Source organism: Brachionichthys hirsutus, chromosome 11, assembly GCF_040956055.1.
Source record: "Brachionichthys hirsutus isolate HB-005 chromosome 11, CSIRO-AGI_Bhir_v1, whole genome shotgun sequence".
NCBI lineage: Eukaryota > Metazoa > Chordata > Actinopteri > Lophiiformes > Brachionichthyidae > Brachionichthys > Brachionichthys hirsutus.
Genome location: NC_090907.1, coordinates 14,035,946 through 14,168,501, shown reverse-complemented (window position 1 = coordinate 14,168,501; position 132,556 = coordinate 14,035,946). Strand labels below are relative to the sequence as shown.

The window sequence follows — 132,556 nt, the reverse complement described above, 5'->3', positions numbered from 1 at the left end:
CCGCTACAGGGTCAGCATTCGGGGGACTGTCCCTGATTAGGGGGCCTCGCCCTGACTCTGAGCCGCTACAGGGTCAGCATTTGGGGGACTCTCCCTGACTCTGAGCCGCTACAGGGTCAACATTAGGGGGCTCGCCCTGACTCTGAGCCGCTACAGGGTCAACATTAGGGGGCTCGCCCTGACTCTGAGCCGCTACAGGGTCAGCATTACGGAGACTCGCCCTGATTAGGGGAACTCGCCCTGACTCTGAGCCGCTACAGGGTCTGCATTAGGGAGACTCGCCCTGACTCTGAGCCGCTACAGGGTCTGCATTACGGAGACTCGCCCTGATTAGGGGGCCTCGCCCTGACTCTGAGCCGCTACAGGGTCAGCATTTCGGGGACTCTCCCTGACTCTGAGCCGCTACAGGGTCTGCATTAGGGAGACTCGCCCTGATTAGGGGGACTCTCCCTGACTCTGAGCCGCTACAGGGTCAGCATTAGGGAGACTCGCCTTGATTAGGGGGTCTCACCCTGACTCTGAGCCGCTACAGGGTCAGCATTAGGGGCCCCCGCCCTGACTCTGAGCCGCTACAGGGTCTGCATTAGGGGGACTCGCCCTGACTCTGAGCCGCTACAAGGTCAGCATTTGGGGGACTCTCCCTGACTCTGAGCCGCTACAGGGTCTGCATTAGGGAGACTCGCCCTAATTAGGGGACCTCGCCCTGACTCTGAGCCGCTACAGGGTCAGCATTAGGGGGACTCTCCCTGAATCTGAGCCGCTACAGGGTCTGCATTAGGGAGACTCGCCCTGATGAGGGGGCCTCGCCCTGACTCTGAGCCGCTACAGGGTCAGCATTAGGGGGACTCGCCCTGACTCTGAGCCGCTAAAGGGTCTGCATTAGGGAGACCCGCCCTGATTAGGGGACCTCGCCCTGACTCTGAGCCGCTACAGGGTCAACATTAGGGAGACTCGCCCTGATTAGGGGGCCTCGCCCTGACTCTAAGCCGCTACAAGGTGAGCATTTGGTGGACTCTTCCTGACTCTGAGCCGCTACAGGGTCTGCATTAGGGAGACTCGCCCTGATTAGGGGGCCGCGCCCTGACTATGAGCCGCTACAGGGTCAGCATTAGGGAGACCCGCCCTGATTAGGGGACCTCGCCCTGACTCTGAGCCGCTACAGGGTCAGCATTTGGGGGACTCTCCCTGACTCTGAGCCGCTACAGGGTCTGCATTAGGGAGACTCGGCCTGATCAGGGTGGCTCGCCCTGACTCTGAGCTGCTGCAGGGTCAGCATTAGGGGGATTCACCCTGATTAGGGGAACTCGCCCTGACTCTGAGCCGCTACAGGGTCAGCATTCGGGGGACTGTCCCTGATTAGGGGGCCTCGCCCTGACTCTGAGCCGCTACAGGGTCAGCATTTGGGGGACTCTCCCTGACTCTGAGCCGCTACAGGGTCTGCATTAGGGAGACTCGCCCTGACTCTGAGCCGCTACAGGGTCTGCATTACGGAGACTCGCCCTGATTAGGGGGCCTCGCCCTGACTCTGAGCCGCTACAGGGTCAGCATTTGGGGGACTCTCCCTGACTCTGAGCCGCTACAGGGTCTGCATTAGGGAGACTCGCCCTGATTAGGGGGACTCTCCCTGACTCTGAGCCGCTACAGGGTCAGCATTAGGGAGACTCGCCTTGATTAGGGGGTCTCACCCTGACTCTGAGCCGCTACAGGGTCAGCATTAGGGGGCCCCGCCCTGACTCTGAGCCGCTACAGGGTCTGCATTAGGGGGACTCGCCCTGACTCTGAGCCGCTACAGGGTCAGCATTTGGGGGACTCTCCCTGACTCTGAGCCGCTACAGGGTCTGCATTAGGGAGACTCGCCCTGATTAGGGGACCTCGCCCTGACTCTGAGCCGCTACAGGGTCAGCATTAGGGGGACTCTCCCTGAATCTGAGCCGCTACAGGGTCTGCATTAGGGAGACTCGCCCTGATGAGGGGGCCTCGCCCTGACTCTGAGCCGCTACAGGGTCAGCATTAGGGGGACTCGCCCTGACTCTGAGCCGCTACAGGGTCTGCATTAGGGAGACCCGCCCTGATTAGGGGACCTTGCCCTGACTCTGAGCCGCTACAGGGTCAACATTAGGGAGACTCGCCCTGATTAGGGGGCCTCGCCCTGACTCTAAGCCGCTACAAGGTGAGCATTTGGTGGACTCTTCCTGACTCTGAGCCGCTACAGGGTCTGCATTAGGGAGACTCGCCCTGATTAGGGGGCCTCGCCCTGACTATGAGCCGCTACAGGGTCAGCATTAGGGAGACCCGCCCTGATTAGGGGACCTCGCCCTGACTCTGAGCCGCTACAGGGTCAGCATTTGGGGGACTCTCCCTGACTCTGAGCCGCTACAGGGTCTGCATTAGGCAGACTCGGCCTGATCAGGGGGGCTCGTCCTGACTCTGAGCTGCTGCAGGGTCAGCATTAGGGGGATTCACCCTGATTAGGGGAACTCGCCCTGACTCTGAGCCGCTACAGGGTCAGCATTCGGGGGACTGTCCCTGATTAGGGGGCCTCGCCCTGACTCTGAGCCGCTACAGGGTCAGCATTTGGGGGACTCTCCCTGACTCTGAGCCGCTACAGGGTCAACATTAGGGGGCTCGCCCTGACTCTGAGCCGCTACAGGGTCAACATTAGGGGGCTCGCCCTGACTCTGAGCCGCTACAGGGTCTGCATTAGGGAGACTCGCCCTGACTCTGAGCCGCTACAGGGTCTGCATTACGGAGACTCGCCCTGATTAGGGGGCCTCGCCCTGACTCTGAGCCGCTACAGGGTCAGCATTTGGGGGACTCTCCCTGACTCTGAGCCGCTACAGGGTCTGCATTAGGGAGACTCGCCCTGATTAGGGGGACTCTCCCTGAATCTGAGCCGCTACAGGGTCTGTATAGGGAGACTCGCCCTGATTAGGGGGCCTCGCCCTGACTCTGAGCCGCTACAGGGTCAGCATTAGGGAGACTCGCCTTGATTAGGGGGTCTCACCCTGACTCTGAGCCGCTACAGGGTCAGCATTAGGGGGCCCCGCCCTGACTCTGAACCGCTACAGGGTCTGCATTAGGGGGACTCGCCCTGACTCTGAGCCGCTACAGGGTCAGCATTTGGGGGACTCTCCCTGACTCTGAGCCGCTACAGGGTCTGCATTAGGGAGACTCGCCCTGATTAGGGGACCTCGCCCTGACTCTGAGCCGCTACATGGTCAGCATTAGGGGGACTCTCCCTGAATCTGAGCCGCTACAGGGTCTGCATTAGGGAGACTCGCCCTGATGAGGGGGCCTCGCCCTGACTCTGAACCGCTACAGGGTCAGCATTAGGGGGACTCGCCCTGACTCTGAGCCGCTACAGGGTCTGCATTAGGGAGACCCGCCCTGATTAGGGGACCTCGCCCTGACTCTGAGCCGCTACAGGGTCAGCATTTGGGGGACTCTCCCTGACTCTGAGCCGCTACAGGGTCTGCATTAGGGAGACTCGCCCTGATTAGGGGGCCTCGCCCTGACTCTGAGCCACTACAGGGTCAGCATTAGGGGGACTCTCCCTGAATCTGAGCCGCTACAGGGTCTGCATTAGGGAGACTCGCCCTGATTAGGGGACCTCGCCCTGACTCTGAGCCGCTACAGGGTCAACATTAGGGAGACTCGCCCTGATTAGGGGGCCTCGCCCTGACTCTAAGCCGCTACAAGGTGAGCATTTGGTGGACTCTTCCTGACTCTGAGCCGCTACAGGGTCTGCATTAGGGAGACTCGCCCTGATTAGGGGGCCTCGCCCTGACTCTGAGCCGCTACAGGGTCAGCATTAGGGAGACCCGCCCTGATTAGGGGACCTCGCCCTGACTCTGAGCCGCTACAGGGTCAGCATTTGGGGGACTCTCCCTGACTCTGAGCCGCTACAGGGTCAACATTAGGGGCTCGCCCTGACTCTGAGCCGCTACAGGGTCAACATTAGGGGGCTCGCCCTGACTCTGAGCCGCTATAGGGTCAGCATTACGGAGACTCGCCCTGATTAGGGGAACTTGCCCTGACTCTGATCCGCTACAGGGTCTGCATTAGGGAGACTCGCCCTGACTCTGAGCCGCTACAGGGTCTGCATTACGGAGACTCGCCCTGATTAGGGGGCCTCGCCCTGACTCTGAGCCGCTACAGGGTCAGCATTTGGGGGACTCTCCCTGACTCTGAGCCGCTACAGGGTCTGCATTAGGGAGACTCGCCCTGATTAGGGGGCCTCGCCCTGACTCTGAGCCGCTACAGGGTCAGCATTAGGGAGACCCGCCCTGATTAGGGGACCTCGCCCTGACTCTGAGCCGCTACAGGGTCAGCATTTGGGGGACTCTCCCTGACTCTGAGCCGCTACAGGGTCAACATTAGGGGGCTCGCCCTGACTCTGAGCCGCTACAGGGTCAACATTAGGGGGCTCGCCCTGACTCTGAGCCGCTATAGGGTCAGCATTACGGAGACTCGCCCTGATTAGGGGAACTCGCCCTGACTCTGAGCCGCTACAGGGTCTGCATTAGGGAGACTCGCCCTGACTCTGAGCCGCTACAGGGTCTGCATTACGGAGACTCGCCCTGATTAGGGGGCCTCGCCCTGACTCTGAGCCGCTACAGGGTCAGCATTTGGGGGACTCTCCCTGACTCTGAGCCGCTACAGGGTCTGCATTAGGGAGACTCGCCTTGATTAGGGGGACTCTCCCTGAATCTGAGCCGCTACAGGGTCTGCATTAGGGAGAGTCGCCCTGATTAGGGGGCCTCGCCCTGACTCTGAGCCGCTACAGGGTCAGCATTAGGGAGACTCGCCTTGATTAGGGGGTCTCACCCTGACTCTGAGCCGCTGCAGGGTCAGCATTAGGGGGCCCCGCCCTGACTCTGAGCTGCTACAGGGTCTGCATTAGGGGGACTCGCCCTGACTCTGAGCCGCTACAGGGTCAGCATTTGGGGGACTCTCCCTGACTCTGAGCCGCTACAGGGTCTGCATTAGGGAGACTCGCCCTGATTAGGGGGACTCTCCCTGAATCTGAGCCGCTACAGGGTCTGCATTAGGGAGACTCGCCCTGATTAGGGGGCTTCGCCCTGACTCTGAGCCGCTACAGGGTCAGCATTAGGGAGACTCGCCTTGATTAGGGGGTCTCACCCTGACTCTGAGCCGCTACAGGGTCAGCATTAGGGGGCCCCGCCCTGACTCTGAGCCGCTACAGGGTCAACATTAGGGGGCTCGCCCTGACTCTGAGCCGCTACAGGGTCTGCATTAGGGAGACTCGCCCTGACTCTGAGCCGCTACAGGGTCTGCATTACGGAGACTCGCCCTGATTAGGGGGCCTCGCCCTGACTCTGAGCCGCTACAGGGTCAGCATTTGGGGGACTCTCCCGACTCTGAGCCGCTACAGGGTCTGCATTAGGAAGACTCGCCCTGATTAGGGGGACTCTCCCTGAATCTGAGCCGCTACAGGGTCTGCATTAGGGAGACTCGCCCTGATTAGGGGGCCTCGCCCTGACTCTGAGCCGCTACAGGGTCAGCATTAGGGAGACTCGCCTTGATTAGGGGGTCTCACCCTGACTCTGAGCCGCTACAGGGTCAGCATTAGGGGGCCCCGCCCTGACTCTGAGCCGCTACAGGGTCTGCATTAGGGGGACTCGCCCTGACTCTGAGCCGCTACAGGGTCAGCATTTGGGGGACTCTCCCTGACTCTGAGCCGCTACAGGGTCTGCATTAGGGAGACTCGCCCTGATTAGGGGACCTCGCCCTGACTGAGCCGCTACAGGGTCAGCATTAGGGGGACTCTCCCTGAATCTGAGCCGCTACAAGGTCTGCATTAGAGAGACTCGCCCTGATGAGGGGGCCTCGCCCTGACTCTGAGCCGCTACAGGGTCAGCATTAGGGGGACTCGCCCTGACTCTGAGCCGCTACAGGGTCTGCATTAGGGAGACCCGCCCTGATTAGGGGACCTCGCCCTGACTCTGAGCCGCTACAGGGTCAGCATTTGGGGGACTCTCCCTGACTCTGAGCCGCTACAGGGTCTGCATTAGGGAGACTCGCCCTGATTAGGGGGCCTCGCCCTGACTCTGAGCCACTACAGGGTCAGCATTAGGGGGACTCTCCCTGAATCTGAGCCGCTACAGGGTCTGCATTAGGGAGACTCGCCCTGATTAGGGGACCTCGCCCTGACTCTGAGCCGCTACAGGGTCAACATTAGGGAGACTCGCCCTGATTAGGGGGCCTCGCCCTGACTCTAAGCCGCTACAAGGTGAGCATTTGGTGGACTCTTCCTGACTCTGAGCCGCTACAGGGTCTGCATTAGGGAGACTCGCCCTGATTAGGGGGCCTCGCCCTGACTCTGAGCCGCTACAGGGTCAGCATTAGGGAGACCCGCCCTGATTAGGGGACCTCGCCCTGACTCTGAGCCGCTACAGGGTCAGCATTTGGGGGACTCTCCCTGACTCTGAGCCGCTACAGGGTCAACATTAGGGGGCTCGCCCTGACTCTGAGCCGCTACAGGGTCAACATTAGGGGGCTCGCCCTGACTCTGAGCCGCTATAGGGTCAGCATTACGGAGACTCGCCCTGATTAGGGGAACTCGCCCTGACTCTGAGCCGCTACAGGGTCTGCATTAGGGAGACTCGCCCTGACTCTGAGCCGCTACAGGGTCTGCATTACGGAGACTCGCCCTGATTAGGGGGCCTCGCCCTGACTCTGAGCCGCTACAGGGTCAGCATTTGGGGGGACTCTCCCTGACTCTGAGCCGCTACAGGGTCTGCATTAGGGAGACTCGCCCTGATTAGGGGGCCTCGCCCTGACTCTGAGCCGCTACAGGGTCAGCATTAGGGAGACCCGCCCTGATTAGGGGACCTCGCCCTGACTCTGAGCCGCTACAGGGTCAGCATTTGGGGGACTCTCCCTGACTCTGAGCCGCTACAGGGTCAACATTAGGGGGCTCGCCCTGACTCTGAGCCGCTACAGGGTCAACATTAGGGGGCTCGCCCTGACTCTGAGCCGCTATAGGGTCAGCATTACGGAGACTCGCCCTGATTAGGGGAACTCGCCCTGACTCTGAGCCGCTACAGGGTCTGCATTAGGGAGACTCGCCCTGACTCTGAGCCGCTACAGGGTCTGCATTACGGAGACTCGCCCTGATTAGGGGGCCTCGCCCTGACTCTGAGCCGCTACAGGGTCAGCATTTGGGGGACTCTCCCTGACTCTGAGCCGCTACAGGGTCTGCATTAGGGAGACTCGCCTTGATTAGGGGGACTCTCCCTGAATCTGAGCCGCTACAGGGTCTGCATTAGGGAGACTCGCCCTGATTAGGGGGCCTCGTCCTGACTCTGAGCCGCTACAGGGTCAGCATTAGGGAGACTCGCCTTGATTAGGGGGTCTCACCCTGACTCTGAGCCGCTGCAGGGTCAGCATTAGGGGCCCCCGCCCTGACTCTGAGCTGCTACAGGGTCTGCATTAGGGGGACTCGCCCTGACTCTGAGCCGCTACAGGGTCAGCATTTGGGGGACTCTCCCTGACTCTGAGCCGCTACAGGGTCTGCATTAGGGAGACTCGCCCTGATTAGGGGGACTCTCCCTGAATCTGAGCCGCTACAGGGTCTGCATTAGGGAGACTCGCCTTGATTAGGGGGTCTCACCCTGACTCTGAGCCGCTGCAGGGTCAGCATTAGGGGGACTCTCCCTGAATCTGAGCCGCTACAGGGTCTGCATTAGGGAGACTCGCCCTGATGAGGGGGCCTCGCCCTGACTCTGAACCGCTACAGGGTCAGCATTAGGGGGACTCGCCCTGACTCTGAGCCGCTACAGGGTCTGCATTAGGGAGACCCGCCCTGATTAGGGGACCTCGCCCTGACTCTGAGCCGCTACAGGGTCAGCATTTGGGGGACTCTCCCTGACTCTGAGCCGCTACAGGGTCTGCATTAGGGAGACTCGCCCTGATTAGGGGGCCTCGCCCTGACTCTGAGCCACTACAGGGTCAGCATTAGGGGACTCTCCCTGAATCTGAGCCGCTACAGGGTCTGCATTAGGGAGACTCGCCCTGATTAGGGGACCTCGCCCTGACTCTGAGCCGCTACAGGGTCAACATTAGGGAGACTCGCCCTGATTAGGGGGCCTCGCCCTGACTCTAAGCCGCTACAAGGTGAGCATTTGGTGGACTCTTCCTGACTCTGAGCCGCTACAGGGTCTGCATTAGGGAGACTCGCCCTGATTAGGGGGCCTCGCCCTGACTCTGAGCCGCTACAGGGTCAGCATTAGGGAGACCCGCCCTGATTAGGGGACCTCGCCCTGACTCTGAGCCGCTACAGGGTCAGCATTTGGGGGACTCTCCCTGACTCTGAGCCGCTACAGGGTCAACATTAGGGGGCTCGCCCTGACTCTGAGCCGCTACAGGGTCAACATTAGGGGGCTCGCCCTGACTCTGAGCCGCTATAGGGTCAGCATTACGGAGACTCGCCCTGATTAGGGGAACTTGCCCTGACTCTGATCCGCTACAGGGTCTGCATTAGGGAGACTCGCCCTGACTCTGAGCCGCTACAGGGTCTGCATTACGGAGACTCGCCCTGATTAGGGGGCCTCGCCCTGACTCTGAGCCGCTACAGGGTCAGCATTTGGGGGACTCTCCCTGACTCTGAGCCGCTACAGGGTCTGCATTAGGGAGACTCGCCCTGATTAGGGGGCCTCGCCCTGACTCTGAGCCGCTACAGGGTCAGCATTAGGGAGACCCGCCCTGATTAGGGGACCTCGCCCTGACTCTGAGCCGCTACAGGGTCAGCATTTGGGGGACTCTCCCTGACTCTGAGCTGCTACAGGGTCAACATTAGGGGGCTCGCCCTGACTCTGAGCCGCTACAGGGTCAACATTAGGGGGCTCGCCCTGACTCTGAGCCGCTATAGGGTCAGCATTACGGAGACTCGCCCTGATTAGGGGAACTCGCCCTGACTCTGAGCCGCTACAGGGTCTGCATTAGGGAGACTCGCCCTGACTCTGAGCCGCTACAGGGTCTGCATTACGGAGACTCGCCCTGATTAGGGGGCCTCGCCCTGACTCTGAGCCGCTACAGGGTCAGCATTTGGGGGACTCTCCCTGACTCTGAGCCGCTACAGGGTCTGCATTAGGGAGACTCGCCTTGATTAGGGGGACTCTCCCTGAATCTGAGCCGCTACAGGGTCTGCATTAGGGAGAGTCGCCCTGATTAGGGGGCCTCGCCCTGACTCTGAGCCGCTACAGGGTCAGCATTAGGGAGACTCGCCTTGATTAGGGGGTCTCACCCTGACTCTGAGCCGCTGCAGGGTCAGCATTAGGGGGCCCCGCCCTGACTCTGAGCTGCTACAGGGTCTGCATTAGGGGGACTCGCCCTGACTCTGAGCCGCTACAGGGTCAGCATTTGGGGGACTCTCCCTGACTCTGAGCCGCTACAGGGTCTGCATTAGGGAGACTCGCCCTGATTAGGGGGACTCTCCCTGAATCTGAGCCGCTACAGGGTCTGCATTAGGGAGACTCGCCCTGATTAGGGGGCTTCGCCCTGACTCTGAGCCGCTACAGGGTCAGCATTAGGGAGACTCGCCTTGATTAGGGGGTCTCACCCTGACTCTGAGCCGCTACAGGGTCAGCATTAGGGGGCCCCGCCCTGACTCTGAGCCGCTACAGGGTCAACATTAGGGGGCTCGCCCTGACTCTGAGCCGCTACAGGGTCTGCATTAGGGAGACTCGCCCTGACTCTGAGCCGCTACAGGGTCTGCATTACGGAGACTCGCCCTGATTAGGGGGCCTCGCCCTGACTCTGAGCCGCTACAGGGTCAGCATTTGGGGGACTCTCCCTGACTCTGAGCCGCTACAGGGTCTGCATTAGGAAGACTCGCCCTGATTAGGGGGACTCTCCCTGAATCTGAGCCGCTACAGGGTCTGCATTAGGGAGACTCGCCCTGATTAGGGGGCCTCGCCCTGACTCTGAGCCGCTACAGGGTCAGCATTAGGGAGACTCGCCTTGATTAGGGGGTCTCACCCTGACTCTGAGCCGCTACAGGGTCAGCATTAGGGGGCCCCGCCCTGACTCTGAGCCGCTACAGGGTCTGCATTAGGGGGACTCGCCCTGACTCTGAGCCGCTACAGGGTCAGCATTTGGGGGACTCTCCCTGACTCTGAGCCGCTACAGGGTCTGCATTAGGGAGACTCGCCCTGATTAGGGGACCTCGCCCTGACTGAGCCGCTACAGGGTCAGCATTAGGGGGACTCTCCCTGAATCTGAGCCGCTACAAGGTCTGCATTAGAGAGACTCGCCCTGATGAGGGGGCCTCGCCCTGACTCTGAGCCGCTACAGGGTCAGCATTAGGGGGACTCGCCCTGACTCTGAGCCGCTACAGGGTCTGCATTAGGGAGACCCGCCCTGATTAGGGGACCTCGCCCTGACTCTGAGCCGCTACAGGGTCAGCATTTGGGGGACTCTCCCTGACTCTGAGCCGCTACAGGGTCTGCATTAGGGAGACTCGCCCTGATTAGGGGGCCTCGCCCTGACTCTGAGCCACTACAGGGTCAGCATTAGGGGGACTCTCCCTGAATCTGAGCCGCTACAGGGTCTGCATTAGGGAGACTCGCCCTGATTAGGGGACCTCGCCCTGACTCTGAGCCGCTACAGGGTCAACATTAGGGAGACTCGCCCTGATTAGGGGGCCTCGCCCTGACTCTAAGCCGCTACAAGGTGAGCATTTGGTGGACTCTTCCTGACTCTGAGCCGCTACAGGGTCTGCATTAGGGAGACTCGCCCTGATTAGGGGGCCTCGCCCTGACTCTGAGCCGCTACAGGGTCAGCATTAGGGAGACCCGCCCTGATTAGGGGACCTCGCCCTGACTCTGAGCCGCTACAGGGTCAGCATTTGGGGGACTCTCCCTGACTCTGAGCCGCTACAGGGTCAACATTAGGGGGCTCGCCCTGACTCTGAGCCGCTACAGGGTCAACATTAGGGGGCTCGCCCTGACTCTGAGCCGCTATAGGGTCAGCATTACGGAGACTCGCCCTGATTAGGGGAACTCGCCCTGACTCTGAGCCGCTACAGGGTCTGCATTAGGGAGACTCGCCCTGACTCTGAGCCGCTACAGGGTCTGCATTACGGAGACTCGCCCTGATTAGGGGGCCTCGCCCTGACTCTGAGCCGCTACAGGGTCAGCATTTGGGGGACTCTCCCTGACTCTGAGCCGCTACAGGGTCTGCATTAGGGAGACTCGCCCTGATTAGGGGGCCTCGCCCTGACTCTGAGCCGCTACAGGGTCAGCATTAGGGAGACCCGCCCTGATTAGGGGACCTCGCCCTGACTCTGAGCCGCTACAGGGTCAGCATTTGGGGGACTCTCCCTGACTCTGAGCCGCTACAGGGTCAACATTAGGGGGCTCGCCCTGACTCTGAGCCGCTACAGGGTCAACATTAGGGGGCTCGCCCTGACTCTGAGCCGCTATAGGGTCAGCATTACGGAGACTCGCCCTGATTAGGGGAACTCGCCCTGACTCTGAGCCGCTACAGGGTCTGCATTAGGGAGACTCGCCCTGACTCTGAGCCGCTACAGGGTCTGCATTACGGAGACTCGCCCTGATTAGGGGGCCTCGCCCTGACTCTGAGCCGCTACAGGGTCAGCATTTGGGGGACTCTCCCTGACTCTGAGCCGCTACAGGGTCTGCATTAGGGAGACTCGCCTTGATTAGGGGGACTCTCCCTGAATCTGAGCCGCTACAGGGTCTGCATTAGGGAGACTCGCCCTGATTAGGGGGCCTCGTCCTGACTCTGAGCCGCTACAGGGTCAGCATTAGGGAGACTCGCCTTGATTAGGGGGTCTCACCCTGACTCTGAGCCGCTGCAGGGTCAGCATTAGGGGCCCCCGCCCTGACTCTGAGCTGCTACAGGGTCTGCATTAGGGGGACTCGCCCTGACTCTGAGCCGCTACAGGGTCAGCATTTGGGGGACTCTCCCTGACTCTGAGCCGCTACAGGGTCTGCATTAGGGAGACTCGCCCTGATTAGGGGGACTCGCCCTGACTCTGAGCCGCTACAGGGTCAGCATTCGGGGGCTTGCCCTGACTCTGAGCCGCTACAGGGTCAGCATTAGGGGGCTCGCCCTGACTCTGAGCCGCTACAGGGTCAGCATTAGGGAGACTCGCCCTGATTAGGGGGTCTCGCCCTGATTAGGGGAACTCGCCCTGACTCTGAGCCGCTACAGGGTCAGCATTGGGGAGACCCGCCCTGATTAGGGGACCTCGCCCTGACTCTGAGCCGCTACAGGGTCAGCATTTGGGGGACTCTCCCTGACTCTGAGCCGCTACAGGGTCTGCATTAGGGAGACTCGGCCTGATCAGGGGGTCTCGCCCTGACTCTGAGCCGCTACAGGCTCAACATTAGGGGGCTCGCCCTGACTCTGAGCTGCTGTAGGGTCAGCATTAGGGGGACTCACCCTGATTAGGGGAACTCGCCCTGACTCTGAGCCGCTACAGGGTCAGCATTCGGGGGACTGTCCCTGATTAGGGGGCCTCGCCCTGACTCTGAGTCGCTACAGGGTCAGCATTTGGGGGACTCTCCCTGACTCTGAGCCGCTACAGGGTCAACATTAGGGGGACTCTCCCTGACTCTGAGCCGCTACAGGGTCAACATTAGGGGGCTCGCCCTGACTCTGAGCCGCTATAGGGTCAGCATTACGGAGACTCGCCCTGATTAGGGGAACTCGCCCTGACTCTGAGCCGCTACAGGGTCTGCATTAGGGAGACTCGCCCTGACTCTGAGCCGCTACAGGGTCTGCATTACGGAGACTCGCCCTGATTAGGGGGCCTCGCCCTGACTCTGAGCCGCTACAGGGTCAGCATTTGGGGGACTCTCCCTGACTCTGAGCCGCTACAGGGTCAGCATTAGGGAGACTTGCCTTGATTAGGGGGTCTCGCCCTGACTCTGAGCCGCTACAGGGTCAGCATTAGGGAGACTCGCCTTGATTAGGGGGTCTCGCCCTGACTCTGAGCCGCTACAGGGTCAGCATTAGGGGGACTCGCCCTGACTCTGAGCCGCTACAGGGTCAGCATTCGGGGGCTTGCCCTGACTCTGAGCCGCTACAGGGTCAGCATTAGGGGGCTCGCCCTGACTCTGAGCCGCTACAGGGTCAGCATTAGGGAGACTCGCCCTGATTAGGGGGTCTCGCCCTGATTAGGGGAACTCGCCCTGACTCTGAGCCGCTACAGGGTCAGCATTTGGGGGACTCTCCCTGACTCTGAGCCGCTACAGGGTCAGCATTTGGGGGACTCTCCCTGACTCTGAGCCGCTACAGGGTCTGCATTAGGGAGACTCGCCCTGATTAGGGGGCCTCGCCCTGACTCTGAGCCGCTACAGGGTCAGCATTAGGGGGCCCCGCCCTGACTCTGAGCCGCTACAGGGTCTGCATTAGGGGGACTCGCCCTGACTCTGAGCCGCTACAGGGTCAGCATTAGGGGGGCTCGCCCTGACTCTGAGCCGCTACAGGGTCAACATTAAGGGGCTTGCCCTGACTCTGAGCCGCTACAGGGTCAGCATTAGGGGGTCTCGCCCTGATTAGGGGGACTCGCCCTGATTAGGGGAACTCGCCCTGACTCTGAGCCGCTACAGGGTCTGCATTAGGGAGACTCCCCCTGACTCTGAGCCGCTACAGGGTCAGCATTTGGGGGACTCTCCCTGACTCTGAGCCGCTACAGGGTCTGCATTACGGAGACTCGCCCTGATTAGGGGGCCTCGCCCTGACTCTGAGCCGCTACAGTGTCAGCATTTGGGGGACTCTCCCTGACTCTGAGCCGCTACAGGGTCTGCATTAGGGAGACTCGCCCTGATTAGGGGGACTCTCCCTGAATCTGAGCCGCTACAGGGTCTGCATTAGGGAGACTCGCCCTGATTAGGGGACCTCGCCCTGACTCTGAGCCGCTACAGGGTCAGCATTAGGGAGACTCGCCTTGATTAGGGGGTCTCACCCTGACTCTGAGCCGCTGCAGGGTCAGCATTAGGGGGCCCCGCCCTGACTCTGAGCTGCTACAGGGTCTGCATTAGGGGGACTCGCCCTGACTCTGAGCCGCTACAGGGTCAGCATTTGGGGGACTCTCCCTGACTCTGAGCCGCTACAGGGTCTGCATTAGGGAGACTCGCCCTGATTAGGGGGACTCTCCCTGAATCTGAGCCGCTACAGGGTCTGCATTAGGGAGACTCGCCCTGATTAGGGGGCTTCGCCCTGACTCTGAGCCGCTACAGGGTCAGCATTAGGGAGACTCGCCTTGATTAGGGGGTCTCACCCTGACTCTGAGCCGCTACAGGGTCAGCATTAGGGGGCCCCGCCCTGACTCTGAGCCGCTACAGGGTCAACATTAGGGGGCTCGCCCTGACTCTGAGCCGCTACAGGGTCTGCATTAGGGAGACTCGCCCTGACTCTGAGCCGCTACAGGGTCTGCATTACGGAGACTCGCCCTGATTAGGGGGCCTCGCCCTGACTCTGAGCCGCTACAGGGTCAGCATTTGGGGGACTCTCCCTGACTCTGAGCCGCTACAGGGTCTGCATTAGGAAGACTCGCCCTGATTAGGGGGACTCTCCCTGAATCTGAGCCGCTACAGGGTCTGCATTAGGGAGACTCGCCCTGATTAGGGGGCCTCGCCCTGACTCTGAGCCGCTACAGGGTCAGCATTAGGGAGACTCGCCTTGATTAGGGGGTCTCACCCTGACTCTGAGCCGCTACAGGGTCAGCATTAGGGGGCCCCGCCCTGACTCTGAGCCGCTACAGGGTCTGCATTAGGGGGACTCGCCCTGACTCTGAGCCGCTACAGGGTCAGCATTTGGGGGACTCTCCCTGACTCTGAGCCGCTACAGGGTCTGCATTAGGGAGACTCGCCCTGATTAGGGGACCTCGCCCTGACTGAGCCGCTACAGGGTCAGCATTAGGGGGACTCTCCCTGAATCTGAGCCGCTACAAGGTCTGCATTAGAGAGACTCGCCCTGATGAGGGGGCCTCGCCCTGACTCTGAGCCGCTACAGGGTCAGCATTAGGGGGACTCGCCCTGACTCTGAGCCGCTACAGGGTCTGCATTAGGGAGACCCGCCCTGATTAGGGGACCTCGCCCTGACTCTGAGCCGCTACAGGGTCAGCATTTGGGGGACTCTCCCTGACTCTGAGCCGCTACAGGGTCTGCATTAGGGAGACTCGCCCTGATTAGGGGGCCTCGCCCTGACTCTGAGCCACTACAGGGTCAGCATTAGGGGGACTCTCCCTGAATCTGAGCCGCTACAGGGTCTGCATTAGGGAGACTCGCCCTGATTAGGGGACCTCGCCCTGACTCTGAGCCGCTACAGGGTCAACATTAGGGAGACTCGCCCTGATTAGGGGGCCTCGCCCTGACTCTAAGCCGCTACAAGGTGAGCATTTGGTGGACTCTTCCTGACTCTGAGCCGCTACAGGGTCTGCATTAGGGAGACTCGCCCTGATTAGGGGGCCTCGCCCTGACTCTGAGCCGCTACAGGGTCAGCATTAGGGAGACCCGCCCTGATTAGGGGACCTCGCCCTGACTCTGAGCCGCTACAGGGTCAGCATTTGGGGGACTCTCCCTGACTCTGAGCCGCTACAGGGTCAACATTAGGGGGCTCGCCCTGACTCTGAGCCGCTACAGGGTCAACATTAGGGGGCTCGCCCTGACTCTGAGCCGCTATAGGGTCAGCATTACGGAGACTCGCCCTGATTAGGGGAACTCGCCCTGACTCTGAGCCGCTACAGGGTCTGCATTAGGGAGACTCGCCCTGACTCTGAGCCGCTACAGGGTCTGCATTACGGAGACTCGCCCTGATTAGGGGGCCTCGCCCTGACTCTGAGCCGCTACAGGGTCAGCATTTGGGGGACTCTCCCTGACTCTGAGCCGCTACAGGGTCTGCATTAGGGAGACTCGCCCTGATTAGGGGGCCTCGCCCTGACTCTGAGCCGCTACAGGGTCAGCATTAGGGAGACCCGCCCTGATTAGGGGACCTCGCCCTGACTCTGAGCCGCTACAGGGTCAGCATTTGGGGGACTCTCCCTGACTCTGAGCCGCTACAGGGTCAACATTAGGGGGCTCGCCCTGACTCTGAGCCGCTACAGGGTCAACATTAGGGAGACTCGCCCTGACTCTGAGCCGCTACAGGGTCTGCATTACGGAGACTCGCCCTGATTAGGGGGCCTCGCCCTGACTCTGAGCCGCTACAGGGTCAGCATTTGGGGGACTCTCCCTGACTCTGAGCCGCTACAGGGTCTGCATTAGGGAGACTCGCCTTGATTAGGGGGACTCTCCCTGAATCTGAGCCGCTACAGGGTCTGCATTAGGGAGACTCGCCCTGATTAGGGGGCCTCGTCCTGACTCTGAGCCGCTACAGGGTCAGCATTAGGGAGACTCGCCTTGATTAGGGGGTCTCACCCTGACTCTGAGCCGCTGCAGGGTCAGCATTAGGGGCCCCCGCCCTGACTCTGAGCTGCTACAGGGTCTGCATTAGGGGGACTCGCCCTGACTCTGAGCCGCTACAGGGTCAGCATTTGGGGGACTCTCCCTGACTCTGAGCCGCTACAGGGTCTGCATTAGGGAGACTCGCCCTGATTAGGGGGACTCGCCCTGACTCTGAGCCGCTACAGGGTCAGCATTCGGGGGCTTGCCCTGACTCTGAGCCGCTACAGGGTCAGCATTAGGGGGCTCGCCCTGACTCTGAGCCGCTACAGGGTCAGCATTAGGGAGACTCGCCCTGATTAGGGGGTCTCGCCCTGATTAGGGGAACTCGCCCTGACTCTGAGCCGCTACAGGGTCAGCATTGGGGAGACCCGCCCTGATTAGGGGACCTCGCCCTGACTCTGAGCCGCTACAGGGTCAGCATTTGGGGGACTCTCCCTGACTCTGAGCCGCTACAGGGTCTGCATTAGGGAGACTCGGCCTGATCAGGGGGTCTCGCCCTGACTCTGAGCCGCTACAGGCTCAACATTAGGGGGCTCGCCCTGACTCTGAGCTGCTGTAGGGTCAGCATTAGGGGGACTCACCCTGATTAGGGGAACTCGCCCTGACTCTGAGCCGCTACAGGGTCAGCATTCGGGGGACTGTCCCTGATTAGGGGGCCTCGCCCTGACTCTGAGTCGCTACAGGGTCAGCATTTGGGGGACTCTCCCTGACTCTGAGCCGCTACAGGGTCAACATTAGGGGGACTCTCCCTGACTCTGAGCCGCTACAGGGTCAACATTAGGGGGCTCGCCCTGACTCTGAGCCGCTATAGGGTCAGCATTACGGAGACTCGCCCTGATTAGGGGAACTCGCCCTGACTCTGAGCCGCTACAGGGTCTGCATTAGGGAGACTCGCCCTGACTCTGAGCCGCTACAGGGTCTGCATTACGGAGACTCGCCCTGATTAGGGGGCCTCGCCCTGACTCTGAGCCGCTACAGGGTCAGCATTTGGGGGACTCTCCCTGACTCTGAGCCGCTACAGGGTCAGCATTAGGGAGACTTGCCTTGATTAGGGGGTCTCGCCCTGACTCTGAGCCGCTACAGGGTCAGCATTAGGGAGACTCGCCTTGATTAGGGGGTCTCGCCCTGACTCTGAGCCGCTACAGGGTCAGCATTAGGGGGACTCGCCCTGACTCTGAGCCGCTACAGGGTCAGCATTCGGGGGCTTGCCCTGACTCTGAGCCGCTACAGGGTCAGCATTAGGGGGCTCGCCCTGACTCTGAGCCGCTACAGGGTCAGCATTAGGGAGACTCGCCCTGATTAGGGGGTCTCGCCCTGATTAGGGGAACTCGCCCTGACTCTGAGCCGCTACAGGGTCAGCATTTGGGGGACTCTCCCTGACTCTGAGCCGCTACAGGGTCAGCATTTGGGGGACTCTCCCTGACTCTGAGCCGCTACAGGGTCTGCATTAGGGAGACTCGCCCTGATTAGGGGGCCTCGCCCTGACTCTGAGCCGCTACAGGGTCAGCATTAGGGGGCCCCGCCCTGACTCTGAGCCGCTACAGGGTCTGCATTAGGGGGACTCGCCCTGACTCTGAGCCGCTACAGGGTCAGCATTAGGGGGGCTCGCCCTGACTCTGAGCCGCTACAGGGTCAACATTAAGGGGCTTGCCCTGACTCTGAGCCGCTACAGGGTCAGCATTAGGGGGTCTCGCCCTGATTAGGGGGACTCGCCCTGATTAGGGGAACTCGCCCTGACTCTGAGCCGCTACAGGGTCTGCATTAGGGAGACTCCCCCTGACTCTGAGCCGCTACAGTGTCAGCATTTGGGGGACTCTCCCTGACTCTGAGCCGCTACAGGGTCTGCATTAGGGAGACTCGCCCTGATTAGGGGGACTCTCCCTGAATCTGAGCCGCTACAGGGTCTGCATTAGGGAGACTCGCCCTGATTAGGGGACCTCGCCCTGACTCTGAGCCGCTACAGGGTCAGCATTAGGGAGACTCGCCCTGACTCTGAGCCGCTACAGGGTCTGCATTAGGGAGACCCGCCCTGATTAGGGGACCTTGCCCTGACTCTGAGCCGCTACAGGGTCAGCATTTGGGGGACTCTCCCTGACTCTGAGCCGCTACAGGGTCTGCATTAGGGAGACTCGCCCTGATTAGGGGGCCTCGCCCTGACTCTGAGCCACTACAGGGTCAGCATTAGGGGGACTCTCCCTGAATCTGAGCCGCTACAGGGTCTGCATTAGGGAGACTCGCCCTGATTAGGGGGCCTCGCCCTGACTCTGAGCCGCTACAGGGTCAGTATTAGGGAGACTCGCCTTGATTAGGGGGATTCTCCCTGAATCTGAGCTGCTACAGGGTCTGCATTAGGGAGACTCGCCTTGATTAGGGGGTCTCGCCCTGACTCTGAGCCGCTACAGGGTCAGTATTAGGGAGACTCGCCTTGATTAGGGGGTCTCGCCCTGACTCTGAGCCGCTACAGGGTCAGTATTAGGGAGACTCGCCCTGACTCTGAGCCGCTACAGGGTCAGTATTAGGGAGACTCGCCCTGACTCTGAGCCGCTACAGGCTCTGCATTAGGGAGACTCGCCCTGATTAGGGGGCCTCGCCCTGACTCTGAGCCACTACAGGGTCAGCATTAGGAAAGCAAGTGTGTAAGGTGTGACCCTGCAGGAATGTGGTCTGAGTGTACGGCGAAAACTATTCATTAGCAAGTTCTATTAACCCTTCGAGGAGTCAGACGTCCGATATGCCAAGAAATAAAAGCATTTATAAAAGTTTCACGAGAACGTCTGCTGGCAGCCTCGTCTTTCTGTACGAGTCGAGGGCAGGGAAACGCGCAAGCGTTGCCTTATTAGACGGAATCACGAAGCTCGTAAAGGTTTCCAGCCGGCCGGTCGTTCCTCACCGTGCACACTGCCCTAACAAAAGGTTTGTGATGCACGAGGGCCCCCTGTTGGAAATACTCACGTTGTGCTGATGTGACCAGAACAAAGCCGTCCACTGTCAACGTGCATAAGAACGATCCATTATAAAACGTATCACCGGCCCATAATGGACCCTGACTTCATGGTCGTTATCCATTATTACATCCCAACCTGTGACACTTCAGACTAGTGCAAATACACAATGGAACGTTTCATGCTACTTAGTAGCAGCTCAAGCTACACACTGACAACGCAGACATGAGATCAAGAGCACAAGCACAACGAAAGGGATCACAAAAGTATTTCTTCACGTCGCTAGTTTCAGCATTGATAAAGAATTTACAGGTCATATCTTGTCTTATGTTAAACTACGTTTTTTTAAATTATGGATAAATAGCTTTGGGGATGGAGGTAACTGCACCTGAAAGCTGTAAACAAATAAAACAAAACCGGTATTCAGGAGCAACAGTTAAAGGAAAGCTTCTGATCACTCCCATCACTGTCCCGACCACGACGGGCAGCGTTACTGGATTATTTGGGATTTGCAGGGCAGCAAGGAAAGGTCAGATGTCAGGGATTTAAAGGGATAAAGACGAGGACCAGTTCCTTTAAAAAGGTTCTTGAGCAGAACGGCTGGGATGGGATCTGCTCTACGGATCACACAGAGCCACAGGAACAATCCTTACCAGAGGGGGCGCTCCTGAGAACCCAAATGTCCTGAGCGGGGCTAGCAGGACTAGCTGGGATTGGCAGAGCTGCTAACAAACACACACACACTTAGGACACACACACTGTACAAGCCTCTGTGGGGCCCGGTGCGATCAGGGATCAGGGTGCCCCCCCGAAATAAGAGCGGGACCCCGCAGAACCCCACAAGCACTGCAGCTTGGCTTTGTGTGTCTGTTGTGGGTAAAGGTGCTCGTTTTCTGGTGTCACACAGAAAACACACCTGTGTGATCAGAGCCATGCGTGTGTGCGTCGTTGCTGCGAGGCCCGGCGCCGTGGCCGGACGCAAAGGGCTGCCGGTGGTGAGGCGCCGAAGCTTGGCGAAGGAGTGCGCCCCCTGGGGATGGGACAGGGACACAGCGTTGGCTTGCATGTCACATGACAGACGGTCAGACGTCTGCTGAGGACACACTGCTGCTCGTCTTCATCGGCGAGGACAGTAGATCCAGAGCAGGAGCGATGGACACACGCACAAAGACACACAGACAGAGACAGAGACAGACACACACGCACACAGACACACAGACACACAGACACGCACACACACACAGACACAAAGACACACAGACAGAGACAGACACACACGCACACAGACACACAGACACGCACAGACACACAAACACACTAATAGGATTACTCTAGCCAGATTGCAGTGTCAGCTGATTTCTTAAACCCTTACAGCCCACACATGATGTGTGTTCCTGCCGTTTGAACGTTAATGTGAAATAAACAGAGGCCATGTTGGTTCCAGCGTCATGACAGACCTTAGTTGGGATTAAACACATCATCTCAGCCCTGAATCAAACGGTGCCCTCCTGCCTTAGATTATATTATCATCACCATAGCTGCAGGGCATCTGCACTACTTCAAACAGTACACAGGAGAGTTTTCTGTCCTGCAAACAGCAGTCACATGACAGAAACAGCAGTAGGGGTACGCATGTTTACTGGAAAGCACGCCGTTGCCATGTAAACAACAGCACAACAAAGGTTTAGCGCTCCGAGTAGAAAGCTACATTCAGACGCTCTTTGTGAGTTTCCCGTTTGGCTACCTGCTCGTCTGCCGAGGACCTCCACCGCCGACGGGGGGAAGAACCCCACCCGGTCCGTCCCGTGCTGGGCGTCATGGATGTGACCTTTCCAGGGGCCGTCCGTGTGCCGCTCCAGGACCTGACAGCAACCCGTCATGAGCATCAAGGAAACCGTTTGAATGACTGGACATCGTTTCAGGTCTCGACTCCCTCCGTGAAGCCGAGGCGTTCCCTCTGGGTGTGTGTTAGGACACTCACTGATTGAAGGACACTCCTCCCAGCCCACATGAGCATAACTTCAGCTGGTTCTCACTACACTGAAGTACGGTGTGTATATTTGTCACCGATTGCATTTCGTGACCCAAAAGCTCTTATTCTGAAGCAACGATTGACCGTGGGAATCAGCCAATACCATGATAAGATCTCCGGCCCGAAGGTTGAGCGCCGTCGGGTCGTGGAGGTTCCGGTAGTCCCTCAGCGCTCGGACGTGGAGCGAGCTGGAAGCGTCTGCGTGTACAACAGAGATGGAGACGCCATCAGGAGGAAGCATCTCCTCCGGCCTCCATCAGGACGTCCCGGTCCAGCGTCCACTAACCTCTGAGCTGCCGTTTGATTTCTCTGCTGGCTGTGGAGGCGGTGAACTGGTTGACGATGTCCAAAGCCGTCTGGTTGTACGTGTTACGCACGTTCACATCAACGCCCGCCTACAGGCACCCACACACACACACACACACAGACACACACACTTTAAAACAAGCCTTCATCATCTCATCTAAACTTTGATTCATATCGTCTCTTTTACATCAATCAGCAGCTTCACCACTTCAGTTTTTCCATAGAGGGACGCCTCATGCAGGGAAGTCCCCGCCTTGGTGGCCCTGTTGATGTCGATGCCAGCGGCGAGCAGCAGCCTGAGGGACGAAGAAGGAGCCTTCATCAGCAGAGCATTCATCAGCAGAGCCTTCATCAGCAGAGCCTTCATCAGCAGAGCCTTCATCAGCAGAGCCTTCATCAGCAGAGCATTCATCAGCAGAGCCTTCATCAGCAGAGCCTTCATCAGCAGAGCATTCATCAGCAGAGCATTCATCAGCAGAGCCTTCATCAGCAGAGCCTTCATCAGCAGAGCCTTCATCAGCAGAGCATTCATCAGCAGAGCCTTCATCAGCAGAGCATTCATCAGCAGAGCATTCATCAGCAGAGCATTCATCAGCAGAGCCTTCATCAGCAGAGCCTTCATCAGCAGAGCGTTCATCAGCAGAGCATTCATCAGCAGAGCCTTCATCAGCAGAGCGTTCATCAGCAGAGCATTCATCAGCAGAGCGTTCATCAGCAGAGCCTTCATCAGCAGAGCATTCATCAGCAGAGCCTTCATCAGCAGAGCATTCATCAGCAGAGCCTTCATCAGCAGAGCCTTCATCAGCAGAGCATTCATCAGCAGAGCATTCATCAGCAGAGCATTCATCAGCAGAGCCTTCATCAGCAGAGCCTTCATCAGCAGAGCCTTCATCAGCAGAGCCTTCATCAGCAGAGCATTCATCAGCAGAGCCTTCATCAGCAGAGCCTTCATCAGCAGAGCATTCATCAGCAGAGCATTCATCAGCAGAGCCTTCATCAGCAGAGCCTTCATCAGCAGAGCGTTCATCAGCAGAGCATTCATCAGCAGAGCCTTCATCAGCAGAGCGTTCATCAGCAGAGCATTCATCAGCAGAGCGTTCATCAGCAGAGCCTTCATCAGCAGAGCGTTCATCAGCAGAGCCTTCATCAGCAGAGCGTTCATCAGCAGAGCGTTCATCAGCAGAGCATTCATCAGCAGAGCCTTCATCAGCAGAGCCTTCATCAGCAGAGCGTTCATCAGCAGAGCGTTCATCAGCAGAGCATTAATCAGCAGAGCCTTCATCAGCAGAGCGTTCATCAGCAGAGCGTTCATCAGCAGAGCATTCATCAGCAGAGCCTTCATCAGCAGAGCGTTCATCAGCAGAGCGTTCATCAGCAGAGCATTCATCAGCAGAGCATTCATCAGCAGAGCGTTCATCAGCAGAGCATTCATCAGCAGAGCATTCATCAGAAGAGCCTTCATCAGCAGAGCATTCATCAGCAGAGCATTCATCAGCAGAGCCTTCATCAGCAGAGCCTTCATCAGCAGAGCATTCATCAGCAGAGCATTCATCAGCAGAGCCTTCATCAGCAGAGCCTTCATCAGCAGAGCGTTCATCAGCAGAGCATTCATCAGCAGAGCCTTCATCAGCAGAGCGTTCATCAGCAGAGCCTTCATCAGCAGAGCCTTCATCAGCAGAGCGTTCATCAGAAGAGCGTTCCTCAGAAGAGCGTTCATCAGCAGAGCGTTCATCAGCAGAGCGTTCATCAGCAGAGCATTCATCAGCAGAGCGTTCATTAGCAGAGCGTTCATCAGAAGAGCGTTCATCAGAAGAGCGTTCATCAGCAGAGCATTCATCAGCAGAGCGTTCATCAGCAGAGCCTTCATCAGCAGAGCATTCATCAGCAGAGCCTTCATCAGCAGAGCCTTCATCAGCAGAGCATTCATCAGCAGAGCATTTATCAGCAGAGCATTCATCAGCAGAGCCTTCATCAGCAGAGCCTTCATCAGCAGAGCGTTCATCAGCAGAGCATTCATCAGCAGAGCCTTCATCAGCAGAGCGTTCATCAGCAGAGCATTCATCAGCAGAGCGTTCATCAGCAGAGCCTTCATCAGCAGAGCCTTCATCAGCAGAGCCTTCATCAGCAGAGCGTTCATCAGCAGAGCGTTCATCAGCAGAGCATTCATCAGCAGAGCCTTCATCAGCAGAGCGTTCATCAGCAGAGCGTTCATCAGCAGAGCATTCATCAGCAGAGCCTTCATCAGCAGAGCGTTCATCAGCAGAGCATTCATCAGCAGAGCCTTCATCAGCAGAGCGTTCATCAGCAGAGCGTTCATCAGCAGAGCGTTCATCAGCAGAGCCTTCATCAGCAGAGTGTTCATCAGCAGAGCGTTCATCAGCAGAGCGTTCATCAGCAGAGCCTTCATCAGCAGAGCATTCATCAGCAGAGCCTTCATCAGCAGAGCCTTCATCAGCAGAGCCTTCATCAGCAGAGCGTTCATCAGCAGAGCGTTCATCAGAAGAGTGTTCATCAGCAGAGCCTTCATCAGCAGAGCGTTCATCAGCAGAGCGTTCATCAGAAGAGCGTTCATCAGAAGAGCGTTCCTCAGAAGAGCGTTCATCAGCAGAGCCTTCATCAGCAGAGCCTTCATCAGCAGAGCCTTCATCAGCAGAGCATTCATCAGCAGAGCCTTCATCAGCAGAGTGTTCATCAGCAGAGCCTTCATCAGCAGAGCCTTCATCAGCAGAGCGTTCATCAGCAGAGCGTTCATCAGCAGAGCATTCATCAGCAGAGCCTTCATCAGCAGAGCGTTCATCAGCAGAGCGTTCATCAGCAGAGCATTCATCAGCAGAGCCTTCATCAGCAGAGCGTTCATCAGCAGAGCATTCATCAGCAGAGCCTTCATCAGCAGAGCGTTCATCAGCAGAGCGTTCATCAGCAGAGCGTTCATCAGCAGAGCCTTCATCAGCAGAGTGTTCATCAGCAGAGCGTTCATCAGCAGAGCGTTCATCAGCAGAGCCTTCATCAGCAGAGCATTCATCAGCAGAGCCTTCATCAGCAGAGCCTTCATCAGCAGAGCCTTCATCAGCAGAGCGTTCATCAGCAGAGCGTTCATCAGAAGAGTGTTCATCAGCAGAGCCTTCATCAGCAGAGCGTTCATCAGCAGAGCGTTCATCAGAAGAGCGTTCATCAGAAGAGCGTTCCTCAGAAGAGCGTTCATCAGCAGAGCCTTCATCAGCAGAGCCTTCATCAGCAGAGCATTCATCAGCAGTCACAAACAGCCGTTCATTCATCCGTTTCAGGCCTCATCTCTTTAAGCCATGCTGCCTGTGGGGGGGGGCACTGAACGAGTAAACACTGCGTACATGAACACATGAGGCTGTTCAATCAACACGGCCACGTAGCGGTTAGCGGCGCGACCGCACAGCAAGAAGGTTCCGGGCTTGAATTCCATCGAGTGGGTTTTCTTCGGGTTCTCAAGAACACTCACGAATGAAGAAATCTCCCCAGAGTGCTATTAATATATGCAAAACAGAATCAGTAACATGAAATGTTTACATCCCCCGAATTTAATCTGATGGTTAATGTTCTCGCAATGGATGCAGGTTCGTTTCCTGCCTGGGACACGCGAGTCCGAGACGTCTGCTGCAAGAAAGACGCTCTTTGAAGAGGCAAATCCCTCATTGTGCCGAGTCAGCTCTGAGCCAACTGCTGCGTTAAAGTTGTCTTTATTTGTATATACATTTGTGTTTGAAAGGCCTCCTGGGTATTATAGGTTATATAAAGGTTGCAGCTCCATCAGACGGTTCTCATTGTGCCCTGAGGATTAAAGCTGCTCATTAGCTGCTGCAGTGATGAAGATCAGAGACGCTGGAGGAGTAAAAGGCAACAATGCTGAAACGTCTTGGTTCAGTCTAGAAAAGCAAGTTAGAACTCGACCCATCTTCAGATGTTCATTATCAAGAGCCACACAGCAATTCTTCCTCATCCTGCTAACAAACCAGACAAACGGCGTCAAAAGCGTAACCTCCTTGGCGGAGGTCCTCAAGACAAGAAAGGAGCGTCCACACAGCCCCACTTCAGCGAGGGTGCAGCATGACATGCTAACAGGGGCGAAACACAACGTGCAGAAACTGGACAAATAAAAGACGTGCACTAGAACTTCACTAGAACGTCACTAGAACCTCACTAGAACGTCACTAGAACATCACTAGAACTTCACTAGAACATCACTAGAACCTCACTAGAACGTCACTGGAACATCACTAGAGCTTCACTAGAACGTCACTAGAACTTCACTAGAACGTCACTAGAACCTCACTAGAACGTCACTAGAACATCACTAGAGCTTCACTAGATCGTCACTAGAGCTTCACTAGAACGTCACTAGAACGTCACTAGAACTTCACTAGAGCTAAACTAGAACGTCACTAGAACGTCATTAGAGCGTCACTAGAACGTCACTAGAATGTCACTAGGACTTCACTAGAACGTCACTAGAACGTCACTAGAACTTCACTAGAGCTTCACTAGAACGTCACTAGAACGTCACTAGAACGTCACTAGAGCGTCACTAGAACATCACTAGAACGTCATTAGAACGTCACTAGAGCGTCACTAGAACTTCACTAGAGCTTCACTAGAACGTCACTAGAACGTCACTAGAACTTCACTAGAGCTAAACTAGAACGTCACTAGAACGTCATTAGAGCGTCACTAGAACGTCACTAGAATGTCACTAGGACTTCACTAGAACGTCACTAGAACGTCACTAGAACTTCACTAGAGCTTCACTAGAACGTCACTAGAACGTCACTAGAACGTCACTAGAGCGTCACTAGAACATCACTAGAACGTCATTAGAACGTCACTAGAGCGTCACTAGAACTTCACTAGAGCTTCACTAGAACGTCACTAGAACGTCACTAGAACGTCACTAGAACGTCACTAGAACTTCACTAGAGCTTCACTAGAGCTTCACTAGAACGTCACTAGAACGTCACGAGAGCTTCACTAGAACGTCACTAGAACGTCACTAGACCGTCACGAGAGCTTCACTAGAACGTCACTAGAACGTCACTAGAGCTTCACTAGAACATCACTAGAAATTCACTAGAGCTTCACTAGAACGTCACTAGAACGTCATTAGAACGTCACTAGAACTTCACTAGCGCTTCACTAGAACGTCACTAGAACGTCATTAGAACGTCACTAGAACTTCACTAGCGCTTCACTAGAACGTCACTAGAACGTCACTAGAACGTCACTAGAGCTTCACTAGAGCTTCACTAGAATGTCACTAGAATGTCAGGAGAGCTTCACTAGAACGTCACTAGAACGTCACTAGAACGTCACTAGAGCGTCACTAGAGTTTCACTAGAGCTTCACTAGAACCTCACTAGAGCTTCACTAGAGCTTCACTAGAGCTTCACTAGAATGTCACTAGAATGTCAGGAGAGCTTCACTAGAACGTCACTAGAACGTCACTAGAACGTCACTAGAGCTTCACTAGAACGTCACTAGAACGACACTAGAACTTCACTAGAACTTCACTAGAACGTCACTAGAGCGTCACTAGAGTTTCACTAGAGCTTCACTAGAACCTCACTAGAGCTTCACTAGAACGTCACTAGAACGTCACTAGAACGTCACTAGAGCTTCACTAGAACGTCACTAGAACAACACTAGAACTTCACTAGAACTTCACTAGAACGTCACTAGAACGTCACTAGAGCGTCACTAGAGCGTCCCTAGAGCGTCACTAGAGCATCACTAGAGCGTCACTAGAACGTCACTAGAACTTCACTAGAGCTTCACTAGAGCTTCACTAGAGCTTCACTAGAACGTCACTAGAGCGTCACTAGAGTTTCACTAGAGCTTCACTAGAACCTCACTAGAGCTTCACTAGAGCTTCACTAGAACCTCACTAGAACCTCACTAGAGCTTCACTAGAGCCTCACTAGAGCCTCACTAGAGCTTCACTAGAACATCACTAGAGCTTCACTAGAACATCACTAGAGCTTCACTAGAACATCACTAGAGCTTCACTAGAGCTTCACTAGAGCTTCACTAGAACATCACTAGAACCTCACTAGAACCTCACTAGAGCTTCACGTCCACGCTGGCTCTTACTTGATGATGTCTTTGTGCCCATTCCTAGCTGCCGAGTGGAGCGGTGTGGTGGTGGGACAGTCGAGGCTGGCGTGCCCTCCGTCCCCCTCCAACAGAGCAGCCACCATGTTACTGTTCAGCAACAACTGAGCCACCTAGAGGGCTCAGACACCAAACTCATGACGGAGGCTGGAACACTGCAGCAAGAGTTACAGCAACAGTGTGTAGGTGGGAAGTACACAAGTCACGGCCATACCTTCAGTCTGCCAAACTCACACGCCAGGTCTAGAGGGGTCTTCCTGGCCTTGTTGGTCAGGCAGGGGTTGGACTGGTGCTGCAGCAACATCTCAGACTGAGAGAAGGGTCATATAAGTAGCGCCACCTCATGGATGGGGAGTCATCCCAACACGTTGAACATGTGCTACTCTAGCGAGGTCTCGGTTTGGCTTTGTGTTTGTGATGTTGTTGACAGGTACAGGTGTGTGTCTGCTGATTGGTCCTCAACTAGACGTTTGTGATGTTGACAGGTACAGGTGTGTGTCTGCTGATTGGTCCTCAATGGGACGTTTGTGATGTTGACAGGTACAGGTGTGTGTCTGCTGATTGGTCCTCAACGAGACGTTTGTGATGTTGACAGGTACAAGTGTGTGTCTGCTGATTGGTCCTCAACGAGACATTTGTGATGTTGACAGGTACAGGTGTGTGTCTGCTGATTGGTCCTCAACGAGACATTTGTGATGTTGACAGGTACAGGTGTGTGTCTGCTGATTGGTCCTCAATGGGACGTTTGTGATGTTGTTGACAGGTACAGGTGTGTGTCTGCTGATTGGTCCTCAACAAGACGTTTGTGATGTTGACAGGTACAGGTGTGTGTCTGCTGATTGGTCCTCAATGGGACGTTTGTGATGTTGACAGGTACAGGTGTGTGTCTGCTGATTGGTCCTCAACGAGACGTTTGTGATGTTGACAGGTACAAGTGTGTGTCTGCTGATTGGTCCTCAACGAGACATTTGTGATGTTGACAGGTACAGGTGTGTGTCTGCTGATTGGTCCTCAACGAGACATTTGTGATGTTGACAGGTACAGGTGTGTGTCTGCTGATTGGTCCTCAATGGGACGTTTGTGATGTTGTTGACAGGTACAGGTGTGTGTCTGCTGATTGGTCCTCAACAAGACGTTTGTGATGTTGACAGGTACAGGTGTGTGTCTGCTGATTGGTCCTCAATGGGACGTTTGTGATGTTGACAGGTACAGGTGTGTGTCTGCTGATTGGTCCTCAACGAGACGTTTGTGATGTTGACAGGTACAAGTGTGTGTCTGCTGATTGGTCCTCAACGAGACATTTGTGATGTTGACAGGTACAGGTGTGTGTCTGCTGATTGGTCCTCAACGAGACATTTGTGATGTTGACAGGTACAGGTGTGTGTCTGCTGATTGGTCCTCAATGGGACGTTTGTGATGTTGTTGACAGGTACAGGTGTGTGTCTGCTGATTGGTCCTCAATGGGACGTTTGTGATGTTGACAGGTACAGGTGTGTGTCTGCTGATTGGTCCTCAACTAGACGTTTGTGATGTTGACAGGTACAGGTGTGTGTCTGCTGATTGGTCCTCAATGGGACGTTTGTGATGTTGACAGGTACAGGTGTGTGTCTGCTGATTGGTCCTCAATGGGACGTTTGTGATGTTGAAAGGTACAGGTGTGTGTCTGCTGATTGGTCCTCAATGGGACGTTTGTGATGTTGACAGGTACAGGTGTGTGTCTGCTGATTGGTCCTCAACAAGATGTTTGTGATGTTGTTGACAGGTACAGGTGTGTGTCTGCTGATTGGTCCTCAATGGGACATTTGTGAGGTTGACAGGTACAGGTGTGTGTCTGCTGATTGGTCAGTACCCACTGACCTTAAATATCAAAGTCAAGCTATCAGCATGTCTTCTGTGGCTCTGCCAGAGCTTTGTCATGTCCGAGGACGTCTCCACAGTCTCTAGCGTCTTAACAGAAGGGCCTTTTCTGGACCAGACTCCAGAACTGTTCTGTACATGCAGGAAAGTGAACCTGCACTTGTAAGAAGGTTACTATGAACGTTGTGGCTCCAAATTATGATGGTTGATAAAAATGACTAATTCTTTGTTAGGAAGGCCGGTTGGGTTTATTTTCAGCAGTAGAGCTATCAGCAGGTTGCCCACTTGTCATTTTGTGCTTGTGTTTAGTTATGGCTTCACACAGGGTCACAACGGCACCTTTCTACGGCTCTGGGCAGGAGTTGGGTGGGGAGCGGACCGGTGCTGCTCGCCTGTGGCAGGGCATGCAGCACTAGCATCTATCCAGATGCTAATCATGAGCTCTCTGTCCACCGGTGGGAAACACTGACCTCTCACAAGGACATCGACATGAACTGGGAAATCAGGATGTCAGAAAAGTAAATCATAAAATGAAGAAGTCATGCCCTAATTGACTCGGTCGCCTGATTGTTCAGTGCATTCAGAGTAAGACATGAAGCATTTCTGGACCATGTTAGCGCCGTTATTCTTCAGATCAGTGACAGAAATGAAAAACAATGGTCATATACGACCCCACAGGAATACAGCAGCAATTAAACTTCTACTGAAGCCAGACAAAGACCCCACCCTCCCTTCAAGCTACCGACCTCTATCATTAATCAACGCCGACATCAAAATTATAGCAAAGGCACTCGCATCCAGGCTGGAGACAGTGATCCCGTCTGTAATTCACAGCGACCAAACAGGATTCATTAAAGGTCGACATTCCACCAACAATATCAGAAGACTGCTGAATCTGATCAGTATGTCGCAGCGACTTGGCAAAAAGGCAGTGGTTGTATCGCTGGACGCAGAAAAAGCCTTTGATAAAGTTAGCTGGTCCTTCCTCTTTGCCGTCCTACACAAGCTTGGGTTTGGAGAGTCATTTATTCACTGGGTGTCAGTATTATATAACTCTCCCAAAGCGACCGTAACCACCAACGGGATTACCTCACAGAGCTTCACCTTGCAGAGAGGTACCAGGCAGGGCTGCCCACTCTCTCCTTTATTATTTGCAATATTTATTGAACCTCTAGCAGCAGCAGTGCGGAAAAACACCAGGATTAAGGGAATCAACACTGCGGTGTCAGAACACAAAATTAATTTATATGCTGATGACGTCTTGCTTTATTTGCAAGAACCCTCGGATTCGCTGCAGGAAGTATTCAAGTTGATAGCTAAATTTTCACAACTTTCAGACTATTCCATCAATTGGACAAAATCAACATTGCTTCCCATTCCGGAAAAGTCATGGAACCCTGCAGACCAGGACCCAAACTACTCCTTTCCTACGGGCAATTTAAAGTACCTGGGCATAAATATTTCACCTAAACTGTCTGAGTTAACCCGAATAAACTTCACCCCACTTCTGGATAAAATCAGCAGTGATCTGAAGCGTTGGAATAACCTCCCGATATCCCTTTTGGGAAGAATAGCCACCATCAAAATGAAAATTTTACCACTGTGTTGGCAGTTTTCTGTTACTTTGAATAATTGTATAATAAAGACACATGATTACGTAAGATTGGTCTTTAATTATTTTACCAAGGCCTTGGGGCTTCAGTCATACAAGCAGAGCACCGGTTGTCCGACTGAAGCCAAGGGCAGTGAGCACATCTCGCTTATATAGGCACACATTCTTTGGTTCTCGGAACAGCAGGCAGGTGTTTATACAAGGGAAATTCTAAGTAACAATGTGGGAGGAAGTCATAATTTCTGAGTGTCAAACACGGAGATGCAGTCCAGAACTGTTTGTCACGAAAACTCCGCCGCACACGAAGGTCTTTCGGTGAAGCGTGAATGGGAACCTCTGCAGACAGTTATTGTCCGACTAACCGTCCCTGTAGATCAGTTACTTAACATTGTTTAATCTCCACTTAATGATTACTTGATTGCTCTTGCAATTATCAATTATATAATTGTCATTATGCTTAGTAATTATTCTCTTGCCAATACACCACAAATCAATTATTTATTTTCAATGATTCCGTTTAAACCAACTTCCAACTGCTTCCAGTCGTTGGATTCAGCCATCACTAAATTCTACTGGAAAAATAAAAAAGCAAGAATTAGTTTATCTACCCTTCAGATGAGTAAATCTAAAGGAGGCCTGGAAGCCCCAAATTTTATGAATTATTACTTGGCTAACCAGCTACAATATCTTGTACTATGGATGCACCCGAATAGAGACTCTAATTACTGGTTAGAATTGGAACAGAAGGACTGCGAGGATATTAGACTCGCAGATCTCCCCTTTATCACAACAACCATCAAACGGCATAACTGTTTTAAAAACCCGATGATTTCTTCCACCTTGTCCGCCTGGTGGAAAGCGTTAGAAGTTACAAATTCTAAACTGGAACCCTGCATGTTCTCTCCAATCTGGAATAACCCTGACTTTCAGGCTAGCAATCAACCTTTCCATGTAGGTATGTGGGAACAGAAGGGAATCTCTCAACTCCATCATCTCTTTCATGACAATAGTGTAATGATCCCGAGGGGGCTATGGTTGGTGTTATTGTTGCGCTGTTCCTTTAAGGGATTTTGTTATGTGCGCACGGAAAAGAGAGAGAGTTAGTTAGAGCGGAGAACGGTCCATGAGTGAGAGTTGGCGTGGGTTTCGGCCGAAACAGTGACCCTGTTAATTGTTCTGTTCAGCGCTGGAATAAAGCCTGGTAAAGAATCCTCCTCTCCTGATTCATGGTTCGCACCGACGTTACAATACGTTTATGTCATCTACAAAATTGTTCCAAAAATATGAACTCGGAAGCGGAAATTTCCTTTACTATCTTCAGGTAAAGAATACAATTAAGAAAAGAATTCCAACGCTCCGGGGCCCGCCTCAGCCACCTGTATTTGTTATGGAAGTCACAAAGATTTCCCCGACAGTTAAAAAGACCCTTTCTAAGATTTATAAACTCCTCTCAAGCACAGATACGATATTTCTTCCCATCTCAAAATGGGAGACGGATCTGTCACTAACCTTAGATCATGACTTTTGGACACAAATCTGTGAAAATGCATTTAAAATGACAAAACACAGAAATCTTCAACTCATCCAGTATAAGATCCTTCATAGAACACACATTACTCAGGATATGATGAAGAAAATGGGCTTCTCTGAATCTGACATCTGTTCTCAATGCTCCCAAAATACTGCTGACACTTATTTCCATGCCCTATGGTTGTGCTCACCCGTCCAGGATTTCTGGGTCGCAGTATCACATAGACTGTCGTCCATCTTGGATTGTACGTTCCCTTTATCTCCGATCACGTGTCTACTCGGTGACTTGGCAGAAATCGTTATTTCACAGAAACATACGGCAAGAAAACGATCCTCGTTAACTGGAAGAATAAACGGTCTTTAAACATCAATCATTGGTTGAATCTCCTCATAGAACACATATCAATGGAGAAAATCTCTGCTTCCAAAAAAATAAATAAAAAATATTTGAAATATTTTACAGAAAGTTGGTCTCCTTTTATTAAATCATTAAATATAAATATTACAACCTGATTCTGCCTGCTAGCGAAAGCCACCACAACGATGTAAATGGTAATGCTGCTTGTTTCTGTTTTCTGTATCCAGGACCGAGTGGACCTCAGAAATACATCGCCGCCCAGCCATTCTAACTTTCTATGTTTCAGCTCCAGTCTCCAGCTCAATGTTCTTCACACAAGGATGGTTGATCTCCGGGGCTGTTGCATGCTGGGCTAACTCTTCAGGGGCTGTCCCCGTGGCTTGATATGTGCAACCCGGCTCCTCGGGTCTCTGCTGGGTGGCGCATGCTTCTCGGGCGGCTGCCGGTGTCCCGCTAGGCTGCCATGCGGGGGTGCTGGCCTATGCGTTCGGGATGGCACTGAGCTGGCGCAGTCTGTCACTCCTCTGCTGGTAGTAGCGGCCGGGGTCCGGCTGGTGACCTAGGCGTGGCCATGGCCCCCTCACCTCCCCTCCCTCCTCCCTGACCTCTCTCCTCCACCCTCCCCGTCCCCCGCTCGCCCTCTTCTCCTTGGTCTCGTCTCCTGTCCTGCCCCCCCTCGCCCCTCTCCCTTCTCCTTCGCCACCCCTTCTCTCCCCTCGTGGTCTCCCCCTTTCCCCTCTCTCCCCGCATCTCCTCTTCCGGCATCCTGCCTCCCGCTGGGCCCTCGCGGCTCCCTCCTTCCTGGGGGCTGGATTATGGGGGCTGGGTGGGATGCGTCGGGGGCGGTGGTCGATCCGGGCCCTGTGCATGGTTGGGCCCTCTGACACATGTGGGTGGGGATGGGGGGCGTTGGTGGGGGGTGGGGGGGGGGCGTGGTGTCGGGCGCTGGTGGGACGCCAGGCCGGCCCGCTGTGCCCCGTGCCGCTGCGCTGGCCTAGGTTTCGTCGGCTGTGTTGGTGTAGGTCGCCCCCGGGCCCTGGACTGGTTCTTCTGCGTGTGGCTCTGGGGGGGCCATGGTGGTCGTTCTTGGGTTGCTGTAGCTGCTTGGGGTGATCTGGGGGCTCATGTTGCCATTGTTGGGTCCGGGATGGCTGCCCCGTTCTTAGGTGGAGGTTTCACGCATGCCAGATCCACCACTCCAGCACCTATCAAAACTCGATCTGAGAGTTAACTCCGCCCACAGGTCTCTGAGTCAGTGGAGGTTGCTGGTTCAGTGTTTGTGGCTCTCACTATGCTCTCTCTCTTCTTCCTCAGATCTCCTGAGAACTTGGTGATCCAGACTTTCCTCTAGAGGCTGATGTGAACCTGGTGTATTGGGACAACTCTTGGTGATGATTGGATGGAAGGGGTAGAATTAAGGGGCACAAATAAATCCATTGCACTTTCTTCTCAGAACACTGTGTATTTGTCACTTTGTGTTTGTCCATGTTGTGTGTTCACTGCGGTGTGCACAGCCCTCTACGGCGGTAAGCAGGTAATAAAACCAATAAAATATGAATAGGCTAGTATGCCAAGAGGGCAGGTGACGGTCACAATCACTATCAGAATAAAAAGCATAGAATCTAACAGAGACTGACGTTGTGTACGTCACTGTGGAGCACAAATGCAGACAAGGTAAAAAAAGAAAAAAAAAGGGGTGTGGCGTGTGGAGTGCCAGGTGTGTGTCCGGTGGCGATAGTGAACTTTGTTTGGCTCCAACTTAATTCAGAATTATTTGCTATTTTTAATGTCATGGGACCTTTTGGAATAAACTTTGGAAAAAGACTGAACCCTGTGTTTACTTTGAGAGGGCAACACCTGCTTAAAGCAACCTGAGACAGTTAGTCTGTGATGATGATGAGTCCTGCCCCAATGAAAATGTCAAACATTTGTCTGAAGAGCGATACAGACCAAAATACCTTCCGCATTACGTCACAACAAACCTCATGTGATCTCCGTATGGTCCAGGGGCGTCACTAGGTATTAAGGACAGGGGGGGCTTAGCCCCCAGGAGATGCACAGGATGTGAGCAAATGTAGCGTACGAGCACAAAACCTCACAAACGGCTAACAAGGACTGATAAAGTAACAAGATGTTTATGGCATTGAGAAAATAAATGGCTACAATTACAAGTTACTCGCTGGATGGAAGCATCAAAGAACGACGTCTGTTTCTAAGAGTCCATCACTCTGTTGTGATTCTGAAGCTCGTCTTCTTCAATGACTGCAAGACTGAAGTCTTTTCTGAGCCGTTGTTTGACGCAGCCAGGAATGCAACCGACGCAGTGCAACCGACGCAGGGCAACCGACGCAGTGCAACCGAAGCAGTGCAACCGACGCAGTGCAACCGACGCAGTGCAACCGACGCAGTGCAACCGACGCAGGCCAACCGACGCAGTGCAACCGACGCAGGGCAACCGACGCAGTGCAACCGACGCAGGCCAACCGATGCAGTGCAACCGACGCAGTGCAACCGACGCAGTGCAACCGACGCAGTGCAACCGACGCAGTGCAACCGACGCAGGCCAACCGACGCAGTGCAACCGACGCAGTGCAACCGACGCAGTGCAACCGACGCAGTGCAACCGACGCAGGCCAACCGACGCGGTGCAACCGACGCAGGCCAACCGACGCAGTGCAACCGACGCAGGCCAACCGACGCAGTGCAACCGACGCAGTGCAACCGACGCAGTGCAACCGACGCAGTGCACCAAAGGACACGAGCAGCTGCTTACGGGCACCGTTAGGGCAACTTGGGTAGAACCTTCAGAGAGGGAAACATGTCTGAATCAAGGAGGTTGTGAACAGACAATATATCTTTGGGAGAACATCCAGACTCTGTTTTCTGCCCACCAGAACCTCCTCTGTTTACGGGTCACCAGAACCTCCTCTGTTTCAGGTCACCAGAACCTCCTCTGTTTCAGGCCACCAGAACCTCCTCTGTTTCAGGTCACCAGAACCTCCTCTGTTTCAGGCCACCAGAACCTCCTTTGTTTCAGGTCACCAGAACCTCCTCTGTTTTCAGGTCACCAGAACCTCCTCTGTTTCAGGCCACCAGAACCTCCTCTGTTTCAGGCCACCAGAACCTCCTCTGTTTCAGGTCACCAGAACCTCCTCTGTTTCAGGCCACCAGAACCTCCTCTGTTTCAGGTCACCAGAACCTCCTCTGTTTCAGGCCACCAGAACCTCCTCTGTTTTCAGGTCACCAGAACCTCCTCTGTTTCAGGCCACCAGAACCTCCTCTGTTTCGGGTCACCAGAACCTCCTCTGTTTTCAGGTCACCAGAACCTCCTCTGTTTCAGGCCACCAGAACCTCCTCTGTTTTCAGGTCACCAGAACCTCCTCTGTTTCAGGCCACCAGAACCTCCTCTGTTTCAGGTCACCAGAACCTCCTCTGTTTTCAGGTCACCAGAACCTCCTCTGTTTCAGGCCACCAGAACCTCCTCTGTTTCAGGTCACCAGAACCTCCTCTGTTTCAGGTCACCAGAACCTCCTCTGTTTCAGGTCACCAGAACCTCCTCTGTTTTCAGGTCACCAGAACCTCCTCTGTTTCAGGCCACCAGAACCTCCTCTGTTTCAGGTCACCAGAACCTCCTCTGTTTCAGGTCACCAGAACCTCCTCTGTTTCAGGTCACCAGAACCTCCTCTGTTTTCAGGTCACCAGAACCTCCTCTGTTTCAGCCCACCAGAACCTCCTCTGTTTTCAGGTCACCAGAACCTCCTCTGTTTTCAGGCTGGAGTGTTTTGAGAGTTCATTCAATTGTGCCTAACGACGCCACTGGTCTGGTCCCCCGCTGTCCGCACTATACGACAGACTCACGTCATCTCAAGATGTCCCTCCTCAACAGCCGCTCACCCAATAACAAGGGCCTCATCCTAAACGAATACATCGCTGACAATCAACTGGATTTCCTCTGTTTGACAGAAACCTGGCATAAACCCCTGGACTATTTCTCTCTAAATCAAACAACGCCTCCTGGATTCACATATACTGAAACCCCCCGTCCTGGAGGTGGGATGGGGGCACAGCAGTCATTTTCAGAAAGGACATTAAAGTCACCACTATTTTCCTCTCCAATATTCAGTCATTCGAATATACGACTTTCAAACTGTCAGGTGTCTCCCCCTTGTCACTGCTGTAATCTACCGCCCCCCCAACCCAGCACTGAAACAGCATTAATCAAAGTCACCAACGATCTCCTCCTCTCCTCCGACTCCGGCCGTCTCAGCGTCCTCATCCTTCTGGACCTCGCCGCAGCATTTGACACCATCAGCCATTCCATCCTCCTGTCTCGCCTCAAGACGACCCTCAACATCACCGGCTCCGCTCCGTCCTGGCTTCAGTCCTACCTCACAAACTAACAACAGTTCATTCACATCAACCACTGCTCCTCCTCTACAGCCCCCCTATTACAAGGTGTTCCCCAAGGTCCACTCCACACTCACCAGCTGCTTAACCGACCTCATAACTTGGATGAAACAAAACTTCCTCAAACTGAACAGCAACAAAACAGACATAATCCTCATTGGTTCAAAAAAAAAATCACACAATCCACCTCCTGCTGCGTCTTTTGCAGGAGTTTCTGTAGGCCGACCTCCTCCTCGCTTCTCTCAAACAGCTCCTCCGCCTTCTGAGCAAGCACCGACGCAAAATGCTGCTCCTTCTGGGAAGCCTCCTCCTGCTGCTGCTTAGCTACTCCTTTGAGGAGCAAAGGAGATGGAGTCCAATTAATCACCAACCCACCGGCTGCTTGAGAGAAGATAATCTACACGTCTTTATGTAAGACAAGCGAGGGTAATTTAAGACAAAGGTGTGTGTTTAATGTGTTCTCCAAATGTTGGTGATGAAGACGAGCTGAACACAGACTGAAAAGAGCGGTAACATCCACGGATGTCTGCGTCGCTACGGCTATGCTACACTGGTGCGCTTGTGATGTCACACATCACTGATCAGAAGCTCACCTGTACTCTGCGGCCCCTCCAGTTGGGGCGCGCTGGTCGTTTTCAAATTTTAATATGCTTTTGCAAATACAGTAGTCCCTCGATATAATGCGGTTCATTTTCCGCGACTTCGCTGCTTCGCGGAGGTTTTTAGTGCAATTTCAGATTTTACTTTTGCACTTGAACGCGCCTTGAAACGGCGCAAGACGAAGGGGCGCGGTCGGAGGAACTGTGAAATACGCGCGAGTCGCTATTAATAACTTCTTATGTGTTCAACCTCGTAGGTTGATCATTAAAATTAAATTCGTTATTCCTAAAAGCTATCATGTTTATTTGTTAAGCGTTTGTTTAATAGCGCTCTTATTCTCTGTGTAAAAAGAGGCTTTTATTTTGTAGGAGCATAAACGTCACGTCCCTTTTGGGTTTCATTTCCTGTTGCTACATGTAGCCGCTGCCGTTCCGCTGTGCTAAGCTATCCAATAAAGCAGCATGAGAGGCTAAAGACAGCACGAGTAGAATATTTGTTCTTCTGCACTCCAAGCGGCTCTTTCCTCGACCTGCACGCCTTAACATTATTAACAGGAAAACGTTTACTGTACGTACTATATATTTATATTCCTCAAACAAATGTTTAGTTCTGAAAAGGTTCTGATCTTTGGTTTCATTCTATAATACTGAAACAATCTATTTAGATTAATGCCTGCCTGTTAAACGTGTATAAAGTGTGTGGTGAGGGGTTTTACAGCCTTAAAACATTTATGTACATGTATAATAATTGAAAAAAAAATGAAGATCACTACATTGCGGATTTCACTTATTGCGGGTTGTTTTTGGAACGTAACCCCCGCGTAAAATGAGGGACTACTGTACTTCCATATGTAGCACACGGCTATAATATTACAACACATTTCTGCCTGTTTTCGCATCTTTACAGGCCCTTTTCCTGCCTCTCATAGCTGCAGATGTTTTGCTCTGCATCTTTGAAAACAGAAACACAGCTTCCACATATACACGTAGCGGTTGTCCGCTTTCATGGAGTCATGATTTATGACACAAAAGCTGTCTCATATGTCCTGGCTTGAGAGACATCTGTGGCTCCCAGATGCTGAATCCTGCCAACTCAATCAGGCCAAAGTTGAACTTCCCTGAAATATCGACTCCTGGGTTAATTTGTCTGTTTTTATTCCAAAATTCACTTCCTGCAACAACAGACACATTGTTCCCAGTAGAAAGGGAAAATAGGATGCAAATATGAATGAGAGAAAAGTTCCTCATAATGCGCCTTGTTATTTTTACATCTCAGTATGTTGGAATGGACTTTTTGTTTTAGATGAATCTGTGTTTTCATGTTTTAACATTGTATGCTGTCCTTGGAGTCACTGAGTTCTGTAGATTATTTTGTATTACGCACCGGACGGAGCGGCGCTCCTAATCTCATTGTGTAGCCACTATCCAAGGACAATAAAGGCTTTCTATTCTATTCTATTCTAATGAAGAAAATGCAGTTCAACACATTATATTTCAGAAGAAAATTCATAATCTGCCTCACATAGGCTATAATTATGAACACGGAAACTGTGGCCTCTTCCTTTTACACAAACGGCGTAACAAACGTAAAAAGCACGTGCCTCGCAGGAGGACAGACATGTTTTCAGCACACCCTCCGTTGGCGTCCACTCTCCCACATTCCTCTCTTTTGTGAGCCACAGCTGGAGTTTCCCCCTCCCCTCTTTCTGTTTGACATTCCTTCCTTTTATCCCATGTCTTTGTTAATTAGCCAGAGTGTTTTTTATTACCTGACTCATTAGCATGGCTTCACAGTGAGGTGACACATGGTGCTTTTTCACAGTGCCACGCAGCCTCGGGATCAGGAGTGTATAGTTTGTGTCTGTGCTGATGGTTTGATGGATGAGTAACTGGTCCATTAGTCCTGCAGAGCCACTGGAAGGAACCTGAATTGGTCAGGTAGAGATGGCAGATTATCACCAGTGAAACATTAAACTGCACTTACTGTCTGTGAATGTCTCTTTGCACATTTGGCATGTCCTCCTTTCCTTTTGAGTTGAATCTCTATATATTTTATTGTAGCAGTTCTTCAAACATTGATTTTATGTGTGCCTCTCGTGTAAATTCTCACTTCATGTATATTTCTGTTATAAGTCTTGTGTTCAAAGTTAAGTATAGCCACAAACTGTAAACATTCAGTTTAACCTCTGTGCGCCGGAACATGACCGCTACAGCATGTTAAAGCTTTTGAGAGGAAATGTTTGGTTAATATTTTGGGGGGGTGTTAAGGATTATGTGCATAACAAACAAACAGCTCAAACAACAACCTGATTACCCCCTCCTATAGGACCAACATGGGTAAATCATCTTTTTATAATACTGCCCCCTAAGGGTGGAACTGTTTGACTCCTGCCCTCAAAACATGCACCTCTTTGGCCTCCTTCAAAACGGCCCTAAAAATACACCTTTTAGGGGACAGAAACGGAGATAGTCATCACGACTCTCTCCGGATTTATTTTTTCTAATGTTATTTTGCATAAATTGAGTAATTTTTTGGTTTTATTTTTATTTGTATTGTTAAATGTCGATGATTTATGTACGAAGGACTTTCAACGGAAACAAGACCAAAAGGGCTTTTTTGAAATGCTCCTCTTAGACAGGATGTTTGACTGTATTTGTACTGTAATACATACTACTGTTTAGTGTACTTGTACTGTAATACGTGCTACTGTTTGACTGTATTTGTACTGTAATACATGCTACTGTTTACTGTACTTGTACTGTAATACGTGCTACTGTTTGACTGTATTTGTACTGTAATACATGCTACTGTTTACTGTACTTGTACTGTAATACGTGCTACTGTTTGACTGTATTTGTACTGTAATACATGCTACTGTTTACTGTACTTGTACTGTAATACGTGCTACTGTTTGACTGTATTTGTACTGTAATACATGCTACTGTTTACTGTACTTGTACTGTAATACGTGCTACTGTTTGACTGTATTTGTACTGTAATACATACTACTGTTTACTGTACTTGTACTGTAATACGTGCTACTGTTTGACTGTATTTGTACTGTAATACATGCTACTGTTTACTGTACTTGTACTGTAATACATGCTACTGTTTACTGTACTTGTACTGTAATACATGCTACTGTGTGACTGTAGATAATCTGGCAGATAACAAAGCTGATGGTCCAGATAGAATCACTGCAGAGCCCCTAAAGTATGCTAGCCCGAGGGTCTCTGTCCTGCTTGCCTTATGTTTTACAGGCTTATTGTCGCGTGGGCTGCTGCCTGACTCCATGTTGCATGTTACGCTGGTGCCAGTGATTAAGGATAAGACAGGCAAGGTGGGGAGCCTGGATAACTACCGGCCGATTGCTCTTGCTAGTGTAATTTCTAAGGTCTTAGAAAAAATCTTATTGATTCGCTTAAGACCTTTTCTTAACACCACAGACAATCAACTTGGGTTTAAAACCAAGCATGGTACTGACATGTGTATTTATGGTCTGAAAGAAGTGATTGACGTGTAAGGCTAAAGACTCCTCTGTACTGGTGGGCTTCATCGATGCCTCTAAGGCATTTGAGCGTGTGAACCATCGGAAGCTGTTCCTGAAGCTGAGGGAGAGAGCTGTGCCAAACGGTCTCCTTAGAATCCTGCCATATCGGTATGCGGATCAGAGCATGCAGGTTAGGGGGGGTAATGTGGTCTCTCCTCCTTCTACTGTGGGGAACGGTGTCCGCCAGGGTGGGCTTCTTTCGCCGGTGCTTTTAACTTCTACATGCATGATCTCTCTGTGCAGCTCAACAGCTGGAACACTGGATGTGTGCTTGGTGACACCTTGATCAATCACTTCATGTATGCTGATGACCTGCCATATTGTCACCGAGCAGCTCCTGGACAGATGCACTGGCTATGGCATCAGGTTTGATGTAAAGTATAATGCCAAGAAGAGTGCCGTCGGTCTGCAGAACCAGAGAGGATCAGGGTTTGGACTTCCCAAACCTTTATCTGTCAGGGCGAGTGCTGTCTGTCTGCAGCAGAACGAAATATCTGGGACACATCATCAATGACCAGCTGGGAGATGATGATCACATGATCAATGACCAGCTGGGAGATGATGATCACATGATCAATGACCAGCTGGGAGATGATGATCACATGATCAATGACCAGCTGGGAGATGATGATCACATGATCAATGACCAGCTGGGAGATGATGATCACATGATCAATGACCAGCTGGGAGATGATGATCTCATGATCAATGAACAGCTGGGAGATGATGATCACATGATCAATGACCAGCTGGGAGATGATGATCTCATGATCAATGAACAGCTGGGAGATGATGATCACATGATCAATGAACAGCTGGGAGATGATGATCACATGATCAATGAACAGCTGGGAGATGATGATCACATGATCAATGACCAGCTGGGAGATGATGATCACATGATCAATGACCAGCTGGGAGATGATGATCACATGATCAACGACCAGCTGGGAGATGATGATCACATGATCAATGACCAGCTGGGAGATGATGATCACATGATCAATGACCAGCTGGGAGATGATGATCACATGATCAATGACCAGCTGGGAGATGATGATCACATCATCAATGACCAGCTGGAAGATGATGATCACATGATCAATGAACAGCTGGAAGATGATGATCACATGATCAATGACCAGCTGGAAGATGATGATCACATGATCAATGACCAGCTGGAAGATGATGATCACGTGATCAATGACCAGCTGGGAGATGATGATCACATGATCAACGACCAGCTGGGAGATGATGATCACATCATCAACGACCAGCTGGGAGATGATGATCACGTGATCAATGACCAGCTGGGAGATGATGATCACATGATCAATGACCAGCTGGGAGATGATGATCACATGATCAATGACCAGCTGGAAGATGATGATCACGTGATCAATGACCAGCTGGGAGATGATGATCACATCATCAACGACCAGCTGGGAGATGATGATCACATGATCAATGACCAGCTGGGAGATGATGATCACATGATCAATGACCAGCTGGGAGATGATGATCACATGATCAATGACCAGCTGGGAGATGATGATCACATGATCAATGACCAGCTGGGAGATGATGATCACATGATCAATGACCAGTGGGAGATGATGATCACATGATCAATGACCAGCTGGGAGATGATGATCACATGATCAATGACCAGCTGGGAGATGATGATCACTTGATCAATGACCAGCTGGGAGATGATGATCACGTGATCAATGACCAGCTGGGAGATGATGATCACGTGATCAATGACCAGCTGGAAGATGATGATCACGTGATCAATGACCAGCTGGGAGATGATGATCACATGATCAACGACCAGCTGGGAGATGATGATCACATGATCAATGACCAGCTGGGAGATGATGATCACATGATCAATGACCAGCTGGGAGATGATGATCACATGATCAACGACCAGCTGGGAGATGATGATCACATGATCAATGACCAGCTGGGAGATGATGATCACATGATCAATGACCAGCTGGGAGATGATGATCACATGATCAATGACCAGCTGGGAGATGATGATCACATCATCAATGACCAGCTGGAAGATGATGATCACATGATCAATGAACAGCTGGAAGATGATGATCACATGATCAATGACCAGCTGGAAGATGATGATCACATGATCAATGACCAGCTGGAAGATGATGATCACGTGATCAATGACCAGCTGGGAGATGATGATCACATGATCAACGACCAGCTGGGAGATGATGATCACATCATCAACGACCAGCTGGGAGATGATGATCACGTGATCAATGACCAGCTGGGAGATGATGATCACGTCATCAACGACCAGCTGGGAGATGATGATCACGTGATCAATGACCAGCTGGGAGATGATGATCACGTGATCAATGACCAGCTGGGAGATGATGATCACATCATCAACGACCAGCTGGGAGATGATGATCACATGATCAATGACCAGCTGGGAGATGATGATCACATGATCAATGACCAGCTGGAAGATGATGATCACGTGATCAATGACCAGCTGGGAGATGATGATCACATCATCAACGACCAGCTGGGAGATGATGATCACATGATCAATGACCAGCTGGGAGATGATGATCACATGATCAATGACCAGCTGGGAGATGATGATCACATGATCAATGACCAGCTGGGAGATGATGATCACATGATCAATGACCAGCTGGGAGATGATGATCACATGATCAATGACCAGCTGGGAGATGATGATCACATGATCAATGACCAGCTGGGAGATGATGATCACTTGATCAATGACCAGCTGGGAGATGATGATCACGTGATCAATGACCAGCTGGGAGATGATGATCACGTGATCAATGACCAGCTGGGAGATGATGATCACATGATCAACGACCAGCTGGGAGATGATGATCACATGATCAATGACCAGCTGGGAGATGATGATCACATGATCAATGACCAGCTGGGAGATGATGATCACATGATCAATGACCAGCGGCGGATGCTGTATGCCATGCTGTACGCCACCCTCAACTTCTGCATGCTGGCCTGTTTGTACTTAATCCACAAGGGGGCAGTCTAGAGTGGCGTACAAAAGGCCCTGAAGAGGGTGACTTTGACCGCTCCAGAGCAAAAACTAAATTTCTTCTTTAGCATGTTAGCCTGCGCATACAGCATCCGCCGCTGGTCATTGATCATGTGATCATCATCTCCCAGCTGGTCATTGATCACGTGATCATCATCTTCCAGCTGGTCATTGATCACGTGATCATCATCTTCCAGCTGGTCATTGATCATGTGATCATCATCTCCCAGCTGTTCATTGATCATGTGATCATCATCTCCCAGCTGGTCATTGATCATGTGATCATCATCTCCCAGCTGGTCATTGATCATGTGATCATCATCTCCCAGCTGGTCATTGATCATGTGATCATCATCTCCCAGCTGGTCATTGATCATGTGATCATCATCTCCCAGCTGGTCGTTGATGATGTGGCCCAGATATTTCGTTCTGCTGCAGACAGACAGCACTCGCCCTGACAGATAAAGGTTTGGGAAGTCCAAACCCTGATCCTCTCTGGTTCTGCAGACCGACGGCACTCTTCTTGGCATTATACTTTACATCAAACCTGATGCCATAGCCAGTGCATCTGTCCAGGAGCTGCTCGGTGACAATATGGCAGGTCATCAGCATACATGAAGTGATTGATCAAGGTGTCACCAAGCACACATCCAGTGTTCCAGCTGTTGAGCTGCACAGAGAGATCATGCATGTAGAAGTTAAAAGCACCGGCGAAAGAAGCCCACCCTGGCGGACACCGTTCCCCACAGTAGAAGGAGGAGAGACCACATTACCCCCCCTAACCTGCATGCTCTGATCCGCATACCGATATGGCAGGATTCTAAGGAGACAGTTTGGCACAGCTCTCTTCCTCAGCTTCAGGAACAGCTTCCGATGGTTCACACGCTCAAATGCCTTAGAGGCATCGATGAAGCCCACCAGTACAGAGGAGTCTTTAGCCTTATACATGTCAATCACTTCTTTCAGACCATAAATACACATGTCAGTACCATGCTTGTGTGACGGTCATCTCTCTGCCTCTGCGTTGTGTTGTGTAACAGATTTGCAGGCCCACACACGGCTGGTTTTGTCGTCATTTACTGGATTCATACAAAAAAAAGTACATCAGCACATCTCGGCATCATGGCTGCTCCGTCCAGCGTGTTCGAATGAAGTGCTGAATATTGTACAGAACAATATAATTAAACATTTTCAACAAGAACAAAATAGCCACACGTTAGCATTTTAAGCTATGCGGAGCCTTAGCTTCCTGAATAGCGATTAGCTTCATGCTAGCAGACTGAGTTAGCACAAAGCTCCAAACATGAAAACCAAAGAAAATAAATGAAAACCATGCTAGCGGAGCTGACTAGCATTAAACTCGTAACATCAGCATCACAAATAAATAAATAATTACACACCTGGATTCATACAAAAAAAGTACATCAGCACATCTTGGCATCATGGCTGCTCCGTCCAGCGTGTTCGAATGAAGTGCTGGGGGAGGGGAAGCAGGAAATGGGCCAAAACCATAGGACGGCAAGCCAGGAGGGACAAAATACTCCAAATCATAAACACCCCGAGATGTACATTAAAATAAATGAACTAAAAGAACGTGTGTAATTATAAAAGGAAAACAAAACAAATACATTAATAGAAAATAAATCACATTATGCAGGATTTAACTACTTCTATATTTACTCCGTTACATACACCCCCCTTAAATCCTGCTAAATCAGGGATGTACACCCAAAACTGCCCAAAGAAGAGCAAGAAGTTCCAGACAAGAATGAGGAGGGAAGCAGGAGACGGAGAGAGGGGTCACTAGAATGCTAAAAGAAGAAAGACCTGCAGTGTACTATTGTCATTAAGAGCGTCAAAAGCTGTCGATTAAAAATCCTCCATCTAGGGAGTACTTGAAGAACGGGAAGGCGCCCTATCCCTTACTAAAAAGTAGACTACAGAGATGCCTGTTACACGTCAACTCTGCTAAACTGGACAACTGATAATGAAAACTACACTGCGAGGTCTACTCCCAAAAACACCTGTAACTTGAAAAAACAAAAAACAAACCGCTACTGCATGTGCACTACTGGCAGGTGCTATCATCAGCTCAAAACAAGCTGATAACTAGAGATATAAAAGAGCCAACTGTGGACGTGCGTGAAGTGTCAACGACCTGTTCATTCATTTCACAAATGAGTCTTTTGGGTGGTTTGATGGCTCTGCCCCGTCTTGTCCGCAGAATAGCAACATCTAAACTCTGCGGCTGAGCGGAAACAACAGGCTCATCCGACACTGTGTCATCATGGGTGGGAAACACGGGGTGGGGTTCAGCACTTTGCATGTCATCAGGCACAGGGAGAATAACACTGAGCTGGTCACTCCCTCCAACTGCAACGCCACTTGCTGAGTCACCTGGCTCCGACGCGCGATCAGACAAGTCAGGCACGTCAACGGGGCCATCGTGATGCCCCTCCCTCTCCAAGTCGTCAGGACTGTTGAGCACCCAGTCTGCAGTTTGATCTCTTACGCCATCCTCCACCGGAGGGTTGCCTTCCGGGACTGCCGAACTAGACGGAGGGCCCTGGAGGTCTGTGGACAGCGGTGGACAGGGGTCTGCGGACTGAAGATCCTGCTCATCGTCCAACGGAAGGAAGCTCACAGGGAGTAACAGATTTCTGTGGACTACTTTCACCCTGTCAGTGTGGACGTCTTTGATTTTGTACACATTAATGTTAGGGTTCACAGCCACAACTTCATATGGAGAGGACTCCCACTTGTCAGCTACCTTCCGTTTTCCTCTTTCACCTCTGTTTGCAACGAGTACTCTGTCGCCAATGGCGAGTGGTGAGCCTTTGACTTTCCTGTTGTAGAGCTTTGCGTGTCGAGTCTGTTCTTTTTGACTGTGTCTCTGCGCAGCCTCACGCATGTCTTTCCTCAGGCGAGACACAAACTCACTGTGATCGACCACCACTTCGTCAGAGAGGGCGCTTTGAAACAGCATGTCAACTGGGAGACGAGGAACTCGGCCGAACATGAGATAGAAAGGCGCAAAGCCAGTTGTTTCGTGCTCTGTGCAGTTGTAGCAGAAGGTGAGAAGCTGCAACATCTGAGGCCACTTGGCTTTAGACTTCGGAGGCAAAGTTCTTATCATAGACCCAAGGGTCCTGTTGAACCTCTCGACGATGCCGTTGCCCATGGGATGATAGGGCGTAGTATGAGACTTGTCGACACCTGCCAGAGACAACAGTTCCTTGATCAACTTGCTTTCAAAGTTTGCTCCTTGGTCAGAATGAATTCTCTTTGGAAAGCCATAGATGAGAAAGAATTCTTCCCAGAGTTTTCGAGCAACTTGCTTGGCAGACTGATTCTTGCATGGAAACGCGTGAGCCATCTTGGAGAAGCAGTCTGTAACGACCAGGACATCCATGCTCTTGCCATCGCTCACCTCAGCCGACCAGAAGTCGATGCAGACCAATTCCATCGGCTCTGATGTGCGAATGCTCTCCAGCGGTGCACAGGCATTGGGTTCAGGAGTCTTCCCGACAACACAGCGGCGGCAGTTTGTCACATGACTGTCGACATCTCGCTTCATCCCGACCCAGAAGAACCTCTGCATTGCAAGTGACAGAGTTCGACTCTTTCCCTGGTGCCCAGCTTCATCATGGATCCCATTCAGTACCTGCGCTTTGAGCGTGTCGGGCACCACAAAGAGGAACAGGCCTCTGTTCATATTCCCATCCCTCTGTTGTTTGCACAGCACGCCATCGTGGATGGTCAGCTTGTCCCAGTACTTCAGGAGCTGGCGTACACTCGAGGCTTCCTCTGCTCTCTCCCTTTTTGAAGGCTTTCGATGTCTCTCGATGTAGTAGAGCACTTGACTGATGGTTCCATCTCGGCCTTGCTGGTTCACCAGACTGCTACGAGGGATGGGGCTACCAGCCTGCTGCAATTGAGGGACAGTGAAGTCCACACTCGCTACCTCACTTAACCCACCAGTGGAGTGTGCACCGAGAACAGCTGAAATCTCATCCGCTTCGACTGAACCACTGCAGCTGCTGGACGTGTTGCATGGCTGCTTGCCTGACCTCAGGACCGTCTGGTGGTTGTTGCTGAACTTGAACGCGTCCTGGACAGTGTCATCACCAACCCCACTGACATTCTTCAGGAGGGCGAGATAAGGCTCTGTGATGACGCGATGACTTATACATGACTGAACAAACGGCTCTCTGCTCAAGGCGTCAGCAACAACGTTTTTGGAGCCTGGGACATACTTGAGATCAAAGCTGTATGACGCAACGCAAGCTTAGCCACCCAGCGCTGTTCACATGCATCAAGTCTGGGTTTAGTTAGGATGTATGTCAGGGGGTTGTTGTCAGTCCAAGCTGTGAAGTGACGTCCCTTAAGCCAGTGGCTGAACTTCTCGCAGACAGCCCACTTTAATGCAAAGAACTCCAGTCTGTGAGCCGGGTAGTTCATTTGAGAGCGAGAAAGTGTTCTGCTGGCGAAGGCTACAGGTCTCGCTACCTCTTCACCAGGAGGGACTTGAGAGAGGACAGCTCCAACCCCCTCAAAGGATGCGTCAATGGCCAAAATGAAAGGCTGGTCAAAGAATGGATGAGCCAAGACTACACTCTGCAGCAGCTCAGACTTCAGGATCTCAAATGCATTCTAACATGCAGGTGTCCAGTCAGCGGGAGTGAGCTTGGCGTAACACATCTGTAGAAGCCAAATGCAACTGATGGAGTGCGGTTCCTATTTTGTGCACTGTGTGGCACTGTGGCCATGTGGGGTATATAAGGCAGGGCCAATCAGGGGGTGAACAGGTGTTGACCCGGAAGGGCACATAGGTTTTGACCGCTCTGGTGGAATCGCTGCACCCAGATGTTTGGGTTTATTGAATATTATAAGTTGTTGTATTTTGTAATAAATTAGTGACATTTTATTCTCTTAAACCCGCTTCTGGACTCTCCTTTTCTTTGGATACGGCGAAACCAAGACGTAGCCACAGAGCGCGTCGAACCGAGAACGACCGGCAACACTCCAATAGCCCAGCATTGGGCTGGCTATTATAACATCCTCTTCCGAGGTTTCCTCCCCTTTTTCACAGGTGTCTGTTTGCTGGACCCCGACGTTAACTGGAAGAGTGGCTTGGCCTTGGCAGAGCATCCCCCAATGAAGTGTTGGTAGTACAGCACCATTCCAAGAAACAACCTTATCTTCTTTGGACACGGTGTTTGTCCGTCAGCTTCCATCAGATCAACCTGCTGCACCTTGCAGATGGCATCAACTATGGCCGGGTCTGTCTTAATGCCTTCCTCACAGACGACGTGGCCCAGGAACTTGACAGAGCGTCTGAGGAAGAAGCATTTCTTAGGGGCCAGCTTTAAGTTGTGCCTGGAGAGACGAGAGAAGACCATTTCAAGGCGCTGGAGAGCCACAGCCTCTGAGGGGGCAAACACCATCAAGTCATCCAAGTAACAGAGCACACCACTGAAGTTTTCATCCCCGAAGATGGACATCATCATTCTCATGAATGTGGCCGGGCTATTGCACAACCCCTGAGGTAGCCTGTTGTACTCATGCAGGCCAAATGGTGAGGAAAAGGCAGTGTACTTCTTGTCATCCTCATGCATGGGCACGTTGTAGTAGCCTGATGTGAGATCCATGGTGGAGAAGAATGTATTGCCACCTAAATCTGCAAGGACATCGGCCTGATGCGGCAGTGGGTGAGCGTCTTTGACAGTGCGTGCATTAAGCCACCTAAAGTCAGTGCATATTCTCAAATCGCCGTTCTTCCAGGCTAAGACGAGGGGCGAGGCATAGTCACTTTGCGACTTGCGAATGATCCCTTTCTCCTCCATCTCATTCAGTGCTGTCTTTAGTTTAGTGTACTGACTGGGTGGAATGCGCCTGTATGGCACACGAAAGGGCTTGTTGTCAGTGAGATGAATGCGGTGGACGAAACCTCTAGCCTCACCACAGTCCATTCTGTCTCTGGAGAAGATCGACTCACGACTCTCGATGAGCTGCAGCAGCTTGTCTTTCCATTGTGGTGACACTTCACAGGACTCTAAGTCGATGTCAGAGAGATTCAAGTCGCACACGGCACGTTTCAGCTCCTCAGGTGATCTGTGTGTTGAAGGAGAACCACTCTCTGCACACTGCACATGCGACTTGAACGCCGCAGGGTGCGGCAGGTCTTCCAAAGCAACACAAGGTGACACGTCTGCTATCTTGGTGTTCCGTCTAAGCAGGGTTATAATAGTTTTGGATTTTTAATTATAGTTTAGTTTTAGTTAGTTTTGAATTTGTTTTCTCTAATTCAGTTAGTTTTAGTTAGTTTTTAGAGTGGATTTTTTAGTTTTTATTAGTTTTAGTTTTGCTTTTATTAGTTTAATTTAGTTTTTATTAGTTTTAGTTTTTCATACTTTCAGTTATTTGTCAGATGCAGGATTAAAATATAATAAAATAATACAACTCAACAAAAGATAACATATAAAACATTTATTCAGTAATTTTAAACAACCAACCGTAACAGTCCGCAGCATAGCTGCTAACGTGCTACAATCTCGGACTTAATACTTCATTTTCCGCTGATGATTTGCTCTCAGCGTGGACGAGCTTTCTGGCTCTTGATATCAGCGAGTCAGTATTTGGGTGCTTCAGGCAGCGTTCAGGGTGAGCTGAAGGGTGAGAGCCAGACATGGATCCTCTGGAACTTGTTGGTTTCTCCATCTGGCAGGTCAAGCTCTGAGCAAAAACAACAAACAAATGTGAAACACACAAAGAATAGTACAGTTTAATAATTATGTATGAATTAGGACTGTCTGTAATAACCCTTGTTTTTACAGCAGGGATAATAACGTTACTCGTTTCATGATGTTTAATTTCTTACACTGTTAGCACCCTAAATTAGTTTCCCCAGGATAACCCATTTAATATTGTATATTTATAATGAAGCCCAATATTAGATCTGAAATCATGACATGACAATAACGATGATGTCGGTGTGACAATTATACATTTCAGGTTTTAGCAGATGGAGGCTCCAACATTTGTGATTGGAATTTTAGGTTTTGGATCAGAATGAGTAAAATAAATAATTTATTTCCTCTCCTTTTGGGACTTTATGGGGTTTTAATATCAATTAAAGTTTACAACACTGATTATTGTTACATTTTATATCAGCATAGAAGGTCAACAAGACTAATGTATTTGGGACTAGAACCACTCACCAACGTGTTCAGTGTCCTCGTCGTCCGTCTCTAATCCAATCCACGGTTCATCCAGACCATCTCCAGGGCCTCCTGGCTGAGGGGGGCTCCATCGGGGGGGCTCCATCAGGGGGCTCCATCGGGGGGCTCCTCACTTTGGGCTTGGCTCCAAGCAGCTCATCTTCTTCTCATGTCTCATTAATGCAGCGAGCCATGCCCCCCCAGTGTGTGTGGGGGGGGCTCCAGTCGGTGTATGTTAAAAGCAGTCCCTCATTGTTGTCTCCTTTGCGGTGCTAACTGCTAGCCGGGGGGCTGCTTCTCTTACGGGGGGGCTAATCGCAGTTAGCTTTCTTGTTTCTTTCCGTTGTAATAAACACATCCCACACGGGGCTGGAGCGCTCGGCGCTTCCTGTCTGCTTCCGTCGCTAGTGACGTCACCAACCCGATTCTCAACGAGCAGTGCCGGGAACAGCCGGACGGAGCCGCCAGCACACGTAACTCCGAGCAAAACAAATCAATTTAAAAATCAATAAAAACGAAAACGAAGAGATTAGTGTCTTTAATTTTTATTAGTTTTAGTTAGTTTTGTGAACGAACAATACCGTTTTAGTTAGTTTTCGTGTTCTCTTTTAATTATCGTTTTTATTTAGTTCTAGTTAACGAAAATGCTTTTTCAATTCTAGTTTTCGTTTTTTCGTTAGTTTTCGTTAACTATAATAACCCTGCGTCTAAGTACAACTCTGTGACTGGTTGGATTGATGACTTTCAGTGGGATGGAACCATCTCCCCAAAGTGGCGTGATCACTCTGCCAACCATTATCTGCTTCGGCCTTGACCTCGACTTTGTCGGCTCAACGATGACTGTGCTGCCCACAGACAGGACTGAAGACACAGGCAACTTCCCCCGCACCAGGTGCTCCGTTTGCGGCTCCACCATCACCCTTCTCTGGAGCTTTACAGTACCCACTCTCTCAGGCACAGACTCGCCTCTCCACCTCTCAGTGTTGGAGAACAGGGACAGGAACTCGCGGCACTCGTCACTCTCGTTATGGCTGGGCGTGGACACGACTCTCCAGTAGCCACTCGTCCCTCTTAGTTGCATCAACAGCTCTTTGATTGCGTTAGTGCCCAGGATGAACTCTTCTGTCTGACCTGGCACTACTAGGGCAGGCACAGACATGGGGCAGCCGTACACAGTAACATTGAGCTTGTAGATTGCTGTAGGTGTGACCCGATGGCCTCCACAACCAACAATGACGATATCTTGAGCCGGTTGCCTTGCAATGCTGGGGATGCTTTTCACTAAACTTGCCTCAGCTGACACACTAAGGGTACACGCCATGGATCCACTATCAGTGGGTCCATCCTCAATTGAAACTGATGTGTAAAATAAAATGTCAGACCTGGGGACTGCCTGAAAGCTCTGAAAGATAACTGTTTTGTCTGATGAAATGTCACTACTGCATAGCTGACTTAAAGTGTCAATGTCCAAAAAAGCCTCAAAGCTAGAGGCGGGAGACTCACTCTGAAGATCTACGCGGTCCTCCCCTACACGCAGATCATTCAGTTTAACGGCTGGTTTGCTGCTGTTGCACTCCTCCCTTTCTGCGGACATCCGCTGCTGGCATGGTCAGGTGAAAAACACTGGAAGCACAACTTGTTTTGCATGCAGTGCGACAAAGCAGAGTGACTGGCATCTCCACAGACTAAGCATGGCACATTGCTAAGACCCTGAACCCTAGGTAAGCCACTAGGCCTTCTTCTCACAGGTCTGGACTGAGTATTGCTCATGAGGACTTTCTCCAGCATAGTAAGCATCCTCTCCATGGCAGAGCTGTCTGCAGAGGTTGACTGCGCTGGAGGCTGAGCATTACAGAGGGGCTGTGATGTGGGCTGTGCAGCACACGGGGGCTGCAGTGCAGGCTGGACATCGCACAGAGCCTCTGAGCTGGAGTTAGCTTCCATCCTATTCACAGTCACTTCCTTCTTATCCCTCATGCCTGCTGCCCTGATGATCTTCTCCGAGTGGTATTCATTCAGGATCTCCTGCACCTCAGCAGCGGACCACTTGTCGATCGTCTTAGAGCGGAAGGTGAGGGCGAGGTCGGCGCTCGGGCAGCTTCTGATGAACATGCGTGTGACCTCAGTGGACAGGCTGTTCTGCTGCTTACCCTGGTCTTTGAGACACTCTGCAGCGACATCAGCAACATGGTTGAGGCGCAGCCAGAAGTCGTAAGGGTCTTCCTGTGACCGAGGGACAGTTGTATAGAAGTCTTGTAGAGGGAGAGGTGAAAACTGTGCGCAACTAAAGTGCTTCCTCAAAAGGCTGTAAGTTGAGTCTGGGTTACTACGCACATCAATCCCACTAGACTTAACTCCCACTCTGACAACGTCTTTGGCTTTGCCCCGTAAGTAGATGAGAATCTCTTCACCCTGCTCGGCAGTAGTTAGCCCCCCTTTCCTCACGAAGTTCTGCGTGAGTTCAATCCATTCCTCAAGTGTAACACTGTCTGTCGAGTCACCTCTGAATGTGGGAGGGTCTTTCACTTTTCTTTGACTCACCACATGGAGCTGAGATGAACCTGACAGGTCCTGAGCAGGAGTGTGACTGTCAGAGTGCCCACTAAAGACATGTGCTGGGCTGGACCTACTTAAATGTGCAAGGAAGCTGTCAGCTAGCTGTTGACCAATGTGTTGCACAATGCCACCTGTAGGGAATCTGACCTAACATGTCACGTGTAGCGTCGGGAGTAGAAGTGCAGGGGGTCTGAGGAGTAGGGAAGCTATCCTGCTGAGTGTGTGAATTATGAACTGCTGGACCAGGAACTGCCCTCCCCACACCCCTACCTAGCGAGGCATTAACGTTAGGAAAAGGAATAGGCGTCCCCAACAATCCTCTATCCTCAATCCTGTGACCCCCACCACCTCGCTGTCAGGGACGCTCCCTACCTGAAAGGGGACACTGTCAACACAGTTAAAGATAGCAGAGTAATGCTGCCTCCACAGCTCAACTATATTCGTGAGGGCAACACGGAAGGACGCGTGCGCCTCCTTCTGGCATGGATGTACAACTACACCTCTAAATGATGTACTGTATATGGTTTTAGCAACCTGATCAAAGTTTTTTTTCTGCTTTTTTTTGCTTCAAAACCTTCAGACGGTTGATATAGTCTCCACTTTTGATTTAAAGGACTTTAATCGTGAAATTTAATAAAATATTGGTTTATGGTGCATGTGCATGTTTTGAGGGCAGGAGTCAAACAGTTCCACCCTTAGGGGGCAGTATTGTAAAAAGATGATTACCCTCGCCGAAGAGGAGGCGAGGGTATTGCAATTGGGTGCGTTTGTTTGTTTGTCTGTCCGAGCGCATAACTCAAAAACTGGTAACCCAATCGACTTGAAATTTTTACACAAGCAAGGTTCTGTCCGTGGCTCGGTCCTCCCCGAGAATGGCGTTGATCCGGATCTTGATTCTAGAATTAGTTTTACATCTGGAATTGTGCCTGTGCCGCCCAGTTGGCCGATCGGAAAGGGCGCCACGTCCAGGAGGCAGCAGTGGGAGCCGCAGCATCTAAACACAGAGACCTGCGCAGTGATGCATTCAGGGGCACAACGTCTATACAAGTCAATTTCAATTTAAATTTAGTTAATCAAATGAGTGCGACACAGAACAATCACCAATCTTATGAAAATGACATATTAGCATGGAAACGCCCCAAATTTGCCACATACATTCTCACACACATGCCGGTTGGCGATGGCAACCCCGCCTGTGGGGAGGGGTCCGACGCCAACTTTGTAGGACAGCCACGAAATTCGGTACAGACATGCGTCATGTCAGACACACAGGAAGGCGGCCATATTGGATTGAAACTTAAAAACTCCTGATGGCAGATGGCCATATAATCCAAATAACTGTAGGGAATTTCCATATTAGATGGGATTCCATAATGTGATTACATGCCGACACCACTAGGAACGCACTACATTTAGTTTGTTATTGTAATGACTGATTTCAATTGAACGCATCACAACAGTGACGTCACACAACACAGATAAACATGGGCTTAGATTGGCTGGGGCGGGACCCCCACCTTGAGGGGGACGGACTCATGGACATTGAAAGACACGGACGCAGAGGGCGGCCCTTTGTTCGGACCTGAGACAGACACACGAAACAGGATCGGACCTCTGCGCTGATATCTGAACCAACTTGTATTGATCTGCATATTATATAAATATCTTAATCATGACCCAAATCCTCTTTATTGACCACACACCCACACGGGTTAAGGAAAACCCTAACATAACGATTTGACTAAACTGTGAGCTACTAATGCAGCTAAAATCTAAACACTCAGGTCAAAAGCGGCGTGCGTCGGCGGGTCAGCTCAACGGCCTGTCGGCCGGCGAGGGCCTACAACGCCGCTTGCGGCTTTAATTACTGTAATTTACTGTTGTTTTTAGACACCAGACAGAGCAGCGCTCCTAATCTCATTGTGTAGCCACTATGCCATGACAATAAATGTATTCTGCTACTCCCTCAGACCAATCCACCAGATTCCACTTCTTGTTGCTGACAATGTTGTCAAGGTGGCGGGATTCTTGACGGTTTACTTAAGGAACCTGACATGCCTGTTGCCTCCTGCCAAGCGAGGTGTGGCGGGCGTCTCCACTGCTCAGCAAGAGACTTCCTGCACTTCTTTCTCTCTCTCGCTCCTTCAGATGGTCTCCACCCGACCGGCCACTGAAACAAAGTTCTGTAAAGTTAAACTTATGGGAATATTTTGCAAATTAAACTCTTCAAACATACTTTTTTTTTTTTTTTTTACAATTAAACAAAGCAAGGCTGTTTGTCTCCAGAAAAAAATTGTTGCTGCAGGAAGTTGAAATCAACACATGTCTGATGTAGTTAGTCCCAAATGGACTCAAGAGGAGAGTTGAAATGGCGAGTCTGCCTTCAGATAACCCTGCTGGCAGGTTGCTGGTTTCCTCATCCATAATCTTACAACAACAAAAAACACTGAACATAGAATTAGCTTCATGCTGACTTCTTGGAGCTGTTTTGGTGAAAATCTAAGCTCGCAGGACTAAAAACGGAAGATTTTACAGTCTTTGATTATTATTTAGGTAAAATTGTGTAAACTAGTTGTGAGTCTGCCAATGTTTATTATACAGGGGATTTGGCTGCCTGGCAACACCTCCAGTGTTTGCATCCATCCATCCATCCATCCATCCATCCATCCGGGTCGCGGAGGCAACAGTCTCAGCAGGGATTTCCAGACTTCCCAGCCACCTCCTCCAGCTCTTCCAGAGGGATCCCGAGTTGTTCAATGGGAATATTAAGCACCATCAATGGGCAATGCTAGAGAAACTTTGGGCACCACCAGTCCTTGCATGCTTTTAATTCTCTCATAGGGGATTTTGAACCGCTCTCAGTCTGGCCCCCCACCCATGCAGGACCGGTTTGCCATAGGAGACCCTACCAGGGGCATAGACTCCTGACAGCATAATCCCTGGGGTCATGTGCGCACTCACACTCCCCCACCCCACCACGATAAGGTGGGGGAGGTCTGCAGCCTTTCTGAACGCTGCAGACCTTAACAGAGCAACCGTCCGAACTCCCAGGGAAAAAACTCTTTCATCCTCGAGTGATTCGGGGTTTTACACCCAGGAAGGAGCCCACGTGCTATTTCTGCTAATAATGGAACCAGACGGAGTGGAAGAAATCTGAGCTGCTACTCAGTCATGTTTTGGCTTTTCTCTCCCACTCCCACTCCGGCCACAAAATGACGGGTGATGCAGTCAGCAGTTTGTTTTCTGTCTGGAGCATTGCTCACACGGAGAAGCTTCACCAAGCTCGAGACGTACGTCGACTGTGGGGAGTGTTTGTGCATAGTTTGGCTTCTTCACTAATCTTTCCATGGAGGGATGCATTAAAGGTGACCCTGAAGGAGGGTCATACACGACTCACCAAAGGTGTGGCGGGTATGTTGCACAATATTTTTGCAATGAAAGAGGGGATATCTGATGAGCCTTGTGTATTTTAATTTTAGAAATATGACGTAGGGTCTCTTGAAAAAAGAAAGATATTTTTTCCCAGTCAATAATGATGATGATTAAATATTTCTTCCTCTTTTTCTTTTTTTGATGCAGGTAGTGCTTTTAATCTTTTATTTTATTTCTGCTGCATTGCCCAACAGACCTTACCTGTGAACGGATTGGATGTCTGGTCATAGGAAGAGGAGCCGGGTTTGGACTAAGAGCAACTGATTTAAATGGACAAATTGGGACTCAGGCGAGTCTTTCCCACATCTGTTAGAAAACAGAATCCATCACAACATCCCACATCAAACCGGGTCACTCAGCAGTTCCTGGTTGTCAAAATGCAATTGAAGGGGAAGGACAATGCCTCCCTGAAAATGCTGACCATATGTTAATCACCATCTTGTGCCTGTCGCATGTTTTAAAAATTCCTTGTGCAACCACATGCACAAGTAAAACTAATTCCCGATCCTTAATGTTGAATATAGAAAAGCCATTTAGTAGTTTGAAACACTTTAAATATATACCTGTGTTGCATACGTTTCGACTGCTGCTACGTCCTTGTCTTCATGTAATACTCATGAAGACATAAATTCAACGTCACTCATCCAAACCACGGTAGCCGTTGAGTCTGTCACCTTCATTACGGCCCAAAAACAGGTCCGTAATGCTGAATGCTGCTACAGCACATCTTAAGAGTCCTGCAGCCGGAGAGCAAAAGCAAACCCAGTAGAGTAGAGGGGGGGGGAGACAGAAAAAGAACAACTGGGGCAGGCAGGCGAGGCAAAGGGTTTTTCTTTTAGCAAAGCTCCCTGAACTTCTTCACATTCATATGAATGTGAATTCCCTCCAGATTACAGAGGAACAGCTGTTCACTTCCATGGCTGGTGGGTTTACGCGGACAAACAGCCTCCAAGCCTTTTTGCTTCTTTCCATTTGGCTAAATATCGCTGGTCTGCACGGAGATGAATAAAGCCAAGCAGATACAATGATAACAATGACAAGAACAATTTATTCAACCTTTTCGTCCGTCGTTAGTCACAGCTGCTGCGTATGTCCTTGTTTGTATAAAATCCTTGTGAGGGGTTGAGATGGAAACAGACATTAAAACAGTGCCAGAGTACAGAAGAGGACGGCGCTCATATCGGCTCAAGCTTCAGTCGCTGCAATGTTGCGATCAATGTGGCAAATCCTGGTTTAAGTATCGGGAAAACCCAGTTGTAGCTCAGTAACAAAAACCTCCCTCAGTGCTAAATCATGTGACAAATACACTCGTCGGTTTCTAAGAGACGGGATGGAGAAACGAGGGACGCGGTGTTGTTAGCTTCAGGCACAAGAGCTGCTCCGCCTCGACATCATTGAGCTTCTCCTCCAGCAACAGCTGATCCTGAATCCTGCCACATCGGCACCCCCGCGCTCTCGACCGCCTGGCCTGTGAAAGGCCGGAGAGCTCGGCAGGAAAAGCGCTTCTCTTGCTGTCCATCCATCCATCCATCCATCGTTTCTTCCAACCCGACAACACTGAGCGCCTGCTCGGCGCCATATAGTGACAGACACATTTACAGAGATGTGCAATGCTGAGAATGTCGTGTTTTCGTTCTATACAAGAGACATTGAAATAAAGAATGTTTTTTCTTGCTCAGAATATTAATGATCAGCTAATTCAGAGAACGCTTCTAACTCTGTTCTGCTGCTACAGGATAATTGTCGGATGCACAGGATCCACCCGACGGACGGCTTCTCCTCATCACGCTGGAGGTGAGGCGACAGTGGCTGGACTGAAACGTTTGGAGGTGTGAGGAAAGGAAAGTCCTAATCTGTGCCCGAACGTAAAAAATAACTTCCTGGCACTAATAAACGTGTTCATTGTTTATGATCTTGCACCTTTAGGCCTGGATTAAACTCCCAACATGCACACGTGACATTTTCTTCTGTGAAACACACAAGAACAACGGAATGACACGATACGGCAGCTTGAAATCAATCCTAATCGTAATCGTTTTGATGTCATTGCATGTAAACCGTTTTCATAAATTACTGTTTAAAGCAGCACCACATCGATGTTGCTCATCGGCAGCAGCACACAATGAAGTGAAGGATGTTAAACTCTGGGCGGTTGAACGGCACAGACCAGCCCAGTATGACATCGTAGCCCCCCCCCCCCCCCCCCCGCCACGACCACCTGCTCTGTCACTCCGCTCGCTGCCACATCGTTAGCTGCTCCTCCGGAGGGGGTACAACCCCCCCACCCCCCCTGCTTATGGACACATCCCTGAACTTTACAGGACATTTACAGAACACCTGTGTTATGACAGTGATTTACAAAATCAATAGTGTAACAGTAAAACTACATTGTGACAAGATTCAATACACAAACACTCTGATTTCTATGCCCTGATAGCACTTCAGACCCCCCCCCCCCCCCTGTAAAACCCCATCTGTAATCAATTCAAGCAGATACATCAAGTCTTACTCTGTGTTGCATCATCAGCATCAAACGTGTGTAACGTGAACAAACTGAAAAGGTGTCGTTCCTTTTTATCGCCGCCTAAATAAGAGGAGAAAACGCACAAAGGCTTCACAATAAATAGGAAAGTATCAAATGAGCTTCTGCTCGCCGCTCATGGGTCGAACTGGAACCCGTGTTGCTTGCTACAATTGAATTGTTGGATTTATTAAAAACGCTTTAAGTGATCATCCAAACAGTAAAACAAAAGTCCTCCTTCAAACGTTCCCTTTTTTGATTCGACACGGCTCCTGCCCCATTCAGCGCCGGTGCCGGATCACCAGCAGCGAAGGCTTCAGGGTTGAAGTCCCTTCTTCTCATTGGAGAGATTATCAGTGGGGTTTGTTCTTTGTTTAAAAAAAAGTGCTCCTTGAGTGGAGGGGTTTCAGGACAGGGCAGCCTGTGACCCCAACAGGACAGTCCTTTCCTGTGGGACACCAGACTGGGCGCTATAAAGACAAGATGGCGGCTAGGAGAATGAGGGCGGAGCTGAGCAGGAGGACTGAAGCCTGGCGCCGACCCACAGAGTTCACATTCCTCCGAGCCGGCTCTGGAGACTCGTGGCCGATGTCGTCTGAAGAGGAGGAGATCATTATAGATCAGAGATCAGTATGCGAACACATAACTGGACCGGGTCTGGTCTGCTGTCGGTTGATTCTGAGGTTAGAAACAAACTCTCTCTCTAGATATAAATGTTTTCCACTGGTAGCACAGTAAATACTACCAACCTGGTTATACGACTTTAGGCAGATCAGTAAGAGCTCTAAATAGTGCATATTCAGGATGCAAGAAATAAAAGCACATTGGAAAGAAAATGAAATTACAGGAATATTAACAGCAGATGTAGAAGTTATTGGAAACAGAAGTTCTGCCTGACACACACACACACACACACACACACATCATTTATTCCCACCAACCTCTGGGCTCGAGGGAGTTGTGATTGTTGTCGTCAAAATTGACCCCTTCCTGCACGCCGCCAGAGTTTTTCACACAATTGTCTTGACAATGAAAGAAAGCACAAGAAAGAGGAGAAAAGATACGTGAAGGTTAGCGCCCTTGAACGTCACTCAGCCGATCAGCGGCTGAATGGAAAACTGTGCAGAGCAGACTTACTCTGAGGCCTGACGAAGACTCTGAGTCGAAGGCAGCTTCTTCTTCCCTTGTCGTCGGTGATGGAGGCTGTGGAGCCGAGAACACGACAATGTCATCAAAATAGACTCTGGGAGCCAATCTCGATCATCAATCAAATGACCTGTTGGGATTTCTCTATAATACAAAGTATGTTGCAAAAATGCAGGAAGGGACTTCGGTGGGCTGCAGAACTGAAAGCAAAGGAAACTTGGAAAGCCGTTTCTAAAACCCTTCACTCAACACTCAATAGCAGCCAGTCGCTAAACATCGGCAAGCTTAGGAGCAAACGCCCAACTCGGCACTCAGGAAGTAACAAAAGCCCGATTAGAGCCCAGTTTCACAGTTAATGTTCTTGTAAAGCGGCTTGACTTAAGTTTGGCTTATTTCTTTAAATAAAAAGAGTTTTTCACTGTAATCTATCAAAAAATGATTGAACTTTACAGCTTCCATGGTAACATGCAGCCATGCCAAGATGGATCAGAAAATCTCCGATCATTGTCTAATCATTAATAATGAGTTACCATTACTTTAGCTCGGCTCAGATCCTGATGGGCCCCCGGCAGACATCGTAGTGGAAGACGACCATCATTCCTTTTTCGAGATCTGAATGAGTTTGTTTACCTCGTTTTTTTAAGGCGGTGTCGGGTGTTCAGGTGTTTTGTGGAACTTTAACAGACAGATAAAGAGTGACATTCTTGAGATGAGATCCGTAGCGATCAACGCTTCCTGGAAGAATCTGTGTCCTGAATCGGTGATGATGATGAATATATTTATTAGATAGAATGTTAGAACAGTACAAGTACAGTCACACAGTAGTATGTGTGCTGTCCTCGCCCTGAAGTGGTTTCACCGGCTAGGCAGCTAGATGACGGCGCTCCAAATAACCAGACTTGATTTCCTTTTGCTGTTTATTGGAAGAATGGCCTCAAACCATTGCCCTCTATGACCGTCGTAAAACTGAAAAATACAAGAACATTCATGAGCTAGCTAACATCAATAACTAGGCTACATGCTAACTGGAATTACTGGAACTGGACTCACATAGCTCAACTGATGCAAATTGATTCCTCTTATAAACGCAACACAATTCTTATACTGTTATTATAACAATACTCACGGACAGATCCTGTCCAGAGCAACAACATATCCGAAGGTTGTTTTCTCGTTCACACAGCAGGTGCAACCATCTTGGATAATTAAGCTCCGTTCTCCGGAACACTACCACAAGGTAACCACAAGGGGGCGCGCTAAGCTTACACAGCTGCTTAACTTGCAAAGGGCAGAAGTACAAGTACAGTCAAACACCCTGTCTAAGAGGAGCATTTCAAAAAACCCTTGCACACATACACACACATATTATGTACAACGTAGGTGGACAAAAAAGGGGGTGGGGGGGGCTGATCCGGAGAGAGTCGTGATGACTATCTCCGTTTCTGCCCCCCTGAAAGGTGTATTTTGAAGGAGGCCAAAAGAGGTGCATGTTTTGAGGGGAGGAGTCAAACCGTTCCACCCTTGGGGGGCAGTACAGTAGTCCCTCCTTTTCCGCGGGGGTTACGTTCCAAAAACAACCCGCAATAAGTGAAATCCACAATGTAGTAATCTTTATTTTTTTTCAATTATTATACATGTACATAAATGTTTTAAGGCTGTTAAACCCCTCACCACACACTTTATACACGTTTAACAGGCAGGCATTAATCTAAATAGATTGTTTCAGTATTATAGAATAAAACCAAAGATCAAAACCTTTTCAGAACTAAACATTTGTTGGAGAAATATAAATATATAGTACGTACAGTAAACGTTTTCCTGTTAATAATGTTAAGGCGTGCAGGTCGAGGAAAGAGCCGCTTGGAGTGCAGAAGAACAAATATTCTACTCGTGCTGTCTTTAGCCTCTCATGCTGCTTTATTGGATAGCTTAGCACAGCGGAACGGCAGCGGCTACATGTATCAACAGGAAGAAACAAAACCCAAAAGGGACGTGACGTTTATGCTCCTACAAAATAAAAGCCTCTTTTTAAACAGAGAATCAGAGCGCTATTAAACAAACGCTTAACAAATAAACATGATAGCTTTTAGGAATAACGAATTTAATTTTAATGATCAACCTACAAGGTTGAACACATGAGAAGTTTTTAATAGCGACTCGTGTATTTCACAGTTCCTCCTCTCCGTCCCTGCGCCGCTCCGCTGTGCCGCTTTAAAGGTTTAAAGGTGCGGATGATGTTGGTCCAGCGTAACGTTCTTTTTCCTGCAGTCACTGATCCACAAAGCTAAACAGACTCCGTCCTTACGGTGTTCTTGTTGCAGGAAGTTACAACCCTTTCTGCTTCCTTGTTAAAACGTATTGCTGCTGTCGTCCTGATGTTATCTTCCTCCTTTTTTATGTAACGAACCGAAGACTCGTTTATTCCGTAATGGCGCCCTACAGCCGCGTAACGTTTACCTTCCTTTAGCATGTCCAGAAGTACAACTTTTTGCGCGATGGTTAGCGTCTTCCTCTGCCTTTTGGATGCGACCACAGGTGCTTTTGTCGGCGCAGAAGGTTTCGTCGTCATTGTGGGTCTTGCAAATACTGTACACTGGAAAACCCTCCAAGCGGCCAGAAGAGTAACCCCTGAATATTTAGACGGGAATTAGAGCCTTATCCCTGAAATGGTCTGTTTGTGTGCTGAGACGTTTGTGCTGTGGGTGAATCTGTTTCCTGCAGATAACACTGAGGAATAATCTCAGACAATGAATTGCAAATCAATTTTTTTAGACAGAATAAAAATGTTAGTCTCTCACTTTATACATTTCTGTCATAAGAAATAACTTCAGAACTGTACAAGCATTTTGTGCTTTTTTTAAAAAAAAAACAAAGCACAAAGTTTCCAAATATACATTCACATTTTATACACTTCAGGGGATCCCCGGTTGGTGAGCGGAGAGGAGAGAGGAGACGATGGAGGCGGCGGCGGGAGCGGACGGACGGAGGAGCAGAGGAGAGGAGAGGAGAGGAGGAGAGGAGGAGAGGAGAGGAGGAGAGGAGGCAAAGCGGAGAGAGGGAGACGGCGGTGCGGGTGAGAGCGCGGAGCGCGATGGCGCGCTGGAGACAGAGAAGCGGAGCAGCGGCGCGAGGGTTGGAGGAGAGGAGAAAAGGACACCGATGAGTACGAGGTCTACCCCACGGGACAAGGAGAAGGACGGCCGCGCTGAGTGTTCAGACATAACGGACAGCGGGGAAGACGACATGGAGGACGTCAGGACGAGCAGGAAGAGACCGCTGGGCAGCAGGGGGAAAAATAAGGCCCGGTGCAAGCTCAAACCGGCACCGTGAGGTTTAGTTTCTTATTTCATTTTCACGTGATGTTAACAATATCTTCTTTCAACGGGAATGGGCTGAGAGGGAGGGAGAGGCGGTACCGAGCCATAAGCATGTGCGCAAGTGACGTCATCTGTTTACAAGAAACTCACTGGGATGGGGAGTGCGCGAGGGAGGCTGAAAGGGAATGGATGGGAGAAATGTTTGTGAACAACGGGGGGGTGAGGGGGGGGGGGTTATTGAGAGGGTGAACAAACGCGTGGATGACGGTGACGGGAGAGCGATCGGGATCACCTTTGAGTACATGGGCAGGGAGTACAAGCTGGTGAATGTGTACGCGCCCAATGAGGAGAAGGTGAGGAGAGGCTTTTTTGAGAGGCTGGGAGGGATGTGTGGAGAGAATTGTATGATTGTGGGTGATTTTAATGTGTGGAGGGGGAGACTGGATGCGTGTGCGAGTGTGGACTTCAGGAGTGATTCCACCAGAGGCGTGCTGAATGAAGTGATGAGAGCGAATGATCTGCTTGATGTGTGGAGGGAGAGGAACCCGAAGGGGAGGGGATTTTCGAGGGCACAGGTGGTGCAAGGGGGGTTGAGGCAGAGCAGGATAGACTTTGTACTGTGCACGAGGAGCATAGAAGGGGAAATAGGGAATATTGAGTACAAAATGAATGCACTGAGCGATCACATGGTGTTGGGTTTTAGCTTGGGGCGGGGCCGTGAGAGTAGAGGGGGAGGAGTCTGGTGTATGAATGGAATGATGTTGAAGGATGAAAAGTATAAGGAGCGTGTGAGAGATTGTATACGATTGAGAAAGGGTGAGGTCATGTATGAGGAGGACATAGGGAGGTGGTGGGAGAGACTGAAGGGGGAGATTAAGAAGCTCAGTATAGGATATAGCAGGAATAAGAATAGGCTAGAGAGAGAGAGGGAAAGAAGATTAAAGGACGAATTGATTAGGGAGATGGGGAGAGCAGACAGCGAGGAGGGGCGAGACGTAGGGGAGTATGTGAGAATTAAGAATGAACTTAAGGAAATGGAACAGAGAAAGTGTTTGGGAGCAATAGTTAGGAGCAGGGCGAAACATATAATTGAGGGGGAGAGAGCGACAGGGTACCTTTTAGGGATGGAAAGGATGAAACAGAAGAGAAATTACATAGAACAGGTGGAGGGAAAGGAGGGAGGGAAGATAACAGACTTTGTAGGGATAGCTGAAAGGGTTGAGGAATTTTATAGGGAACTATTCAGGAAAGAAGAGACAGATGAGGCAAGCACGGAACAGGTTCTAGAGCAGGTGAAAGGTAGGCTGAGCGAGGAACATAGGGTAATGTGTGAGGGGGAGAATGGGACAGGAGAGATAGAGGCAGCGATAGCAGGACTAGGGAGGAATAAGAGTCCAGGGATAGATGGAATAATAGGGGAATTTTATATAGAATTTAGGGAGGAATTAGTGCCAGTGCTAGAGAGGTTGTTTAGGAGGATAGAAGAGCAGGGAGAGATGCCAATTAGCATGACGACAGGGTTAGTAACGATCATTCACAAGAAGGGAAGTAGGGATAAGCTGGAAAACTACAGGCCACTTAGTATGCTAAATGGAGATTATAAGATATTAGCGAGGGTATTGGCGAGCAGGATAAAGAGTGTGATAGGGACAGCAGTGGGGAGCACACAGGCTTATAGCATACCGGGCAGGGATATAGCAGACACGATTAGCAGCATCAGGGACACCATAGACTACATGAAGAGGGACAAAAGGGGGATAGTACTGAGTTTAGATCTGAACAAAGCATTTGATAGAGTAGATCACACATATTTGTACAGGGTGCTAGAACGAGTGGGCTTCGGGCATAGGATGATAGGATGGATAAGGAGGATGTATGATAGGGCAGTGAGCTGTGTAAAGATTAACGGTATAGTGACCAGCACGTTCAGGTTAGAGAGGTCAGTCAGGCAGGGGTGCCCGCTATCGGCTCTGCTGTACTCGCTGTCGGCAGAGCCGATAGCGGCACTGATGCAGCACAACGATAAGATTAGGGGTGTAGAGCTACCGGGTGGTCAGATTAGTTTATTATATCAGTATGCGGATGACACAACAGTTACAGTGAGGGATACGGAGAGCGTAGTAGAGGTGCTGGAAAGTGTAGAAATGTATGGCAGGGCGTCAGGAGCTAGGGTCAACATAGAAAAGTCAGAAATAATGTATGTAGGGGCAGACAGGATAGGGAGGGTGGACATAGGGCTGAAAGAGAGGAAGGATTACTTTAGGGTGTTAGGAGTCAACTTAGGGATAGCGGCTAGAGAAGGGAGAGACATGCAGTACGAGGGGATAGTCAACAGCATCAGGAAGTCGTTGGGGTTCTGGAAGAGGAGAGGGTTGAAACTGAGGGGGAAAGTGGTTGTGGTGAATGCGTTGGTGATGAGTAAGCTTGTGTATGCGACGGCTGTGTTGGATGTGCCGGAGAGGGTGATGCGAGATGTGGATGAGCTAGTTAAGGATTTTCTGTGGGGAGGGAAGGGAGTCAGGATAGCTAGGGAGGTACTGGAAAACGAGTATGAGGACGGGGGATTGAAGCTGATTAATTTACGGGATAAGGTGAAGGCACTCAGAGTTAAAACGGTGATTAGGTATTTGGATAAGAGTAGGGACCATGGGTGGAAGGTTTTTTTGAGGGAGGCGATGAATAAATGTGGGGGGTGCGGGGAGAGCGGAGTGTACATGGCACTGAAGAAGGCAAGAATGGACGGAGTGAGCGAGTTTTATAAGGAAGTACTGGCGGCATGGGGAGAGTTTGTGAAGCATGTGAAGTATGAGTGTGCGAATGTGAAGCAAGTATGGGAGCAACCACTGTTCTTTAACCCACAAATAACACACGAGGGGAACACAATGTACAACAGGGTCATGTGGAAGGCGGGGTTTAGGAAGATCAGGGATATAGTCTATGAACATGTACCGGGGTTCATGAGGGCACAGGTGATAGTGGATGAGGTGAGGGAAAGGGAGGAAGAGATTTGGCGGGGCACGGCGGAAGGAGTGATGGAGAGAATGAAGAGTGGAATGCCGTGCGAATGGGTGAGAATGATTGAGGAGGAGGCCGGAGTGTGTGAAGAAGAAGAGATCGAGATGTATGTGGGTGAGGGTGAACGGAGGGTGAGGCTGGAGAATGTCAAGACGAGAATGGTGTATAAATGCTTGAGGGCCAATGAGGTGAGGAGACCGGCTGCAGAGAGAGTGTGGGTGAGAGTAGTGAACGAAGTGAGGGTGGAAACAATATGGAAGAACCTGAGGGTGAAATGGAACTGCCATGAATGTGAGGATTCTGATTTTCTTTTACGTCACAATAGGGTGTTCAATAATTTAATAATTAGTAGATTTGATGCGACTGTGAAGAAAGAATGTGATGTGTGTAGTGTGAGTGTAGAAACGTGTATGCATGAGTTTGTTGAATGTAGAGAGCTTCAGGGGTATTTTGAGAGGATGAGGGAGATGATTGACAGATGCTGGAGAGGACGGTATGTGGTGGAGATGGAGTGGAAGGCGTTGTGGCTGTTTGGAGTGACTGGGAAGAAGAAGGGGGAGAACATCAATCTGTTAAACCTGGTCCTGAGCCATGCGAGGTACGCGGTAAAATTCAGGAGGAATCTGGCCCACTATGACAATAAAGTAACGAACGTCTGGAGGTTATTCAGGAACACGGTGAGGAGGACAATAACGACACTACACAAAAACATTGATCACGAAGACTTTCTGCAGGGGTTTATTGAGGGGAGCACTTTGGTTCAAATGCACGGTGATGCACTGAAATTTAATTTTGACTGACTTACTGATGTTCAGTTTTATTTATTTGTTTTGATTTGGTGAGAGGCCTCGTGCCTACTCACCCTTATGTTTTGCTGTGTTTATGGTTTTATGATTTCGGTGCTGGTTTGGAGTACGCATGAGTACGCACGTATGGACTGCTGACACAAGCTTTTATCACTGTACAATTGTAAATAATATGAAATGTTTGATAATAAAAGATAAAAAAAAAAGAGAGGGTAGTCCTATGATCGAGAGGTTGGCGGTTCGGATCTCAGGCACATGTGTACACTGTCGTTGTGTCCTTAGGCGAGACACTTCACCCACATTGCCCGGGCGCATGCGCACGCTGCGACCAGCAGCAGAGTGTAACTGCTGTAAACCAAATCTACCTTACCTTTACCAGCCTTCCGATCACCAGATCACCCAAATGTCTCCCGTGCCTGTTTCCCTTCCCCTCCGATCTGCTCCTGTTTCCCTTTCCAGTCCCTGCTCGTTGGTGAAGCCGTTCCGTTTTCTCCCGCAGTTGAACCCAGCTGAGTACCGTATTTTCCGCACTATAAGGTGCACCTAAATGCCTCTAGTTTTCTCAAAACTTGACCCTGCGCCTTATAGTAAGGTGCGCCTTTTATATGGTTAATACGGTAATGGCAGCCACCATAGTTTTGTGTGTGTGTGTTGGGATCGGGAGCTCAGTGTGTCTGCGCCCCTCCCCAGAGTGTGAGTGAGTGAGAGAGCGAAGCACGCAGGCGACAGAGAGAGGGAGGAGAGATAAGAGTTACAGGAAAGTGAAACTTAAGTCTGGAAGGACCGGAGCTAACAGCTGAGCAACCAGCCGGCTGGCTCGGTACCAGTGAGCAAGGCAGAGAAATCGACAAGATGTTGACCTGGGCCGACCGTGGAAAGGAGGATCCTTCTAAGGACAAGTTTGCAAGCGAACTACGTGGGAACTGAATTATCTGACTGTTTTGTTGACATTCCCTTTAGCGCAGCTCCACCTAGTGCATGCATAACGCAACTCCAGCCACTAAAGTAGTTTCTATTCCATGCGCCTTATAGTGCAGTGCGCCTTATATGTGGACAAAGTCCTAAAATAGGTCACTAATTGAAGGTGCGCCTTATAATGCAGTGCGCATTATAGTGCGGAAAATGCTGTATTTGGATTTTGTTTGTTCGAGGAAATTACCGGCCCAGCTGTTGTTTCTGCACTTTTGTTTGGCTGCGATTTTGCGTTGTTTTCTTACTGGACGTTCCAGCCCGTCCACCCCTCAGTACCGTTTTAGGCTGAGTGTTTTTTGTTTGAGAGCGATTAAAGACTCTGTTTTGTTTCCCGGCTCTGTCTCCGCATTTTTGGGTCCTCTCTGCTCGTTAGCCCTATGGTACGCAACGTTTAGACTTTTAACGCCAATAACACAAGAACAATAACTTTGTAAATGTAGTGCATACTCACAAATATAATAATATTCTCTACCAGGGCGAAACTCAAAGCCCAACGAGAAAGGCGTGAAGAGCTGAAATTTCTCGGAGAACTTCAGCGGCCCGTTGGGCGACAGAGGCCCGTTGCATTCCCAGCGTTTGAAGCCCTTGGCCGTGTGGTCACAGGAGCTGTAGCCGTCGTAGTTCACCATGTAGAGCACGTAGCGCTCAGCGCGCTCGTCAGAGACCGGGCTCGAGTAGTGTGGACAGTAGACGTCCAGGTAGTCATTGATGCAGACGTCAATATGGTAATCGCCCCTGTAAAACCTGGAAGACAACAGATATATAATATATATACAGTAGTACCTTGACATGCGAATATAAATTGTTCCTGGACCGAGCTCGTAACTCAAATCACTCATGTGTCTGGAGACGCTGACGGACCGGATGTGATCGTTGAGAGACCTACCGTGTGATTTTTGGAAATTGTACATGGCGGCTTCCTGCTACTAAGATTACACGCCAACCTCTGCATAATTCTCTCTTCTCCCTCTTTCACAAATTGATGGTTTGGATTATCGCTCAGCGTGGAGAACCTAAATGTATTTATTGATCCATATTATAATCTCTACGCCATGGATTAATCAAAAAAAAGGAAGGCCGATTCTTCCACGGACACGGAAGACCTTGGCAACACGGATATTCTGACTAATCATTAATCAACGCCGACATCAAAATTATAGCTAAGGCACTCGAGTCTAGACTGGAGACAGTAATCTCGTCAGTAATTCACAGTGACCAAAGTGCTGGATCATCAAAGGTCGACAGTCACTTTGTGTTTGTCCATGTTATATGTTTCGTGTTTCACTCCGGCAGTGTTTCCCAACCTTTTTTGAGGCGCGGCACATTTTTTACAATTACTAAATTCTGCTGCACACAACCAACCAAAATGACACTCTAACACAGTACATATTAGATTCGATGACCTTTATTATAATACATAGAGTTAATAATATAGTTTTTAATGTATTTACACTTATACTTTATAGTGGGAAACCTGGGGCTGTTTTTATGAACACAAAATGGAAATCCTGGCAGTAATGGTAGCTCAGCTCACCCAGATATGTGGTTGAAAATGGGAGCAATGTCAAAATAGCTTTGTTGGCCAGAATGGGAAACTCCTTGGCAACAGATAACTAGAAAAAGACAATCAGAGACTGCAGACCCCGCCTCCAATAGACTATTGGATCTTGTGAGACAGTAAACAGGGCTTCCGGATCAGAGGGGCCAAACCTGCTCTAGCTTGCTGCTCCAGAACGGGAAAAGACACAACTACAACTGTAACACACATGAAACTAGAATGAACTATGAGTGTGCACACCAGATTTGAAGTCTCTAGCTCGAGAATTTAGGTCAGGATGGACTCCTGAAAAATGCCGATTTTAGAATGAAAAAATTAAAAGAAAAACAACAACAAAAACAACAAATCACTCGTGTCAAATCAATTTTTGCCATATAAAATAACTGAATATAAATATTGAATCCGTTCCTGTGTGGGGGTGGGGCTGTGCTGTGCTTTCTCAGTAGGTGTGAGTGCTCTGTCCCCCATCCCATCTTTGACCAGGTGACAGACTCCGCCTCCCGATGCTCAGCTGGCCCCTCCTCCCCAGCAGCTGCAATGGATCAGCTGGTGAGCCGCTGATGGGCAGCCAGCCTTAAGACCTGCACTCGCCGATCGTTTTTGCCTTGAGCCTCTGAACGTGCTGAGAGAAACCTGGTCTGTGAGTGTGATTGGTGGAGTTAGAGAGTTAGTTTATGTCTGTGGTCTGTGTATGTTGAGGTGCATGGTAGGAGCAGTAGGGGCGTGGCCGCCACTTCGTTTGAACCGTTTTCTCCTGCTTTTGTTTGTTGTTTTGGCCTGGGTCCGCCCTGAAGACACGCTTCCCATTCCGTTTTGTGTTGTGTTGTTTTCCACCTCCCTTTTGGAGTGTGAGTTTTTGTGTTCTTGATATCTTGAGCGGTTTCTATTGTGCTCCAAAATAAAATCACTTGAACATCACCCAGCCTACTCTCCTTTGTGTTAGGCCTCGGTTCCCCTACGCCGGGTCGTAACAGGCTTCTAAAAACACTCAAGTGTTTGCTTGAACAGAACATGGAAGTACATGTTTGTCAGGACGACACATTAGCGTAACGCAGTGCAACAGGTCCACCTTGGTAGACCCCTCTCACGCTTGTCAGTCCTCGGCTGCATATCAATGTGCAAGCTCAGCGGGGTTGTTACGGCCCTCGCCGTTCCTGTGGGGGGGGGGGCTGTACTGTGTGGGGGAGGTGCTGTGTTTTCCCACTAGGTGTGGGCTCTGTAGAACATCCCAGCTTTGACCAGGTGATCGACTCTGCCTCCCGATGCACAGCTGGTCCCTCCTCCACGGCAGCTGCAGTGGATCGGCTGATGCCAGTCTCAAAACCTGCACTCTCCAGTCGGTCTCTGCCTTGTGCCTCTGGAAGTGCTGAGAGTATCGTTGTGCGGAGAAAATCCTGATCTGTGTCTGTGAGCGTGAGCGACGTTGTTGGTGTGGTGAGTGGGACTGTGTGTACGTTTAGTGAACGTGTGACGCCTGAGGTTTGCCTGTCTAACTGTGTTCGTTTTGGTGCCTTGGTAGAAGCAGTAGGGGTGTGGCCTCCATTTCAGTTGAACCGTTTTCTCCTGTTTTTGTTAGTGTTAGGTAGGCTTAAGCGTTGTATTTTTGTTTCCTTTTGTTTCCTCCCAGGGCTTAGCGGGACTAGTAGAGTGAGTGGCTTTGTGTTTGTTGTTTTGGCCTGGGCCCGCCCTGAAGCCTCGCTTCCCCGTTGTTCTGTGTTTTCCACCTCCCTTTTGGAGTGTGTGTTTTGTGTTCTTGTTTTCTATGGCGGTTTCTGTTGTGCCGGAATAAAACCGCTTGTACACCAACCAACCCTACCTACTCTCCTTTAAGTACGCCTCGGTTTCCCTAGGCTGGGTCGTAACATAAATGGGGATGACTTATCTGGTGCTGAAATTAAAGTAACTTTACCCAGCTGATTCAGCAATTTACAAGGGTTAGCCCCACTTCTAGAACCATCATAGACCTAATCCTGACATCAGACAAATCTAGAATCAAAAACAGTGGTGTCATCGAGTGCAATCTAAGTCATCACAACATGATCTTCTGCACTCGTAAAATTCATAGACCTGCAGCTCATTGATCCACAATAAACTGCAGAACCATGAAGCATTACTCCCCAGAAGCTCTAACAGCGCTGGAGGAAACTGATTGGTCTGATGCGTTAAACTCCGCCTCTGTCGAGGGGACCTGGTCTTCCTTTAAATCTGCATTTCTGTCCGTAATTGATAAGATAGCACCCATAACTGCTGTTCGGGTCAGAGCCCGTACAGAACCTTGGATGAAGGGGGAAATATTGAATGCCATCAAGCTCAGAAACAAATGTTACTCTGAGTACAGAAAAACCAACAACGAGGAACTACTTGAAAAAAGCAGAAAACTACGCAATGAGGTTAACAAAATGATAAAAGATGCCAAAAATAATTTCTTAAATGAGAACATTGAGGCAAACAAAAGCAACCCACAAAAACTGTGGGAGGCCCTAAAACAATTAGGCTGCAGCAACAGACTCCAAACAAAAGCCAGTAATATCTGCATTAACTCAAGTGGTTCGCTCCAGACCGACAGGTTGGTGCTAGCTAATTGTTTTAACAGCTTTTTCACCACTGTTGCCCCCTGTTGGTCAGCAAACTCCCCCCGCATTCAGGTCTGTACGGTTCTGACCACATCCAAACTCACTATAGGTGCGTTTACGTGGACAACATTTCTTTATTCCGATCAGAGTTCAGAGTAAAATTGTGATCCGATGCGCCGTGTTCATGGACCCTAAAAATCCGATCCGATTAGGATTTGCGTGTTTATGCTTCTCACTTTCGATCGGAACAGAATATTCTAACATGCGCAGTTTGACCAAAAGCACCAGAAATGGTAGAAGAAGAAGCGTAGCGTAGCGACTTCCGCTGTAAACAAATCATCGCTCTTTCAAAATGGAGTTTCGCGGTGACCTCCAGACCGCACTTTTATTTTTGATAGTGTCGATGTAAAAGCGACAAATCCAGCAGTTCATTATTCTGCGTATGCTGCTGAACAGAAGGAGACGTCAGAAGGATGAATTTGTACTGGTACATTCGGTCCCCCCTCCGCCACCACAAACAAAGACTGGTGGGAGAGGGTTGTTCTTTTGGAGTTTACCGATCAAGAGTGGAGGCAAAATTTTCGAATGAACCGGCGATCATTCATGAAGCTTTGCTCGTTAATGGAGAGTGAAATGACCTATGACCCCAGAAGCAGTCACCGTGAGAGCTCCGATTCCCCTCATCATGCGCGTCGCAGTGTGCTCTATAAACTTGGTAGCTGTGCGGAGTACAGAGTGGTGGTGAACCAATTTGGTATTAGCAAGAGCAGTGTCAAAAAGTTTGTTTATATGTTTTGTAAAGCATGTTAAGGGGGCCAATCAAACAACACATCCGTGTACCAACGAATGGAGAGGCAGCAGAGATTGCGAGACGTTTCGAAGCATCCCATCATATCCCTCAGACTATGGGGCTCATCGATGGAACACACATTCTCATCCAACCTCCCTCAGATGGCTATAAGGACTTTGTGAATCGTAAAGGGTGGCCATCCTACATACTACAGGCTGTTGTGGACGACAAATTCTGGTAAGCATTGACTTTTTGTTCATAATGTACAAATATTACTTTGTTAACACTAATTTACGTGCAAATTAAACTATGCCGATTTACACTTAATGTCACTTATCCCTCCGATCCACAGTTTTTGGAGTATCAGCTGTAAAATGCCTGGCAGTGCACACGACGCAAAAGTCCGACGCCATTCAGACCTCTTCCAAAGGGCTCATCTGTTGCCAAAGGTTAGTAATATGTTGTAAGAAGAATACGTAAAATTTGCTCGTAACTGCTTGCATTTAAACAAACAATTCTCATTGTGTAGCCACTATGCAATGACAATAAAGGCTTTCTACTCTAAATAGCTGGTGGCAAAGTGTTTGCAAGCTACAGATTAAACTAATAACTGTTTAAATTCTCCTTTTCTGCAACAGAGCGTGGAGAACATTGAAGGCCGAGACGTCACTGCTAATTGTTGGAGACCCGGCCGACCCTCTTCTTGACCGGCTAATAAAGGGATACACACATTCACCACAGCCGGCTCCGGAGCAGGAGTCCTTTAACACCTACCTCAGCTCAGTCAGGGGGGGAGTGGAGATGACCTTTGGGTTGCTAAAGTCAAGGTGGAGGGTTCTTCATAAGAGGACTGATTTCCATTTTACTTTTGCTCCTGACATGATCGCCACCTGCTGTTCACTCCACAACTTCTGCCAGAGAGAACAAGATTCTGCCAACAGCAGCTGGTTAGAAGAGGCTCGTGATCGAACTATTGATTTTCCTCAGCCCAACCAGCCAGTGAATGATCAGACGACTTGTGCTGGGAGTAGCATAAGAGAGGCATTAACATCTTATTTGGCCTCATCATTCCCACTCCGAACAGGGCACAGACGTTACGTGTGTGCTTTGGCAGAGGTGGAACAATTTAAACAATTTGGCAGTAATTTAACAACATTTATTTCCTCAGTGTCCTTTTTTCCCAGAGCTGCTTTAATCCTTGTAGTTTCCAACTCGAGCCCTGGTTTGCTCCTTGTTTAGTTGTACTTCAGTCCAGGATTGAAGATAAGGTTCAACATATGTGAAATAATTTTACTTTAGACTGAGAATTGATGCATTTGTAATTTTTAATAAAACGTACATCTTCCATCCCTGTTCTTGTCTGCACTTTCTACAAATAAAGTAGTGTTAATTATGTAATAAATAGTCAAAGGTTTGTACATTTTACCACATGAAAAAATAACGATTGACTTTATTCAAGACTTTATTTAATATAACATTTAGCTCAGATCTTGCAGGCTATAGTCAGCGCAGTAATTGTCACTGTAGTTTGGTCTGCGTTGGGGAAAGTCAGCAGACCCACGGTGGTTGCTGTCAGGATGCTGAGGGGAGTATGAAGGCCCCGGGGGTGGTGGTGGGGGAGGCTGACTGTTTACCCGTAGACCATCCAAGGGCTGAGCAACGAGACGCTCGTGAGAGCGGGAGCTCTCTGCAAAGAGTTTTGTAAGGAGACGTTCTTCCCTCTGCATACGTATTTCCTCCTGTTTTTCACTCCACCTATTTTGTGTCTCTTGCATCTTTTCCAAAAAATCTTGATGTCCAGTCGCCCATGAGCTAATAGCTTTGGCGTACCCTGATGAGCTGGGCTTCTCTCCTACGAAATAAAATCATGATTAATAGGGAACAATTACATCATCATGTTTCCACTATTTGTGTTTCTTACCAATGTGTTAGCAAATGGACAATGCTATCTACTGCCAAGATGGTCATAACAATTCATCAAGAGAACTATTACACTTTCTTTTCTCTTCTATGATCTAACTCACTCTCCTCGTTGTCTCTGAAGATGGACGAGAGCTGTCCCCGCTGTCGGTGAAGGACTGCTCTGTGATTTCTGCTCCCTCGCTGCAGGAATCATCTGAGTGAAAAGAAAAGAAAGAGTCTAGTATTTATATTTTTCTTTTCACAGAAAACACGAGTTTTTTGAATATTACGTGTGTGCACACTTACCAAAAATGCCATCTTCAGTAGCACCATCAGACACAGGTGTGTTGACGCTACCTTCTCCCTCCTCTTCTGCGAACCCCACGTCCACACCTTAAGCATGCACGTTGGACAATGGTCTGTCTCCCATCAATTCATGCATTACGTCATAAAATTGACATTTAGAACGATCAAAACCACTTCTGGAATTGTGATTTTTAGCCTTATAATATCCGCTCTTCAAAATTTTCCAGCGGTTTTTTATCTGCTCGATGTTTCGCTCGATTCCTTCTTCCATCAGCCGGTCATGGACTTGTTTGTACAACTCTGAGTTTCTAGCCTTCCTACCGTCAAGTCTTTCAACTATTTTAAGGTCTTTTAGGAGGCGTTTGTTGCAGAAACTGACAAATTGGATCTCACGCTCGCCGTGCTTTTCGCTCGCTCTGCTTCAGCTAGCTTCCGGCAATAGCAGCAGCGCGTGTAGCTGACGTCACAGACATGCGCAGTGAGGACGACTTGTACCGAAACATCGGAATAAGTGTTTTCATGCGCCCTGACCGGGTCACAAATCGGTATAAACCAGCCCTCTCCATCGGGATAGAATTGTGACCGGATCAGGCTGGATTGGGTTAGACTATTCTGGTTAAGGTGTGTCCATGAAGCATTTTTATTCCGATCAGGATTTTAACCGGGTTAAATGTGTCCATGTAAACGCACCTACTGGCTCACTATGAGAAGCTAGGTGCTAAAAAGGACACTTTCTCTTTCACACCTGTAAATACCGTTGATGTGCTAAAACAACTAATTGCCCTTCAACCTAACAAGGCCACAGGCCTTGACCACATACCCACCCGGTTCCTCAGAGACGCAGCTGTCTCTATCGCCCCCGTGGTAACCCCTCTGATAAATTTATCCATCAATCAGTGCCACGTCCCACAGGAATTCAAGACGGCGCGGGTTATCCCTCTGTATAAAAAAGGAAACAAATTAGAACCTGGCAACTACCGCCCTGCTTCCATCCTTTGCTGCATCTCAAAGGTCATGGAGAGAATAATCCAGGAGCAAATCATAGCCTGCTCTTTGAATTCCAATCAGGCTTCAGAACATCCCACTCCACTGACACGTGCCTCATATATCTGACCGACTACGTCAAGCGTGAAGTAGACTCGGGCAAATACTGCGGCATGGTCATGCTGGACCTCCAGAAGGCCTTTGACACCGTTAACCATTCAATCCTATTGAATAAACTAGGGGCGATTGGTTTTGATAGCACATCAACAAACTGGATGAAATCGTACCTTGAGGGACGAGAACAAATGGTGGACATAAACGGAACCTTGTCCTCGTCCCTCCCGGTGAGCTGTGGGGTTCCTCAAGGCAGCATTCTAGGGCCGTTACTGTTCCTCCTATACATTAACGACATGAATGCTGCCTGTAACTGCAAATTGTTCCTGTTTGCTGATGACTCAGCACTCCTGATTTCGGGAGAGGACAAAGTGCAGGTTGAGGAGGCTCTCAGCTCTGAGCTCACCAGAATCCGTACTTGGCTTACCGATAACAAACTGTCACTACATCTTGGTAAAACCGAATCGATTCTTTTTGGGTCTAAACACTCTCTGCGTGAGATAAATGTTAATGATTTCAAGGTCACAGTCGATAATACAGTAATCTCCAGCAAAGAAGAGATTACCTATTTGGGCTGTGTTCTTGACAAATACCTGTCTGGCGATAGTATGGCAACTAAGGTGATCAAAAAAGTCAATCGGGCTCCTCGGGTCTCTGCTGGGTGGCGCATGCTTCTCGGGCGGCCGCCGGTGTTCCGCTAGGCTGCCATGCGGGGGTGCTGGCCTATGCGTTCGGGATGGCACTGAGCTGGCGCAGTCTGTCACTCCTCTGCTGGTAGTAGCGGCCCGGGTCCGGCTGGTGACCTGGCGTGGCCATGGCCCCCTCACCTCCCCTCCCTCCTCCCTGACCTCTCTCCTGGGACTGGGGGGGGTGTGTGGGATGGGTGGAGGGTGCTGGGAGGGGGGCGGGTGGTTGTGGGGGGTGTGGTGTTGGGTGCTGGTGGGGCGCCAGGCTGGCCCGCTGTGCCCCGTGCACAGAACACTGTGTATTTGTCACTTTTTGTTTGTTCATGTTGTATGTTCACTGCGGTGTGCACAGCCCTCTACGGCGGTAAGCAGGTAATAAAATCAATAAAATAGGAATAGGCTAGTCTGCCAAGAGGGCAGGTGACGGTCACAATCACTATAAGAATAAAAATTGCATAGAACTCCAGCAGTGACTGACGTTATGTACGTCACTGTAGAGCACGAATGCAGACAAGGTAAAAAAAAAAAAAAAAAAAAAGTCAATCAGAGAACAAGATTTTTGGGCAGAATGTCTGCTTTTGTCTCCGGACGCTTGCTGGAGCCCTCGTTCAGCCCCTCTTTGACTATGCTAGCACCTCCTGGTATTCCAACATCAAAATGTCCCTGAAAACCAGGCTCCAAACCTCCCAAAACAAACTGATTCGGCTACTCCTCAATCTGGGGCCCATGACCCACCTTCTTCCTGGACATTTTGCTAGCCTAAAATGGCTCAGGGTAGAAGACAGGGTTAAACAACTCAAAATGGGATTGGCATTTAAAATAGTCAATGCAGCTCTGCCCTCAGTCCCCTCAATCCCTGCATACCTGAATAAACACCTCCACAGATTTAGTGACAGCCACAACACTAGAGGGAGCTCAAACAACAACCTGGTTACCCCCTCCTATAGGACTAACATGGGTAAATCATCTTTTTACAATACTGCCCCCTAAGGGTGGAACTGTTTGACTCCTGCCCTCAAAACATGCACCTCTTTGGCCTCCTTCAAAACGGCCCTAAAAATACACCTTTAGGGGGGCAGAAACGGAGATAGTCATCACGACTCTCTCCGGATCAATCCCCCCCCCCCTTTTTTTGTCCACCTACGTTGTACATATTATACGTCTTTTTAAATTATTGTTATTTTATATCTGTGGAGTAATTTATTTTTATTTTATTGACCAGTATTGTTGAATAAAACAAGACCGCAAGGGCTTTTTAGAAATGCTCCTCTTAGACAGGATGTTTGACTGTATTTATACTGTAATACATGCTATTGTTTGACTGTACTTGTACACTAACATTTTATCGAATAAATATATTTCATCATCATCATCATCAAGTCCCCGTAGCATTACAGGGCTAATCCCTCGGTTAGCATGTGCCCTTATCAGCTCAATCTCTCTGTAGAACAATATTCATTGACCACAATGACAGCGTGATGGAGGAGCCCCTTGTGGAATCTCTAAGTCGGGGGAAATGAAGCCTGGGATCATGGGCTCACGTCTTGAAACAGCACCAATATGTTTTAGTCCTGGTGTTTACTGTGCTCCACTGAGATGCGCCGAGTATTCTTTCCTAAGGCGATTGATTGGAAACACATATTCCCATCGGTGCCATGTACGGTTACAATGTTGAGGCTTTTAGCTGAACGAGATTACGCTTGGACAGCCAGCTGGTTTGCTCTCGTAGCTGCTAAGGGCCCCTGGTTCGGTATCACTGACACACCGAGGATGTCTTCAATGGTTTACTTCTGTTCATTGACAGGGGCGTTGGGCGAGACAGACCAGAGACCGTGTTGGAGCACGAATCAAATAAGGGTGAACTCTCCAAAGCACTCCCCAAAGTTCCACCTGGCCCCGCTGCCCACAGATCAGAGACAACAGATTATGTTGCTTACAAAAGGAAAAGGACTTCCTGTCAGCTGATCTGAGGCCAGGCGGGACCGGAATGGATGCAGCTGTCGTCATTGACACATTCATGTTGGGGCTTTGAGGGGCACAAGTTAACTTAAAAGGAGGCATATGCTGTTCTGTGGTGTGTGTGTGTGGGGGGGGGGGTATCAGGTATCAGGTAAATGTACCACAGGACTAGCGGCCGTCCTGCTGGGTTATCAGGCATATACGGATGCTTGCGTATATGCCTGATAACAGAATGTGGCTGTCGATGGCATCAGCAGCCACATTCCAAGCATTTTCTCTCTCTAATTGTAGTTCAGCCAAACATGAAACCAAAGCACTCGTTTTCGATCCCACTGCCCCCCCCCCCCCCCCCCCCCGCCCCTTCAACACCAGCTGAGCTATTTGGCTAAAGGCAGACACACAGCATGGCCTCCCTTCGCCTCAGTTTCAGAACTGCTCATTCATATTATGACTAGCAGGGGTGAAAGGTCTCGGAGGTATCAAGTCCTCGGCCAGAGGCACCTTGGGGTAGCCTTTGCGTCTTTACACGGCTTTAAACGCGAGCATCAACCGTACAAGGGTCAGCGTCTGTCAGTCAAACCTGGGATTTCTAGAAGGAACACATTTGAGAGGGAGCTGTGGGAAGACGTTTGTGAAAGTGATGATGACCCTGCTCAGACGTGGATGCTTGTGATACAGTTCACACTCAGGACATGGACACACTTTTTAAGCACAGCTGTCAGTCGAAAGCTGCATCTTAACTATTCAGGTCATAGCGAGAAGGCGGTCAAACCTCCCCACCACATTACACTGTAAAAAATATTATTTCACCCCATGTTTCCCCATCGGTACAAGCCCAAACTCCATGTGCATCCCTATTGAGCTGCAACTGTTTGTTTGATCAGTTGTTGACCGTTGCCATGGAACCCAGCTTCCTTATTAAACCCTTTCATGATCACATTGCTAGTTTTAGCTGTGAACGGGTCAAATGTGATCAACATGCAGTAAAGAATGGTCTGTAAGTGTTTATTATAAAAGAAGATAAAGACCTTCTCGTATCGTAAGAGCAAGAAGAGTAATATCAGACTTATAGCCAGACGAAGGCTATAAAGAGCTTTTTGAGTGGCAGAAATGAAATATTGGTAAGACACAGAGCCATAAACATGCAGGCTGATGCAAGCCAGTTTTCCCATTGTCTTCTGCTTCATCTTTTAGAGGAGTCTATCCATTTATCCCACTGATAGCCACCCTTCTCTGAGAACATCACTCTGCCCTGTCGTCAGCATGCACGATCTGAAATGAGGGCTTCTTCTTTTTCATTACGAGAAAGATTATTCACCTGTTTCTGTAAGTGGTTTTATTGTCACAGGGTATTTAGTGGGTCATTAAGCCTTCACAGGGCTGATGGAGGCTGTTGTTTCTTTCCCTTTTGGCATTGTTGTGAGCAGCAGGGTGCGGCAAGGCCGATGGAGGGTTCGATGGGCTTAATGGCAGGAGGCAGAAAGGGCAAAATAAAACCATTTTAAAATGGTTTCAGCACAGTTCAGAAGTCAATTATAAATCTGTCACAATTAGCTATTAACACAATAAATCACCTGAATCTGAATTGGCTGAATGACTCACAGCCAGTTGGATGGGCTTATCAATGAATCGGTAACTGGAGCTCAGGATAATCTTTCTTTTCACTGAGTTTCACTACTTGTTTGCTTTTTTTATCACCTTCGGTTGTGCTATTGTGGCTCTGTAGTTTGGCACATGAGGAAGGAGCTGATGAGGAGAAGAGAAGAGAGGGGTGTAAAGAAAGAACAACAACATGGTGGGGAAATACCCCTTAGATAATAAACAGTTTTTAATATTCAGTGACTACAACTGAATAAGTTTGACATAAAATACCTGTATATTATTTATTAGAGCACTTTCTAGACATTTGTCCATGGCTATTATGGAACGTGCAGGAGATGAACATCTGGAAAAAGCCTTACATAAACAGTTAAAATCACAGTGCAGGAAATGGTCGTCTCAATTACTGCTGAGTGTGTGACTCCATACAAATCGGCTGTGCTCCTCTGACAAACGTAAAGATCGTAAAAACAGAAGAAAGCCAGGAGAGGGCGGGCAAAAGACAAGGTGGCTGAGAGGAAGTGCTGAACAAAATGATAAGAAGAGCGTAAAGAAGAGGAGAACAGACCAACAAGAAAAAAGAGGTGCGTGGACCCCAAAACCGAGTCGAGAAGAGGAGAAAGGGGAGCAAAGGTGCGATGGGAGGAGATGCGGAAGAAGATAAAGCCCTCCTATTGTTTTCCTTCCCAGGGTTATTCCACAAAGCAAGGCGAGGATATGCTTTCCACCAGCAGGAGGGGCAGCTCCTGCCTTCACACACACACAGACGACATCAGCGCTCAGTTTCCTCCGAAACCAATAAACACACAGCATGAATAGCTTCAGTTTCTCATCACAGCCTCTCGGGGGCACTGTTTTACTAGGCCCTGGTCATGTGACATGATGTCAACAGATGTGGCTGTCTGTCCTGTTGCCCTTGGGTTGGGAAGTCTCGATCACCCCTCCTCCACCTGTCCCATCATTCATAGCTGTTTCGCCACTGGGAAGTTCAAAGCCATTATTGCCTAATTATACACACATCTGTGGGCTCACAAAGGCACACACACAGAATGTATTTGAACGTGTCTACCAGGGGGCTCCAGCCGACTGGGCGTTGACAGGGGGGCGATGGGGAAAATGGAGCCAGCTCTCTGTTTCTGTTTTTCTCCTGCTGGGAACAAAACCAGAGGAGGTGAATAATTGGCGTCAGATTGAAAACACATTGACGCTTGTGGGAAGGCACCTTGGACAGTTAAAAACTAAAGCAGGGGCTGCAGCGGGAGGGCGGGGGAGCTGAGATCCATAAACAATCTGTCTATGGATCCTGGTGGTCCGGACTCTGCCAATCAACAACTTCAATGCAGCTGCAGCCGCAGTGTGCCAGTCAGCGTCCACACAGAGGACGGCTTGTCCCAAGCTGCATGTTCTAATGTCTCTGCTAATGAGGCCTTCTTTCACAGTTCTCCCGATGGAAAAAAAAAAGATCCATGAACCACAACATTCAAGAAGTTTTTATCCGAATGACAAAGATGCCAAAAATCTCAAACACAATTCCGGGTTTATTGTCCCACGTTTATAGTCTCAGCCGTTTCCTGAAAAGAACAATGGGATTTCATTTTACTGGAATGTTTTTAAAGAAAAGTTGGTTTTAACTCCTAAGCGTCCAAACCGTTTTTTCACAGGGGGGTCAAAATGACGCACGCGCATGTCCTCAGTGAATATCAGACCTGTCCTATGCTGTAATGACTTGACGAGACTTGAATCTGTCATGTGGTACTTGGCGGCTGGCACTGAATGAGTTAATAATCCACTCAGAACAGAAAACAAAAATTAAAGTTAATTACTGCCAATGCTATTCTAGGGTCAAATAGGTCAAAGCAGCAACAGCAGCATGGGGTTAATGCCAGTCAGCACACACACACACAGCAGGGCTCCATCATTCAGTCAGTGTAAAACCCCAAGGGGCCGACAGAGCGGCTAATAAATCCCCTCTGCGCCAATGATGGTGGTGCTGGTTGCCATGACAGCACTTCACAACAACACAATGTTTATCCTGCAGAATGGGCCTGTTCGACAAACAGAGCAGGCATGCAGGCACGCGGATCCAGAGAGAAACACGTTTGCCTCTACCAGCGCCAGTCGGGCAGTAGCAGAGCAGCCGTTTAACATAACGCTCCTGCAGAACAGAGGCGGGGGAACCTGTGAAACCAGCTGAACACCCCTCCCTCAGCGAGGAGCAGCAGATGAGCTGCTCCCGGCCGATATCGATCTGACACCTTAGACTCTGAGCCGAGGTCGGGGGTCAGTGACAGCCCCATTATTCAGCAGCAGAGGTGACGGGGTGGCCTTGCTGTCGTCCATCTTCAGAGCTGCTGAAAATGTCTCTTAAAACAGACTCAATTCTCCGTGAGATCGTTCTTACCTCATCCAGAGAGACGAGCAATTATCCTGTTGTTCATTGTGCTTTTCTTTCCCTTGTAATCACAGACAACAGGCTAGATTTCCATTCATGTCTAGATGAGGCTAATTTTAGTCAAACGTAGGAATTGGTGAAATGGACAAACCATTTTTTTCCAACTGATTTTCTCTTTGTATCAGTAATTATTTTTATATAGTAAATGACTACATCAATATATTGTGCTTATCCAGATCCAACGCTGTCAGTACACATACTTGTATTGCTGTTTAGATATTTTTTATGTACTTTTATTGCAAACAACTTTTTTTTGTTTCAGGAGAGAACTTTGAATTCAGGGAATCACTACGCAAATGAGTGTAGTAAAACAACTAGGACGCGTAGTCCTGCAAAAACAAGTTGAGCCCTCCTTACCTCATTAAAAGCGTCGAAAACATCCGGATCAACGTTTTGTTATCAGCTTCATGCATGAAGATTCAGGCCCTGCCTGAAGTCTGCTTGACTAGCGTTGCCCCAATTCTCTCTCTGCAAGGCCAATAATCAGACCTCTGACCTCACTCCCCAGGGGCGATCTAAGCCCCCTGCTCTGCCCTATCACTTTACTGCACCCCAGGTACCCGCCCCCGCCCTCCCAAGGCCCAGCACACTCGGAACCCACAACCAGAGTGAGGGGTTGTTGCAGAGAGGCACCCGCAGCCTCTGGACTCAATCGCTCGCTCATGACAAGCTTGCAAAGTTCTCACACACACCTTCAATGTATGCCCCCCCCCCCCCCCAGCACCAGCACTTATCCACCAGTGGGGTCACACACTCATCAAAGGGCAGTGCCGCTGCCTCAGCTCAGTACTACTCAGTAGGCGTTCTGCATGGAGATGGCGAAAAGCTACAAACTCAGGCTTGGATTTGTTGTGTTCAGGGTTTAGAGAAGAAAAAAAGGATGAGAAGATGACACTCGGGGCTTAAATGGGGGGGGGGGGGGGGGGGCAGTGAAAGATTGACTCTTGGAATATATGTGATAGAAGAAGTCAAAATTATGTGAGAAAATGTTCGGGCTATGAAAGAGGGGAGGGGGAAGCACACAGGTTTGATTTAAGTCCCAAAGGTCCTGTACTGCAGCTGGGAGGTCTGGGTGAGACTGGGTGAGACTGGGTGTGTGACTGGGTGTGTGACTGGGTGTGTGACTGGGGGTGTGGCTGGGTGTGTGACTGGGTGTGTGACTGGGTGTGTGACTGGGGGTGTGACTGGGTGTGTGACTGGGTGTGTGACTGGGTGTGTGACTGGGTGTGTGACTCGGTGTGTGACTGGGGGTGTGACTGGGTGTGTGACTGGGTGTGTGACTGGGTGTGTGACTGGGTGTGTGACTCGGTGTGTGACTGGGGGTGTGGCTGGGTGTGTGACTGGGTGTGTGACTGGGTGTGTGACTGGGGGTGTGACTGGGTGTGAGACTGGGGGTGTGACTGGGTGTGTGACTCGGTGAGACTGGGTGTGTGACTGGGTGTGTGACTGGGTGTGACTGGGTGTGTGACTGGGTGTGTGACTGGGTGAGACTGGGTGTGTGACTGGGGGTGTGACTGGGTGAGACTGGGTGTGTGACTGGGTGAGACTGGGTGAGACTGGGTGTGTGACTGGGTGAGACTGGGTGTGTGACTGGGTGTGTGACTGGGGGTGTGACTGGGGGTGTGGCTGGGTGTGTGACTGGGTGTGTGACTGGGTGTGACTGGGTGTGTGACTGGGTGTGTGACTGGGTGTGACTGGGTGTGTGACTGGGTGAGACTGGGTGTGTGACTGGGGGTGTGGCTGGGTGTGTGACTGGGTGTGTGACTGGGTGAGACTGGGTGTGTGACTGGGTGTGACTGGGGGTGTGGCTGGGTGAGACTGGGTGTGTGACTGGGTGTGTGACTGGGTGTGTGACTGGGTGTGACTGGGTGTGTGACTGGGTGAGACTGGGTGTGTGACTGGGTGTGTGACTGGGTGAGACTGGGTGTGTGACTGGGTGAGACTGGGTGAGACTGGGTGTGTTACTGGGTGTGTGACTGAGTGTGTGACTGGGTGTGTGACTGGGTGTGTGACTGGGTGTGTGACTTGGTGTGTGACTGGGTGAGACTGGGTGTGTGACTGGGTGAGACTGGGTATGTGACTGGGTGTGTGACTGGGGGTGTGACTGGGTGTGTGGCTGGGGGTGTGACTGGGTGTGACTGGGTGAGACTGGGTGTGTGACTGGGTGAGACTGGGTGAGACTGGGTGTGTGACTGGGTGTGTGACTGGGGGTGTGACTGGGGGTGTGGCTGGGTGTGTGACTGGGGGTGTGACTGGGGGTGTGGCTGGGTGAGACTGGGTGAGACTGGGGGTGTGACTGGGTGTGTGACTGGGTGTGACTGGGTGAGACTGGGTGTGTGACTGGGGGTGTGACTGGGTGTGAGACTGAGGGTGACTGGGTGTAACTGGGTGTGTGACTGGGTGAGACTGGGTGTGTGACTGGGGGTGTGACTGGGTGAGACTGGGTGTGTGACTGGGTGTGACTGGTTGAGACTGGGTGTGACTGGGTGTGGCTGGGTGTAACTGGGTGTGAGACTGAGGGTGACTGGTTGAGACTGGGTGTGAGACTGGGTGTGAGACTGAAGGTGACTGGGTGTAACTGGGTGTGAGACTGAGTGTGTGACTGGGTGTAACTGGGTGTGAGACTGAGGGTGACTGGGTGTGACTGGGTGTGACTGGGTGTAACTGGGTGTGAGACTGAGTGTGAGACTGGGTCTGGGTGTGACTAGGTGTGTCTGGGTGTGACTGGGTGAGACTGGGTGTGACTGGGTGTAACTGGGTGTGAAACTGAGGGTGACTGGTTGAGACTGGGTGTGACTGGGTGCGAGACTGGGTGTGACTGGGTGCGACTGGGTGTAACTGGGTGTGTGACTGGGTGTGTGACTGGGTGTGTGACTGGGGGTGTGGCTGGGTGTGTGACTGGGTGTGTGACTGGGTGTGTGACTGGGGGTGTGACTGGGTGTGTGACTGGGTGTGTGACTGGGTGTGTGACTCGGTGTGTGACTCGGTGTGTGACTGGGGGTGTGACTGGGTGTGTGACTGGGTGTGTGACTGGGTGTGTGACTGGGTGTGTGACTCGGTGTGTGACTGGGGGTGTGGCTGGGTGTGTGACTGGGTGTGTGACTGGGTGTGACTGGGGGTGTGACTGGGGGTGTGACTGGGTGTGAGACTGGGGGTGTGACTGGGTGTGTGACTGGGTGTGTGACTCGGTGAGACTGGGTGTGTGACTGGGTGTGACTGGGTGTGTGACTGGGTGTGTGACTGGGTGAGACTGGGTGTGTGACTGGGGGTGTGACTGGGTGAGACTGGGTGTGTGACTGGGTGAGACTGGGTGAGACTGGGTGTGTGACTGGGTGAGACTGGGTGTGTGACTGGGTGTGTGACTGGGGGTGTGACTGGGGGTGTGGCTGGGTGTGTCACTGGGTGTGTGACTGGGGGTGTGGCTGGGTGTGTGACTGGGTGTGTGACTGGGTGTGACTGGGTGTGTGACTGGGTGTGTGACTGGGTGTGACTGGGTGTGTGACTGGGTGAGACTGGGTGTGTGACTGGGTGTGTGACTGGGGGTGTGGCTGGGTGTGTGACTGGGTGTGTGACTGGGTGAGACTGGGTGTGTGACTGGGTGTGTGACTGGGTGTGACTGGGGGTGTGGCTGGGTGAGACTGGGTGTGTGACTGGGTGTGACTGGGTGTGTGACTGGGTGTGTGACTGGGTGTGACTGGGTGTGTGACTGGGTGAGACTGGGTGTGTGACTGGGTGTGTGACTGGGTGAGACTGGGTGTGTGACTGGGTGAGACTGGGTGAGACTGGGTGTGTTACTGGGTGTGTGACTGAGTGTGTGACTGGGTGTGTGACTGGGTGTGTGACTGGGTGTGTGACTTGGTGTGTGACTGGGTGAGACTGGGTGTGTGACTGGGTGAGACTGGGTATGTGACTGGGTGTGTGACTGGGGGTGTGACTGGGTGTGTGGCTGGGGGTGTGACTGGGTGTGACTGGGTGAGACTGGGTGTGTGACTGGGTGAGACTGGGTGAGACTGGGTGTGTGACTGGGTGTGTGACTGGGGGTGTGACTGGGGGTGTGGCTGGGTGTGTGACTGGGGGTGTGACTGGGGGTGTGGCTGGGTGAGACTGGGTGAGACTGGGTGTGTGACTGGGTGTGTGACTGGGTGTGACTGGGTGAGACTGGGTGTGTGACTGGGGGTGTGACTGGGTGTGAGACTGAGGGTGACTGGGTGTAACTGGGTGTGTGACTGGGTGAGACTGGGTGTGTGACTGGGGGTGTGACTGGGTGAGACTGGGTGTGTGACTGGGTGTGACTGGTTGAGACTGGGTGTGACTGGGTGTGGCTGGGTGTAACTGGGTGTGAGACTGAGGGTGACTGGTTGAGACTGGGTGTGAGACTGGGTGTGAGACTGAAGGTGACTGGGTGTAACTGGGTGTGAGACTGAGTGTGTGACTGGGTGTAACTGGGTGTGACTGGGTGTAACTGGGTGTGAGACTGAGTGTGAGACTGGGTCTGGGTGTGACTAGGTGTGTCTGGGTGTGACTGGGTGAGACTGGGTGTGACTGGGTGTAACTGGGTGTGAAACTGAGGGTGACTGGTTGAGACTGGGTGTGACTGGGTGCGAGACTGGGTGTGACTGGGTGCGACTGGGTGTAACTGGGTGTGAGACTGAGGGTGACTGGGTGTGAGACTGAGGGTGACTGGGTGTGTCTGGGTGTGAGACTGGGTGTGAGACTGAGGGTGAGACTGAGGGTGACTGGGTAAGACTGGGTGAGACTGGGTGCGACTGGGTGTGAGACTGGGTGTAACTGGGTGTGAGACTGAGGGTGACTGGGTGTGTCTGGGTGTGAGACTGGGTGTGAGACTGAGGGTGAGACTGAGGGTGACTGGGTAAGACTGGTTGTGACTGGGTGAGACTGGGTGCGACTGGGTGTGAGACTGAGGGTGACTGGGTAAGACTGGGTGTGTGTCTGGGTGTGACTGGGTGTGACTGGGTGTAACTGGGTGTGAAACTGAGGGTGACTGGTTGAGACTGGGTGTAAGACTGAGGGTGACTGGGTGTAACTGGGTGTGAGACTGAGTGTGAGACTGTGTCTGGGTGTGACTGGGTGTAACTGGGTGTGAAACTGAGGGTGACTGGTTGAGACTGGGTGTGACTGGGTGCGAGACTGGGTGTGACTGGGTGTGAGACTGAGGGTGACTGGGTGCGACTGGGTGTAACTGGGTGTGAGACTGAGGGTGACTGGGTGTGAGACTGAGGGTGACTGGGTGAGACTGGGTGTGACTGGGTGTAACTGGGTGTGAGACTGAGTGTGAGACTGGGTCTGGGTGTGACTGGGTGTAACTGGGTGTGAAACTGAGGGTGACTGGTTGAGACTGGGTGTAAGACTGAGGGTGACTGGGTGTAACTGGGTATGAGACTGAGTGTGAGACTGTGTCTGGGTGCGACTGGGTGTGACTGGGTGTAACTGGGTGTGAAACTGAGGGTGACTGGTTGAGACTGGGTGTGACTGGGTGCGAGACTGGGTGTGACTGGGTGTGAGACTGAGGGTGACTGGGTGCGACTGGGTGTAACTGGGTGTGAGACTGAGGGTGACTGGGTGTGAGACTGAGGGTGACTGGGTGAGACTGGGTGTGACTGGGTGTAACTGGGTGTGAGACTGAGGGTGACTGGGTAAGACTGGGTGTGACTGGGTGAGACTGGGTGCGACTGGGTGTAACTGGGTGTGAGACTGAGTGTGTGACTGGGTGTAACTGGGTGTGAGACTGAGGGTGACTGGGTGTGACTGGGTGTAAGACTGGGTGTGACTGGGTGTGAATGGGTGTAACTGGGTACACACAGAAAACAGATACAAATCCAAATCCAATCCTTTCTGTGAGGAGTTTGCATGTTTTCCCCGCATCGGCGTGGGTTCTCTCCGGGTTCTCCCAGTGTCTGCGTGGGTTCTCTGGGTTCCTCCCACCATGGAAAATATGCAGCTGAGGTGAATTGGTTCAACTAAATTGTCCGTAGTGTCGGTGTGTGAATGATTGTCTGTCTGTGTGTGGCCCTGCAGGGACCTGGCGGCTTGTCCAGGGTGCTGCCTGTCGGTAAAATGAATGAACTCATGACAGAATAACCGGCTGACCCTACAGCTGTTATCCCAAGGCTGCACCATTTCACGTAGCTCCTTTCCAGGTGGCCCAAAGTGAACACCAATAGTGCTTCACATTGTTTGCATGAACGACTGAGACCTTGGTGTTCATTCCCAGCATGGCTGTGCAACGACTGTAAGACACAAACTGCAGCTTCGCTCATGAGTTCGCTGAACCCGCACTTGTGTGACCCATCATCCCAGTTCAGAACAAGCCGTTTTGGACGGAGCTTTACATGATGAAACAGTTCAAACATCAACATGCAGTTAATTCAATATACATATAGGCATAAAAATACTGTTCCATGTCTGTTAAAAGACATCTGTCTGCTTTTACAGGGCGATGGCAGGACAACCAGCTCTGTCATCTTCACATCCCACAGCAGGCCCGGAAACAGCACATTTAGCATCATGTAAGGGGCTAAACATAGACGGACTCGCCGGGAGCCCCGCATGCCAGCGCCGAGCTGAACCACCTGGTTCGCTCAATCTGCCCCTGCAGGGCCCCATTCGCCCAGGCCCTCGCCCCTTCCCCTTCCCCTTGACATAGCATATCTGTCAAAGTCTTGTCCATCACTCGCCAAACGGGATAGATCTCAGATCTGCACATGCCACCTTAAGAGATGCCCGTCTCGGATTCACGCGCCGCCTTTAGAAGTCTGAAGGCTCCGGTTCAAAAGCACCTCCTTAAGCAGCGGTATTTCATATTCGCACCCGCTGTGGCGTTCCAGTGCCAGCGCTGGTGGAGACCATCTTCCTCACTCACGTCTGCAGCACGGTGCAGGTATCCCATCAGCGAGGCACACGCCTGTCCTCAGGGACTTCCAAAGGGCAAATTTTGATGAATATATTAAGGTGGGGGGCACAATTCCAAACAGGTGTGAATAGATACAGGTTGTGCAGAGACACACAGCAGGTGCACACAGCTAGGACTGAAAGCTTTCTGACTCGTATCTTTAAATTTAATTATTCACCCATCAACACACTCACTTAAGAAGGTAGGGCCACCAGCCAAACCCGTTTGTCCACTACTAATTCCACAGTGTCTTGGTGAAGGCAGGAGAAACAGAACATCCTTTGTGGAGGGAATCAGAGAGACATTATTGAACGGGTGCAAAAATGAAATTGTTTTGTTGTGAAAATTTACCCCAATTTCAGATGGATCTGTTTCCTCAGGGATTAAAGCTAGAACCAGGGAATACGGGAAAACACATAGAATGGGAGAACCTGGAAATACTGAGGAACCAGAGAGGATGTTCTGGCAGAGAACTGCCCAGAGAGGCAGGAGCTGATCAGGTGAGATGTGGAACAGGTGTGTCTCCTTCAGTTCAACACCATAGCAACCCTCACAAATGGTGTGTTCATGTTAAAATGTATTGTTTTTTCCTGACCTCATCCTGGATCAGATCCAGAAGACATTTTGAATTATAGTGCATATCGGACCCCTTTATGACTCAGGTTTTGGTGAGTGAATTGAATGCATATTTTACAAGATATGATGTTTTGAAAAAGCCTCCATTGTAAGTAAATTGTAAAATTTGGCTCACGTCAGTATCCGCAATCCAGACCCGATCCGGAAGAGATTTGGTGGTATGATAGAGATCTTCACCCTACATGACTGTGTCAAATTCCATAAACAATGATTAATAATTCACAGAGATATTGAAGCCCCATTTACTGCAATTTAATGAAAATTTCAAACAATCCAGGTTCTGTTGTGGATCATTAGGCCCGAGCGCCTATCCTAGGCGTAAGGGGCGGGGCTATTGCTTTTGCAACGCAGAAGACGACAAGTTCGCAGCTCGTCAACCCTCGGCATCCAACTTTGCCATGCTGTTGAGGACGGCCAAGACACTCACACACACACACACCGACACTCAACAGCACACACACACACACCGACACTCAACAACACACGCATACAGACACACACAAACATTATGGCCACGCCCCCAGACACACAGGAAGGCGGCCATATTGGATTGAAATTGAAAAACTGCTGAGTCAGCATTAATGCTGACGGTGCATTTGAACGAAAGTCTCCTCGGGGGTTTCACCAAATGAGCTGAAATTCAGTGTACACCATCTAGAGACTTGGGGCATCAAAAGTTATCCAAATTATTTTTATACATTTCACGGTTTCCGTGCGGCAAAGCTCCAAACTTGAGGTAGAATTTTGAGCGTTTTCGTACACCAAAAATTGCTCCCGTTTGCACATACACACTCCAATCCAAACCAGATTTTACACACTTATTGACCCTTCCTACCTGGACACTTTAAAAGTGAAACTTTGACAATCGGCCTTACAGCGCCCCCTAGAGAACGATAACAAAAATTGAATGGGAATTTAAAAAATAGTTTGCCAGAAATTATTGAAACTTACCAGAAGACTTCCTCATGTGGTCCCGATCAAAAACCCCAATCGTAACCATGTTGTTGTTTTTACGGTGTTACTATGGTAATGGCCAAAGTTCCCCATGTTAGTCTATGACAAACTACACAATATTATCCCATTATATTTAAAAAGACATATTACCATGGAAACGTCCCAAATTTGCCACATAAAATCTAACCCGCATGCCGGTCGGAAAACTCAATCGTAATCATGTTGTTCTTTTGACGGTGTTGCCGTGGCAATGGCCGGCATTCCCCATGTTAATCAAATGAGTGCGACACAAAACAATCACCAATCTTATGAAAATGGCATATTAGCATGGAAATGTCCCAAATTTGCCACATACATTCTCACACACATGCCGGTTGAAAAGGCAATGACACCCAGGCTGCATTTTTTACACTGTTGCCATGGCGATGGACACCCCTCCTATGGGGAGGGGTCCGACGCCAACTTTGTCGGACAGCCACGAAATTCGGTACAGACATGCGTCATGTCAGGGCAAAACATTTTTTTATTATAGCCACGCCCCCAGACACACAGGAAGGCGGCCATATTGGATTGAAACTCCTGATGGCAGATGGCCATATAATCCAAATAACGATTTGACTAAACTGTGAGCTACTCATGCAGCTCAAATCTAAACACTTGCGAAGCACTCAGGACAAAAGCGGCGTGCGTCGGCGGGTCAGCTCAACGGCCTGTCGGCCGGCGAGGGCCTACAACGCCGCTTGCGGCTTTAATTTGTGTTACATTTGTATAAATGTGCACACTGCAGATTATTTTGTACTTAAAATCTACCATGTAAACGATGAACCAATTAGTAATCGAGCCTTCTTATTGGCGAGTCGGATGACCCTGCTGCATGCACGGATCATTTCACTGTTCTCTGCTCTGTACATTTCTTTCAGCTGCTCTGTTTTTTCCAGTGCAGTAATTATGACACGGACTTAAGTGACAGAAAACAACTATTCAGCAGGTATTAGTATACCTGAGGAAGAAAAGACAGTGGGGCAGCTGCTAAGACATAAATAGGCGGGTTGACATTATGAAGATGTAATTTAGTCAGGGGCGAGCAAACCACACGTAAAGCCTGCAACACGTGAGAGAGAGAAAGCAGTTCTTCCATTCTTGACCCCGATGGACTGAGCGCAGTGTAAACCCTTGTAACACGCGCATTCAGAGCGTCCACTGCGTTCCTGTGTACCTCCTGGCTCTCGTCCCCCAGCACGTCACTGGACAGAGCAGCGGGGCCTTGCAGTGTGTGCCAGGCCGACTGAAGAGGCCCTCAGAGGCCTGTTAGCATGCAGATGGCGTCAGGTGACAAGAGCCGGAGCTACAGCCCGACGCGTCAGGCTGCTGCTGCTGCTGAAGACTCAGGCCATGTCCAAGAACGAAGACATGCTTCTGCGGTTTGGTCTGTCGTACACACAAAACCGCAGATTTCTGTCACTAAAAACGAAGGTTTTTGAAAACTCCGTTTACGCGTCTGGACGTCTGAGAAATGTCATTCCACGACGAAAAAGCCTCCAACCATTGCATACTGTCCTGTAGCAAAAGAAACAAGTCTTTGTCATAACTTCTCTCGCCGCTGTAAATGCCCTGCCCCCTCCTCCTAACGTTTTTTTCATCCTCCTCCATAGATGTGTCTCTTGGAGAAATGCAATTTTAGAGTCCATGTCTTTTAACTTGGTCATGACTTGTTTGACCTTTTTGAAATGTTGAAGTCCCCCGCAGTAATTTAATGTCTTTCCCAAATGCCATTTTGACAATGCAAATTCAATGTAACAAAAATGAAGCCGCCGTTTTCAGCGCAGCATGTGGTCAGTATCAGCGTGTGATGCAACTTCCACTCGAAACCACAATCCGAATCCTGGCACCTGCACGCGGGTGTGTGTCCGCATGTCCAGGAACAGCACCGTGTTCTCATTTTGCACCCCCCAGCTGAGCAGAAGATCTTTTGGGCGGATTGCGGGAGGAGAGAAAGTCTGTGCTGAAGGGTCACGAAGCAGCTGTGTATACTTGGCTTCAGCATCTGCACTCAGGAGGGAAGCAGACGGAGAGGACAGACATCACAGGGACATGAGAGGGGACTCGTTGGCTGTTTCTGGGCGCAGACATTTGACAACTAAAATGTTTATCAAATCTGTAGTGAGAACATAATGCAGTACATTGATTGATTGTGGCTGGCGGTGTATGTATAGTCTACTCTGTGTGGTACAGTATGTCTTGTCGTGTCTGTATATTGTATGCAGGGCCCTGTTTATATTTGATCATGTGTTTCTGTGTAAGCGGCGCTCAGAAGTCCCCGTCGCAGCATCATTAGCACAAATTCTTGCCTCTTTAATGTTTCCTGGTGATTAATGGCCGTTTGAACCATAAATGCACACTAGTCCTCCGGACTGTATGCCTTCTATCGCTTCCAAATGTCACACAGATCATGACACGGATAATTAAACAGGCATGCAGCACATTTGAATCCCCACTCATCAATCTCTGAGACCATCTTTAATTGTCTAAATCCCTCCCAGCGTCGTCTCAACCTGTATTTGTCTTCATGAAGAGGAATGTCCCGTTTGGGATTAAGTATTCACCACCGTGCTTCCTCTCTTTGAGGCAATGATCCGATGCTCATGCGTGCTCACACACACCTTCAGGCTGTACTGCTTCTCATTAGCACTGCAGTACAGTCCAAAGAGGTTTGCATATGAAGGCACATGCACACACAAATATCCCGAGACACTTCCAGGCATACACACCGAAATATTTGACACTATTCCCTGCCTCTGCCACACACGTCAGACAGGCTGTGCTCTATCAGTCAATCGCCTACTCTCACTAACCCTCCTGGGCTCTGCCAGCGCTGCCTCTGGGCCTCCCGTCATGACTGAAGCTCTCACTGCCATGAGTAAATGGATGAGAGGGCCCTGCGGTCAGCGGGACTGGCCCACAAACGATTTGGTGCCAGCAACTGCTGATATGCGCATATGTGGCGGCATTGAGTGGACGTGTTGACAGTGAACGCAGCACAATAGGATGATATTACAGACAATGAGTTTTCTAATGGCCCCAAGTGGATTTCTGTGAATGGACCTCAATGATGGCAGGGGCATAAAGCCATTCAATCCAGATGCGTTTGTGGATTCAGGGTTGTTTTCTGTCTGCACCATAATTATCCAAAAACTACTGAAGAGGTATCCAGGTATCTGGATATCCAACAATCATTAGCGTTCAGCCATTCAATTCATTTTATTTATTACTTATGTGTCAAATATAACTCATGCCTCCCTTTCACACATTCTGAATATGCAATAGAGCACATTTAATTTTAACTACTTGGCATCGGATGCAACTCATTTACCGTATTTTCCGGATTATAAGTCGCGGTTTTCATAGTTTGGTCGGGGGTGCGACTTATAAATCGGAGCGACTTATATATGCTTTTTTTTACAAAATCTGTGAGCGCAGAGACAGTAGCCTACACATTTCTATAACAGGTGTTACAGGGAACTCTGTGACCCGTCAGAATCTGTCGCGGTTTCTGGAGGTTCATATTTATCTGTCACACCTGTTATCTAAAAACACAAATTAGAAGGGCTGATTGAAAATGGCGCCGAAAAGAAAGTTATATTCCGCGGCTTACAAGCTTCAGATAGTGAAATATGGAGCCGAAAACGGCAATCGAGCAGCAGAAAGAAAGTTTGGAGTGAGCGAAAAACTTGTAAGGGACTGGCGAAAAGCGGAGGTTACGCTTACTGAAATGAAGAAAACAAAGAAAGCTAATCGCGGGCGACAAGCTAGGTGGCCGCAGTTGGAGGAACGAGTTCACGCATGGGTGCTTGAACAACGTGCTGCTGGGAGAGGTTTGTCAACGGTGCAGTTGCGTCTCCGCGCCCAGGTGGTTGCCAAGGAGGTGAATATAAACGGCTTTGCGGGAGGACCTTCTTGGTGTTACCGCTTCATGCAGCGCAAACGCCTCTCTATCAGAGCAAGGACGACACTCCCAAAAACTGCCAGCGGACTTCCAAGCCAAGGTTGACAGATTCCGCGCGTTCATTGAAAAGCATGTAAGTGATCACAACGTGACACCGGATCATATTATTAACATGGACGAGGTCCCCCTCACTTTTGACATCCCCATGGGCCGAAGTGTTGCAGAGAAAGGGCAAAAAAGTGTGAATATCGTTACAACTGGTCATGAGAGATCACACTTCACAGTGGTGCTGGCATGTTGTGGAGACGGATCAAAACTGCCACCGATGGTCATTTTCAAACGAAAAACCATGCCAAAAATCCAATCCTCCTCAGTTGAAGTCGCCGTGAACGAGAAAGGGTGGATTGATGGAGAAATGATGAACTTGTGGCTTACAAAGTGCTACAATAAGCGACCGGATGGCTTCTTTAGAGCACGCAAAGCTCTGCTTGTGATGGATAGCATGAGAGCGCACATCACACCACAGTTAAAAAATAAATTAAAAGTTCTCAACTCCATACCTGCCATCATCCCTGGAGGCTCAACCAAAATACTCCTGCCACTTGATATCTCCGTGAATAGGAGCTTTAAGTCAGTTTTGCGTAACCTGTGGGAGCAGTGGATGACGGATGGAGAGCACAGCTTCACGGCAACCGGGAGAATGCGACATGCAACTTTCCTGGAAGTCATTGAATGGATCGACAAAGCATGGGCTTCAGTGACAACCGCAACCATCCTGTCGGGATTCAGAAAGGCTGGAATAATTGGAACTGCAACTGACGACGAGTCTGATGTAAGCGACGTAGAAGAGGAAGCGGCGTCTTGTCTACCTGCCGAGTTGGGGGAGTTGTTCTAAAGTGACACAGAGGATGAAGATTTCCTTGGATTTCGTGATTCGGAGTAAAACCTGATATTTTGGTAAACTTGTTAGCATGTTCTTTGTGCTATATGTTGTTTGGTGTTGGATTTTATCAAATAAATTTTCCCCAAAAATGCGACTTATCCTCCAGTGCGACCTATATATGTTTTTTTCTTCTTAATTATGCATTTTTTGGCTGGTGCGACCTACAATCCGGAGCGACGTATAATCCAAAAAATACGGTATTTATTTTCATATTTGTAAATCAACCATGTTGGAAAATTGCGGTTAATAACTTTTTTACCAATTATTTGGTCTATATATATATCATTATGCCTGGTGTCCTATTAACTCAAATAAAAATATTGATAGCAAAATGGGCTAAAATAAACTCTCTGATCAATGTCGTCATCAAATAAAGTTGATTGATTCATACACACACTACATTTATTTAAATGCATTTTGTTTTTGAACCCACTTTGAAAATGTTCAAGTGACTCTCTGAACCGTCTTTAACTAAAGCCACACTTTCATTGTCACTGAGCCCAAAACCATTTCTGACAGCTGTAAATCACCCCCCTGTAAAGCACCCCCCTGTAAAGCACCCCCTGTAAAGAACCCGCCTGTAAAGCACCCTCCTGTAAAGAACCCTCCTGTAAAGCACCCCCTGTAAAGAACCCCCCTGTAAAGCACCCCCCTGTAAAGCACCCCCTGTAAATCACCCTCCTGTAAAGGACCCTCCTGTAAAGAACCCTCCTGTAAAGCCCCCTCCTGTAAAGCACCCCCCTGTAAACCACCCTCCTGTAAAGGACCCCCCTGTAAAGCACCCCCCCTGTAAAGCACCCTCCTGTAAAGCACCCTCCTGTAAAGCACCCCCTGTAAAGCACCCCCTGTAAAGCACCCCCCTGTAAAGCACCCTCCTGTAAAGAACCCTCCTGTAAAGCACCCCCTGTAAAGAACCCCCCTGTAAAGCACCCCCCTGTAAAGCACCCCCTGTAAATCACCCTCCTGTAAAGGACCCTCCTGTAAAGAACCCTCCTGTAAAGCACCCTCCTGTAAATCACCCTCCTGTAAAGCACCCCCCTGTAAAGCACCCTCCTGTAAAGGACCCCCCTGTAAAGCACCCCCCCTGTAAAGCACCCTCCTGTAAAGCACCCTCCTGTAAAGCACCCCCTGTAAAGCACCCCCTGTAAATCACCCTCCTGTAAAGGACCCTCCTGTAAAGAACCCTCCTGTAAAGCACCCCCCTGTAAAGCACCCCCTGTAAATCACCCTCCTGTAAAGCACCCTCCTGTAAAGCACCCCACTGTAAAGCACCCTCCTGTAAAGCACTCCCCTGTAAATCACCCTCCTGTAAAGGACCCTCCTGTAAAGAACCCTCCTGTAAAGCACCCTCCTGTAAATCACCCTCCTGTAAATCACCCTCCTGTAAAGTACCCTCCTGTAAAGCACCCCCCTGTAAAGCACCCTCCTGTAAAGAACCCCCTGTAAAGCACCCCCCTGTAAAGCACCCTCCTGTAAAGCACCCCCCTGTAAAGCACCCTCCTGTAAATCACCCTCCTGTAAAGCACCCCCCTGTAAAGCACCCCCCTGTAAATCACCCTCCTGTAAAGGACCCTCCTGTAAAGAACCCTCCTGTAAAGCACCCCCCTGTAAAGCACCCCCTGTAAATCACCCTCCTGTAAAGCACCCTCCTGTAAAGCACCCCCCTGTAAAGCACCCTCCTGTAAAGCACTCCCCTGTAAAGCACCCTCCTGTAAAGAACCCTCCTGTAAAGCACCCCCCTGTAAAGCACCCCCCTGTAAAGCACCCCCTGTAAAGCACCCTTCTGTAAAGCACCCTCCTGTAAAGCACCCTCCTGTAAATCACCCCCTGTAAAGCACCCCCTGTAAAGCACCCTCCTGTAAAGCACCCTCCTGTAAAGCATCCCCCTGTAAAGCACCCTCCTGTAAAGCACCCTCCTGTAAAGCACCCCCCTGTAAAGCACCCTTCTGTAAAGCACCCTCCTGTAAAGCACCCTCCTGTAAATCACCCCCCTGTAAAGCACCCCCTGTAAAGCACCCTCCTGTAAAGCACCCTCCTGTAAAGCATCCCCCTGTAAAGAACCCCCCTGTAAAGCACCCTCCTGTAAAGCACCCCCTTGTAAAGCACCCTCCTGTAAAGCACCCCCTGTAAAGCACCCTCCTGTAAAGAACCCCCTGTAAAGCACCCCCCTGTAAAGCACCCTCCTGTAAAGCACCCTCCTGTAAAGCACCCCCCTGTAAAGCACCCTCCTGTAAAGGACCCCCCTGTAAAGCACCCCCCCTGTAAAGCACCCCCTGTAAATAACCCTCCTGTAAAGGACCCTCCTGTAAAGCACCCCCCTGTAAAGCACCCTCCTGTAAAGCACCCCCCTGTAAAGCACCCTCCTGTAAATCACCCTCCTGTAAAGCACCCCCCTGTAAAGCACCCTCCTGTAAAGGACCCCCCTGTAAAGCACCCCCCCTGTAAAGCACCCCCTGTAAATGACCCTCCTGTAAAGGACCCTCCTGTAAAGCACCCCCCTGTAAAGCACCCTCCTGTAAAGCAACCTCCTGTAAAGCACCCTCCTGTAAAGCACCCCCCTGTAAAGCACCCTCCTGTAAAGGACCCCCCTGTAAAGCACCCCCCCTGTAAAGCACCCCCTGTAAATAACCCTCCTGTAAAGGACCCTCCTGTAAAGCACCCCCCTGTAAAGCACCCTCCTGTAAAGCACCCCCCTGTAAAGCACCCTCCTGTAAATCACCCTCCTGTAAAGCACCCTCCTGTAAAGCACCCCCCTGTAAAGCACCCCCCTGTAAAGCACCCCCCTGTAAAGCACCCTCCTGTAAAGCACCCCCCTGTAAAGCACCCCCCTGTAAAGCACCCCCCTGTAAAGCACCCTCCTGTAAAGCACCCTCCTGTAAAGAACCCTCCTGTAAAGAACCCTCCTGTAAATCACCCTCCTGTAAATCACCCTCCTGTAAAGGACCCCCCTGTAAAGCACCCCCCCTTTAAAGCACCCCCTGTAAATAACCCTCCTGTAAAGGACCCTCCTGTAAAGCACCCCCCTGTAAAGCACCCTCCTGTAAAGCACCCCCCTGTAAAGCACCCTCCTGTAAATCACCCTCCTGTAAAGCACCCCCCTGTAAAGCACCCTCCTGTAAAGCACCCCCCTGTAAAGCACCCCCCTGTAAAGCACCCCCCTGTAAAGCACCCTCCTGTAAAGCACCCCCCTGTAAAGCACCCCCCTGTAAAGAACCCTCCTGTAAATCACCCTCCTGTAAATCACCCCCCTGTAAAGCACCCCCCTGTAAAGCACCCTCCTGTAAAGGACCCCCCTGTAAAGCACCCCCCTGTAAAGCACCCTCCTGTAAAGCACCCTCCTGTAAAGAACCCTCCTGTAAAGAACCCTCCTGTAAAGCACCCCCTGTAAATCACCCTCCTGTAAATCACCCTCCTGTACCGGTGAGGGCTGGGCGGGACTTCCTGGCCCTTCGCTGAGGCTTTCATCTGCATGGGCTCCTCTTCATCCCTTTTTCTCTGTGTTTCTATCCCTGCCTTACTGCTTTCCTCAGATAAAATGTGAGGAATGGAGGAAGAGGAGCGATGGATGGAGTTGAAGTTGCAGCTGTGGCATATTGGCTAAAGCCCAAAAAGCGTATCTCCCTCCAACACCCATTTGTTTCTCTTCTGCTCCCTTGATTAGAACCTGACAGGTTGGGGTGAGCTTTGGAGGACCTACGACTGAGTGATAACTTTTCAATTACCGTATTTTAACAACGCTGCTAAGGACAGCACCGGTACGTATCACTCTGTGAGGCTCCTGACCATGATACTATGTTAAAGGACAGCACCGGTACGTATCACTCCGAGGCTCCTGACTATAATACTATGTTGAAGGACAGCACCGGTACGTATCGCTCCGCGAGGCTCCTGACCATAATACTATGTTGAAGGACAGCACCGGTACGTATCACTCCGCGAGGCTCACAACTATAATACTATGTTGAAGGACAGCACCGGTACGCATCACTCCGAGGCTCCTGACTATAATACTATGTTGAAGGACAGCACCGGTACGTATCGCTCCGCGAGGCTCCTGACCATAATACTATGTTGAAGGACAGCACCGGTACGTATCACTCCGCGAGGCTCCTGATTATAATACTATGTTGAAGGACAGCACCGGTACGTATCACTCCGCGAGGCTCCTGAATATAATACTATGTTGAAGGACAGCACCGGTACGTATCGCTCCGCGAGGCTCCTGACCATAATACTATGTTGAAGGACAGCACCGGTACGCATCACTCCGAGGCTCCTGACTATAATACTATGTTGAAGGACAGCACCGGTACGTATCGCTCCGCGAGGCTCCTGACCATAATACTATGTTGAAGGACAGCACCGGTACGTATCGCTCCGCGAGGCTCCTGACCATAATACTATGTTGAAGGACAGCACCGGTACGCATCACTCCGCGAGGCTCATAACTATAATACTATGTTGAAGGACAGCACCGGTACGCATCACTCCGAGGCTCCTGACTATAATACTATGTTGAAGGACAGCACCGGTACGTATCGCTCCGCGAGGCTCCTGACCATAATACTATGTTGAAGGACAGCACCGGTACGTATCACTCCGAGGCTCCTGACTATAATACTATGTTGAAGGACAGCACCGGTACGCATCACTCCGAGGCTCCTGACTATAATACTATGTTGAAGAACAGCACCGGTACGTATCGCTCCGCGAGGCTCCTCACTGTAATACTATGTTGAAGGACAGCACCGGTACGTATCACTCCGAGGCTCCTGACTATAATACTATGGTGAAGGACAGCATTGGTACGTATCGCTCCGCGAGGCTCCTGACTATAATACTATGTTGAAGGACAGCACCGGTACGTATCGCTCCGCGAGGCTCCTCACTGTAATACTATGTTGAAGGACAGCACCGGTACGTATCGCTCCACGAGGCTCCTGACTATAATACTATGTTGAAGGACAGTACCGGTACGTATCACTCCGCGAGGCTCCTGACTATAATACTATGTTGAAGGACAGCACCGGTACGTATCGCTCCACGAGGCTCCTGACTATAATACTATGTTGAAGGACAGTACCGGTACGTATCGCTCCGAGGCTCCTGACTATAATACTATGTTGAAGCACAGCATTGGTACGCATCACTCCGCGAGGCTCCTGATTATAATACTATGTTGAAGGACAGCATTGGTACGTACCGTACTAAAACATTTGGACTGATTTTTGAGCGCCACATAAAAGGTGCACAGTCGAGCTTTGAGAAAATTGAAGGATTTTAGGTGCGCCTCATGGTCGTGAAAATACGGTAATTACAGTTAACCGTTTTTGCATAATCCCGCCGACAACGGAAATAACATAGATTATTAGATTGAATAAATGGAACCTGAAACAGTTATGGCTAAATGCATATCGATAAAACCCAATTCTACAGAGAAGATTAAGAACTTGGCGAGGCATTTGATGCACGTTTTTTGCAGTACCAAAACATTACTGAGGTTCAGTGCGTTCCATTATTCTGACATATGAAGTACCTGTTGGCAGTAAAACCTGCATTCACTCCGCAGACCCTTAGCATGTCACACAGCCTGACGTCATTCAATTAGCGTCGGTCTCAGGGGAGATTTTTAGTCAGCTCGATGCTTGTCTCGAGGCCAACTTCAATTGTAGGACAAGAATCTCTTAGACATATCGAAGACAATATAAAGTTTTATGTTCCTCCTAATGTAATATACAGAGCTGGAGAAGTGAAAGGCTCTCTTCTTCCCCTCCTCCCTCCCTTCTCTCTGATGACCGTGCTGCTTGCTGGCTCGTAGCCCATGTCGATCTTAAAACACCCATCTGTACTCTGTGTGGACTTTGATGATCTTATGATGAATCAGAAGGCACACAAGACCTGAATATATGGAGTAATGTGTGTGCATATGTGTTTATTTCATGCATTTGTGACACACCTGCTTCTCGTCCAACCAGAGCACGGCTTGTTAGCCGCTCTCAACACTCTGTATTGTACAGTTAGCCACCGTGGCGTTGCTAATCCACAGTGTCCGGGGTTAGCTGGAGGCTGCCATGTTGCTTTCCTTTCAATGTGAATGGGAGACTGATGTGGCACAGATGTTGGTTGAAGAATTCATTCTCTGCCTCACCATATTAAAGAATTACAGGAGGAGAATAGTGGATATGCAAGGCATATTTGATGCTGCATCTTTTATTTTATTTTTTAGAATATTGGTATTTGCCATAAAACCTCAATGTTTGCAGACTTCACTGTTGCTCTACCACTGCTTTAGTAGAGCATGTATCTCTTTAAATTCAAGATCAAAAAATTTGATTCCGGCAAAATATTTTCTCCATGAAATTCTATTTCTCTATTTTTATTCTATGTTCTCTCCTCAAACCGCAGAACTTTAATTGGCTCCTTTCTTGCTTATCCCTTTTACTTTACCAGCAGCTGTGGCTGTAAAAATATCCCTCCTCCCTTCCATCCTGTTTTCCGTGCTTCTGTCTTAAGACTTTGGGAAACTTCATTAAACTTTTCATCATTGATGAACTCTTCTTTATGTCCCTTTGTTCTTGACCCATCGGCCTCATCTCGTCTTAAATGTCATTGGGCAATGCCAATCTGGACAGGCGGGTGATGTAGAAAGCTGGAATTTTATCCCATATGGCCAAAGTCATATGATGACAACTACTCTCAGTAGGACGCATGTGGTGCTACGGGAGTCAAATAACAGCACAAGGCTAGCATGCGCTGCCCGTAGCTCCTGGCACGTTGTAGAGTCTTATGGGAACCATTAGTTTCTTGGGTAAAATGAGAAGGTGTGTAATTTATAAATCCACCAGAGCACTAGATACCACTAATTCTTCGACTTACAAGTATGTCCAGAAGACCCCAGGGACACGGGAGCTGAGAGGCTGATAAAAGTCCAGGGAAATACACTTGTGTTACATGATGGAACATTTTAGCATAGCCCTTAAAAACATGCACAGATTTGCAACAGAGGTGCTATTACAGCCCCAGGTGTTCGGTGTCTTGGTGGAGAGAGACTGATTCCTAAATGGACATTGACTCTTGCAGGAATAAAAGCACAGGATGGGAGTTTTAAACCTGCTTACAAAGGAACATAACCTGCAGCTTTGTAAGACACAAACACAAACTGCAGCAGAAAGACAATGAGGCAATAACTCTTCCTGCATGAAAGGATATTATTATGACAGCAGGCCCATTATCCATTAGCATGTAGCTCTGGCTATATCAATCTAGCAGGAAGAGTCAACCAGGGATCATTCAAGACACACATGTTCATGGCCCTATATGGATCAGGCTCATCAAGACAAAGTGACACCAGGGAACATCCTTATTCACCACAGCAACATGCCATCAGTGGTCATGAAGTATGTCAAGGACATCTTCATGACAAAAAGTGCTTAGCGTGGCAGCTGGCAGTCAGGAAGCAACCCGAGTCACGTGTCAAAGCTTTTATTTTTCCACTCAGGATATTTAGGTGTCTCTCAAAAAGAGAGAAAAAGATTAACTGAGGTTAGTTTTACCTTACTGATGATGTGTTGTAGTAGTAACGTATATTACATATAATATACATAAACATTGGTTACAGGTATGTAGGCGTTACTTAGTGTTATTGTCCTTATAATGATTAACCGGTAGGTCCTAGACAACACCGATGTTCTGTCAACTTGATAACTGAGGTGGGTGGGCTCCAGGTTGGAACCTGACTCCGAAGCAGGGCAGCTATATCTGAGGGGTCCAATCAGAGGTCCAGTCCCCTGACCCTTTATTGCCAAACGTAGCATATTTGATACACGGCCTTTCAGGATTTTGAGACTCTTATTTCCAAAGTTTGAATTTTTTCCCCCTGAAAAAGCTGATCGATACAAGCCAAAACATGCATCTGCATTTTCCATGAAATGAATTCCGGATTTTACAAAAGTTACATACATTTGAGCACTTGTACGTTTTTTGTTTGTTTTTTTGGACACATTTGTCAGAAGGTTGCATTAAGACCTTATTTTCAAAAAATAATGTTGGTTTGTCAGAAGGATTATGTAAACAGTATCAGGCCTTGTATCAGAATCTGTCGTGTCAGGAGCCTACAGATGTGTTCTCGAGGCCCTTCAATCTAAAATTCCGCTAAACTCAAATCATCTTAGCGACAGCTAAATTAATTACTTCCCCAAAAAGCGTATATTTTCACCGGATCTATTCTGATTCATTTTTGTAGATTCAAATAAAGGGGCAGATTTTTCAGAAAATAAAAACGAATCTTGACAAAATAACAGAGGTTGCTCTGCGAGATGCGGTAAAACTCTGGAGCCGGCAGATTTAAGAGCTGCGCTGTTACGGATCAGAGGTGTGCACTCTGCTGAGAGGCTCACACGTACGGTACAGGAGGAAAGGCCATTTAATAAAGTATTTGGGGTAATATGAGTATTAAGAGAGCAACTCTAGCACTTCCCCGACACCCTCGGGTATCTGTGGGAGACGAGACGCTGGACTAATCAATCAGGACACAAACATAAAGTCACTAAAGGACTGAACCCAACTCCCCGGCCCCAGACTGGCACACTATGCAGCAGCGCCACCTGATCCTGGAGACGGGGGTGGGGGTGGGGGGGTCGTCACTATAAATCAAGAGGCATCAGAGACCCTGAGCTCACGAGTGCGACGAAGGCAAGACCACAGCCAGACAGGCAGGAATGCTGATGTGTGTCTCTCAGGATGGGGCCATGCTATGATCTTTCTATTTCCCTCAGCATTCCCACAGCCATTGAGCGAGAGGCGAGCGCGGCGTGGCTGACGTGGTCGTGCACGCACTAATTAGGCAGTCGTGCATGACCACAATATGCTTTATTATAGCACACACGCATGCAGGCTCTCTGTCATGTTTGCAATAATAGCCGCTTTGATCTTGGGTGAGAAGTTCCCTGCCCCCTCTAATAAAAGGAAATAAATGAGACAGGCCTTTTTGGGGGCGCTGGCAGCATTGGGCGGACTGTTTGACACTCCCAGTGTGAATGGAGGATGCTGTGTTTGGTTCCAGCTTTGTATGAACAGGCGTTTTGTTCACCAGATGACATTCAGACAATGGCTGCAGGACAGGTGGGAGGGGCAGAGGGAGACGGGGCTCACAGAGGAGGGGGTCTATACATGAGACATCTGAAACCCATGTGGTCGGCGGACAATGAACTGAGGGTCAGCAGGTCAAAACCAATTGACCTCCGTTGACACCAAGGCACAAAATAAAATGACGAGAACGGAACCAATCAAGTCTTGACGTCCAATAAAATATCTTGATTTCACTTTGGGATGAGCTTCACCCACTCAGGAGACCAGCCCGGAACACCTCCCCAGGGAGGAAAGGCATCCAAGGAGTAGGTGCCACCTCAGCTGACCCCTCTCGATGTGGAGGAGCAGCAGCTCTACTCCGAGTTCGTCCCTGGTAACTGAGCTCCCCGCCTTGTTTTTCATGATATAAATGTCACTTTTGTTTGCCGCGTTGTCCCATGTTTTGATAATCTGTTGTTTCACATTTTACAGTACACGCCTGCGATTGTGGCAAAATGACGCAGTACCAGGAGAAATCTGCAGGGGCAGTGTAGGTATAGGTTAAGGAAGGAAGGATTCCAACACAATGAAGAAGACTGAAGTGAAAAAACTCCCCCCTGTCAGCATGTCTCAATGCATTTAAAGGCCTGTTGGACCCCTGCTGAGCGCTTTGCATCCTCTGCTGTTGCTGCTTTTGTATTTACCCTCACCAAAGAGGAGGCGAGGGTATTGCAATTGGGTGCGTTTGTATGTTTGTCTGTCTGTCGGTCTGTTTGTCTGTCCGAACGCATAACTCAAAAACTAGTAACCCAATCGACTTGAAATTTTTACACAAGCAAGGTTCTCTCCGTGGCTCGGTCCTCCCCGAGAATGGCGTTGATCCGGATCTGGATCCAGATTCTAGAATTATTTTTACATCTGGAATTGTGCCTGTGCTGTAAACTGCCACTTTAAGAGGGAGGGACACGAATGGCATGATGGGAAAAAGTGTCCAGAAGGAGTCTTGTAGTAACTAGAACTAGAAGCAGTAACTAGAAAACAACAATCAGAGATTGCAGACCCCGCCTCCAATAGACTATTGGATCTTGTGAGACAGTAAACAGGGCTTCCGGATCAGAGGGGCCAAACCTGCTCTAGCTTGCTGCTCCGGAACGTACTACACAACACCTTCGTGACTCTTTTTCCCATCATGCCATTCGTGTCCCTCCCTCTTAAAGTGGCAGTTTACAGAACAGGCACAATTCCAGATGTAAAAAAATAATTCTAGAATCTGGATCCAGAACCGGATCAACGCCATTCTCGGGGAGGACCGAGCCACGGACAGAACCTTGCTTGTGTAAAAATGTCAAGTCAATTGTGTTACTAGTTTTTGAGTTATGCGCGCGGACAGACAAACAAACAAACGCACCCAATTGCAATACCCTCGCCTCCTCTTCGGCGAGGTTAATAACCCAATCGACTTAAATTTTTTACGCAAGCAAGGTTCTGTCCGTGGCTCGGTCCTCCCCGAAAATGGAGTTGATCCGGATCTGGATCCAGATTCTAGAATTTTTTAAAGGGTTCTTTAACATTGCGAGATAGGGCACTTTTTGACATTTTTCTTAATTTCTTCAAAACGCATGGCGGTATGGATCTGAAAAAAATCACACATAAGTACTCCTTAAAGGTCTATGACCAGGACTAATTTCGGCCGGATCCGGATCACAATCCGGATCTGAGAGCTAATTTTCGTTCTAAAATTTGCATTTTTCAGGAGTCCATCCTGACCTCAATTTTGGAGCTAGAAACTTCAAATTTGGTGTGCACACTCATAGTTCATTCTAGTTTCATATGTGTTACAGTTGTAGTTGTATCTTGTCCCATTCCGGAGAAGCAAGCTAGAGCAGGTTTGGCCCCTCTGATCCGGGAGCCCTGTTTACTGTCTCACAAGATCCAATAGTCTTTTGGAGGCGAGGTCTGCAATCTCTGATTGTCTTTCTAGTTTGGAGCTGCATCATTTTGAACCGGATGTTGATTTTCATACATAGTGGGTGAATAAATGAGCCTGTAGTTAGCTCATACATAATTTGACTTCAGCCTTTCCATCCACAGCTGATGTCTCAGGACATATACCTGTATGGAAGCATGTACTTGTGTTTTTCAATGTACAAGGCCACTTTCTTTATTTCTGTTACATGTCGTTCATCCAGGGTACAGAGAAGCCATCACAGAGCCTGAGGCAGGGCCTTTATCCTCACTGATTTACACAGCTCATCAAACCAGCCTTACACCTCCCACAGAAATAGACGTGTTCTATAGATAGTAAACAAAATAAACAGTTGTGTCTCTGTCTGCCTCCTGCTGCCCGGCTGGACGGAAGATTTCTGGCTATCAGCTGCTCCAGGGCAGTGGCTAAATGGAATCGCATGTTTGGCCTGAAAAGGTTCTGTAAGATGAGGAAAATGTGAAACACCGATTATAAAGGCAGCGAAGAGGAGGGACTGGTTACACTGGTTGCTTTCCAGATGGACTTCAACTTTCAGTTCTGTGGGTCAGACAACAGACCTTTGAAGTTGGGTTGATAAGACACTGAGTGGTTACAAGCCAAAGAAAAGGGACAAGAAAAGAGCCTTGGCTGTATTTTAGGATTAGTTTCCTCATCTTTTTAGGTCGAGTCCATTAAAGGTCCATCAAGGCGTGTTGAGGTGAACAACAACAGAGGACGGCCTCTGCTGCTTCACGGCCTAGCAACGCACACCCAAACTAAAGCTAATGAAAGAAAGGCTGGTGTGCACAAGCAAAGCGCTTTCAGTTGTGTGCAATCCTATCAATGTCACAAAGGTCACGCTCCCTCAAGATAAGCCACGGAGATCGCTGCGGCCTCCGAGGGCTTTTCACTCCCTTTTTTTTTGTGATTAGGTGTCAGCAGAATTTCCTTGGTGTGCAGATAATGGCTTTCATGTCGGTGGTTTCTCATGGTCTCTCAAGCACCCATTCACACCCCAGCCAAAGCTGCGGCAAAGCAAAGTACACAAAGTATATTTGTCCATCCTTTAACTGTGCACAATGTCGTTCACATGGAAAGGCTATTTTCTTCTCTTCTAAATGTTTTGCCTTGACAGATTAAGGTGCCTCAAAGTGTCCGAAACCCAAGAAAAGAAACGGCCCGTTTCACTCTAATTATTGTCATTTTGCATCAGTGGTGTAATTTATTTTAGATTAATTGTTAGTTTGCATCGGCGGTGTAAAATCATTTTATTTTTCTAATGTTACTTTGCATCAATTGAGTTATTGAATATTGGTTTTATTTTTATTTGTATTGTTAATTGTGGATGATTTAAGTACGAAGGTCTTTCAACGGAAACAAACGGCTTTTTAGAAATGCTCCTCTTAGACAGGATGTTTGACTTTATTTGTACTGTAATACATGCTACTGTGTGACTGTACTTGTACTCTAACATTCTATCTAATAAATATATTCATTCATAATAATTCAAGAAAAAGCCTAAAAAGGCCCAGAAAGAAATATGATCTTTATTTGATCCAAGAGATAAGGACAGAGTGAAAAATGATAACAGCGTGATCTTACGCTCTGATTGAAAGCATATCTGCATACTTTGGAGAGAGGAATGTTATTGGAAACACCTGAAGTCGGCACAGCACTGAAGTGTAGCAAACAGAGGGCAAAAACACAGAGGCAGCATCCAAAGGAACCGAGTCCTCTTTGTGCAGTGTGAAAGCACCCTAAAAACCAGCAAAGTCTACAGCAAGAACTAAACTCAATAATCGGCTGCTGCTGTTTCTGGCGGCTGAAACATAGCAGCCATGTGTAATTCTGCTCCTCCAGTGGCGAGGAAGAAATCTTTAGCGCGTTCTCGAAAGGAAAGAGCCTAATTGGACAGGGGTGTGGCCTGAAGCGGGTGTGGCATGTAGCAGGTGCTACACAGAATGCAAAACAGGCACTATTTGGACACGACGTTTACAAAAACAAAAGGATCCTCTGATGAGCCAAAGTCCAATTAGTGAGGTCTACAATGTGGGATCCAAACGTTTGTTTACAAGAGCCTGTTTTTCCTGCTGTTCTCTGGGACAGGCAACCCCGGTTGAATTCAACAGCCGCGCCACAAAAGAGTGGGCGTGGCTGCGCTGCACAGACCTCGGACCTTTTGACGTTACGCTGCACAACCATAACTAGTTGCCATAACAACTAGTTATACCGATGGGCCGTGGAGAGAAAGCGTGCATCGAAAGGAGCCGTGACTGCAAGGTCAGGCTCGCCGTTTGTGTGTTTGACTCATTTCTCACCAAACACAGACTGTAAATCACTTTGAACTGATTTTATTGACCCAAATGTTTGGTCCTGTTTGAACAACATTCATTTGGAAATGTCAGAAGAACACAAACAAGCGCATTGCACTGGACTCCTCACAAAGGGCTTCCACAGGCATGACCCACCAAGTCAATCAGTTCAGCCCTGTGACATCATCAGTCCGACTGATGACCCTGACCAATCAGATGGCATATTTGGGATTAATTCACTAGCGTGACACTTCCACCTGCTCCTCCTGGGGGTTACCTCTCCTCTTCTTTGTTGTGTCCCTTAGTTAAGCTTCCTTTCATTCTCTTCTTGGTCTTACACATTTCCAGGTTCCTCACTTACTCAAACTACGCTGAAAAGACAAACTGCCTGGATAAGCAGAAAATAAAATATCCTCCTTGATATACAGTCGTCCCTCGATATAATGCGGTTCATTTTCCGCGACTTCGCTGCTTCGCAGAGTTTTTTAATGCAATTTCAGATTTTACTTTTGCACTTGAACGCACCTTGAAACGGCGCAAGACGAAGGCGCGGTCGGAGGAACTCTGAAATGCGCGCGAGTCACTATTAATCGTTTCTCATGTGTTCAACCTCGTAGGTTGATCATTAAAATTAAATTCGTTATTCCTAAAAGCTATCATGTTTATTTGTTAAGCGTTTGTTTTATAGCGCTCTTATTCTCTGTGTAAAAAGAGGCTTTTATTTTGTAGGAGCATAAACGTCACGTCCCTTTTGGGTTTTGTTTCTTCCTGTTGCTACATGTAGCCGCTGCCGTTCCGCTGTGCTAAGCTATCCAATAAAGCAGCATGAGAGGCTAAAGACAGCACGAGTAGAATATTTGTTCTTCTGCACTCCAAGCGGCTCTTTCCTCGACCTGCACGCCTTAACATTATTAACAGGAAAACGTTTACTGTACCTACTATATATTTATATTCCTCAAACAAATGTTTAGTTCTGAAAAGGTTTTGATCTTTGGTTTCATTCTATAATACTGAAACAATCTATTTAGATTAATGCCTGACTGTTAAACGTGTATAAAGTGTGTGGTGAGGGGTTTTACAGCCTTAAAACATTTATGTACATGTACAATAATTAAAATAAAAAAGATTACTACATTGTGGATTTCACTTATTGCGGGTTGTTTTTGGAACGTAACCCCCGCGGAAAAGGAGGGACTACTGTACATTTAATCAGTGGGTGAGGATCTTGCTGCCCTCCAGAGAGGACTGATATGTGAACCTGGGACTTTCCAGCACCCCCACTCTGTGTCATCGGCTCTGCCAAACTAGTATGAAAGGCCAGATGGATGAGTGCGCAGTTACATGAAAAGCTGCACTTAATTCAGAAGCTCACATGGTCGATTGATCACAAATGATGATCAAACAGCTGGCTGACAGGATAAACGCATGACAGGCCCTCGACTATCTGCCTCTGTGTGCAGCCATGCGTGGCCTGATGCGACTGAGCGTTTGCTGCCTTCGCCGCACTGCCTCCCAAGATGTGTATCTGCACACACAGACAGCAGGCCGCCAAATCAAAGCTGCCAAAGCGCGGACAGTCAACTGCGCAGCCTCTTTACGGACAGGATGATGATTTACAGGATAGCCTGCAATCACAAAACACGGTTGTACTAGAAACAGCCGCATGGTCTAGAGCAGGCATGGGCAAACCCAGGCCCGAGGGCCATATGCGGCCCGTTGGTCTTTTTAATCCGGCCCGCCAAATTTGTCCAAATTATATCATTAAATAAAATTGTATTATAATTAAACCTCATTCATTTGACCTAATCCCTGTAATGCTACCTGTAAAAGGCCAAATCCTTTAATGCAATAGCTTTCATGTGTCATTTATATTAGCTCACACAAATACTTCATCCATCTGTTCTCGGTCCGGCCCCTCTGTCAAATTTTAGAACCTATTGTGGCCCGCGAGTCAAAATGTTTGCCCACCCCTGGTCTAGAGGCTGACCAAACAGCCCAACTCCCAACGCCGATGTTTCATGCTCAGCGTTTAACATGGAGAAAGAGTGAAGGCGTCACCGCAGTGGTCACGGGTGGAGCTTGTGGCCATGGCGACAGGAGACTGCAGCTGGATGAAAAGCATCTCGGGGTGCCACGGCCGCCAGGAAGCCGATTCTGAGCTCCTGGCGGCCAAAGTCGGACCTGGAAGACCTTTTTCTAATTCGGGATGCAATGCTTGCTATGACAATTATTCGAGTATCACGAATTTGATTTGAGTTATTGCAATGCATGTAATTAATTAAGTAGAATAGACTTTTTGCATTTGTATAAAATATTTTTATTTCCTATGAAATCAGATGTTTGCATGGGTCATATTGCACATTTTGCAATTACGAAAGGAAAAATTGGAAATTACCCAAAATGCCAGGTTGAATTCTGACATTGCATATTTCTGTGACTACAGCATACGTGCGTGATTCCTACACTTTGGGATTATGACAACAGTGTTGGAGGCGTGGTCTAATTTTATTACCTTTTCAGGATTTCGGACATAACTTTGGGAAAGTGGGCACGTTTAACATGTTTGGAAAGTACTCAAAATAAAAAATAAAATAAAATAAATAATAATCATTTTGGTGGCATTATACCAAATATGAATATGTGAATGGTCAGAACTTTGACAAGCTGTTAGGGATAAAGTCTCTAACATTGTGATATTAATTTACAAACGCACCGAAATGAAACAGGCAGAGTCAAGGATTCTTTTTCTCTCACGCAGCCAAGACCGACTGGTCTGGCGCGCTCCTCAAAACCAACTCCCGTTCCGCTTTCCGGAACTCGTTTATTTATCACCTTCATAGCTCCACCTCTTGACCCAGTGACATCACAATATCTTCAGGGTGCACAACATCGCTGCTCGCCAGATGGGGCTGTTCTTCACCTAACAGTTACATTAAACAATTGAAAATATGAAAATGACCCCATCACAAGCAAATCGTTAGTCTCAGACTACGTTTTAGGCAATTGTGCTATGAGGCTAATGAAATTAAGCATTCAAAGGTTCTGTTCAAGTACATTAATGTGGGATTGAACGGTGCTACAACAAATTCAAGCATGATCAGAATTGCCTATTTTTGACCCATCAAGATGTTATGCTTGTGTTAATAACAAATGTTATGTTAGTATCTGTGATAAAGAAACTGTCGGCATCAGGAGTAGCTCAGGTTTATAAAGCAGCGGATTTCTTTTTTGTATTTTACTACGAGTGATTTTTAAATGTCAGAAACGTGTCTTGAAAGGAAAGAACCAAATGAGATGCACTGGACGAGATAATGAACAAGCAAGAAGCACGGGGACAGAAAGCAGACTCAGCTCCTCGTAACCTTCTAGCATTTATACTGTGCCAGACTTCACATCAGCGTGGGTGTGTGCGTGTGCATCCTCACCACGATAAATGGAGACCATACTGATAGTGATTTATTCAGAGTGTTGTTGGCATTTTACTTTACATCCCCGAGAAAGCAGCTTGATGCTGCATTAAGAGCGTTTCTCACTTCTGGCAAAAGGAGTTCTGCCACAGTTTTGGTAACCGCTTCTTCACGGGGCAGTGAACGTACAGCAGCTCCACGGCTCATTGGTTGCTGCTGCGCAGAGTTAATTCTGATTGGTGACAAACTGAGAGACCTCGCCCATACACATTTGCATATTTATCCATTTTTACTGCACTGTGACCTAATTTTTTTGAAAATGGTTTAACAAATATCTGGTGATATCACCAAATGTGAATTAAGGCATCCCAGCTGCTCCTTCAGCTTCCAGTGTCGCTCCTCAAACATTTAATTCAACACATGAATAACTATTTAACATTTAATTCATCAGAAGAAATTTGATTTTTCACTCAGAAACATCGAAAAGGGCATCGCACGATGGCGCCACACCATAACGCGCAATCGCTCACTACGCTATCGGGTTGCTGGGCAAAATCTGAAATGGGCCAGCCTCCATACTGGAGTGGGTTGGTGGATGCTGAGCGTGTGTGACGTGTTAGCAGCACCCCCCTCCCCGGCGTGACTGGACCTCGCCAACATTACTTCTGGATGGGCCATGTGACCGAGCGGAATAGTCACAGACCTTCTTTTGCTGTCTTTTACAATCAATTCTTCCCTTTAATTCCAGCCTATAATCAGAGGAGTTCTCGGAAGTGGAAGTGAGGAATAGTGACAGAACGACACACGGCTGCACGAAAGCAAGGTTCAACCCTGCAAACAGGCCGTATTTTACATGTATAGTTTTCTTTAGCATTTTAAATGTAATATTCACAATTAATAATATAATATAGTAATACAATTTGTTTAGAATATTTTTTCCTTAATTAAGGGTGAAAATGTTGCTTAATGTAATGACACACAGTATTTAAATTTAATTTTAGGCAAACTATATCATCATTGTACTCATGGGAAATATATACGTTCTTGCAGATCCATATATGCGTAGTAATGTGGAGTAAATCAATTAAATTAAATTAAAAACTCTGAAATTATAATGTAGAAAAATTAAGTAATGAAATAAAAATACATAAATAAATAATATCGAATTCATTTTAAAGAAATTGTTAGGTGAATGTTTTTTATTGTTCTGTATAATTTTAGTAAAATAGTATTGTCTGTCTCTGTGTTGCCCTGCAATGAACTGGCGGCTTGTCCAGGGTGTAGCCCCGCCTCTCGCCCATTGACTGCTGGGATTGGCTCCAGCTTGGCCCGCGACCCGATGACGGAATAAGCGGTTGGAAAATGAATGAATGGTATGTTCTTCTTTTTTTCTATGAATAAAATAACACTGTACTGCTGCAATGGGGAGATGAAGACAAAGACAATAATAATAAAATGTCTACACTGAGATTTCCTTTTTGGAAATTAAATTGTAAAAAAAATCCTGTATTTCATGCCCTCTGATATTATAACACCATAAATTAAATAACACTCCTGTTTATACCAAAAATACATATATAAATAAAAGTGAGGAGGAAAAAAATTATTGTTGAACTTTTGGTGACCAGATTTTGGCGTCTTACAAAAGTCCGCTAAAGTCCTCCATCCCTCCAGCCAAATAAAGACTTGTGATAGAAACCTAAGCAGCCGGCACACTCAGGAAACAAATAAAACATCTTTATGAGCATGATTTTATGATCTTTAGAGGCACACACCCGGTCCAGTGGCCTCTAAGTGCTCTGCTTGAGAACCGCTACTGTCTGCACCTCCACACAAAACACTGCACAACTCACCATCTTCATTAGGCTGGCTGGTGGATAATTACATTATATTCCCATTTTGGATATTAAAGCAGATCATATGAACCGGCCTGGCACAAAACACTTTCTGTGGGAGTCGTTCAGCTGATTTTTCAGCTCTTGTTTGAATGTGCGGCGACTCCAGTTAAAAACCAACGTTGCAATATTATATTACATTAAAATAATTACATAATGTGGTTTTACATTCCATCAGAAATGAAAATAATTTAGCCCTTTTCATTTTTTCAGAACTTTTTATTCCGAGCCGAGTGTGACGCAGCTTCGGTTGGTAATCAACTCTATTATCTAATTTCTTCTGGTTTTCAGGATTCTAAAGGGTCAGAATGAGATTCACACATGCCTTTGTTACCAAGTCAACATTTTTTTCTTTGTCAGTTTTTCTTCTTTGAACTCTTATCTCTTCTCTCTCAGGCCACACCCTTTGCATGTCTTTTTACGGAGCTGTTCGTTAATATTAATATGAATTTGACATTAAATCAGAGGAAACTTTGGCCGAGGTCAGGCGGTGAAAACCGTCTCTTCTGATGGTTTTATTTGTTACTTTAAGCAGCTCATCTCTCACCTCCCTTTAGTTAAACACACAATAAAGGCACGTTGGCCATTAGCTTGTCTTTGTAGCTGCTTGTAAGTAAGATATCCACCCTCTCTGCAGATAATGCAGACGACCTCAGAAACAGAGGCTGACTTCTGAGGACAGAAACACCCTGAGGTCATTTACATTATTCCTTTCCAGCCAAATCTCTGTAAAATGAAATACTCTCAGAATAAGCTGCACTTATAAAGCGCTTTACATGTGGCCTCACATTCACCCATTCACACACACACATTCACACTCCAGTGGGCGACTGCTGCCATGCAGGGTGCTGCCAGACCCACTGGGAGCAATTTGGGGTTTGTCTTGCCCAAGGACACTTTGAGCCAATGAGAAAGCATGCAAGCTCTCAGAAGTGCTAATAAATGAAACGCCTTCCTCCCGATTCACGAGAGCGTAGTACTCCACTCAAGTGGAGACATCTGATTGGCTCAGAAGAGGAGGGCTGTGATTGGCTGCAGCAGCAACATATTCTGTATGGACTCCGTGCTGGGACCTGTTACGTCAGCTGCCCTCCTCTCGTCCCCTGCAATGTTTGCAGCCCCACACACGCGATCCCTCGCTCTGCTTGGCTGCACCCTCTCATCGCATTACTTCCGCTATTCTAACTCCTTCATCAATTATGCACTAGAATAACTCAGGGCCCTGATGGAGCCAAGACATAAAAGGGGATCATCAGCGCGAGCGCTCGGGGCCTCTGCCCCTGCATTCCCACCATGCTGCTGCTGAGGCCAGCGATATCAGCGCCAAGGTGTCAGTTCACATAGCATGGCAGTGAGGGCACACGACCAACCCCAGGTCATATTGTCATCATTGTGTCAGTAGGTCAGTCAGGGTGGAGACAGATCTCAGCCACGCCAGCCGCGGAGCATCTGCATCGCTTCTTGCCACAATGCAACTTGTTGTCACACATCAAACATAGGTTCAAGAGCTAAGGAGACAGCTTTACTTATTCCAAAAATCAGACCGACCTCAACAACACAGCAGTAAGACCATCGCATAAAAACACACCTTCAAGAACCGCCATCTTGAAGTTATGATTGCTCCCAGTCTATTTGACTCTTGCTAAAATGAGATTTTTGTGTTCAATACGGATGAATCCACTAATATAAGTGGCAAAAATAAGTTATTTGGCTACAAATTTGGGACAATTAGATGGATTTAATCAAAATCATATTTTTCTTGGCTCTTTTACATCCATGTTGCTTGAATTATGAAAGCATGAAAACTTACTGAATGCAAATTAAGAAAAATATTTTTTTTAATCATTCAGATAAACTCATCTGTCATTAAGTTTTAAAATATTACATAAAATCCATTCTTAATTTAAATTTTGATTATTATTTTCTGAAAAACGAGATTGATTTTTTTGTAGTTATAATGGCATAATAGGAAAGAGATTTATTTATTTATTTTCAATCCAAGTTCCAGATCAGAACAGTTAATAAAAAATGCTCGAGAGACATCCCGTGATTCGTCACTGACTTTTGTTCATCGACTTAAAATGGAGGCAAATTTGTAAAATGGCTGCCTGTTCTGCTCGCTCTGCCACGCACTGTACAGAAAAGGCGAAGAGAAAGAGAAGTCAGTCCCATCTGTGGAAAGTGAAGCGATCTTGCCCGTCTGAGATTTCAATGAATGGCCCAGAAAAAATAACAAAAACAGCTTAATCACGCTGATCAGCGAAGAAACAGGCCGGCAAAGGGAGAAAAAGAGCCGCCGACATAAAGCCAACCGACCGCTCCACCGAAGTCACGCCGAGCTTGACCTGGATTTCTCCTGATGGCGTGTGAACGTTTGTCCAGACTCTATCGTGAGATCACAAATAGCTTTTTAAATATTGCATAAACCCAAAGCACCAAGAACATTTAAATCCACCAGGAGGAAACACTTTGTGTCTCAGAGGATCAGAGAACCACACGAAAGGTCCCGCAAAGTCACAACAAGTAAACAAAACAACAACAACACAAATAAATAACAGAAGTGCTTTTTGTAATTCTCACCGCAGAAGCTTGGAAATGGCAAAAAGTAGAAACATCTTCTTCGAGTTAAAAACCACATGAGCATAAGCCCATTACGCAAACAAAACAAACACAGTTAGAGAAACAAACGTTATTACACGGGACACGAATATTAATACACAGGAGCATCCATCATTACACAAAACGTTATTGCACAAGACACAACATTTGTATCCTGTGTAATAGCGTACACACTACACCGGACGCAAACGTTATTACAAAGGAGCACCAGTTAAAACCAGACATGTTCTGTCTGTTCTTGCAGCTGAAAGAAGAACTGGCTTCATCACTCCATCATCCACACGATTCACAAACCCTGGAGAAATAACGCTGTCTCACACCGGCTACGGCCAACTCATTCCAAGAAGCACAAAAAGCAAAAAATCAGCAGCCATTTGAAATCAGGAAAGATCCCGATGGGGGCACACATATAGTCGAGCCCCCATCAGGGAGGCTTTTGTTTTGGACCGCCCTCCAAAGCTGCACTGACCCACACACTGATCCAGAAACATTAAAATTATCACTTTGCTTTTCATCAAGTCTGTACTCTAAGCCAGTTTACAGTTCAGCTGTGATCGGATAAGATTTCAAACTACTGGCGTGCCATTTTCATCATTCCTTCCATTTGTCTTAAAGCAGAAGAGAAAGCAACGTCTCCATCCGGATAACAGCGTCTGTTATCAAGCCATTGACATCAGCGAAAATGAATCTAAATCAAACACCGACTGTTTTTACTCCAAAATCAGGCTGAAAATCAGGATAAATGGAAACAGTGTTGATAAGACTATTGGTGTTCTCCAGAAGCCTCGTCCTCTGTCTTCACACACTTTAAATATAAAGCGACGATGCTAAAAGTGTGCAATAAGAAAAACACAGCAACACTGTGCTTCCAATACAAATCAACTTATTTCAAAAAATTATATTTCTATAATAAAATCAAATGTTCTGCACGCCAACAGAAAGATTTCTCGCTTGAAACAAGCTGATTTGTGAAATAATCAAAAAATAAAGAGAGACCAAATTGTATTTTAAGGATTTACAGCTCAGGGTCAAATGTTGTAAATATTTTTTTTTTGCAGTGCCAGTATTTGAACATTTAGTGATCTTGCTGATCTTCCTGCACCCTGCAAGGCTTGACAAACTGTAAAAACTCATGTTTCATTATTCATCAATGTTGAGGGGACCCTGAAAGGACCAGAGGCTCCTCCCGCCATTTGCCGTGTTGCTGAAACTGCACAGCAGGGCCCAGTCTGTTAGCAGCTTAGGACCTTTTGGGAAGGAGTTTCTAGAAGCTTTACTGCAGTCATTAGGAGCTAAGGCTGATTAATGTGAATGGTCAGACAGGGCCTGGCTTTCCAAGGGGGGGCACAGAGGGTGAAGGGTCCAACAGGAAGTGTTTTGTGTCTCCACACAAAGGGAGGGATGACCTGTTAAGCCCCTTCGAGCCTCTTTGCTAATACCATCACCAGCGCCTACAAAGACGCAGGGCATGCCACTTCAACACTCGCATTTAAGCAGCACACAAAAAAGCCTTGCCGAGACTGAAAGGGCAGAAAAGTGAACCTCTGTGCAGCGGACTGAGACTGAGATCAAGCCTGAGGAGCCCCCCCCCCGCCCTCATCCACTGAATGTCACGCACATCACACACAAGACCCCAAATTCACGCAGGAATCAAGGAAAATGTTTTCACCTCACTGTTTTGTTAGGCCCGAGCGCCTATCCTAGGCGTAAGCTATTGCTTTTGCAACGCAGAAGACGACGAGTTGACGAGCAGTGTGTCTCTGTGTGTCCACAGACGCAGAGCCCTCGTCGAGACCATTCCGAAAATGTATTTTGTGTTCTAATTGCATACTCAGAAAAAAAGCTATATTGTTTTTGAGTAAATTCTTTATTAGGCCCGAGCGCCTATCCTAGGCGTAAGGGGCTATTGCTTTTGCAACTCGTCAACCCTCGGCATCCAACGTTGCCATGAGGACGACCAACACACTCACGCACACACACACACGACACTCAACAGCACACACACACACAACCCGACACTAAACAGCTGTTGTTGTTATATAAATATTTTAATCTTTACCTACGTCCTCCTCATTTACTACGCGCCCACGAAGGAGAACAAAGAACCGGAAGAGGGTTTGGTAAAACCCTACATCGTGTAGAATCACTAGATGCTGTTACGGTAGCCATAGTAATTGTAGTAATAACGTTAACAATTTCGTGAATCAGGTAATAACAAGATATGAAACAACACCTGCAGATCAGATGTCACTGTATATCAGAGTGCGAGGCTAATGGAGAGAAGGTTAAAGTAAATTCTTTCGATATCCAGAGAGCAGATGATCTGCTGGGATTTTCCTTTGTCCGACGGGAGGGCGAATCTACAGCACGTGTTGGAGTTCGCGTCTTCATGGGAATCATCAGGGAGCAAGATGTGAATATCCAGGAATGTTCCTCCTGGATCCATCTGTCGCACTGCATGAGGCAACGGCTCATGCCAGACTGATCCAGAGATGTAGAGGAAGTTTGAGCAGCAGAGAGTGGGTGAGGTTGAATCTCATTCATTTTAAGATCAGTGGAGAAGAGAGACACTCTCGTATGGAGCCGGCACACAGGACAGGAACATTGTCCGGTAACACCTGGAGGTGAAGCTGAATTACTCTCTAAGAAGATATCGCTGATGGACAAGGAACGACGACAACCAGACTGATCTCACACCGAGAACAGTTTGCATTTTCCAAAGTGTAATCTGTTTGAATGTTTGTCTCGAGATGTGTGACAGAAGAACGTCATAAAGTAATCTATGCAGATTAGGAATGTGACATATGAGTAGTTGACCAACACCTGGTATCGTTATACTGTATTAATTGCAACTGTCAGTAATTTGTGATTAAGTGGAGAAGCGTACGATGCAATTAGAATCCTAAAATAGATCTAATGACACCAATGAGCAGGATGTAGATTTAAATTCATAAAACTAAATTTTACTAAACCCATTGCTATTTATGTTATTCAAAAATGCATGACATTAACAGAACGATAGGTTAACAATTGTGCTAAAATAGAGGTAATAAGTCTACAACAATGTAAGCATTTACATGCATAAGACTTTTGATATTGTTAACAACATTAGAATAAGTAAAGATAGCAAAATTATAGTGACAAGCTGAGGTAATAATACAGTAAAAATTATGTTATCCATCCATAATATAGATAGACATTGTATAATTACCCTCGCCAAAGGGGAGGCGAAAGTATTGCAATTGGGTCTGTTTGTTTGAGTTATGCGCGCGGACAGACAAACAAGCAAACTAGTAACCCAATCGACTTGAAATTTTTACACAAGCAAGGTTCTGTCCGTGGCTCGGTCCTCCCCGAGAATGGCGTTGATCCGGATCTGGATCCAGATTCTAGAATTATTTTTACATCTGGAATTGTGCCTGTGCTGTAACATGGGAGTGTCACTTTAAGAGGGAGGGACACGAATGGCATGATGGGGGAAAAAAGAGTCCAGAAGGAGTCTTGTAGTACGCAGGAGACAAAAATATTATTTGACGTTACTGAACTGAGGACTGTAATTAAAAGTTGCCAAGCAAAGATGAACGTGAGTCCAGTCGTTCATTTCATTTCAGGGGTGAAACATAAAAGTTGTATCTTTCCCCGTTCTGGAGCAGCAAGCTAGAGCAGGTTTGGCCCCTCTGATCCGGAAGCCCTGTTTACTGTCTCACAAGATCCAATAGTCTATTGGAGGCGGGGTCTGCAGTCTCTGATTGTCTTTCTAGTTTAATTTAGAGTTCAGAATGTGCCAGATGTGTTAAAACTTTGGAGCACGAGAGATAACATAATCATGTCACTGTTTTCAAATTTCAGTACAGTAGTCCCTCATTTTCCGCGGGGGTTACGTTCCAAAAACAACCCACAATAAGTGAAATCCACAATGTAGTAATCTTTATTTTTTTGCAATTATTATACATGTACATAAATGTTTTAAGGCTGTAAAACCCCTCACCACACACTTTATACACGTTTAACAGGCAGGCATTAATCTAAATAGATTGTTTCAGTATTATAGAATGAAAACAAAGATCAAAACCTTTTCAGAACTAAACATTTGTTTGAGAAATATAAATATATAGTACGTACAGTAAACGTTTTCCTGTTAATAATGTTAAGGCGTGCAGGTCGAGGAAAGAGCCGCTTGGAGTGCAGAAGAACAAATATTCTACTCGTGCTGTCTTTAGCCTCTCATGCTGCTTTATTGGATAGCTTAGCACAGCGGAACGGCAGCGGCTACATCAGGGGTGGGCAAACTTTTTGACTCGCGGGCCACAATAGGTTCTAAAATTTGGCAGAGGGGCCGGACCAAGAACAGATGGATGGAGTATTTGTGTGAGCTAATATAAATGACACATGAAAGCTATTGCATTAAAGGATTTGGCCTTTTACAGGTAGCATTACAGGAAAAAGGTCAAATGACTGAGGTTTAATTATTATACAATTTTATTTAATAATATAATTTGGACAAGTTTGGCGGGCCGGATTAAAGAGACCAACGGGCCGCATATGGCCCCCGGGCCTGGGTTTGCCCATGTCTGGGCTACATGTATCAACAGGAAGAAACAAAACCCAAAAGGGACGTGACGTTTATGGTCCTACAAAATAAAAGCCTCTTTTTACACAGAGAATAAGAGCGCTATAAAACAAACGCTTAACAAATAAACATGATAGCTTTTAGAAATAACGAATTTATAATTTTAATGATCAACCTACGAGGTTGAACACATGAGAAATGATTAATAGCAACTGTATTTCACAGTTCCTCCGGCCACGCCCCTTCAAAGGTTCAAGGCGCGTTCAAGTGCAAAAAAATATCTGAAAAATTGCATTAAAACTCTGCGAAGCAGCGAAAGATGAACCGCATTATTTCGAGGGACTACTGTATTTCCTTTTTATAAAATCCTTTAATGCTCTGGGCTTTTTGTGAATGAGTGGTCGTGGATGGAATAGTCAGTTACACCCTGGGACATTGATCGCATTTGGGCTTGTTTAGCACAAGCTGATAGGCTCCCATTGTAGGTGGGAGGGGCAAGCTTTGGAGCGCTAAGCACCCAGTCGCGAGTGCAGCTACAGCTAACATTAGCAGCGAAGACCTTAGCAGCTTAGCTCTTCACCAAACTAAACTGGAGGAAGTCTGCGACCGACACGCTGACAAATGTACTCGCCAGGTGGCTAGCGATGACCTGCAGGCCGGTAAGCATGGTGGAAGACGAGGGGCTAACAGAGATGCTGCAAACTGCGTCCAGTGACGCATCATACAAGCCAATTATGACCAAAACAGAAAGATGCATGCCGGAGAAATGGAAAACAAACTGGTTCTGTTCAGGTGTTCTCCACCTTCCGTCCTCGTCTCCCGAGTTGTTTCCATTATTAACGTGATTCTGGCTGTACCTGTGAGTATTCCTTGAGTACCCCAAAAGTGATGGGTCCAAAGAAAGCGAGTAGTACGGATGGCAGTGAGGAGAAAAGATGATGATGACTATGGAGATGAAGCATGAAATTATCGATCAACATGACCGTGGTGCCCGAAAGTGATTGGACAAGCCAGTACGAGCGGAGTCCATCGACGATACGTACAATCCTCAACTATAAGGATGCTGTCAAGATCACAGAACCATCCAGAGGCAGAACTATTATGTTCCTGTAAGAGTGCCTGTAAGGTTCAATTACTGCATAGAGTGTCTACGGACCCCCGCACCCTCCTCCTGCACACCGCTGTTAGCGCTGTCGTCTGTTTTGAAGGTAAAACTCATAATAAAAACACATTTTATATTACAGTAAGACTGTATATCCTTTAATTCATTGTGTGTGTGTGTGTGTCTGTATAGCAATTAAAAATGTTTTTTAAAATGCTGCTTTGATTGTTTTTAGATGCCGGAATGGACTAAATGGTTTTGAGTTATTTTATATGGGAAAAAATTGATTTGCCATACGAGTAATGTCGAGCTCAGTCCAGGAACGAATGTATATATCAAGGCATTACTGTAGTTATATTGTCCATTATATTATATTATATATCTGTATATTAAAATGCTGGAACGATATAAACTGTACGATAGTGTAACCATCCAAAAGTAGAGCTGGGCGATGTATCGAATATACTCGACGTTGTTCGACGTGAGACGTATGAAATGATCATATTGCGAGTATCGAGCACAAATGTTTAAGGTGATTGTTTGAACACATCGGTACGTAATTGTCTTTGGAGTGTCGCTCCATCACTCCCTCCTCCTGCAACCAATTAGCACACCGCCCCACCCATCCGGAAATCTTTCCTGCGCATGCGTGTTTTTCTGTTAGAGAGAGCTAAAGAAAGTTACGATGCCAGGCGAGTTTACGACTTACTAATGCGTTAATTGAAGATGGAAACGGAGAACTTGGTTCCAAAAAAAACACAGGACTGGCTCCATCATCTGGCAGAGGTTCAAGTTCCACCAGAAAGACGTGGAACAAAGTACGGTTACCTGCAAAATACGGCACTAAATCCGTAGCACCAAAGGTAGAACATTTGTTTCACCACCTGAAATGCCATCCACTTCAAAACAAAGAATGCCTGCAACCCCGCACGTCCACATCTCCTCCTGCACACATGAAGCCTCACAGAGACCAGGAAATGCACCGAAGCAAACGACTACTGTGTCATTATTTATGTTTAGTGTTTAAAAGCTGGTGAGTGCAGCAGCCCGGCTTGAAGTAAAAGTTTCACTAAACGTATTTTGCATTCAAATCTCCAATCCAACAATTGGTCTGCTTCAATCTTTATACTCATGTCATTTTATGCATCAAAGGGTTTAATTTAACATTTATACAGTGATTTAGAGGAGAAATCAGAATATCGAGATATATATCGGGAATCTCAATATTGGTTTTAGGTCATATCGTGGTTTCAGGGACCAGCAGGTTGCAGCGCAGCTTTATACCGTCTAACTGCAGACGGAACCAGAAGACGACTGAAGCACTCCTTCAACCTCGGGTGTCTGAGGGAGCTATTTAAGACCCCCACAGCGTGAGGCAGAGGGTGGAAGGTTCTGCACCAACTCGATGGAGTCCTCAGAGTGAGACGGCTCATTAAAGCAATCTGTTGAGCTTGTTTTTGCTCCATTCAGAAGCCACCCCCCCCCCCCCCCCCCCAACACGTAAATGAGGCCATTGATGCCACCACAGTGACAAAGAAAGTCCACATACTAAAAAGACTTCTTATGCTCGTCATAAGGCAGGTATAAGCTGAGCAATATGAATAAAGCTACGCTACATGTGATATTATCCTCCAGCTAACTGCCAGAAGAGCCTCAGGAACAAAGAACATTCTCATTGTTTATCACATATCTGTGGAACGTGTTTGTTCTGTCCTTACCGCTATAACAAGGACGACTCCGTTACACAAGTCTTCATTGTCTTTAGAATTTAACTTCAACTTTCCACATCCGAGTTTTGATCACTCATTATGGTCAGCATAAAACGACAAATGCAGCCCTGCCAATGTGCAGTACTCCTTATTATATTGCTCATGAAATATAGGGGGAAATCTTCATGCATATTTGTTCAATTTCTTCTCCGTGTGGAGCAAACACACCAAACATCCCTAAATAATTGCCTGATTCTGACTAGTAGGAAAACTGAGACTGATTTTGCTGCCCTGAGTTCTACTTGACTGATAAATAGCTGAAGCGTTCTGAGAGAACTCCGTTCTAAATGAAAGGTTTCAGTCTGAGAAGACTCCCTGGTACCGCTTTTCTATTTAATGTCCTCACTGAGCTACTTGCTGTCACCTCGGGAGACTTTCTGACTCCAGGCAGAGCTGAAACCTCCTGGGGGCTGTGAAACCCTCCTCGGCACCTCAGAGCCCTGCTCCTATGACTTTAATCATCAACACGCATCGGGGCAAGATGAAATGCAAAATTTCGCATTTCCCCTTTTTTCATGACGGGCTTCCGATTTCAATTCCAGTACTCCTGTAGGGAATTTCATGAATGGCTGAGTATGGACTGCTGCTCCAGATGCCATTTTCCCCACTTTGGTAAAAAATGCACCAGAGATGGCTGTGAAGGCTCATCTGGAAGCTGGAACTGACCCCCAGCAGGCTCTGTTCTGCTGGGGGTCAGGGGAGCCCCTGGGTTTGAGCATGTCTCTCTCTTATTCTACAGCCCAGGTCAGGTTTAGATTAGAGTCATTAATGAGAAAAGGAGACAGTCATTTGGAGTTACTCATTTATTGAGCCTCCATTCTGCAGAAACAAAGCCCAGGCAGGGTGCTGTGCCAGGGCCGTCAACGGGCCGCATGGCTGGCGGTGCTTCCCCGGTTCTGACCCTGACAACGGTCTCCTCTGCGCTGCTTAACCTGCAACTCGCCTGGTTACTTGCGAGTGTGTGACCTCAGCATGTGTGGATCTCTCACAAGACTGAGCACCAGGCTGCGTACCCCCTCATTGTCTGTCCCAGCGTGGGCCGGGAGGGAAGTCGGAGTAGAAGAGGGGGACAAAACTTGGCCGGGGGATCATGGCAACCACGAAACCAGACTAGGAACCATTTGAAGCGGGGGGGGGGGGGGGGGGGGCAGAAAGCGCTTATCAGACTCAGTAATCTGTCTGTTAGAGGGCCAGGACTCCATCTACCTTTGACGCTACCACCACATTTGCATTTAGATCATTAACATGCTGTTGGTTCACTTCTCAGAACCTCCCCCCAAAAAACAGGTTATTTTTGTCCTGGAGAAAATTCTATGTTTGTTAGCATCAGAACATCACAGAGGTGAACGTATCCGTGTCTGAAACAAAGTATTTGTAAGTGCCTATAACGAGAGTCACTGAGGGACCCCCACAGGAGGGGGGTCAGGGGGGTTGGAATAAACTGGAAGAACCTGGGCTCATGAAAATAATTGAAAACAGAAAACAAGCAGACATTTTTCACTGCAGGTTTTACAAAGCAAACTTAATCATCCCGTTGCTTCACTGCGACAGTGAAATGGATAATCAATCAATCAATCAAAAGTAGATCAGAGTTCCACAGATAAGTCTCCATTTGGCAAAAAGAGAATTCTGCCAATCCAATGACAGGAGCATAAAAGATCAGCGCCGTGTCGGCCCAGCGGAGCGCGGAATGGTGCGTTATTATGCGTTATTACGCGTTATTACGCGTTATTATGCGTTATTACGCGTTATTATGCGTTATTACGCGTTATTACGCAGACAGCCTGTTGCTGTTTGCGTGTTTTACGCTGTTCGACGTGAACCTTGATGACATAGATCACACAATGGCGGCTTATTAAACTGTAATTTATCATCACAACAATCAATCAATGAAGGGGATCAATAAAGGTTGCTGTGAAGGCTGAACACGGCAAATACTCAATTCATCTGAATGAGAGGTTATATATTATTATTATTATTCTGCATGGAGACGCCACGGAAGCGATCAGTCACTCAACAATTTAACTGTTCAGTAAATCGATTAGGCTGCAGCTTCAACCATCAAAAGGTGAAGTCCGCCCCGGGGGGGGGGGGGGGGGCTGCCTACCTGGGGTTCGTCCGGTTCCAGTGCACGGCGTAGCGGTCGGACACCGCCTTGGAAGCCGGGTCCTGGCCGGACACGCACATCTCAATGATGAGGATGAGGATGAAGATGAGGATGAGGATCACTTCCACCTGCGGCATATTTGCTGCGGAAGTCAGATGTACTTTCACCAGTTCAGACTTGAAGGTACTGGTGGTGCTGATGCTGCTCCCTCCGGTGTTCCGATCAATAACAGATCAATAACTGCTCCCTCCGGTGTTCCGATCAATAGCAGATCAATAACTGCTCCCTCCGGTGTTCCGATCAATAACAGATCAATAACTGCTCCCTCCGGTGTTCCGATCAATAACAGATCAATAACTGTGCACCAAAACGTCCCGTCTTTCTTCGGTTTAATAGTCTGCGAGAATCCTGAGACGCAACGATCCTCTGAACTCCGCGCAGGGACGCGAACAGTCCGCGCGACGCACAGACCGAGCCCGCAGCCCCGGAGCCGGTACTGGGTCGGGTCTGCCCTCCTCGCCGTGAATCTCCGAACCGGCAGCTTCCGTGACGCAGCAGCTGCGCTTCCGAGCAACAGCGCACGCAGCAAATCAAATCTCTCCGCTGCGCGTAAACGCACGGTGTCTTGGTGCGCGGTGTTAGCGAAGTGGAGGAACCGAACCAAAGCAGCAGCGCTCAGCACCCCCGTGGCCATGCTCTCCGGACCCCCCCCCCCCCCCAGTGGAAGCCGGGCACACTGCAAGAAGTGTCTCTGCGGTTGTGTCGTGGATCTGCTGGAGCTTGTTTTTCCTCACATTACGCAAAATAATAAATCAGCTCTGCGTTACAGACTGCGTCGAAACAAAGACAGCATTACATCAAAGAGGTTATTGTTTTTTTTAATAAGTGCTCGTTGTACAAAGAAGCCATGATCAAGTTCATCCATTTTGGATGACGCAGGCTTTCCTCGACGGTATTTTTTGCAGCGTCGTGTTTCTCACCGTTTCATTGGCTCGGATTTTGAATGACGGGCGTTTCGCTTACAAAAATAAAGTTCCTCCTCCTGGGGGGTGTCTGTGCATCGGCGGGCCCCTCCGGCCCCCGCTAGTGCAGACAGGTCTCCATGGTGATCTCTCTGTCCTGTTTTTCAAGGATAACAATACTGTAACGTCGGTGCGAACCATGAAGCAGGAGAGGAGGATTCATGAACAGGATTTATTCCAGCACTCACAGAGCAGTTAACCGGGTCACTGTTACGGCCGAAACCCACGCCAGGACCCGCCTGCTGCAGCGCGCTACTCTCCGCTCGGCTCTCTCTCTCTTCCCACTCTGCGCGCACATTACACATAACTTAAAGGAACAGTACAACACAAACTCTATAATGATAATCCCCTAAGGATCATTACACTGCCCCCCCAACAATAAGTTCCTCGTCCTCGAGGGAACAACGAAGTCTCTGAACCGGGGGGGTAGTCTCCTTCTCCGCCTTGGCCTCACGGGGTTCTGAGGGACAACAGGAACTGCCGAGGAAGGAGAGTAAACACTGGGCGAGGAGGACGACTGCCGTGGAGAGTTCACCTGGGGGGATGGGGGGATGAGGTCGCTCCCGTCGCTCTGCGAAGTGGGGAAGAGCTGGGCCCTTGTAAGGGGCTAACCTGTCTCTGTGGATGACCACCCTCCTACCCCTAGGTGGCAGCTGCACCCGGTAAACCACCTCCCCCACTCGCTCCAGCACACAACAGGGCCCCACCCAGCTACTGTCCAGTTTAGGACAGCGTCCCTTCTTCCTCCTCGGGCTGTACACCCACACCAGCTCTCCAGCGAGGAAGTGCCTCCCTTTGGTGGTGGCGTCGTAGTTCCTTTTCTGGCGGAGCCCAGCCTTTGCCAGTTGGTCCCGCGCGAAGGCATGTGCAGACTCCATCCGGTCCTGCAGTTTCCGGGCATAGTTCGGACCCGGTGGTGCCTCCGGCGCGTCAGGGGGCTTCCCGAAAGCCAGCTCAGCAGGGGTCTTCAGCTCTCTCCCCAGCATGAGCAGGGCAGGCGTGCACATGGTGGAGTCCTGGACCGCAGACCTGTAGGCCATGAGGACAAGGGGAAGATGGGTGTCCCAGTCCCGCTGATGCTCGGCTGTGAGGATGGCTAACTGCTGGGCCAGAGTCCGATAAAACCGCTCCACCAGGCCATCGGTCTGGGGGTGGTGCGGGGTGGTGCGGGTCTTTTGGATGCCAAGGCGCTCGCACATGGCAGCAAACACCTTGGACTCAAAGTTCCGCCCTTGGTCGTTGTGAAGGGTCGCCGGTGTTCCAAACCGGCTGAACATCCCCTCCACCAGCGTGTGGAGAGCTGATCTGGAATCGCATATGCCTTGGGCCACTTGGTGAAGTAATCCATGGCCGCGAGGACATAGCGATTTCCTTTCTCTGAGCAGGGAAATGGGCCCATCACATCCACAGCCACTCTCTCCATCGGTGCGCCTGCTGGTTGTTGCTGCAGCTGAGCACGAGACTGGTCCGGGGGGCCTTTGTGGGAAGAGCAGGAGTCACAGCTGCGGCAGAAGTCTTCCACATCTCGGCGTTGCTGGCCCCAGTAGTAGCCCTGGCGTGCACGCCGCAGGGTCTTGGAGATGCCGAAATGACCGGAGCCAGTGCCGCCATGACAGGCCTCCAGCACAGCTGACCTCAACGACCTGGGCACCACGATCTGCCACATTACCTCCCCTGTAGCAGGCGCCTTCCAGGCCCGTTGCAGCACGCCCTCGCTCAGCCGCAGAGCATCAAACTTGGCCCACAGACCTTTGGTGAAGATGGAGAGCCCAGTGATCTCATCTGCATGGGGCCGCTGCTCCCTCTCCAACCACTGCAGGACCGGTAGCAGGTCGCCGTCTCGTTCCTGCTCCACTCTCCACGCTGCCAGATCCACGACCTGCAGCATCCTGCAAGAGAGCTGTGCAGCATTATCTGTGTCTGTGAGCTCCCTCTCCCTCTCCTCCCGCTTGTCACAGTAGCGGCAGCCGGTGGCAGCACATGGGCGGCGAGACAGCGCATCTGCGTTGCCATGGCATGAACCTGCTCTGTGCACCACAGTGAAATTGAAGGCCTGGAGCTCCTCAAGCCACCGAGCCACCTGCCCCTCTGGCTCCCTAAAAGTCATCAGCCACTGAAGGGCCGCGTGGTCAGTCCTAATGACAAACGGCGTGCCACACAGATAGCACTTGAAGTGGTTTATCGCCGTCACCACTGCCAGGAGCTCGCGTCTTGTCACGCAGTAGCGCCGTTCAGACTTATTCAGGACCCGGCTGAAGTATGCCACCACCCTCTCCCCACCAGGCCCAACCTGCGACAGCACAGCCCCCAGCCCCACATTACTGGCGTCTGTGTCCAGAACAAAAGGTAAGGCAGGGTCCGGTGGTGCGAGGACTGGCGACTCCACCAGTGACCCGCGAAGAGCGTTGAACGCCTCCTGACAGTCCTGGGTCCAGCTGAAGTCACAGTCCTTCTGCAGCAGGCGGAACAGCGGCGCAGCTATGCAGGAAAACCCCCTCACAAATCTCCTGTATGTAATAGGAGGCCAACCCGAGGAAGCTTTTGAGTTGGGTCTGATCTGCTGGGGTGGGCCAGTTC

The 132,556-nt window shown here is 49.2% G+C and overlaps 1 protein-coding gene across 1 annotated transcript; it reads right to left on the bottom strand.

Moving 5' to 3' along the window:
- Positions 1-61,049: 61,049 nt before the first annotated feature.
- On the bottom strand, positions 61,050-129,094 carry LOC137901307 (ephrin-A5b-like). The gene is made up of 5 exons (XM_068745323.1): positions 128,958-129,094; positions 70,287-70,579; positions 61,717-61,782; positions 61,521-61,601; positions 61,050-61,174 (listed from the first exon to the last, which is right to left on the bottom strand). Exons 1-5 carry the CDS (start codon positions 129,092-129,094, stop codon positions 61,050-61,052), a joined length of 702 nt encoding a protein of 233 aa, XP_068601424.1.
- Positions 129,095-132,556: the final 3,462 nt, after the last annotated feature.

What these genes read in the sequence shown, in the direction of transcription:
- LOC137901307 (XM_068745323.1), bottom strand. Translation starts at nt 129,094, where the DNA reads ATGCCGCAGGTGGAAGTGATCCTCATCCTCATCTTCATCCTCATCCTC. An exon ending in AGTCTTCGTCAGGCCTCAGA is followed by an intron (nt 61,602 to 61,716) that starts GTAAGTCTGCTC and finishes TTCATTGTCAAG; the next exon opens with ACAATTGTGTGAAAAACTCT. An exon ending in CAACTCCCTCGAGCCCAGAG is followed by an intron (nt 61,175 to 61,520) that starts GTTGGTGGGAAT and finishes CCTCCTCTTCAG; the next exon opens with ACGACATCGGCCACGAGTCT.